The sequence below is a fragment of the Eptesicus fuscus genome, chromosome 17, assembly GCF_027574615.1.
Source record: "Eptesicus fuscus isolate TK198812 chromosome 17, DD_ASM_mEF_20220401, whole genome shotgun sequence".
NCBI classification, from domain to species: Eukaryota; Metazoa; Chordata; class Mammalia; order Chiroptera; family Vespertilionidae; genus Eptesicus; species Eptesicus fuscus.
Window position 1 is genome coordinate 27,216,655 of NC_072489.1, and position 144,179 is coordinate 27,360,833.

The window sequence follows — 144,179 nt, forward strand, 5'->3', positions numbered from 1 at the left end:
GAGTTTGGTGAAATTAGGTAGGCCAAGGGGGTGTGATGCATTGCATCAGGTCTGCTATAGGTGGGTGGCCTGAGCACTAAATACCTCTCACCATCATTTATTTGGTTTGGCCAGAAATATTCATACACACACAAAAAAAATTTCCCCCAAGAATGGAAAAAATATAACATGTTTTTTTCCTTTTTTTTCCTCCCCAAGCTTTATCAAGAAATAATTGACATATAACATTGTGTAAGTTTAACACATACAATCTGATATATGTGTATATTGTAAAAGAATTGCCATAATAAGGTTAGTTAGCACATCCATCACCTTTGATTTGAAGTGGTGATTTTTTTTTTTAATTCAGATTCTTGATTTCTCTTGAAAAATAAGATTGCAATAGGGTCTCACCCCTTCAAGCATGGTGGTCACTCTGCCCACAAGTGTGGTTCCCGCAGGCTTTTGAGTTTGTGAACCGCTAGCATAGGGTATTTGTGAAATGGGGGAAGATTGACGAGGCTAGAAATTTGAATATACAGGAGTAAGAGAAAGGAGGGAGGAGAAAGGGGGCTGAGGGGTGAAAATTAAAGTGCGTTTGGAGGAGGCCTGCCTGGGCAGTTCCTAACACAAGTCCAGCTAATAATAAAGTGGAATGTCGATTCCCTGAGAGTTTGTTATACTAGTGAGTCTCTACTTCTGTATGTTTAACATTTCCATAATGTAATTTTTAGAAATGGAGAGGAAGGGATCAAGAGATTTCTAAGAATGGGAAGGAAAAAGGGAGTCTTGGGAAGGTCAGTGCTAGAGATGCCACCATTGAAAATTCTAATTTTTGCAAGAAGGCAGCTATAAATACTTTTAAGAATAGTTTCTTGATTTTTAGAGAGAGAGGAAGAGAGAAGAGAGAAACATTGATGTGAAAGCACAACATTGATTGGCTGCACACTCCCCACCATGGATTGTGCCAGCAACGCGGACATGTGCCCTGACCAGCAGCCTTTTGGTGTACGGGATGACATCCATCCAACTGAGCCACTCCAGCCAGGACAAGGCAGCAATATTTCATATACCTCCCTCCAAAATGAGAAACAGGTGAGAAGTTGTTCTGAACTGAGCATAAATTTATGGGTTTATGAGTTGTTGACTCTGGGTAACTGGATTGGCATGATTGATGTCCTGATGAAGTTAAACAAGAGAATGTTCTCTCTTTTGTTCCCACATACACATTTCCACAGGTAATAAGTCTGACATGGTCAGGGCTTCCCTTTCGCTTGGAAAGGCCACTGATTGCAGCTGTCCTGTGGGGTTTTGATTTTTTTTAGCGAAGATGTGATGTTGCTGTCATTATGTTTTGGGTTGACTTTATAGAACTTCAGGACCATAATAGGGTTAGGGGTATTCAAAAAGGTACCTCAGTAATGAGGCTTCCAAAAGAAACAGTCTATACTTAAATATGGAATGAGACCCCATTAGTACACATGAGTTTAAAAATGTGATTAGGGAGAGGAAATCATTGGGTTTTATTTTACTTTGACTTTTCAATCTCTTTGTGGAAATCTGAGATTCAACTTTTGGGTCTTTTCTCTGTGGTGGTGGTTCATGATTCAAAATTTAAAATTTTTTAAATTAAAAAAATTTTTTAAATGGCCACCTGGGTGTGGGAAGCACATTTCTGATGCTCTGAGCTCCATCTCTAAAAGAATCATCACATATTTAATCTTGGCTATTAAACAAAATGGTTCACTAAAAGTAATTAAATAGATGTAGGATGGGGAAAACCTCTAACATTCTCTCCTCTACTCCTAACTCCTTTTAAATTTGTTAATTTGACATGGTTCTAGGCTAGGACAGGGACAGTTGAGCTATACTACCAACACAAGTTTGATTACATTCTCCTGGTGCCCATATTTCCAGCCATCTTCCCTTCCTAATCTGAGGAGCTCCCTCTTCCAATTCCATACCCTCATGTGAAAAGAAGTTACTTCCTTGGTCATAAAGATGATAGTTCAGACCAGTTCGGCTCAGCCATCAGGAGCTGATTTACTGAGAGGGAAACGGTAGCAGCTTGGAGAGGAAAAGGAGTGATTTCATTTGCAAAGCAATTAAATACCGAGTGATTTTTTTTAATATTACTTACTCTCTTACTCTCTGTGATCTTTAGGAAAATAAGTGCCTTACATTGACGTTAAGATCCTCAATTGTTAAATAAATTTTATTACCATTCAGACAAAGTGCAGGTTATTCATGTTAGCTGGCCCATTTTATGCGTTGAGAGTCTCTTCCGATGTTAGAATAAAAATACCCACATTTCAAACTCAGAGCCAGATTTGACCTGAAATTTCTATGAGCATGCACCAAGAGTTGCATTTTTCTTTGTTTTTGCATGATAAATGGAATGATCTATAAGCATGTTTGAGCCCGTTTCTGTCTCTCAAGGAAAGTTCCGCTTATATATAAATAAGAGTGCCAACACTCATCTTATCTCTCCAGGTTAATCAGTTTCTAAGAATTACACTTCTTGAAGATTTACCCTCTTGTCCAATCTGATTACAAGGAGACCCGAGTAAACAATTCATTTGATAGGTGTGGCTTCTTTTTTTTTTCTCCATCAAAACATGCTTTTATTATAGCTACTTATCTATATATTCAGAGGATGAACACGAGGATCTGATTTCAGATACTGGCTCTGACACTGAGGTCCTTGGGTAAACTGCATCCCACTTGGAGTCCATCTTCCTCGTCGAGTTGTGTGGAATACATGTGTCACTATATATAAAGTTCTTACGACAGGGACTTAGAACTCGGGACCAGTTAAGCTCTCAATATATGCGGTCTGTTACTATGTATTCCTGCATTCCATGGCTTTACAGTACCAGGACTGTGCTGATGATAGATGTCAAATTAGCTTGTCATATCTCTAAGTTTTTCTTTGTCAACATTCACTTTCTGAAAATGCAATTTTACAAAAAAAAAACAATTGCGTTCTTCAAAACCCACCTTTTCTTTTTCTTGGCAGTGGTGGTGAAAAGATGTCGGATTACCTTTCAGAATTTTTCTGTTTTGTCTAATCTGATTTGGAACACTGTACTTCCGTGCTTCTTCTTATCAAGTTCTCACCTTGAAAAAAGGTGATGACATATCTGGCAGGCTGGAAAACTGGGCTGAATGCTCCACCACACAACCTTCCCTCAACTTGCCCAGAAATTGAAATCGGCGAGGGCGGAGACACTGCACAACAGTTTGATAACTGATCTTTGTCACCTCCTCCTTTTGGTCCCCCACGATGCCCCAGCCAGTCTCATCTCTTAAAAGTCCCGGGCTGATTAAGGACAGGAAGTTAATTTCCTGATAAGCGTTATCAAGGACCAAAGGGCAGTTCCTTGGGGGCACGTTGCCAGTTACCTTCCTTTGCATGAGCCTCCCTGCAAGAAGCATGTCTCCCTTCCTCCGAGAGCTCCGCAGCCACCCTGGACCCCGTGCAATCCGCTGAGTAACAACGAGATCAGGCTCTGTCCCACTCCAGCTGCATTTGCAGGGATGTTTGGAGCCTGGGGCGTGAGGAACACTTCCTTCCGCTGCTCCAAGGGCAATTGGAGGGGCCCTGAGCTTGTGAGAAGGGAATGTGTTGCTTCTTGACTTGTACTGTTTGAGGATTTGCTGGGTTTTCTTACTAGCTTCAGGGACTCTCATTCAACACACAGTTATCAAGCCAGGTTCTACTTAATATAAATAAGTCCGTAAACAAACAAACCTTCAACCAGCTTTTTGAAATGAAACTGGGGGAAAGATGTTTAAAAAACAGCTTGGATACACAATTCCATAGGGTGTTTTTCATCTCTCCTTTTTTTTTGCACATGTCCAAGTCTGTGACTTTTTTATTCATGCCCCCCCACCAAGTGTAGCCAAAGCAGAAATACCAGGGGCCCCGACTCTGGGTTATACCCTCCAAGTCCCCTACCCCAGACACACTCCTGTGAGCCAGAGATGTGTAAAGTGCTGATGTGTGATGATGGTCTGGGGAAGGTTAAAGGGACCAAGAGCCCCACCCTGGACCCAGGCAGCAGCAGGAGAATTTTCCTCTGGAGGGAGGGCAGGGGCAGCCCTAGGTACCCAGAGTGCTCCGGGGAGGCAGGGCCTGCCACCACCACCCTGGGGCTGGGGGATTGGGAAACTCCATGCAGTTCCTGAGTTGGAGGGACATGAAAAAGGGAGCCTTCAGCATGTAGCCTTAAGAGGGTGGGGATGGGGACAGAGGGTGCTTCTGAACCCTCGTGGAGGGAGAACTGGTGGGAAAGCGGGGAGGCCTTGGGTATCTCAGAGAATGGGGTAGCCCCTCTGGTGCATATTCTTGCAGGCCTGGAGGCCAGCCTGAGTGACCATCCTGGGTCTTGGCTGAGCACTCAAGGTAGCCAAAGGCACTGACCCTGGCCTGGCCGGGCCTTCCTCGGATGGAATGGGCTCCTGATTCACCTTGGCCAGCTCTCTCCTGCTATGCTCGTCTTGCCTCCAGTCCTGCTTGCCCACTAAGATGATAGGCATGTTGGGGCAGGCAGAAGTGCTTCATTCACCTCCGGGGTCCCCTTCACAGGAATGTTCCCCAGGCTGTCCGCGCTGTTGATGAGGATGTCATTGTCAGGGTGGGAGAGAGGCCGGAGGGGATCATAGTCTTCCTGCCCTGCTGTGTCCCTGCTTGCCCTCCGCCTCGGTGTCTACGGGGTGTAGGTCTCAGAGGACCGTAGGGACCTGGACCTCGGGAACTGGTCCTTGAGGAAGACCATGCGGAGGCAGGTCTTCCCACTGGCCCCTCCCCCACAACCACAGCTTCTTTGGGGTCAAAACCACTGACCAGGGCTCCCTCCGCCACCTTCAGCTGCGAGGCTGGGGCTGGAGGCAGAGATTCTGCTTTTCATTTCTTACACTCAATGGCAGTGTTAGACTGCAACACTTTTTTAAAGAAAGGTAAGAAATAAACCTGACAGATCTGCCTCCAGCAACAGAAATGGGCGTGAGAGGCTAAGTATTCAAGTTTGTATGACACTTATGACATCAAAATAAATGGAACAAAAGGAATTTGCCAGTGTGAGGTGACTTGCGGGAAGACACTTTATTATTTTGGGTGTGGAAGCCCTAGGAGTTCAAAAGCCCCAACCCCCCCGCCCCAACCCCCACACCCCCATCTCCCTCAGTGCCTGAATTTTCCTTGTTGATCCTCTTTATGAGTTAGGAGCTGCGATGTGAAAGGCGGACATGTTATCCCTGGGCAGGACCCACTTCCTGGATTGCAATGGGTGTGCTGGAAAGTGCACAGCCTTGGTCACCGGAGACAGAGTTTCAGGTCTCCCTCGGTCACTTGCTCACTCACTGTGGCCCTGGGCCAGTTCCTCTGCGTCTCTTGGCATCAGGAGTCTAACTCTGGGTCTGATGCATAGAAAGTGCTCACATATTCCTTGTCTATCTGTATCTTACCCAAATTTCCTAAACCAGAAATCTGGGGGGCGTCCTTAACTGCTTGCAATCTCTTCCAACCCAATTCTAGCCAGGCACTAAATCCTGCCAATTTTGCCAGCTTAATCCTGCTCGTCCCCTCCATTCCTGCCCCAAGTCACTTCGGTCCTTATCACTCATGGGCTGTTGTAGAAAATAGTTCCCAGCTGTTTTTCCGCCCTGACCTGCTCCACTAACCCCAACTCCACAAAGCTTTGTGAAGAAAAGCTGACCACATTGCGCCCCTGCTGAGAATAGAAGCATGAGCCCCCATCTGGCCTATAGGATGAAGTCTTTAATATAATAAAAATAGCAAGCACTTCCCTAGTTCTTACTCTTGTTCTTTTGAATGTTCCCCGAATGTTAACTCAATCCTTGCAGCAACTTTATGTGAGGCTGACTGTTAAGATCTTCAGTTTACAAGTGAGGAAACGGAGGCATAGAGAGGCTAAATAACCTGCTTGGAGTTAAACTGCTAGGAAAGGGTGAAGCAGATTATTAATTTTTTTTATGTATTCTTGCTGAATCTCAATTTTATCTCTGGCCATTTCTGCCTTGCTCTTTATCTTCCAGCAATGCAAGCTATATGCAGTTTACCCCCCTCCTCCCCCCGCTGCTTTCCCATAGTTGCCCCTGTTAAGAGCTCTCCCTGGAATGCCTTTCCCTGTTGAATCCTTGGTGAATTTCTACCTCTCTTTTGAACTTGGCCCTGGCATCACCTCTGTCATCAGTCAATCTTCCCACCTGTTGCCCTTGTGCTCTGCGCATACCTCCAAATATCTAAGGCGCTGCTTTATGTTAGGAATGGGACAGACCATGGAAACCAAGGTCTGGAAGTAGTCACCAGGATCTTATGTTCATGTGGGGAAAAGAGGCAAAAAAGCATTACAGGAAAAATAAGCAAAGTGCACTCCGGAAGGACATATGTGGGTCAAGGAATCCATACCTCGTTGTAGGGGGAAACCCTCCCAGAGCAGGTAATGTTGAAACTAGGATTTCACTGATGGGAAAAAAAAAAAAAAATCCACAGTGAGGAACTAAGGGAAGAAAAGTTTGCTAGACAGAAGGAATGGCATTTGCAAGCTAAGTGCCAAGACATGGTAGGTTTGGGGAAATCGTTGAGTGTGTTCATCTATTTCCTTGTCTCTCCCACTTGGCTGAGTTCCTTAAGGATCTCAAGTCCACCCAGCCTGGCTCAAGGAGGTTTCAGCAGACATCAGACTAGAACTCAAACACTGGAATCTCTGGGTTCCTCTCTCCCCATCTATTAAGGGCAATGTTAGGAGACCACTAAAGTCCTTTGGAATTTCTGAGATTCTATGAATCACATATAAGGAAAAGATGTCAAGCAGAGGGCCTCATTTTGAGAAATGCCTGAGAGTCCTTGGCTAGTAGTCACATCCCTCTAGCATCTGTTTCCTTTGTCGCATGGTGTTCCCAAATAAGGCCACATTCACAGGTTAAGACCTGCACATATATTTTTGAGGGACACAGTTCAACCCACAATAGCTGATAAGTGGTGGAGCTATGGTGCTGAACTACTCCCTAGTCATCTGCAGAGTAGAATGTTTATGCCTCAGGATAAAATTGTTAAATTTTATCTTTAAAAAATTTCTATTTGTGTTATACAATGAACAAAATATTTTGCCATAGTATGTGAATAGGTTCTAAAAAGATACATATATTCAGTGGATACTCAAAAATATTAAATTGACCAGAGTATTAAAAAAAATTTAGATTCCATTCCTATTCTACTCACTCTCACCCATCTATTAAACTGGTGGTTGATGATTTATTACTTTTTTCTTTTTGGCAATTACTTCAGCAGTATAACACTCCATTGTGTGAGGTTTGTAGTGAGGGGCTCCCCAGCAGTTAGTTGGAAAAGGGTTTAGTTTGATAAAGGGACAGTTACCAGGCCTGAGCCAGGGCGACAGGCAGCTAGAACCTACAGAATACGGCAATTTGATGAGCATTTGTTTACTTCAATTTGTATCTTTATATATTTCAGTATCTTATGTCTGATCATCAGTTTTCTTTGAACACTTTGTGCAGAGCCAGTGTTTAATGTAGTTTAGATCTGAAGACACACTAGTTAGTAGTCCGAACAATTTGATGTCAATTGCCGGGAGCAGGGGAGGCATAGACTTGGACTTTTTTGAAATGCAGCTTTCCAAGAGAGGACAGCCTCTACAAACCAGTAATCCTGGTCAGGATTACACTCTCACCTTCAGACTTTGCTTCTATAGGTTCCCAAGACCCACCGCCCTGCCCACAACACACACAACCCACACATGCACACACACACTGCCAGGAATTGTTTTGGGACCCCTAAGGGAGAGAGGCGATATGCTCACAAGTATAGAAATCTCAAAAAAACTGATCATGGGCACTTGAAAATCCATTGGTTCATATATATTTTTGAATGGGGAAGTCAATGTAAAAAAATATATATATATAAATTTGAGAAGATAATCGTATGTCCTTGAGAAAGCCTTTCTCAGAAGAACAGAGAATAGTATTACATTAAATGAGTCACGTCATTTTACAAGAGAGTTAAACAGTAAGGATATTTTTGTTAGTTGGTGAATTTTTTAAAAATATATTGTATTGATTTTTTTACAGAGCGGAAGGGAGAGGGATAGAGAGTCAGAAACATCAATGAGAGAGAAACATTGATCAGCTGCCTCCTGCACACCCTCTACTGGGGATGTGCCTGCAACCAAGGTACATGCCCTTGGTCAGAATCAAACCTAGGACCTTTCAGTCCTCAGGCCGACGCTCTATCCACTGAGCCAAACCAGTCAGGGTTGGAGTGTTTGACATAGGCTCTAGTGATTGTGAAAGGGTTGACCCCCTCCTCATAGGGTATTTGAGCTCCCGTGTGGGCCTAAGTATAGTTTTGTCATAATTTATCCCACCTGTGTCTGTCAATTCCTTCCCACTTGCCTCCTCCCGTAATGGTCTGGCTCATGTTTCTTCATAAAGCTCTAGGCCAGTTATTAATAACAGCCCAGTGACTCTTCTGATCCACCTAAGAGCATATGGTGTTTTTCACAAAAGAGAGCGATCATCTCCTCAACTTTGGACTTCGCTCACTAAACCCCCGAACAGTAAGTTTTGGGTTTTTTTTAATGTGGCATTTTAAAATGTTGATATAGGAGGAAAGTTTAGTCTGACTTTTCTGTTTCTGGCAGAGAGAGAATAGAGTGAGTTAAAACTTAGATTCATGAAGCCTATTTCCCCTCCCTGCATTTCAGCATCTCTCCAACTTTTATAAAGCTGAATGGTAGATAAACTAATGAATTAGAATTCTAGTCTTTCCATTTCCTTCTAGCTAAATAAAGGCAGGAGGAGAAGCAAGGGATTAATGGTATTTAAATGACTTGAACCAGCCCTGTGGCTATGTTTGATATTCCTGTCTCCCTGGGTTTCCTCTCCAAACAGAGCATTTCCCTGATTTCAAAGAGAAATTTCACACGTGGAAAGTATCACAAGGGGAGTGTTGGACAGGAGACGTGGGTCTTGTCATTTTTCCATGTGTGAGATTTGGATCAGAGAGGGCACCTGTCTGTGCCACGGGTTCATCGCCGTCTTGTTATTTCAGTCAAAGGCTTTGTCTTTGAAGCCGTTCTTAATGGTTGCTTCGGAGAGTCCTGCAAAGTAGGTCACTGTGTTTTCTGTCTGGAAAGGAGTTCCCCGCTGCCCAGAACGGCCGGTGCCCAGCTCGGTCCTCACGGGCAGAGATGAAACCTGACTCCCCGGTCCTTCTGCAGGACTATAAACCAATACAGCTTTCGGCTTTGGTTACTTATGTTCAGTTCCCTTGGAATGTGCGTCAGGAGCCTAGATCAAATGTAGAAGGGAGGCATTACAGTAAACTGGAAGGAGGCAGATGCCCGCCTGGTACTGAGCCCTGGCTTGGACCATTCACAGATAGTGTGACCTTACCCAAGAAGTCAGCCTCTCTGAGCCTCATTTCCTTGTTTGTAAAATAACAGTGATCGCCTGTTTTACAGAGTAGTGGGGTTTACTCATAATGAAAGTAAGTGGCCAAGTATGATAACATTATTTAGGAAATCCCCCATTTGAATTTTTTCTGATTCTTCTTTTTTTGATTAATTTTTTAATTCTTTTTAAATTTACAGTTGCTATACAATATTATATTAGTTTCAGGTGTACAACCCCGTGACTAGACATTTATATGACTTATGAAGTGGTCACCTCAATAAATCCAGGACCTGAATCTTCTCAGCCATCTCATTTGTTTCAAATTCAAACCTAGAATCTTCCATGTGGTATTTGATGGGACACGTTAATCTAAGCTATCCTATATAATAAAAGCCTCATATGCAAATTGACTGAATGGCTGAACGACCAGTCTCTATGACACGCACTGACCACCAGGGGGCAGACGCTCGATGCAGGAGCTGCCCCCAGCCTGCAGGCCCCAGGCCAGCCAAGGTGGGTGTCAGAGGGGGGGGGGGGGCGATTGCCCTGTCAGTCACCCCACAGATCAGCCCTGATCACCGGCTAGGCCTAGGGACCCTACCTGTGCACAATTTTCGTGCACCAGGCCTCTAGTAGCGACAATAATTAGCTTTTACTGCTTTTAGTAACTTCATCTTTAGGATGGTGTAGGCTGTGTGAATGCTGAGGACAGGAGCCTCGAAGGGTGGTGTATGGTTAGCAATTCAGAACATTAGGCTACAGCTAAGATCAGCGATGGTGGGGAACCTTGCAAAAACAATTTCAAAGCATAAGCTACTGTTTGATAAACTTATCTGTTCAACTCTAATCAGCATTCTAAAATTCGTCTCTTGGTTATGGTTACAAAGGACTGGTTGGCCGCTTTGCTAGGTTTGATTCTAAGTCTGGATGAGACAGAAAGGAGGGTTGTCTCAGGGAATACCCACTTGCCCAAGTGTCACCCTGTAACTCAGGAGCTAGGGGGAGTTTTTGTTTTCCTCTATAAGCTTTCATTCCGCAATCTTTTATTTAATTCCTGCGGTGTACAAAACATGGTGCTAACTTAGCAATGGGCCAATAAGCTCTAACTGTAGAAGATAGAAGACATTTCATGATACAAATCAGAGTGAGCTTGTTCCATGATACATGAGAAGTGCGGACAGGATACTGTCGGTATTCCACAGGGCCTTCACACCCAAAACGTATTTACCAGAAACGAGCATTATTGCTCAGACTTCCCCGTGGAAGGCTGTACATTCTTGGAAAACGATTCAGTGATTTACTTGTGCTCACCTCCTAAGTAATGAGCTTGTAAGGCACAGAATAACAGCACCGTAAAGTCATACCTCATCCTCCCCACCCCACATTGTTTTAAATTGAGCACCTATTTTGTTTTGAGTTCGATGCTACATGCTGGAAAAATAATGGCCTAAAAAGAAGTCACAGACTTTCATTTACTAGAAATTGTGTTCTCCAACCTAGTCATCTATCCTCTCAGCTAAATTTGACTCCAACTAACATTTAGCTAGCGTCAGATATCACACCTGTACCTCCATGAATAGAAAATCACTCCCAATGAGTTTATGCAGAGGAGTGTGTGTTGCCGGCTAAGAAGATGGCTTAAGAGATTTTGGCAAATGCTTTTTAGAACTCAAACAGGTCCAGAGAGTCTCTCCTCTCCTCCACTCACCAACCCCAAACCTTTGATGACACTTATTTGGATGTATGAATCCTGAAGACGAAAAACAAACACCCCCGTCCCACTTCTCATTCCACAGAGGACGGGGCTGGGGTGGCACTGATGTGTTGGGGTTTCCTGCTGAAGCCTGAAGGGACAGGGGCCCAGCCAGGGCCTGGGTAGCTCACTGGCCTTGCAAGAGTCTACTATAGCTGTCATTCATGGAGAGGGTAGGGGAACTTGGCAGGGAGAAGTTTGAAAACATTTTGATTCTTTTGGTTCTAGAATATTTCTTAATGTTAAGTGCCTGTAGCTGAATAATTTTTGTCTTCTTAGGGGCAATGTCCAATCTCCTGTTGGGGCAGGAATGTGGTCTTGGGAAATCTCAGCCTTCGGGAGTCTTGGTAGTGGATGATTAAGAGGAGATGTTTGTTCATGTGTAGAAAAATAGTTCATTTTAGAGTTAAAATAGTTACTTAAAACATTGGAGACATGGTCGTAGATGGCTCAGAAAGGCCCAGACTGGATAGGTGTTGGCCTAGAAAGAAGGCATGAGAGGTGCAGTTGAAGAGAAAAGAAGTAGAGGGGTTCCACCCAGGTATGGGGCCCCCTGTCCGTCTGGAGTACCAGGTTTTCCTCTTGTTCATCTGATCACTCACCTCTCTGAACTGTACTTGAGCTGCCATCTTTCTGATTCTGCTGCTTCATCATACCAACCACTATTTTATCCAGTGTCAGGCATGCTGGGCTCTTGTCTTACCTTTTTTCCAGTCCTGAGATACTGCAGTGGCTAAGGCTTTGGAGCCAAACACACCTCCATTCAAATCCCTGGTTATCCCTGGTGTGTGATCTTGTTACCTAATCTCTCTGGAAATAGGAGTGTTAATAACTCACCTCACAAGGTTTTATGAGATTAGAGTCAAAGTATGTGTAGGCCCTTCTTAACTGTAGTTATGAATAAAAATCCTTTCAGCCCCCTGTAAGACAGGTATTATCTCTGTTCTCCAGATGGGGTAGCTGGTGGGGATAAATGCCTGGTCCAAGGCTACAGAGCTAATACCAGCCAGAACCAGGATCTAAAACCAGTTCCATCTGGCTCCAAGACCTTCGCTCGCTCCCCGCTCCACCGACCATGTGTGACAAAGCCCAAGTTGTTTTCAGTCGAAGTCCACTTTGTCAAGTTCTGTGCCTCGTGAGTCTGCCCGTCCAAGTTTTCTAGTTTTCACATGTGACCACCTTTATTTTGGACTCTCTGGTCTCACCTTGGCCTGAATCAAAGAAGTGGGGAGGTGATGAAGGTAGGCTATCTCCAAATAGTTACGTCTTATGAAACACAGAATCGTTTTCCAGAAGTTTTGAAAAATTGCTGAGGCAGTTATGTTAGTAGCTCTGAAGGAAAGTAACTGTGACCTCAGACAAGTTACTGTACTTCTCATTTGTCACATGAGAAGTTTACAAAATTTCACATGTCTTTTCCAGTGCCAACATTTCTGAATATTTCAGACCCTTCACCACTGTTGTTTTTTTTTTAGCTAGAAAGAGAAAAATTTCCTTGAAATCCTATTTTAATTAGGAAACAAGGTACAATAATCATGCCTGCAATCATTTAAGTATAAAGCCACATGCCATTTATTAATGATTCTCATTCAAGCTTTCTCTCATGCAAGGCACATATGATTGATGAATTAATTTCTCAGATATGTATTACACTTCCTTTCTCTGGAATTACACATAATTCAGCTCTGCGAGAATCAAATGAAGCTTAATTCATTCAGAAAATGCATCTTGAACTCAAGTTTTAGAAATTTACAGACCAAACAAAATCCATTTACTATTAGAAAGGCCCAATTTTTCATTTAAATTCTGAATGACTCAAATTTCAGGAGTTCATGTCTCCTGCCCTGCCACACAGCATCCATTTCAGGAGTCTTAAGGGGACAAATCTCCATTATACCATAGAAACGGTAGCCATCCCAACAGGACACTCCTATCCTAAAACCCGTAGGGCCAGTGCCAAATTTTTGTTGCCTTCCAACAACTTGACTTGGTTTCCTAATTACAAGAAGAAGAAAAAAAAATCCCCACAGAAGTGAAAACATCAACAAGACATAATTACCATATGATTCTTAAGTTTCTAAAAGATATTTTATCGAATATCACTTCTTTGGGAAAGAGACCTTTCCCATATGGAGACAAATTGAAAACACCCAACGCTGGGATTTTATTTTTAAAATATTTGCTGGGAAAAGTAGACTTAATATACAGGGGTGGGCTAAAGTAGGTTAAATTACCAGCCATCATTACCTAAAAGATAAATCATAAGTTAGGATACAAAATAATAACTAATAATAATGACAAACAATACAATAATAAATAACAATACAAGAATAAACTCTGTTTTGCATATCAACAGCTGTAAACCTACTTTTTCTCACTCTTGTATGTGTTTTTCTTGTTGTAATTATAATTTGAACAACATGAACTTGCAGTTTTCCAAGAAAGCTTCTACTTTCCATGCAGTTCTTATGAGGTACTGGGGTCCAGGATGGGTACGTAAGGCCCTCCCCACTTTCTAAGAGGAAGACAGCAACTACCTTTGGGGTGGTACATACAAACAACTACAATACAATATTGTGAGCTACAAAATGTTACAGACAAGTGAGCAATACATTCTACCTGAGGAAGTTAGGATGGATCACAGGGGAGATAACATTGGGTTTCAAAGGATAAGTAGGTGTTTGACAATTTTGCATGTTTAGGTGCTTAAAAGTACCTGAAAAGGATGACTCATTCAAAGGGTACCATCTACAAGGTAATGTGCTAAATGATAATGAGTAATAATAGTCACCATCTCTTATTAAGTGTTTATATGTTAGGCACAATTATTATCTCACTTAATTCTCACACTAAGAAGTAGGTACTATTATTATTGCCCCATTTTATAGACATGTTCAGGCACGAAGAGTTAATATAACTTGGCCGAGGTCTCATGGCAAGTGGCAGATCTGATTCAAGCCCTAGCCATCAAATTCCAGACCCATCTCTCAACCACCATGTCCTCAAAGCATTCTTGTTATTTCTCTGTCCAGCTAATGTTAAGGAGGTCAAGGGGAGAAATTTGTCAGTTATAAGTTGATCAGTGGGAAGGTAATGAACTAATTAATAAATAAGAATGAAATCACAGGTAGTAAAAGCTAGTAGGAAATAGATTTTTTTAAAAACTGTACTTTCAGCTACCCTGGTTGCTCGAGAATAACCTCCTAGTGGAGGTTTGTGAATGTCCCATTTACAAAGAGCAGATTGTTTCGACGTGAATAATCTAACAACAGCTGTTGTAAAGATGTTTTGGCAAAACCAGGGTCATCAGGCCCAGAGAGTAACTGCAAGACTGTCCATCCCACTGTTCAACCAGTGGTTCACTTTTGCAAAAAGGAGCCAGGATCAAAGAAAGAGAGTGGCCATTAATAATTACATGTGGATATTTCCATTTCAGGACAGTCAGTTTCCATTGGAATACAGATCTTTTCAAACGGGACTTTTTATTGGAAAACATTAATAAATCCGTGTAGTTGAAAGAGGGTGGCATCTGGGGCCTGGAGAAGTTAGTAGTATCCAGGCTCCAACCTGGAATACTGAGTAGCCTGGGTGGCTGCTCCATGTCCTAATAGAGCATAGCATGGCCTGGCACATGGCCTCGACAAAGAGTCATTATTATACCTAAGGGGAGCTGTTAAGCAAAAATGGACAGATTTCAATTATGGCTCATTTTTTTAACATATGTCTCTGGGGAACTTCTGTCAATATTATCTTGACCATTAGATATTAATGGAAACAAGTAGGATAAGCACATTTTGGTCAAAAAAGAAAATATTTTTGAAATGTGACTCATGTTTAAGATTACAAACTTGAATCCAATGAAAAGTGTTTTTCTTTTGATTGAAAAAGACTTTACAAAGTATGTTCTGTTCTTTGTCTTGACCAAGAATCCACACTTAATATGGGGAATAATAGAAGTTAGAGAAATTGAGAAAGGGGTGATGTCTTAGTGGGAATGATTAGTAGGAATAATCCTATATAATAAAAGTTTAATATACTAAGTGTCTGGTTGTCCGTTCAACCAATCAAAGCATAATATGCTAATGATATGCTAAGGCTGCTCAACCACTCGCTATGACATGCACTGACCACCAGGGGGCAGACAGTTGACCAGTTGCTATGAGGTGCAGTGACCACCAAGGGGCAGAAGCTCCAACCAGTAGGTTACCTTGGATTCCAGCCGATCGGAACTGAGCAAGACGGGCCGGACATGCCCTGGAGCCCTCCCACAGCCCCTCATCCCAGCCAGCACCACCTCCCATCAGCCCCCAAAACCCCGATCGGGGGCAGGAATGGCCAGCCAACTGCCTGCGGCCCCTCCCTCGGACTCCACTGTTCATGAATTTGTGCACCGGGCCTCTAGTTTTATATAATAGATGAGATTGTTGTTTTGTTTTTGCCAGGGGACCAAGCCATTTAACTAACACACTCTTCTTCTTTAAAAAAAGAACTATATACACAAACACACACACAAATACATATATATGTGTGTGTGTGTGTGTGTGTGTGTGTGTGTGTGTGTGTATATATATATATACACATTTTTTTAAAGAGAGGAACGAAGCGGGAGAGAAAGATAGAAATATCAATGATGAGAGAGAATCATTGATTAGCTGTCTCCTGCATGCCCCCCACTGGGGATCGAGCCTACAACCAGGGCATATGCCCTGACCAGGAATCGAACCATGACCTCCTGGTTCATAGGTAAATGCTTAACCTCTGAGCCATGCAGACTGGACCCCAACACATTCTTCTTATGGTTTCAGGAGTCAGAGTTGATTTGAGAAACCCTATTTTATATAAAAATATGATTGTAAAGGTTTTAATCAAGACCCTACAAGCTGATGTCAGGGTGAAGAACAGAGACTACAATGGAGTTTAACTCCCAGAGACCAAAGGTTGCTGTTATTCTCCATTTGTCTAACTTACTTTGTGGGATACCACTGTTCAACCATTCAATAAACAATGAACAGTTCAATTTGATTAGATTATTTGGAATCTTGATGGAATCAAAGGAAAAAATAAAGACAAGTTTTAAAAACTAAGTAAGAGATTACTCATTCTATTTTCAGTACAACATTCTATAAAATAATAAATTTATTCCCAGTATATTCTGGAAATAGGAGAGAAAAAAAGGTAGGTAGAGGCATGCAAATGGGAGGGGAAATTATTTGCAATCATCTGAATTTATGAAATATATTTGGCCCAAAATAACCTACAATGTCTTATATTAGAAATTAGAGGTGATATTATATTTTAACTATGAGTTTTAAATACTATGATTCAAGATATGACCGTGGTCTTGAGATAGTCACACTGTATATGTTCTAGGATACTTAACTTGTTTGAAATTTATTTACATTTTTGGTGCATATTTTATTCAATAACAAAATTTTTCCCTAAAATATGCTGCTGTTAAACAGTTTTCTCCCAAAAGAATGTCCCTGCAATCTCACAGAAGAAACACTTGATTACTAAGCTTCTAGCTAATGTAAATCAAAGTACTGAGATCCTCATCACTTGACCCACATTAGAATCTGAGTGTGTTTGTGAATGTGTGATGATACTACTCTGTGTCCTTCCATCACCATCCTGAATTTATGGTAGCCAATGCCTTGCTTTTCTGGACAAATTTGCCACTACACTGTTGCCACCCATATATGCAACACTAACCTGCATTTTTTTAAATTTAAAAAGTTTTCATTATAATTCACATACAATGGTGTATTCGTTTCAGATGTGATTCAACCTTTATGTACCTTACAAAGTAATCATCACAATAAATCTAGTAACACCTGTCACTGTACATAGTGATTACAATATTAATGACTATATTCCTTATGCATTATATTCCCATGACTTGTTTTATAACTGGACGTTTGTACTTTTAAATTGCCTTCTCCTTTTCTGCCTATCTCCCCGTACCTCTCCCCTCTGAAACCATCAGTTTGTTCTCTTATTTTGTTTCTGAAACCATGTACTTTTAATTCTGTTTTTCTGCTTTACATGATTATACTTACACTGTGTATTTTGTTTTAGGCCCAGCTTTTGAAAAGTTTAATATTATGCTTTTAAAAAGCAACTCTGTTTTTGTATGTAGCTATAGCTTAATGTTCATTATTGTTTTAAAACATCCATTATATGAATCTATCTATCATCTACTAACGAGCCTTTGGGGTGAAGATATTATAAATAATGTTTGGATATGTTTCCTGGTATGGTTAGCCATACATTTCTTCAGGGTACATACCTACGATTATGGTGGGGGGTCATAGATATTGGTTTTAATCATCTTTAAATGTTTTAACAATTTTCTAAGCTGTGCTTCTATTATTTCATTTAGTAATCATCATATTATTAGACAAAAAAAATCTTCCATTTGTGACTGAATTTTATGGTCTAGTCTTTTGTAGTAAATTCACTCCTCCACTTTCTAATTTATTCATAAAAATCTTAAAACTTATAGAATTCATAGAAGACAATTTCCTGAGTTATGTTCTGTTATGTAGGCAAATAAGTTTGTTGCCATGGTAGATATTGAAGCAAAAATATTTAAAATAATTTTAGGACTTTTTTATTGCGTTATATTTAACATGCAACATTGTGTACATTTAAGGTATACAAGATACTGATTTGGTACATTTATATTGTAATACGATTGTCATACAAGCATTGTCCAACATCTCTCTTGGATCACGCAATTGTCATTTCTTCTGGAGTTGGGTATAACTAACATCAGGTCTCTTAGAAGGTTTAATGTTCATAATAGTGTTGTTGTTTTTGTTTTTATGTCTATAATCACTGTGCTATGTAATAGGTCTTCAGGATTTATTTATCTACTAGTTACAAGTATGTACACTATACAACATTTCTCCCATTCTCTCCACCCACTCCACCTCCAGAAGAATTGTTGTTTTAAGAAGTGTCATGAATGTTTGCCCTGCCAGGAAAATCCTAGAATTCAATTCAACTCTTCTGTTAAAGCTGCAGTTTTTAGCAACACAATTGTGTGATAAAATGAAATTAAAGTGTCATATTTTCAAAGTCCACCCTTTGACATCTTCTTCCTGACTTCTCTGAGAGTAATTTTAGAGTTTCTCTATGCAGGCTCCCCTGCCCCTCAGCTTCATACACTACCTCACTACCCAATAAAACCTTTTAATGTGCTTTGACCTAGGAACCGAGGTTGCTAAGAGACCACCTGTGCTGAATGCACTTTGTTCTAGCAAGAACAGACGGAGAGAAAACCAAAGAGCCGTGTTATCTGCCACAAGCTGGGACTGAGTCAGGTGAGAAATGGATTCTACTTTTCAGTCTTTACCAGTTGTTTCGTCTTTCCCTCCCTTCCTATCTGAGTCCCTCTCTCTTACTGTCGTTGGAGGAAACTGAAGGTACCCTTCAGGGCACAAACAAAGGAAACAATCTGGAGGCTGAGTTTATAGGAGAGAACACCGCTTTGCAAGCCCGTGTGTTAGTCTCCCGCCTTGTTTCTGTAGCGCAGGCAAAATGTTAGATGTAGGGAAAATTCTAGGTGTTTACTTTGCTAGCGATTGCTGTGTAATTTGGGGCACCTTATTTCTTCCTTTAGGAATGAGGCTATTTATTACAGAAATTAATCAAGGTGGCTAAAAGTGGGAGATAATGACCCTTGCATAAATCTCATCTACCTTCCCCTCTTTTTCTCCTCTCTTAAAACTCAACCTGCATTTTTGTTTTTGAGCGAAAATAGCACTAACCCAATCTTGCCACTTTTTAAGAGTGCTGATGTTCATTTCAAGTTGAGTGTCTATAAGAAACTCTGATGTAAGCACCTGAAAATTCCTTATTTGACCTTGCATTGCTGAAAAGGGAGTTAACCCTAACCCTAACCTCCCTACCTGACTGACATTTGGGAAAACGCTCCAACAGTATGCTAACCCGATCACAAATTAACATTTTTACAAATTCTATTATACTTTTTAAAATTCCAGCTATTTTTAAACTGTTTGATTAACACTGAAATGTGGAGGAAATTAAGTGATTGATGCCATATTAAATGACAAGAATATGAGTCAGAGGATCTTGAGGGGAAAAAATCTAGATAATGAAAAAGACCTTCTGTTGTTTGATTTTTTTATTTTGTTAATCCTCACCTGGGGATATTTTTTCCATTGATTTTCTAGAGAGAGTGGAAGGGAGGGAGAGAGGAGGAGGAGAGAGATCAATGTGAGAGAGGCACATTGATAGGCTGCTTCCCACACATGCCCTGAGTGCACCCTACCCGTGGTAGAAATAGAACCTGCAACCCAAGTACGTACTTTTGGGAGTTGAAATCGAGACCCTTTGGTTCTCATCTAATGTTCCAACTACTGAACCATACTGGCCAGGGCTTGGTGTTTCATTTCTTAAAATTAAAAAAAAAAAGTTTTTACCTGCCTTTTTCAATGTTTTCACATTTTCATTTCCTGGTAATACCTACTATATTATGGGTTGGAAAAATGACAATTTCATGGATACCATTGTAAAATAATGTAAATGACTTAGCAGATAAGACTTTATAAATACTGATAACATAAAAAAAAAGTTATTTTGATAGTTCCTTGAGCTGTTTAGTTTCTTTTTTAAAATTAAATATATTTTTATTGATTTCAGAGGGATGAGGCGAGGAAGAGAGAGATGGGAACTTCAATTATGAGAGAGAATCATTGATTGGCTACCTCTTGCACACCTCTCCCTGGGGATTTAGCCTGTAACCCAGGCATATGCCCTGACTGGGAATCAAACTGTGACCTCATGGTTCATAGGTCCATGCTCAACTACTGAGCCACACCGACCGGGCTAGTTTCTTTTTTAAAATATTTACTTTTCAATTATAGTTGACATACAATATTAGTTTTAGGTATATAGGAGAGATTAGACGTTTATATATGTTACAAAGTGGTTGAACTGTTTCTTTGAGAAAGAGAGGCAAGTTTGGGATATAGAAAAATCTATGATTATGACATAAAGTGGCCAAAATGAGTGGATGAAAAAATTTTAATTCATTAAGGAGTAAAACATTTTAGTTCATTGGTTGGTTACAAATATGTCTAGTCTTGCCTAAAAGATGATTCCTCATCACTATTTCTTTATAGTGCACATATTAGACTTAGTTTTTTTAAAAAAATCAGAATTATAAATGTGTTCATTTGAGGATACCTCTCTCTTTTTTCCTCTAGGAAGCAGGATCATTCTGGATATGACGTCTAAAAACTGGATATTAATTTCTACTACTACCCCCACAAGTCTGGAAGATGAAATTATGGGAACAATTCTAAAAATTTTGTTTGTTATCTTTGTTGACTTAATGTCTATTATTTATGTTGTTGTAACTTCTTAGAAAGTTGACTTCCCTTTATAAGTAAATTTCATATTGAATTCCTGTGAATAAAAATTTGTAGTTTAATGTGTTGAGTGATTTTAATTTGATGACATCTCCAGTTCTTCTAGAAGCCAACAGGATGATAGTACAATCAAAACACATTTAGTATTGTTTAGAACTTTATGGTTTATAAAGCATTCCCATAAATTGAAGTGGAATTTTTCCCTCCCAAATCTACACTACTGAGTCATAAGACTTTCTGATTTTTAACACGATTGTTATGTGGTAAATTGACTAAAATTTGTGGGTATAATTATGAATGAAGTTGGTTTTTTAAGGCTGCATGCCTATGTGATATTTTATATGGTTCTAGTTTTAACACACAAAGTTTAATATACAATAATCTTTTCATAGGATATACCAATAATTTTTACTTCTTGTAAACACATTTCATCTGTGTGTAGGTGGCAGTATTTCATTTAATGTAAGGCTCACAGTAATTGTAGAAGGTAAGTGTTTGTTATTTCCATGTTATAGATGAAGAAACTGAATCTTGGAAGAATTACGCAAGCTTGAGAGCATAACTAGGAAGTAGTAGAACCAGGTCTTGGGCCTTCAAAGATAAATAATAATAAAACAAGTGTAAAAACCAATCTGTAGAGCTCAACTTTTCCCCCACAATCATGTTTTACTAGTATTCAAGACCCTGTGGTTGTATTTTAGTATATTAGTCCCCCCCGCTTACCTGTGGGGAATACGTTCTAAGACCCTCAGTGGATACCTGAAAACTTGAATAGTACTGATTCTATATATTCTTTGTGTGTTTTTTGTGTGGTTTTTTTTTGTGTGTGTGTGTGTGTTTTAATACATATGTTGTAGTCCGCGGAAACAGCACCACACTGGTGGGATCAGACTGGACCTGGGTTCAGCAACCTCAATACTTGAGTTCTGGTTAGGAAAGAATTCAGAATCAAGACTCAAACTATAAGTGAACATTTATTTAGAAAATCACAGAGGTAGAAATAATTTGTAGAAGAAATGGGCTTAGGAAACTAATTATAGAGGTAAAGCAAAGGGCCCTTGGAGCTTGGAAGTGAGGAAGGTAATGATGACTCACCTGAGAAGGGGGATTAGGAGTGGGAAAGGGATATGCACCTGCATGCTCCCAAGAAGGAGAGCACACTGGGTCCTCCGTCCTAAGGGTTTTAAGGTGGAGATTTTAGGGGAGGTCCCAGGGGAAGATCTGAATACAACATTCAGCAGCTTTATATGTGTGTCCTTTCAGGGTCTAGGTTTCCACTGTTTGATCGGAGCCAGGACAGCGGGTCATTATCCAATGCAGCTGGTCCCGAGGTCAGCCTTGGTGTTGCTTGTCTGGTTTTGCTGCTTTCTGGGCCTGGAGCTGAAATACAGCTGAGGGGTAGAAGTTATCTTTAGGGAGGAAAGGTCAGGGGTTCCAAACCGCATGACCTACCAGTGATATGCTAGGGGAGGAAAGGTCACCCTGGGGGTGAAGTCCTGCCCTACTATTGTCCTTTGCTAGGTACCTGGGGCTTTCCACCCTGGTGACCTTCTGTAACTGGCCCATCCTTGCTCTGCCCAAGTCTGTCTGTCTACCACACATATATACCTACTAGAGGCCTGGTGCACAAATTCGTGCATGGGAGGGGTCCCGAGGGGGTTGAGGGGGTTCAGGACGCCATCGACCCTTCCAGCAGGTAGGTGGTGGGACACCCTTGCCAGCCCTAAATCCAGATCCATCCCACTGACATTCGCACAGGTTGTCGAGAGCCACCTGGCAGACGATTTTATATCATTTCTTTCTTTCGGAGCATCTAGGGAGGGGAAGCAGCTGCTGTGCCTGAGGCTGACTTCCAGGAGGCAGGTGGTGCTGCCAGGATCATGCCAGTGGCGCAGTCCATCGGTGCCTGGCCTGTTCTCTGGAGATCGTACCTGCAGGACTACTGAGGGAGGGAGTGGCTGTCGCCAGACTGGTGGGCCACCGGGACAGGTTGGTCAGCTTAGTGGTGCTCCCACTGTGGGAGAGCACTGACCACCAGGGGGCAGCTCCTTCATTGAGCGTCTGCCCCTGGTGGTCAGTGTGCATCATAGCAACCAGCCCACCAGTTGTTCGGTCATTAGGTCGCTTAGGTTTTATATAGATGATAAAGTTTAATTTATATATATTATTATATATATAGATGATAAAGTTTAATTTATAAATAAGGCACAGTAAGAGAGTAACACAATACCAAATAATAAAATAGAATGATTATAACAATATACTATAATAAAAGTTATGCAAATGTGGTCCATCTCTCTTTCAAAATAGCTTACTGTACTGTACCAACCCTTTCACTTAAAGCAGGGGTGGGGAACCTTTTTCCTGCCAAGGGCCATTTGGTATTTATGACATCATTCAAGGGCAATACAAAATTATCAACTTAAAAATTAGCCTACATTGATTCATAAACTGTGTCATTATCCTATATAATAAAAATGTAATATGCAAATCAACTGAACAGTGGAACAACTGGTTGGCAGGGGGTGGGGCCGGCAAGCAGGCAGCGCCAGGTCAGTGGGCAGAGGGAGGGGACGGGGCAGCAGCGACCAGGGGCAGGGCAGCAGCAACCAGCAGTGGCAACCAGCAGTGGCAGAGGGGCAATTGGGGGGGCGGGGCCGGCCGCTCATAAGCCGGCGTTGTCCCCTGATCGGCCCGCCCTGTTGCCTCCCGCAGAGGAAGGCCAGACTGCAGCTTAGGCCCGCTCCCTGAGGGGAGCGGGCCTAAGCCATCATTCGGACATCCCCTGAGGGCTCCCAGACTGTGAGAGGGTGCAGGCCGGGCTGAGAGACACCCCCTTCCCCCAGTGCATGCATTTTCGTGCACTGGGCCTCTAGTAGTTTCCTTAAGTTTATGTTGAGGAACCGAGCTGTCTTGAAAAATATTGTTTTGTTAATTAAAAAACCTTGCTAGAAAAAAAAATAAGCCTGCTATATTTGGTCTAAGATTTAATTAACTCACCCCTAATGCCTTGGCAGGGCCAGACCAAATGATTTCTCGGGCCTTATACAGCCAGCAAGCCGGACATTTCCCACCCCTGACTTAAGGAAGCATTTTAAGTAAAAGCTTCTCTTTGGCCTATTCATGTTGCCAGCATCACTACCCTTGCTGTTTGGGGCCATTATTAAGTATAATAAGGGTTATGGTAACACTAGCACTACGATACTCCAACAGTCAGGCTGGTAACTGAGATGCTTACGAGTGACCAATGGGCAGGGAGTGTACACAGCGTGGATATGCTGGACAAAGGATGCTTCACGCCCAGTGTAGGACCACTTGAGAATTCATCACGCTGTCCAGTCAGTGTGCAATTTAAAACCTGTGAATTCTTTACTTCTGCAATTTTCAATTTAATATTTTTGAACCATGGGAGGTAGACCCCTTGTAATTGAAACAGCAGAAAGCGAAACCATGGATAAGGGGGGACTACTGTATTGTTACTATTTATTCCACATTTTAAAATCTATAATAATGAAAGAGTAATGTGCTAATTAGACCAGATGTCCTTCAGGATGAAGCCGGGGCTGCGAGGGAAACCTGGGTCCTAGGCACCAGAGGAAGCTGGTGCCAGCAGCCAGGGGAAGGAAGGTCTACTCTCTCATATATTTATATATATATATATATATATATATATATATATATATATATATATATATATTTTTTTTAATATATATTTTACAGAGAGGATGGGAGAGGGATAGAGAGTTAGAAACATCGATCAGCTGCCTCCTGCACACCCCCTACTGGGGATGTACCCGCAACCAAGGTACGTGCCCTTGACAGGAATCGAACCTGGGACCCTTCAGTCCGCAGGCCGACGCTCTATCCCCTGAGCCAAACAGGTTACGGCGGAAGGTCTACTCTTGCACAAATTTTGTGCATTGGGCTTCTAATATTTTATAATAAGCAATATTCTTTACCCTTTTCTCATACCCAATTGGACAATGCATTCTCTTCCCCTGTTTTCTTGATTCCTCATTTTCTGACAGTGTTAAAATATAACTGTTGAACATCTGCTTTTTAAGCTTCTGAAAAACAGTCACTTTGTCCTTTTGGCTTTTTGACTTTCTACATCGGATGCACATACTCCACACAATTCTGTTTTCTTCCGTGTGATGATGATCTCCTCAGATTTTGCCCAATCATTAATGCAAGGTTTCATAAGAGACCTAATGAAGTGTGAAAGGAATCTGGGACCTTTGAGACTTATTACTTAACAGACTCTTACTGAACCTTTCAGTGGGGTTGGATATTTAACCTTGAGCCAAAAAGAGTCAAACTATTTGAGCATTTGTTGTGACAGAAAGTCCCACTTTTTCTACACTCTATTGTTGGAACTTTCCTTTTGAATAAATAGGTCACCCCCTGTTGACGTGATGGATTTCTCCCCAATTCCCTCCATTTGGGATTTGTTGGAGCCTTTTATCAGGCTACTGACAAGGGAGTAAAGTCACTCCCATCTTCAAGCAATTGTTTCTTTCCCCTGTGTGCTTGCAGGCAGTACACAGAGAAGCATTTGACTCGGAAGCCGTACTGCCTGGGTCCAAATCTTGGCTTCTTCTCTTACAGTTGAATAGCCCTATGTCTCTGCTTCCATAGCTATGAAACAAGTGCCTATGTCACAGGTGTGTAGAGAGGATAAAATGAGATGATCTGCGTAGAGTGCTTAGCACAGCTCTTGGCATTTGGAAAACCTGCAACCCATGGGGAATTGGTGTTGTCAGCGACCTTGGGTGGAAGCAGAGGCGAGGTGGCTCCCTTCATGCTGTGTGCGGAGTGTTATCGAGCCTCAGTCGCCCTGCTTGCTCTACACTTCCCCCTTGCCCTTAGAATGGCCTCACAGCCACCCATCCTACTGGCCCCGGAGTGTGATTCTATTGCACTGGACCCCGGCTTAGTGCTGTGAGGCACCTGTAGGTCTAAACTGGGTGACCCTGCAGAGCTTCTTCTGGTTATGTTATTTTGGGACCTGGCAATGGTGTTATAATATGACTTAAAACAACAAATGGATACTTGGTAAATATTCTTTTTCAACAAGCAACGAGAGTCTTAACATTCAAGTGTTGTGGCTTTGTCGTTGAAAATAAGTTGCTTTTCCTTCATTCCTCAAAAAATATTCATTCAGTTCCTTTTTGCAAGGCATGGTGCTGGACAGTCAGGTCAAAATAGTGAACAAACCACAGTTCCTGCTCTTGTCGAGTTCACAATCTAGTTGGGGGAAATGAATGACTACCCGAACGATGCAACTGCATTTGAGGAAGTATCAGGAGGGACATGCTTGGGGTGTTCTGAGGGTATGGAGAAGGATATTCTACCAGTAACAGCAATTCCTGGGAGCTTGTTAGATATGCAGAATCCTAGTTTCCCCCAGACACACTGAATTCAGAAACGCATTGTAATCAGATCCCCAGTGATTCGTATGCATGCTGCAGTCTGAGGAGCACCGATGTGGAGGGAAGCCCACGGGACTAAGTGTTCCTTCCCACTGGCTACTGAGCAGCTACGTGACCCCTGGGCAAGTTGCTTAACCTCTCTGTGTCTCATACTCCAGCTGCGATAGAACAAAGTAGAACCAAGAAAAAAACACTAAGACAGCATTAATACTACTCGCTTTGCATATCACACTGAAATACTGTGAATATGAAATGGACTGGACTGAAACTTACATGAAAATGTACAACAGAAAGGAGTTAATGTAAATCTAAGCTGTTGTTACAAATATTGAGAAGACAGAAGTAGCTCCGTGAGGTGAGGGACCTGTAACTACCTTTAGTAGAATTGGAAACGGGTTGTTTTCATAAATGGCAACACAATTCATGGCATGTCTGTAGCATATGCAGCCTGGGTTAGATAACACCTTTTTCACTGGGTGGCTTTCTGTGGAGTTGCATAGAACTTAATGTCCACATGCCCTGTTATCACCAATGAGGCAACTGAACTGGATGGTGTTTCTTAACTTCCCATGAATAGCTATGCATTATCTAGCTATGCCTGAGTTCAGGGATCTACATTCTATTAATTTCATAATTAAGGTCCTGGTATCCACTCAAGTAGTCTTGCAACCTTCCCAGCTCTGTGGTCCCTTAAAGAGATTCTGAATTTGAGAGGTCAAAAAGTGCCTTCTAGGATTCTTATTTTTAATGGCAATAGCTCATCGGAGTGCACTGTGCTAAGTGTTTTGCATAGATTATGTAACTTAGTCATGGAGAGAGCAACCCATGTAGAGGTGCAAGCTCTGAGGAATTGAATAAAATGCTCAAGTTCACACAGGACACCCTGACTGTGGTGACACAGTTAGGAAGCGAGAGAACAAAGACCCTCCACTCAAAACCATCTGCCTCTAGAACCCTGTTCTTAACCATTCCGTTACTCTGCCTTTTATCAAGCCACAGAAGTTAATTACCACTGGCTCCTCATTTGGAAGGCAAGGAGTTTGCACTACAGCGAAGCATCTTAATCCTACACTCAAGAATTCGTGAATAAACTGAAACCTAACTCTGGGACATGACGGAGAAGAACTGCTTCCGTAGAACCTGGGGTCACGGGTTGAGAGAGGATCTTAAGTGTGTGATGTTTGTGTGACCTGCAGACCAGGTTGCTGCTCTGGGTTGCTCTCTACATGACTGTTATTTGCTGACCTTACTGGGAGCAGGCCTACTGAGCAAGCTGAGGGCGAGTTGCCATGTAGGCCATTCTGGGATCAGTAATGAGCCCAGACTTATTTATAAACCCACAGGAAAGGGCCCTGAGCTCACTCTGCCATCTGACTTGGGACCTTGGTGAGGGAAGATTAGAGCAAGAGCACAGGAAGTCCTTGGTGGCCAACTGGGTTTCCAGTCTGAGCCATGTGCCCTTTCCACCAGGAGTTGGCTGCAGACTGTTCTTGGGGGGGTCAGTGTCCCTAGACTCCTATACGAGGTGTGATCTCCAGGTACAGAGGCTGACCTTTTGGATGTTGGTTATGAAGTTTATTATGACTTGTACCATGCAGATAATTTGCTCAATAAATATTTATCAAGTGCTCACTGCCTATCTGATAGTGTTGTAGGCCTAGGGAAATACTGTGGTTCCTGTCCACATGGAACTTGCTTTCTGACGGGGAAGACAGACAACAAACTGATAAACACATAAAAATTCCAGATAGTGCTAGGTGCCTTGACAAAAACGAAACAGAGCAACGAGAGAAGGGTTTCTGTCGGGAAGAGTGTTTTAGCTAGGAGGGTCTAAGAAACCTTTCCTGAGAAGATGACATTGGAACGGAGGCTTGATTGATGAGGAGCCAGTGAGGTGGAGACCAGGGAGAAGAATGAGGACTTCAGATGTAGAGAATAGCAGGTGCAAAGGCCCTGCTATTGCAAAACATTGGGAAGTCCAATGTGACTACAGCTTAGTAAACATGGGAGTTAATTTTTTCAGGATTGATACAAGTCAGTTTCTATGCAACTTCTCTGATATTTGTCCCAGTACCTAGGTGGTAGGGAAACTTGGTCATGGCAGAATACGAAAAGAACATGAGGATCTCTGGTGTTCTGTATCCTTTGTGCAGACACACATCACAACTTATGTTGAACAATGAACCCTCTCTCTGGATTGCGATTTTTCTCATGGTTATTCCAGGCTGATCATATCTGGCCCCTTTGTCACAACGTCAGGCAGCTCCATCACTCTACTAGTTCAATTAAAAAGCTGAGTCTTTAGAACAGCTTTTTAAAAACCATAAGCAAAGTAAAGTAATATCTGCTGTAGTTTTTTATAACAGCTTTATTGAGATATAATTCATATACCCTAGAATTCACCTCTTTAAAGTGTACAACTCAATTACTTTTAGAATATTTACAGAGTTATGCAGTCACTACCACAATCAATTGTAGAACATTTCATCAACCCAAAAACAAACCCCATATTCATTAGTGCCCACGAGGAGTTGCTCTCCACTTTCCCCCAACCTACCCTCCTTCAAAGCCCCCACCCCTGCCAGCTCTAGGCAACTCCTAATCTACTTTCTGTCTCTCTAGATTTGCCTATTCTGGGCATTTTATATAAATAGAATCATGCAATATATAGCCTTTTATATGTAGCTTCTTTATGGCCAAATAATATTCCATTGTATGGACATGCCATATTTTATTATCCATTCATCAGTTGACAGACATTTGGATTGTTTCCACTTCTTAGCGATTATGAATAATGCTGCTATGAACACTCATGTACACATTTTTGTGTGATGGCATATATTTTCAGTTATCTTGTGTATATACTACTTTGAACCTTTTGAGGAATTGCAAATTATTTTACAAAGTGTCTGCCCCACATCTATAGTTTTTTTCTTGAACTCCAGGGGAAATATTTTTGTCACTGTGATAATCCTCAGGATTTCAAATGTCAAGTAGATAGATGATGAAATAAAGGCTAAAGAAAGAAAACATTAATTTGATTTGAGTTTTAAAGCCTTCATCTGTTTTCTTTAAATCTCCATGCTAACTAGGAGAAATCTCCTTATTACTCAATTTCATGTCAAAAAGTTAATCACATAAGAAATTCCTCACATTTCCTTCAAGTACCTTAAGGCAGATAATAAACATCCAAGTTAACATGAGATACTTTTTAATTGAAGGTGGTTAAGTTTATTCAATTAGTATTCATTCATTGGATACCTACTCTAACCAGGCACGTTTCAGGTGCTGGATAATTTCCTTATTGTTTTCTACTGTAGGAGGTTCACTTTATTAGTTGTGTGGTTGGAGGAGTACTGTGTAGTACACATGATTCTTATAGTTCCTTTCCCATAAGCAGACCCATTGAAGATGAGTTTTGGCTCGTGTTATTCATTAGCTGCATACTTCTTATAAAATATGCTATTTGGGCCATACAAAATAATCTTGACCAGCCAAAGAAAAGTTGAACCAATCGCCTGTCCAAGAATTACATCTAATTCAGAATCCAACTCTTCAGTTCATTAAGACCATTGTTGACAGAAGGTGAACCCAAGTTGACACCTGAGGAATAAGACTCAAGTCTTCCTGGTTAAAAGGCTAATTTTCAGACTTTGTTGATTTCCCGGACCGGTTATTATACCTGCCTGTCACTATAGAAACTCTTCTTGAATGAATTTCAAGGACTCACATGCAGCTTTTGACAAGACATTCTGAAAGGATGTTGTAAAGGACAACCATTCATAGTCATTGTAAACTTATCAGTGGATAGAATTTTTCTTTTCTAATTATTGGAGAGGGAGGATCAGAATGCTGACTGGAATTCTTTGGTATATTCATGAAAGTAAGCACACATAGAGCACTGTGTGTTAGGCTGTTTTATCCAGTTTAAGTCACTGAATTTTCACAAACATAATAGGAGATAGGTATTATTCTCTCCCATTTTTATAGATGAGCAAATAGGCACAGAGATGATAAGGAACCTCATCAAGGTTACAAGGTAATAGGTAGACTTGCCTTCAGGGCTGTGTGCTTTAATCCTCTATTCCCTTTGCCTCTTATCATTCAACCTTTGAAACTTCTGTTTTTCATCTGAAAAATTAGTAGGTGAAATGCTACATTGAGTGTGAGGTTGCACCTGCTAATCTCCAAGGTTTATTCTGGTTCTAAGACTGATTCAAATTCAGCAGTTTCAAAAGAAGCATTCATGCCCGGCCAGTATATCTCAGTGGTTGAGCATCAACCCAGGAGGATATAAGGAGAGTTTGATTCCAGGTCAGGACACATGCCCGGGTTGTGGACTCGATGCCCAGTGGAGGGCATACTTGAGGCAGCCAATCGATAATTCTCATCATTGATGTTTCTATCTCTCTCTTCCTCTCCCTTCCTCTCTGTGAAATAAAAAAAAAAATACTTTTTTTAAAGAAGCATTATCAAGACACAAAATATTCTGGGAATGTTAAAATGCCCAGAAGCAGCCTTTTTGAGCTATATGTATGTCTGGATGGTCAGGTTCAATGGAAGGAAATGACCATGATTTTCATTGTTCATGATATTGTGAGTTAATTCAGCTTTCATTTGGTGGGTGCCACAATCCAAGTATTTGTACTGTGGGTCATACCACTCTAGATTTAGAATGCAATGATTTTTCTCTGAACACAGAGTGATGGCTTTGGTTGTGGATAACAGAACTGCTGGCATGCCTCTTCTGAGTCAGCTGTGCCTCTGGTGTTTGATTGATATTTGCTTGTTGCTGCCAAAGGACTGGCTACTTCCTTCTAAGGTCTCTTTAACCTAATAATCAACCCGGATTCCTCTTGGTTACAACAGGCCTATTTCCATTGAAATTTCAGCATTTACTTTGCAGGCACCACTACTCACTATACTGGTAGTGAATAGGTTTCCCATTTGTTGTTTCTATTGCATATGTCCACCCACCAATGATTTTATTATCCAAATCACAGGTCAGAAAACTTGAGTCTGACCAAATAATTTTGTATTATTTGCAGCTGCAAAAAAGAAAATATCTTGGAGATATATTTTAGATTTGGGGTGTTTTAAATATTTTTTATGTTTTATTGGAACAATGAGATTTAATATTTTGAAATTTGGGCTATTCTAGAGGATCCTGCAGTATGAGGCATACATCCCTAATTTCCAGCAATTCTTTTTTTTCTTAACATATTTTATTGATTTTTTACAGAGAGGAAGGGAGAGGGATAGAGAGCTAGAAACATCGACATTGACCAGCTGCCTCCTGCACACCCCCCACCGGGGATGTGCCCACAACCAAGGTACATGCCCTTGACCGGAATCGAACCTGGGACCTTTCAGTCCGCAGACCGACGCTCTATCCACTGAGCCAAACCGGTTTCAGCTCCAGCAATTCTTTATAAGCTCTTAAGGGGAACCTGGAAGCCATTCCAAACCTTTCTTTTTACTAGTCCCCAGATCCATCAGATGCATGGTACTTCTTAAGCTCTCAAATTGGTCCCCTTATCTTTTAATAATTAAAAAAATGTTTTTATTGATTTCAGAGAGGAAGGAAGAGGGAGAGAGAGAGAGAGAAACATCAATGATGAGAGAGAACTACTGCTAGGCTGCCTTCTGCACATCCCCCACCAGGGATGGAGCCCTCAATCTGGGCATGTGCCCTGACTGTGAATCGAACCGTGACCTCCTGGTTAGTGCTCAACCACTGAGCCACACCGGCTGGGCTATCTTTTAATAATTTTATAGTTTTTACATTTTATAATTTTTTTTTTTTTGCCTCGGCTAGCAAATCAACCTTCTAATTCATTTCCCTTCCAGTCCTTCCTCCAATGTGGTTTGTAAGAGTGATCATTTTGAAACACAATCCCAACGGTGCCATCCCATTATTAGAATCCTTCAGTGATTCCTCTTTGCTTCCTGGATAAAGCCTTCATATGGAGATGAGAAATCGCATGGCCTATCCCATGGTAGAGGACATTTATTGTGTTTTGTCTAGTCAGCAGCCCAGTTTGCTTTTGGAGAATTACCTCTCCCCCAATGAGTACTCTCAAAGTGTCCTGTCTTCCCCTAACTGAGAGATGGTTATATTGCCCAAGTCAGGCCAGTCACACTCTTTCTTCTGGAACTTTGAATCTTGAATAAAATTCATTTATTCTGTTAGACTGATTCCATCTGCATCAATTTTAGTCTATGTTCAAATTCTTATGGAACATGCTTGACTTTACATTTTTCCCTCAAGAGTATATTTTCCCCTTGGCTGGTTTGGCTCAGTGATTGAGGGTTAACCTATGAACCAGGAGATCATGGTTCAATTCCTAGTCAGGGCACATGCCTGGGTTGCAGGCTTGATCCCCAGTGCAGGAGGCAACTAATCAATGATTCTTTCTCATCATTGATGCTTCCATCTCTCTCTCCCTCTCCCTTCCTCTCTGAAGTCAATAAAAATATATTTTAAATAAGAGTATATTTTTTCTTTGTAACTTTTAGCTTAATGGGTTAGTGACAATTTTCTAAACTATACCCAACAAAATAAAGTTGCTGCAAGTTGGATAGATCTATGGTGATCATATCTAAAAACAAACAAATATTTACTTGCTGAAACCATAGGGCAAAGTGTTTGAACTGTCCACAAATTTTAGACTGTATAGAGCCTGAACATATAGAGTAGAGGTCATGCTTTTTCTCCTTCATCATGTAAGGCAACTGAAGAATTAAATGATCTGTTGCAGCAAAAATAAATTACTGACAGTTTGAGCATGCATTCATTCACTCGCTCATTGGGTCACTCATTGTGTTCTAGGGAACAGTAATGAACAGGACAGACCTGCTACCTATTCTCATGAGTTTATAGTTTCTCTGTGCAAACAGACAATGAACACATTACAGATGCTGTGAGTCCTATACAAGGAAATATACTGGCTGCTTTGGAAACTGGTGCACATGAAGCTGTAGGTTCGTTTTGGTCATGGCCTTGAAACTGTGTAATGCCAAGTCAGAAAGATGAGAACTAGAAAGTGTATATATATGTAACACACACACACACATGAGGACATGCACATTCTATATAATTTTACATTCTGATTTCCACTTTCATGGGAAAATAGAGTGGTGTTTTAGAGCATGGTTCTCTGTAGCTTGAATGCCTGAATTTGAACCCTAGCCTACTCCTCATTAACTGTGTGATGGGGGGTAAATTATTCAACTTCTCCCTTGTTCATTTTCATCATTGGAAAAAATGTCGATGATAGTAACAGCACTTACTTTGTAGGTTTATTGTGAGCCTTAGATGAGTTAATATATGTGAAAGGCCAGTCTTCTCAGTGTGAACTCTTACCAGCCTTGAACCATTTTTTCTAAGGTAGAGTGGGAAGGGCACAGCCAGACCTTCAGAAGGGCCTGAATCCTTCTCCATGACTTGTCGATTGAGTGACTCAGCAAGCAGCTCATTGTCTCTGAACTCTAGTTCCTCATCTGTAAGATGGAGGTGGCAATATTTAACCAGTAAGATCGCTCTGAGGGATAAATGAAATAGCATGGCTCTTAGCAATCACCAGGCACTCAAAGACTAGCCTTTATCCCTCTTACCCGCTTCTTCCCAAATTAAAATCACTTGAGCCAGAGACTATGATGAAAGTCAAGGTAAGAAAAGATGAAACAATATTCTAGAGAATTGCAAGTAAAATATGTATGGCATGTAATAACAACACAGGTCATTTTTAACATCTGAGAATTGGTCCTTTCAACAAAAACTCTACAAACATCAGAGGGAAAGATTTATCCACTTCTATTATTTTCTGATCTTTTATCTGTTCGAGTGTGAATGAACGAAATGGAATTAATACTAGTAGAATGATTTTTAGATCTCTCTCTGAGCTAACTACTATAAAAACTCTAAATTAGATTTTCTTTACTTATTTTTATTTCAAAGTGTAGTGCATATACAGCTATGCTGTTATTTATAAACAGGGGAAGAACAATGGGTACTAAAGGGAAGAAATCTCCCCTGGCATAATAATCCAGGAAGGAAAGTCTGGTCAGACAGGCAGGTGCTGGACCAGCAACTCAGGTGCTGTGCAAATGTCCCACCCTCCTCTGACCAACCCATGCCTGCCCCTGCCTTCGGTTTCTGCTGCCATAAGGACTGCAGAGCCATTTCAGGTTTATTTCTCCATCTTATTCGCTGAGAGATTGGGGCAATAAATGGTCTAAGAAGGGAGACCTTAGACTGTTTCACCCATCGCAAACTTAATACCAGTAAATGCTCCATCATAATAATACAAGGTAAAGAACAAACTCCTTCTTTTTTTTTTTCTTTTTCTTTTTTTTCTTTAAATGCTTTCCCTCTGGTTTCTTTCTTCCCAAGGGAGGTTCATTTACTAGTAAACCCAGGTCATTTAAATGGCCAGCCTTTTTCTCTCACTTCATCCTGTTGAAAGTACATCGCCGTCCGGGCTCAAGAGAGACCCAAAGGGCAGCGGCTGCACAGAGCTATGAAGCCAGCAACATTGAACTTATCTGCCCCTCACCTTGCAAGCAGCTCTTGCATCCTTGTGTCACTGGGGGTAAAAACTCTGAAACGGTTTTAGTCTTGTCTCTGCCAACCTGCTCCCCACCTCCTCTCCACCCTGGGGGTGTGATCAGGAGCACATCCCTAGTTTCTCTGGGTCAAATTCCATTCATAGGTAAAGCACCAGGGTTGGGTTCGGTTGCTGCGTTCTCTTGCATGTCTACATGCTCCACTGAGGTGTGACTGAACAGTGAACCTTCACAAGGGGTAGGGGCAATTTTCACATTCCAGCCTGGCAGCGATTCCCAAAGCCAAGCGGCCAATGGACCCCAGAGCCTGCTTCCATGCCCCCGGAGCTCTCCAGGCTTCCCTCTGCCCACTGCATTCATTATATTGAGGCTGGACCCCCGGGCATTTGAGTTTTTGACCTCTGGGATCTAGTCTTATGCTAACGGCCCTTGCTGTGTGTAAGGGTAAGCTCATTTTCAGTTCTTAGTTGATAGGCGTGGACAGGCCCCAACAGACATGGAGTGCTGGCCATATACTCTCTTTAAAAGAAACCTGTGAAAATTTGGTGGAGATGAGAACAGGTACATAGCAACTTCAGAAACTAATTGGTGAACACACGTATTTTCAAGCAGGGTTTCCTTGTCTCCCAATATAATTCCACATACATTGATTGGTTTGACTAGCTACCAAGAGGACATTTGTTCTGACGATTAGGGGGTATTTGAATCAAAGAAAAAACTTTCTAAAAATATCTTTTATTGACACACATAGAGAAAAGGACACAAGTTAACAATGTATAGATCAATGCATTATTACAAAGTGAACACACTTGTGTAACCACACCACTGAGTAACCATTGTGTTCAAAAAATAGAACATGACGAGAAACCCTATTGCTTCCCTTCGCCTAAGAAATAAATTTTTGATGTTAACAGAATCATCTTTCCATTTTTTTTTCTTTCCAGAGTATTCCTTGGACCACGTCCCTTTTAGCCTTACTGTTACTTAAATTTTCTCCCTCATCTTTCTCCCTCCGACAACAAAAAATAATGTCAGCTAGCACTGGCCATTCTCTTCCCCATAACCTGGTAGGAAGGGATGGTGTGGGACAAAGCGATGACCTGCTGTTTGGATATCTGTAAGAAAACTTGACATGCGTCGTCAGGGTCCACAGAGTTTTTTGTTTGTTTTATTTTTTAATTCTCATCTCACAGGCAAGATGAGAAAACGGAAGCTCAGGAAGGTAGGCAGCTTAACGTGGACTTCAGAAATCGACCCTTTGCTAAGTGTAGGGTCTCTAAGTCAAAACCAGAGCCTTCCGTGTATAAGGGAATTCTCATCCCCGTGCTGGATGGCCCCAGGCCCCTTTGAAAAGCCAGAAGGTATGGTACCCCTTCCCAGAAATATGTATACACACACACAGGAAACCAAGAGGTGCATAGTGTAGGGGTTCCCACACCAGGTGAGCCCCTGGTCCCTGTGGACTACGCCCAGTCCTTTGCAGTGACTCTGTGGGGATACAGCACGCAGCGCCTTGCCCATGACCTTTCAGCCACAGGTGGGAGTGTATGGTCAGCGCAGTCCACCTGCAGGACACCCCTTAGCTGTGTGCACTGCGGGGCGCCCTCCTTTCCGCGGAGCTGTCACAAAGGACAGCACTTGGCATCCTCACTGCTCTCTGCCCAGGAGCACCGACTCCAGAATTCTGGTGCCCGTTTCTCTGGGATCACTGCCAGCGGAGTCTACAGCTCCTGCCCAGAAGGGCGCCCGGCGGCCTCAGGAGCCTGGGAGACCTGGGGCGACTCGCATTCAGCTCTAGACCCCGGGACCCACCCCCCGACCCCCACATGCGCCTGGGTCCTGGGAGGGTCGGCGTGGGCACCAGCGCGGCGGCGGGGGCGCGGCGGCGCCGGGCGCGCTCCTGTGTGCGCGGAGAGGGCGCCCGGCCGGCGGTGCCAAGCTCTACCGCCTTGGTGGCTCCCGGCCCGGCCCGGGGCCCTGGCAGTGCCCTCTCTCCGCCTGGCCGGCTTGGCCCCGCACCGCTCGGGGCCGCGAGAGCTGGAGCAGCGCCCCCACCGCCCGCTTTTCCGCCTCCATCTTCTCCGCCTCCTCCTCCTCCTTCCCCCGGCAAGCCGCGCAGTCCTAACCGGTTTAGACTGGCCAAGGTGCCCCGCAAAGAAGCGAGGGGTGTGTGTGTGCGCGGAGTGGGGTAGAACCCGGGGAAGAACTTCCCGGGGAGGAGGAGAGAAAGAAGGTGGAGCCCGGAGGAGGGGGCCGGCTCCCTTCCTCCATGTGGCCGCCGCCGCCCCGGGGCTCGGCGGGGGCAGAGGGCGGCGGCTCCCGCGGCAGCGCGTAGCGGGACCGATTGCCCAATACTCCGGCAGGGGCCGGGGCCGGCGCTGGGGCCGGGCCCCCGGATAAATACCGCCCGGCAGGCCCGGAGCCACAGGGGACAGCGGCGGCCGAGGTCCCCAGTGCACCACCGCCCGGCCCACCCGGGGCACCGCGCCCCGTGCCGCGCCCCGGAGTCCCCCACCGCGGCGGGCGCGCAGGTAAAGGGCTGGAGCTCGCGGGGAGGGAGGGTCCCACGGGTCGGCGGCCGGCCGAGCTGCCGAGCCTCCCGGAGGCCAGAAGTAACTCCTCCGGCTCCGAGCAGGAGGCGGCGGCGGCGGCGACGCTGTCACCCGCGGCCAAACAGCTTGGAACCGGCTCCTGGGTCGGAGCGTGTCCCGGGGGCTGAGAGGGCGCTCCGTGCGCTCGCGCCCACCCCCTGACAACCCTTTTTGGATAGGGCGCTTCTCCGTGGCGGGCAAGTTTTCCCGGGAATCTGAGGGCGGCGTTTCGAACGGAATTGGGAGCGAGAGCGAGAGAGAAGTGGGTCCTGGAAGGAAGAAAGGTGTTCTTGGGTTGGGTTGGCGGTGGAGAACTGTCCGGGACTCCCGAGGCCGCATCTGGGGCTGCGGGTGGCAGAGCTGGGGTGGGGGTGGGGACGACTCGGGCGGGCCTCTGTGTCCCAGAGCGCATCGAGGCCTCCCGGCGCCTGGGCTGGGACTTGCGCTCACAGGTGCCCCCGGGAGGGTCGGAATGAAAGCCCGAGTTCTCCCGGGCGGTGCCGCGCCAATTCAGCATCTGGGAGCGCAGGAGCCCAGCCTCCCAGACTGCTGGGGAAGACAGCGCCCCCGGGCCTCCCGGACGCCCAGCTGGCACCCGGGAGGACTTGTGCTGACCGCTCCATCCGTGGCTCCCTGGGTCACCTCCTCTGGCTTCAGCCGCGCCCAGCCCTGGGGAAACAACTGATAACCAGTTAAAAGTTGGTCGTCAGCCTGGCCGGTGTTCTCAGTGGTTAGAGCACCGGCCCAAGTACCAAAGGGTCGCAGGTTCCATTCCTGATCAAGGGCGCATACCTGGTTGCAGGTTCGATCCCTGGCCCTTGTCCTACCTGGGTTGCAGGTTCCATCCCCGGCGGTGGTCCGGCTAGTGCGGGAGGCAACCAATCGCCTTGTTTTTCTCTCTCCCCGCTCCCTGCTCCCCTCCACTCTCTCTAAAAATCAATGGGGAAAAAAAAAAATCCTCAGGTGAGGATTGGCAAAAAAATTTGGTTATCCAAAACAAATCAAAGCTTCTTGGGATGCCAGGTCTAATCCAGCACAGGTCAATCCTCTTGGAAGTTTAGGCAAGATTTACACTAAATATATTACTATTACTTACTGTAAGTTATTTAAAATAACATTTTATTTTTACTAGTTTCCCGTGTCACAGTTAGTTTGGGTGTAGTATTTTTTTTTTTTCTAAATCTTGATTTAACCTGGATAGTAGTTCTGATTGTAGGTGGATTTACACCCAGAGTAGTCAGCTGTTCCATCAAATCGTGTTAATTTGGTATGTCCTAACAATTTCGTAGATTTGGGTTGGCTTCAGGTGTGAGAAATTGTTCTGGCTAGTTCAGGCAGAGAACTGAGGACGCTAGACAAGATTCTGCAGTGAAAGCACCAGTTACTCATCGTACAGTTACACCTTTTTTAAAATAACATGTGAATGCAAATAACAGAGTTAGTGCCCAAGTCATTGCCAAAAATGTGTGTTTTTTTAAGGCCCTGAGAAATGGAAATTACAAAACAAAATAGTTTCACCTGCAATTTTGCAACGACTCATACTTTTAGCACCACTGACTGAGGACATCCTTCTCAGTTTCTTACCTTTTGTGTGTAGGTAAGTAGGATAACAAGGACCCTTTCATATCAGTAGGATAAATATAGGGATGGAGAAAAATATGGGAGGTAGATCAGGATATTAGGAAATCTCTTCCAACTTCTGACTTCTGACTGTGACTTTGAAGAGAGAGGGCTGATGGTATGCATTGGTTGGTGTCTGAATCTATGAGGGCAGGCCATGGTGCTTAAGGGGTGGATCTGGTCATGAAACTCAAGCTAGAGGAAGAGAGTTAGACAGACCTGGTCAGATTTATAGGCTTTATTTCCTTATCCCATGCCTCGATCTTTTGAACCTCCAGCTTTTGTAGTCTTTTTCTTTTTAAAAATATGTTTTATTGATTTGAGAGAGAGACAAAAAGAGAGAGAGAGAGACAGAGACAGAGAAACATCAATGATGACAGAGAAGCATCAATTGGTTGCCTCCTGTACACCCCCTACTGGGATAGAGCCCACAACCTGGGCATGTGACCTGACTGGAAATGGAACCGTGACCTCCTGGTTGATGGTTAAAGGCTCAACCACTGAGCCACACTGGCTGGGCTGTAGTCTTTTTCTTAAGTGAGATATTCCTTTAACTTAATTGGGTGTAGAACGACAGTGGGAAAGTACAAAAGAAAGTGTCTTGCTTCTATAACTAAAGCTTTCCAAAAATGACCTAGTGACCGGAAGAATGTATATATTTTGAGCTAGTTGGCCTTTTCTTTGGGATGTTCTTTGTATACATCAAAGTATTTCCCGAGACTGCAAAGATTATGAGACTGAACCATATGCTAAAACTAAGTTCATGGGAAGAACACACGGTCCCTGCCTTCAAGAAGGTTAGCCTCTGGAGTAAGATAGGCATGCTGACCGATATCTTCAACACCAGACAGTGCAATTGGAGTCCTATGGCAGCGCTATCAATAGTGTCATCTTAAATGGCAGAGGAAAGGAGAGGTTCACTTAAGGTTAAGAACTGAGAAAAGTTTTGTGGTGGGTATCGCATTTGAGCTGGGACTTGAGGAAGGAAGAGCATGTCCTCCGTGGAATGGAGGCCCGCTGGAACAAGGGAATAGTATAGAGCAGTGGTCGCCAACCTTTCGGGCCTCACGGACCACCAGTGTTCTGCGGACCACCGGTTGGCGACCACTGGGATAGAGGAATGGAAGTCTGGTGTGTTCACAGGTAGAAGAGCAGGTTGGAATAGCTGGAGCCTGGAATTTAAGGTAGATAGGCTGGGAAGTAGGGTAGGGCTAGGTTATGGAGAACATGACAAGCCATGCTACGAAATTAAAATGTCATTGAATATTATTATTGTTATAGTTACACCAATAATTTTAGCATGATTAACTGTAGTTCATACCTTGACGTTCAATTTTGTGAGCTTCCCCCTAAAATATGTAACTTAATAAAATACTAGTGGTATTTGGTTCCTATAAATGTTACTGTAAAAAAGTAATGTGTTCTGAGTAGGCTTCAGTTTTGGGAGGAGTGCTTAGCTCAAGCCAAATCTGATCCCTAGAAACAATAGTATGGTGACATTAGTTTTCCAGAAGAAATGATCCATTATTCTACCCCCCACACACACACATACACAAATCTGCAATTTTGTGGTATAACAATTCTTAGTTTGATTAGAACTTTGGATAGGAAAATACCTCTACTTCCCCAGGCTAATATGCAGAGTAAAGCCATCTTCCATTTTCTGTTTCTATTATTATTACTAGAGGCCCGATGCACGAAATTCAAGGAAGGGGCTTGGCCCTCGCAGCCCCAGCTTCAAGTGGAAGGTCGTCCGGAAGGATGTCGGAAAGTTGTTCGGCTATCCAGTCTAATTAGCATATTATGCTTTTATTATTATAGAGATTATTAATGTTTATCAAACATAATATGTCAAGTGAGTTAACACACCTTATTTTACCTATGGCGGCAAAACTTATATCTTATACTGAGAATTTCAACAGGTTACTCAGCTAAGGAAATGATGGGACCAGGATTTGAACCCAAGAAGTCAGTTTTGAGAGTCTATCCTTTGAATAATTGTGCTATCGCATAACAAGGGCATAATTAAAGGATAACTATTATTAATAGTAGTCAGGAGGAGTGTTTCTCTGTTTTTCTTTGCATCCTCATTCTCATCATTCTGAGCATTTTATTTTATTTTTTAAATTGAGATATAATTGACATATGACATTGTATTACTTTTAGGCATACAACATAATGATTCTATATATATATGTGTGTGTGTGTGTATATATATATATATATATATATATATATATATATATATGTAAATGCTCATCATAATAAGTTTAATTAATATCCATCACCACACCTAGTTACAAATTTTTTGATGAGAACTTTTAAGATCTATTCTCTTGGCAACTTTCATATATATGTACAGTATTAACTATAGTCATCATGCTATACCTTCCACATCATTCTGATTAATTTTACTTTACATAATCACATAGTTCAATGTTTTAACACATTTTCAAACTATTATATGAACTTGTACAATGTTTTAACACATCTTCAAATTATTATATGGACTTGTACATTTACCCACTCAAAAGAAACTCTTAAACTCTGAGAAAAGATGGGATATGGGGTAAGGAAAACATTAATGAATACAAAGACCAGACCTGCCAGGTTCTCTGGAAGAGTGTCAATTTTAAATATTCTTCTCAATAAACCCCCAAATTGCACTACATCTTTTTTATTTTAAAATATACATTTTTATTGATTTCAGAAAGGAGAGAGAGGGAGATAGAAACATCAAGAATGAGAGAGAATCATTGATTAGCTGCCTCCTGCATGCCCCACACTGGGGATTGAAGCCACAACCCGGGCATATGCCCTGACTAGGAATTAAACTGTGACCTCCTGGTTCATAGGGTGATGCTCAACCACTGAGCCACGCCAGCTGGGTAATTGGTTGCATCTTGTATGTGCCTTGTCCATAGATCGATCCCACAATGCTATAACCAACTGAGCTACCCGGACAGAGCCCAAAAGGTTTTTTTTAAATAGAGAGTTCAGCGATGCCGAGCCAGTTCCAGGAATCGCTTTGGGATGTAGCGGTCTGGTTTAGCCCAGTTCAAAAGTTCAGTTTCACATGGAGGGTGTAGATTAGCTCAGCTTCCTGGAGGTCTCCCAGATCCATTTTATATTACTCTCTTGACAATATCAACTTTATTTTGCAGTTTTTCTTTAACATTTTCACCTTTTGATCTAGATTTTTTTCTTAGAAAGCATTGATAATCAACCATGAGGAAGTATTGGTCCGTCATTGTAAAAGCAGCACTGACCCTCATTTCCAGGAAGGCTCATTCCTGGTATGTCATGTCCCACATTGGAGGGAAAGCAGTTTCCTGAGTTTACCATAGGAGAGCTTATGGTCACACTTGAGAACAGAGGCTTGTTGGAAGCAGAGCTAAGTCACATATTCCTCAAATAGGAAGTTCTTTTGTAGAGGTGGTCTCACTTGGGTTTATTTGTTGTAACATCTCTGGACATTAAGCTACCTTATTCTGGCAGTGGCTGTTAGTTGTTTGATGCACCTGGTAAGACACCTAATTAAGGTAGTGAACAGTACAATCACAAAAATACAATATGATTAAGCCTGTAATATAGAACAAAGCCAGGTCCCTATTCTTGTGGGCAGCCAGCTAAATAAGTCTGTCCCATCCTAATTTATGGAGTAATTTTCTATTCAAGGATCTTAACATTCTTTTCTAGAATCTCGTGTTGTTGTATCACTTTATCTGATTTGTTAACATAGAAATAAGATTCATCTCCCAAAAGGGCACAAGTTGGCTAACAAATTGAGAGCCCCACGGTTTTGGAGTACTACTCCCAGATTGTCAGTTATTCTTTGTTGTTCTTCAAGACCAGTTGCAGTAGTGTTCAATGCTTGTGCTACAAAAATAAAAAGATTTCTGATAGAATTTTTTAAATTCAGCTAAGCCATACCAAGGGAAGAAAGCTCTAACAAAGCTCTGTCCAAAGCCTCTATCTAGTATAAGGTTTTGGGTGGAGAGAGTACCAAAACGACCATACCCCAAATCCCAATTCTGTTTGATTCATGTTGGTTGAAGTTTATGCACCAAAGAGCTTAGATGGGTGATAATGGCGGAGGAAGGGAGAGTCTTTCTGGTGACAGCATCAGGTCCTAGCATAACAATACCACATCTGTCTCAGCATGAGGTTAGTAAGGTGACCTATATTTGGGTCCCACATAAGAGAAAACACCTGGTGCTTTCAAGTGAGAGTATGTAATTAGTCCCTTTAACCCAAACTTGAGGGAAGTATTAAATCCTATTTCTGAGGCAGAGACTTCATCTTAGCCATATGTTGGATGATCATGCAGAAGACATTAAAGTCATCATGTGATTTATCATGAGAGTGATTAAAAGAGCCCTTGAGGTTTCCATATATTTGGATCAGGATTAAAAGGTTAGCATTGATTGTTCCAAGTTTTCAGGTTGGCATTTCCTAAGAGACAGATTTCATTTGTTTTCCACAAAACACCAAACTTTTGATCTAGTCCCCAAGCAGTATTCCAGAGCGGAAGGATATCCTCTTTCCAGGATTGAGAGGCATTATTTCCGGAATTTCCCCACATCAGAGAGACACTGTAAGACGTAACATTGTAGTCACTTAAGGTCCCTTGAGGTATGAACTCCTGGTTGTCTGAATCATACGAAAGAGTATAGTCACATATGCTTAAAGGGACAAAACTCACTATTCTGCCTAAACCATTTATATCTTCAAAGCAGACAGAGAAGTTATTAGTGAGAGTCCATATTGTATTTGGGTAATCCCTTCTGGTTTGGCAGGACCTCATGAATGAAAGATCATGCGTTCCATTAACATTTTTTTGAAGTTTGAGAATAAAAAAGACTTTAAATCCAGTATTATGTCAATTTAGGTTTGTAAACTTTCAAGGCTTATGGGCCAACTCTAGTTGATTAAAAGTATGGTTAGGTCAGATGTGTATATTCAACAGTCAGTTAAGTTGGCACTGTTGGATAATTGTTGGATAGTAGGAGCAAAAGACTGTTGAAGAGCAAATTGGGTAGTCATTGTAATAAGCATACATAAGAATCTGAGTATGTTCATCCTGAAATTAGACTAAAGATCTAGGAAAAAGAAGAATATATAATCAGTAAATGAAACAAAGATAGTCAAATAGAAGACAAAGTATAAGGGTTGCTGGGTGGAATCATGTATGACTGGCCTGGTCCAGAGTCTTGGGAGAACAATCTGCATCAGGTGCCATCTGCTTCAATCCTAGAATGAGAATTCTAGTGGTGGACTTGGGTTGTTTAGAGATTTTCAGTTTAAGACCTCTAGTAGTCTGAGATAACCAGTCAGATTTGGGTTTCCTTTTTAAATGAGAAAAATTAATCAAAGAGTCATACCCTTAAGTTTAGCAGCACAGGGGTAAGTGGTAACACATTATATGGCTCTTTCCTTTGTAGCTGACAAACATCTTTATGGAGATGGTATTTTCAATAGACATAATCTCCAAACTGGAGACATGATGTTGTAGATCTTTGTCTCCCAGGAGCACACTATGGAAAGATTGCTTTATGAGCTGTGAGTTAGTCTTAAGGGCCCTTATCAGTTCTTTAGAGTAAATCAGGAGGTCTCCTTTCAGCAATGTAAATTCATATATTTCTTGATCAAATCTCACGGTTCTGCATGTAATAATTTGAAAAGGAGGCAGTGTGTGTTTGCCAAGGAGACAGTCTATGTTTGCCAAAGGGACTAGATCTCAGGTTGAGCGATACCAAAGGAAGAGCCTTAGGCCAAGGCAGCTTGAAAGGCTACAAGTTTTGCCAATGAATACCAGAGGGCTGGGGATGATAAGCACAATTTGTAAAATCATCCAGATCTTACCGATGGTATCATTTGTCCTGTGAAATTAGTTCCTTAGTCACCGGGGAGTTCTGAGGTGATTTCCCAAGTAGGGAAGTTCTTCTCTAGTATTTTACTCACTGCTGATGCTGTGGCTCTGTGGCATGGGAATGCTTCTACCCATTGAAAAAACATATAAATCATTTCTAATACATATTTGTAACCTTGAGAAGGAGACAAGTAAATGAAGTCCATTTGCAAGACTTCAGAGGGCCCTAAAGGCAGGGAGGAAACCCATCAACGAACTTGTTTTTCCAGGTTGTACTATGGGCTGACTTGGCATTTGGGGTTTACCTGGGAAGCTATTTTTGGAGATGAGATGACCCCCCAGTAGTATTGTTGTTTTTCTCATAAAACCATTTTTGGTCAGTGTTTTAGTGAGTTAAGTCATGCACGTATTGAAATATATGATGTTGTATGCAGTCAGGGAGAAGTGGTTGGTAGTCCCGAGCTACCCATAATGTTCTTTTAGGGCCAAATTTACAGCCTTGTTTTAACCATATTTTTAAAAATGTTGTGGAACAGCCAAATTATGTGCTTCCATAATGTTATCTTTTTAAAACCCTAATTGTTTCCGTTGGTAGCATGAATGTTTCCATGGGGTGCTGAGATTGTTTTAATGCCTCTAACTTAGCAGCAATGTCAGCCAAATTATTACTTCGGCTTTCTTCTATATTTACCATTGAATGTCCAGGGATACTTATGATTACTTAAGATTTAGATAATTGGATAACCACTAAGAGTTCTAAAACATAAGAACTGTTTTAATCTTTGGTCCAAAAGAAATCGACAATCCTGTTTCCAGAGCTCACTCTCGAAGGAGATGGAGGGAATCTTCATTGATGTTTCCTCAGAGAGTGAACAGAGTAGGAGGTTATCCATATATTATAAGTGGGTGGACTGGTAAGGACATTTTACATTGGTAATATCTGCCTTTAAAAATTGGGAAAAGGAAGTCAGACTTTCAGTGTGGTTCTGAGGCATTACTGTCCAAGTATAATTTTGCTCTTTCCATGTGAAAGTGAGAATTTAATTTCAGAATCAGCATGGATGCTTACTGACAAGAATTTATTTTCTGGTGGTATGACAGTAAGGTGTGAAGGTTATGCATGACTGGGCGCTGGGGTATTAACATGATTTAGGACTGTTAGATATTGATGAAAGTGCCATTTAGCAGGGAGGATACAAGGGATCATGCAAGAAATAATGAGGCCTTGTTTGTGATATTCCTCAATGATAGGTTTGATTCCTTAAGTGGCCTCTGCTTTCAGAGGGTATTGATGGATGTTAAGCAGAGGTTGATTTTTGTCAGTTTGAATTTTCATCATTGATGCAGAATGAATGCAACCAATGTCAGTGACATTTTTTGACCAACGTTTATTGGAATGAAATCTAAAAGAGGACTTGATTCCGTTAAAGTGACAGAAAAAACCTGGAATAGCTATGGGTAAGTCCATGGATGAGTTTTTTTGAGGGTCATTAGTTAGAAGCTCAAGATGTAAGAATATTTCCTCCTTTTGAAAGGAGAAAATATGGGCTTTATGAGTTTCAAGAAAGTCATCTCATCTTAAGACATGAATAAGGGCAGAGGGAACCAAAAGACATTGGTAGATTTCCTGAACAGGTTCAATCTGAAAGGAATTGGAAGGGATTTGGAGATAGTCATGGATTGATTGGAAACTTGCACCATTTGTATGGCTTCCGCACTCTGAGAAAGGAGAATGGAGAGTCTGGTGGGGTTCAGAATTGATAAGGCAGCTGTGGTTTCTACCAGGGCCTTGGTTACCTCATTCCCAATAGTTAGATCAATTTTTCCTAAAGAATTAGGAGCATGGTAAAAATCGCCTTTTGATCTTCTGAGTAACCTTATTGGCTGAGAAAACTTAAGTTGGAGCCCTTGAAGAGGATTCACAAATTTTGTAAGCTTTTATTTGTTGTATTGATTAGCGTTGTAGTTGTTTTTTCAGCTTTATGCAATCTTTTTTCCGATGTCCAGACTTTTTACAATAATTACAAACCCCTTTGAATGGTAGTTTGCCTTGGGGACTCTGAAAGACATATTTGCCATCAATTGTAATTATAGGCTCATCCCTGAGGTTGCCTAAATTTGAGCATTTAGAGTTAGGGCCTGTGTGGCTTTCTTTTGGGTATCTTTTTGGGTAGCTGCTGGGATTGCTGCTCAGCATAGTTTACTAAATCATGGGTTTACATGGTGGCCCAGTTAAGGTTTAATTTTTTTTTTTTTTTACCAGTTGTTCAAGTTCGTCCTGTAGACCCTCAACAGAGGCTGAATTAAAAAGCATCAAGGTGTCATCATTGACTTCATCTATGCTGGATTACTGTTTAAAAGTGTTTTCAAATCTATTATAGTAATAAAAATGGTTTTATTGGGGTTTTTAACACTTTTAAAAAATTTCTTACAATCAATAACTTGAGGAAAAATCTTGGGTATCTTTTCATGAAGCCAGCTTTGAGGCTTTGTTCATGGTTTCTTGTTTTTAATGGGGAAAATCTCTCATAGAGTTTTGCTATCTCACCTTGTTTAGTCATTTTCTGGCATTCATTCTCCTATGAGCATATGAATAGGCTGATAGAAGTCAGAGAACCCTGCCTCATATATCTAGATAATGAGTAGAAATTCTCTAGTAAACTCAGTGGTGTCTTTTTTGAGATTCGGAACATCTTTATAATGGTATGAAGCTCAGCTTTAGTCCATGGGGTAGAAAAAGTAAGGGGTGTCGACTCAGGCCATTGGACAATGGTTTAACTTTAAAAGGAGAGATAGAGCAGGGGGTTCTAATGGAGCCTCAGATTCATCGTTATAAAGTATGAGTTCAGGGAGTGAAGAGTAAAGGGGAGGACAGGTAGGCAGCAAAGGAGCAGAAGGTGCAGATAATGAGACATCAGAAGAACATTTCGAAACTTCAACTTGAGTTTCTAAGGCAACTTGGAATTTGCTTTGGTTCATTAAGAATTTGTATTTTGGAGGAAAAATTTTTGAATCACTTTATAGGTTGAGAGGCCTCAAAATGCCAATTAAAATATGCTTCCCATTTAGGTTGCTTAGTTCTGTAGTATTTTTCCAATTGTAATGAATGTTATACTAGCAAGATTGCCCAAATTAGTATGAGAACTTAGAGGAGACTTACTGTTGGAGAGTTAGGGTCACATCATGTAGGAGGAGAAATTTAAGCTGTCTTTTAAAAAAATATTAATTGATTTTTAAAATATTAAATCTTTATTGTTGAAAGTATTACATATGTCCCCTTTCCCCTCCATTGATCCCTTCAACACCCCCCCCCCTTCACCACCCTATTGTCTGTGTCCATATGTTATGCACATATGCATACAAGTTCTTTGGTTGATCTCTTTCCACCCACCCTCCTCTGCTTTCTGGAAAAACAGGTGTTTGTCAGTAGGCAAGTAAAGAAAGGTCCTATAGCCCCTCTAGCAGCTGATGGGGACTGAAGAGTCAGAGGCATAGTAAAGAGAAAAAGCATGGCTTAAGAGCTGGACTGTGACAGTGGCTTGCGGATCACAGGTTTGTGGGACATTCTGGAGCAGTGTGGTTGGGGCTGGATCATTGCAAATCTTCAGAGGAAAACCAAAATAACCAGCAAACTAGCTGGGTATTTAAGGGCCTAAATACCTAATATCATATAGGCAAAACATGGATATGTAAAACCAATATTTTCATTTTAATTTATAATTTTTGAGTAACATTATTCATTGATGGAGGGCTATAAGTTCCATCTTTGATTTCTTGTGTGCTTACAGTAAATTAAACAAAAACTTGTGCCCTGTTAATGAATACACTGTGTGTAGTGAGAAACCATGGGAAGATTAGAAAAGTTGGAAGCAGAATTTGAGATGATCAGAAGCACAGTCTGGAGAGATGGCTCTGGCAGCAGCCTGACCAATGAGCTGCAACAGGCAGCAAGGGTAAGCAGAGGGACCCATCACAGGTGGCTGTGACAGTGTAGGATTCGCAGAGAGGATGGAGAGGAAGGGTCTGATCGCAGGGCTCTGTGCCTGCAAGACCCTGTTTCTGGTTGATAGGAACACTGGGGAGGTGAAGCAGGGAGGGGATGAGGAGTGGGCTTTCTGCTTGGGCAAATGGAAGTATAGTGATAGTTTTCCAGGTGAAATTCAGGAGGAGGAATTATGGATATGTTGAGCAACTTACTATTCCCATTTTATAAATGAAGAAACTGAGAAGGTTGTTAATTTGCTTAGTCACACGGCTAATGGCAGAGCCTCAGTAGGACTCCAGGAGAAATGACTCCAGGGTTCATGTTCTAGACTGGAGGCTTTTGGTGTTTTGAGTGTGACCCACAGTAAGATGTACTTTATAGCTTGACCCTGCACACATACATGGGTGAACATAAACACAGAAGCAAAGTTTTACAAAGTAGTACTGAACCCTTATCACCATGCAGGAGGTGCTCTTATATTTTCTATTCTCATCTATTTCATTCTATTTTAAATTCCAATTTTAAAAAATGCTGCTCACAATACATGATTGATTTCAGAACCTATGACACATTGCATAGTTTGAACAATACTGCTGTAGACCACCACTGTGCATTGCTTCCCAAACTATAGCTTAATGCTCTTTTCTTACTTTCTTTAAAACACACACACACACACACACACACACACACACACACACACACACACACACATTCTTATTGATTTCAGAGAGAAAGGGGGAGGGAGAGATAGAGAAATATAAATGATGAGAGATAATCATTGACCAGCTGTCTCCTGCACGTCCCACACCTGGGGATCGAGCCCACAACCTGGGATGTGCCCTGACCTGGAATCAAACTATGACCTCCTGGTTCATATGTTGACACTCAGCCACTGAGCCATGCTGGCCAGGTTTAATGCCCTTTTCTATTAAATTCAAAAAACATTTTATTGAGAGCCTACTACATGCATAGATGTGGAAAGAACATAAAAATATAAGATGTACCCTGAGCCCAGAGGATTTTCAGTGTGGTGAGGAAAAAAGGAGAAAGACAAATAAATGACTAATTAGGATGCATGCCAAAACAAAATAAAAAGAGAAGGGTATAAACAGCACATAGTGGAAACAGACGAAGCAGTAATTAATACTGGCTCTTAATAAGTATATGTTGCCTTGACTGGTAATATTTAGTGTTTTGTTTTTTGGGTTTTGTTTTTGCATGCAAGAACACTAAACGACTTTTATGAAACGAATAGAAATATCTTTGGAAAAGACTTTTAAGAATAAAGGTGAGCCCTGCTGGTGTTGATCAGTGGTTGAGTGTGGACCCCTAAATCAAGACATCCTGGGTTTGATCTCAGGGCACATGCCTGGGTGTCAGGCTCAGTCCCAAACAGGGTGCAGCTGATTGATTATATATATTTCCATCTTTAAATGTGAAGTTATCAGTGTTTATAAAATATGTTTCTTATAAATGGGAAGTCAGACCTTGTCTTTTGTCTGCTTTGACAATCTGCCTCTTGGTTAAGGTTTTTAGTCCATTTGCATCTGATCTCATCCATGTTTCTATCTCTCTATCCCATTCCCTTCCTCTCTCTCTGAAAATAAATAATAAATAAAAAAAAATTTTAAAGAATAAAGGCAAAAGGAGATTTGAAGACCATAATATTCTGTGTATTATTCTCAAAGGAGTGGTCAAAGTGACATTATTATTATTTAGATATCAGTTTGTTCAGTCTAAGTCCCTGAATGATGTCAGCAAGTTCAGTCATATTAAAGAATATCCATTAAAAAAGTTTTAAAATCAAGGAGTATTTGTGAAAAGAAGTTTACAGCCAACTTTCCAAAGTAAAAGGATGCAGACATAGGCACCATCTATGAACCTGCATTAGGTGATAACTCCTAGGATTAAATGGAAAGAGGCTTAAGTAGAACCTATCAAAAAGCCTGTGGACATTGGGGTATAATGAGGAGTAGTAATGTTTATCTGGTAAAGTTTTACATATTTTAAAAAGATACCATTTGAAACTTCTTGGTACCGTGTCTGATACATAGAAAATGTTAATAGAAAATGGTAACTAAAAGTTATTCCAAGATGTGGTTAAGTCATAGTACATTTAATCCTTAGAAAATGTTCTTAATTCCATTGTTTAGGGAATTCCTAAGAAAGGATAGTATCATTATTGAGATTTTTAAGGACACTTGAAATATTTTCCATAGTCATGATTGACATGGATGAAAAGATCCATTTAAATAACTAAAAGCAGTCAAGTCTTTCATTCTATGCTTGTAGACTAGGATGTGCAATGATTTAAGATGGTCTATGGTGCTGTACTTCAGTCCTTTTGCCCAATGACCCAACACAATGAAATCACCTCAAGCCCTTTAACAACCTGGCCTCACCCCTGAGATCCTGTTTTCAGTGGTCTAGGGTTGGCCTGGGCATCGGTCATTTTTTTATTTATTTATTTATTTATTTTTTTAAATTTCTTTATTGATTAAGGTGTCACATATTTGTCCTCATCCCCCCATTCCCATCCCACCCCTCTCCCCACGCATGCCCCAATCCCCTGCTGAACTTAACCGTTGGATAGGCTTATATGCATGCATACAGGTCCTTTGGTTGAACTCTCCCCCTCCCCCCACCCTCCCCCTACCCTCCCCTATCCTCCCTCTGAGGCCCGATAGTCCGATCGATGCCTCCTTGCTTCTGGTTCTGTTCTTGTTCCTCAGTCTATGTTGTTCATCATTTCCTCTAGATGAACGAGATCAAATGTCACTAGATATATACTAATAAGAACTGAATGTGAGACGAGCAATAATATTTATGCTGACAGGCAAATGAATCAATCTGTAGCGAGCTTCCCCCTGGACCAACAGTTCTTTTGAGACCCAATTTCAATGTCCAGTAGTTCCTTATGTGTACATGTCAGCACTGACCCCTCAGCTCTGGATGGTGGACAAATGGTGGTAATGGAGGTCCGACTCCCTCTGGTTTGGTCTCGGCCGAGCCCAGGGGCACGGCGTCACCTGGACTAAGGGGCACGTGGCCTCACCCATACCCAAGGGGCGCGTGGTCTCACCCGGGCCTGGGACCCAGCCTCACCCGGATGGATCCAGGGGCGCACGGCCTCACCCGGAACCAGGATCTGGCTTCACCCGTACCCAGGGACGCTTGGCCTCTCCCACACCCAGGGGCACGTGGCCTCACCCGGGCTTAGTTGCACAAGGCCTCACCTGGATCCAGGGACACATGGTCTCCCCCGGACCCAGGGACGCTTGGCCTCTCCCAGACCCAGGGCCACTTGGGCTCACCCGGGCCTAGGTGCAAGAGGCCTCATCCGGATCCAGGGACGCATGGTCTCACCCGGACCCAGGGACGCTTGGCCTCTCCCAGACCCAGGGGCACGTGGCCTCACCCGGGCCTAGGTTCACGAGGCCTCACTCGGATCCAGGGACACATGGTCTCACCCAGACCCAGGAACGTTTGGCCACTCCCAGACCCAGGGCCACTTGGGCTCACCCGGGCCTAGGTGCACGAGGCCTCATCCGGATCCAGGGACCCATAGTCTCACCCGGACCCAGGGACGCTTGGCCTCTCCCCGACCCAGGGCCACTTGGGCTCACCCCGGCCTAGGTGCACGAGGCCTCACCCGGATCCAGGGACACATGGTCTCACCCGGACCCAGGAACGTTTGGCCACTCCCAGACCCAGGGCCACTTGGGCTCACCCGGGCCTAGGTGCACGAGGCCTCATCCGGATCCAGGGACGCATGGTCTCGCCCGGACCCAGGGACGCTTGGCCTCTCCCAGACCCAGGGGCACGTGGCCTCACCCGGGCCTAGGTGCACGAGGCCTCACCCGGATCCAGGGACACATGGTCTCACCCGGACCCAGGGACGCTTGGCCTCTCCCAGACCCAGGGCCACTTGGGCTCACCCGGGCCTAGGTGCACGAGGCCTCACCCGGATCCAGGGACACATGGTCTCGCCTGGACCCAGGGGTGTGTGGGCTCTCCCAGACCCAGGGGCGCTTGGCCTCGCCCGGGCACGGGATCCAGCGTCATCCGGGTCCAGGGGCACTTGGCCTCACCCGGACCCGGAGTCCGGCCTCACCTGGACCCAGGGGCATGTGGCCTCACCTAGACTCAGGGACGTGAGGCCTCACTTATACCCAGAGGCGTGTGACCACACCCGAACCCAGAGGCGCGCAACCCCGCCCGCACCCGGGTCTCAGCGGGGCCCCGTCTTCCCGATCCCAATTCCTGCCGGTCAATCCCCCCTCAGCAATTCCCCTGGCCATCCTTCCAGAGCTCCAGTATGGCTGCTGCAGAACTCGTCGGGCGGCGGCTCGGCGAAGCTCCGGTGCACCCGGTGCATGGCGGTGGGCCAGTCTGGCGTCGCTGTGTCGGCCCTTGGGTCTGCATCGGTGGCCGGTCGCCGAGCATGCGCACCTGGCCGCTTCTGGGGCGTTGAGATTCTTGACGGACTCAGAGGTCAGCAAGTGCGGAGTCTCCCACCCCATGTCTCATAGGGGCTCGTCTGTCCGTACTTGGCTGCCAGTGGAGCCATCCCCTCAGCCGGAGACCGCCGGGGGAACTGCGCCGAGCACGTTCCAGGCCGCTGTTGTATCGCCTGAGCCATAGTTCTTTTGTGTCGCCTGAGCTGTAGTTCTTAAAGTGTGGTCTTTGGGCCACCGGCATCAGCATCATCCCACATACCCCTCTTTTATTCTAGTTGTAGAGCATCTACTCAGCCAGCCCTATGGTGGTCTTGGATGGTGTCTGCTCTGCTCTCTTGTCGTAGTCTCAAAGTTGTTGTGGTAGGCAACAATCAGGCTTCCGCCCTATGCCTCCATCTTGGTCCTCCTTTGTATAGTTAAGTCTTGATTGTTGGGCATCGGTCATTTTTAAGCTCCCAGGGTGATTGTACTGTGCAGCCAGGTTTGAAATTCCTTGCAGGTCTTAGTGTATCCTTTGATGATTAGGAACATACTCAGGTGGAGATACAACCTTAAAATGGGATCCTTTGTTTGCTTTTTTGATGCACACAGAGTTACCACATTTTCTTAAGAACTAGTTTAGAAAAGAAGAGCTTAGGAGTCTCTTGTAGCCCTTGTCAACTTTGATGATTAATTCTCACTTCTCTTCTACCAACAAGTACCCCAATAACTGCACAGCAGCATCTGGGAAAGGGGTGCTAGTCAGCAAGTGGCTTCCTGAGTTGAGCTGAAAGGAAGGAAGGAAATAAAAGAAGAAAATGAAAGAAAGGAAATGAAAGCTAACCTTGTTTGGACTGCAGCGCCTCTTTGTTTTTCTTCTCTCGGCTGTTGGTGACCTAAGAGCACACTATCTTTGTCATTGTGGTCTTTCCCCACTTGCTGACGTTTTTCTTACTGTCAGGAAATTATCCAGGATGCTGAAATATATTTCCATCTCTCTTTCTCTTTTTATTTTTTCCTGAGGGAGAAATTTGGTAAAAATGGTGTGTGTGTGTGTGTGCGCGCGCGCGCACTATTGTAGCAGAGGAGTGTGGGAGTTATGGATATTCTGGTCAGCTGTATTTATAAGGATAATACTTTCTCTGTCAAAATAAAAAAGAATATTTCTATAGCAATCAATTATGTTTCAAAGGATACAGAATAATGAGATTTCTGTGTGCTAAGTGCTTTACATAAACTAATTATTTACTCATCACAGCAGTCTGATGAGGTAAGTTACTATCATTCCCCCAGGTCATAGATGAAGAAAGTGAGGCACAGTGGTACTTAAGTGACTTGGTGAAGGTCACCTTCTTGCCAGTATCAGAGCTTAGATGTACACTCAGGTTACCTAGTCCATGTTCCTATTCCTTATGCTAAATGTTCTAGAATATATATCTTCACATATTTTATAGAAATAAATATATCTGTGTTTGTACTTGTATGAAACTGAAGCTATTGACATAACAAAAAGGTGGAAATTGTTCTAACTATTCTTTGGGACCACATAATACTATTACCGAAAGATCCCAGCTCCCCTCTCCCATTAATCTTCTCTGAACTGAGAGGTTGTTTTGCTAATTTGAACAAATTAATAGGTGAATCCATCATCGTGTTGACAGTTTTATTATAATCACCATCACCATCAACATTATCATCGTCATTAGAATGTTCTCAGAGTTTTACCATGACTGCTCTACTGGGACTGAGAGGCTGGCCGGGGCATGTGGCTTGGACCCAGCCAGAGAGGTGGGGTGGCCATTTTGGCACTGGCTGCCTGGAGATTCTTGGGGCTGCCTCTCCCTGCATCTTTTCCTGGGCTGCTGTAAAGCAGCAGGATGGCATTGTGGGTGGTTGAGTGATTCTCCACAGACAGTGTGCCCAGGCTTGGCCATTTGGGACAATGGGAAAGAGGCAGGAAAAGACTTTTCTCTCTTCATGCTGGCAATCATGTGTCCTTGCTCTCCTTGGAGCCACAAGGAAGAAACTGAGCTCATTCTGTAGCCAGACCAGCTAGAGATTTGGGGGATTGGCCACATCAAAGTAAGTGTGGGGTTAATAGCATTGCCACCACCAGTGGAAATAGTGCCAAATGCCACAAGCAAAGAGGGAGCAGGCATCTCTCCAGTCCTTTGTTCTCCCTCTGAGCTCCAGGGTACTTACTTGGAAAAATAAGTCATGCTCTCCTGAGAAGGTCCAATTACCGTATTTTTCTGTGTATAAAACACCGTGGTGTTTTTTTTTCTCTAAAATTGTTAGACTGAAAATAGAGGGGTGCCTTATACGTGGAAGTCAGTGAGGAGGGAGCTGGCACTGTGCGTAGCTGCCCATACCTTGTCAAACAGGCTTCCTCCAATCACGAGCCTTATTGTTACTGACGTCAGCTGATGCTGTAATTGGAGGTGGAGGTGGAGAGTGTGAATATGCAATAGGGACCAGAGCTTTCTGAGCTCATAAAGATGTCAAAAAACAAAAAAAATAAATACCGGTAAGCGATTGTCTTACTCTGCAAAATTCAAACGGAATCTAATCGGTTATGAAAAAGAGCATGGAAATAGAGCTGCAGAGAGAATTTGGACCTCCTCCCACTGAGTGTCTGATCAGACAGTGGAGAAAACAGGAAGAACAACTCCTTAAGATGCCAAAAAAGAAGAAGGCCTTAAGAGGAAGACCAGCAAAATGTTTAAAATATTGATTTCTTAATTTGGGGTTGGAAAAGTGGGGGGTGTCTTATACATGGGGGCATCTTATATACAGAAAAATACAGTATTCTGCTCTTGTTTTGTATAAGTTTGACTTTTTGGAGACAGATGCTTATTTTTCTATCACCTTCTAATTCCTTTAGGTGTGTTAGCATGTTAGAGGTTGGTTTTTGAGTTGTTTGATACTTTCTCACACCATTTCTATTTTCATAAAAAAGAACTTTTGCAAATCTACAGACAAATGGATGCAATCATCTTTTAAATTTCATGTGACACACAATGATCCCCTTCTGCATTTTCCCAAACATTTCATAGAAAATAACATTTGCCATGGTCATCACTCCTATAAGAATTTTTGCGTTTGTTTCTATTTGAAACCTAGATGTGTAGAGATCTTTGGGGTAAATAAGTTTTGTCCTTGACAGCATAGATGAAAGGGGAGAGCTAAAAGAACAGCCAAGTGCTCGCTGCTGCCTTGGAGTGGATGGGCTCAGAGCAGAAGAGTTTCCACTTGCTCCAGGCCCTCTCCCGCGATTGACCTCCACTCCCCCCCCCCGCCCCCCCCCCCCCCCGCCTTTTATCCTCTTCCCTTCCTTGCCTATGCCCTTCCTCCATTGGGACAAAAGAGTTGACATTTGGTCAGAAGTTGTTCTTCTATCCTATAGGGCAGCCATTCTCAGTCTGCTGGTGGGGCCTGGCATCAGGCATGTTTACCGTAAATCACCCAGGTGATTCTGTGTAGTCAGGGTGAGAACCACTGTGGTTGGACAGTGTTTTTCAGAGTGCATCTGTGGATGGCGTATGTCAGAATCACAAGGCAACTTTTTAAAAATGCAAATTCTGAGAATCCTAACACATTGAAAATGCTTAGGCCTTAAGCCTGAAACTTGAAAACAAATCCTAGTAGTACATACCTCTTTTGAATCACTCCAAATTGTAATGTGCCTATATTCAGATCTTGGTTTAAATGTTCTAAGTATTAAGAAATAATTAAAGATTAAAGAGTCTTGGAAGCTCTAGGTTTATAAATGTTTTAGTAACTAGTTACTGTAGATCTCTGTTGTGAGTAATTAGCAACTATTCCTTAGAAAGTGACTTTCAAGTTACCAGGAATACCTTATGGTTGTTAAAGTAATTGCTAACATTTATTAACATTTTTTACTGTGTGGTAGGCACTGAGATTTGCACTTCAAAATCACTGATATCTCATTTTATAGATGAAAATACTGAGGCTCAGGGGCATAAAGTAATTTGGCCCAAAAACATATGGTCAATAGTATAGGCTAGATCGGAACCCAGATATACATCTAATATCAAAGCTCAAGATCTTAACCATTACTCACTAGGTACTGGTTTGATTTATTTTCAGTTGATGGTTCTGTCTTGCCTTTATTCCACCAATAGTAATCATTCTTTAATAACCCCTTTCTGAATGTTATCTATAAATATCTCTTAACCAGTATCTACCGTTCTAGAACCAGGTACTAGAAAAATTTCCCTCTTCTTCTCTTCCCCAGCATTATGGTAAAACTAAGGAGTAAAGGGAAGCTATAAAGCAATTGAAAATATTGTTAACTAGCTTCATATAATTTTCTTTACATCCTTCTTCTATGTGTACATAAAGCAGCCAAAGGTCACTGGTGTTTACATTAGAAACTCTGAAATTAGGTTTTGTTTTCATTGCTTAGATTATCCTTTTATGATGTGTAGACACACCTGCACCTTAACATCTTAACTACCTCTCTTACACTTGTCTTCAGTAAAGGAGATTTAATTAATTTATATTTGAATTCTGAGCTTCACTATATATTTAGTATATTTGTTTACCTATATTTTATTAGAATTCCCAAAGAATTCCTTGCCTTGATGTTTCTTCAGATACCCCAAAAATGGTTTTTATATGAACTCCCAAAGAATTTTTTTATCAATGTAAATGTTAGCAATTACTTTAACAACCATAAGGTATTTCTGGTAACTTGAAAGCCACTTTCTAATGAGTAGTTGCTAGTTATTTACACCAGAGATCTATAGCAACTAGTTACTGAAACATTTATAAATCAAGAGCTTCCAAGAGTCTTTAATCTTTAGTTACCCAAATGGCAGTGGCGGAAACAAATGCTGGATGTTTGGAGGGTCACAGGTCACAGTAGGGAGAGAGCAGTGCCAATATGGGAACTGCTTCTGGCAGAACAAGGTATGCCTTTTAGTTTATGAAACTTGTTACCTATATTGGAGTCAGAATCAAACTATAATTTTCAGTAGCTTTTGAATGTGTTTCATTTTAACAGCTTTGTTGAGCTATAATTCACATACCATAAAATTTACCCATTTAATGTGTACAGTTCAGTGGATTTGATCCAAGAGTTATGTAAACTGTACCACACTCTACTTTTAAAACATTTAAACATAATTTTAAAACATGTTTATTACCCCAAAAAGAAACTCTGTGCCCTTTAAAGTCATTCCCCATTCCCACCGCTCAAGCAACCAATTCATCTCCACCAGCCATGTCTGAGGGTTTCAGCTCTCCACATCCTGGCACATGGTTTAGAGCCTTCCATATAGGAAGAGGGGTATAAATGTAACTGAAGGAAGGTCAGTCACCTAATTCTCATTTTCCTTTAACAACAAATTCTAGCTTTAAGAGATATGCTATCTTTTATACTAGCCATAATCAAATTTTATTGACTAATACTTTCTTATTATGGTTATTTTTATTTTATTCCCTCCTCTTTTCTCCAATGGAGGTTTATAATATGTGGAATATATTTAATTATTAAGTTAAGGATAAGAAATACACTTAAATTCTAAGTTAACATTTTGTGATATCCCATCAAACCCTGTAGTGTGATTAAATTGCCCCAAAATTACAATGCTCTCTCAAAATAGTTTCTAGTTTTGAGTTTTATAAGATGTCTTGTCATGCAGAGTCCAGGTTTGTTAACACTCTGATTAAAAGATTCCACATTCTCAGAGTGTACTAGAATATACGATGACCATTATGTGTTTCTTAGAAGCGTATTTTCATCCAGCTATATGAATAAGGGCTCCAAATTTTGAACATACTCATGGAACACTAGTCTAAATAAAACAATACCTTCTGGTTCTTACCTACCTTGTTATTTTTGTTTAGGAGAAAATCCACCACCTAGATAATATAAATGGATTATTAATGCTAGGCTTTATTATATAACTGGGACTTCTATTTGGGGGTTATAAACACAGGCTTCTTGAGACACTTTCTTCTTCTTACGTTTCAATTGAGCATGCCGTCTTCCTGTTCCTGTTTTCCTCCGGGAGCCTGGAGAACCTACCCTTTTCATTTCCCACCAAACCTGTCAGGCCTATCCTGATTCCACACCCAGGTTCATGTTGTTCCACTTGCCAGAGCCACCCTTTCATGAGTCTCTCCATTGTTCTTTACAACTGACCTACTCCAGGAGGCCTCCACTCCTGCTCCTGTCTTGGTTACTTCCATTTCCATTGGATTCTTTTTTTTTTTTTTTTTAAATTTCTTTATTGATTAAGGTGTCACATATTTGTCCTCATCCCCCCATTCCCATCCCACCCCTCTCCCTACGCATGCCCCAATCCCCTGTTGAACTTAACCGTTGGATAGGCTTATATGCATGCATACAGGTCCTTTGGTTGAACTCTCCCCCTCCCCCCCACCCTCCCCCTACCCTCCCCTATCCTCCCTCTGAGGCCCGATAGTCCGATCGATGCCTCCTTGCTTCTGGTTCTGTTCTTGTTCCTCAGTCTATGTTGTTCATCATTTCCCCTAGATGAGCGAGATCATATGTCACTAGATATATACTAATAAGAACTGAATGTGAGACGAGCAATAATAGTTATGCTGACAGGCAAATGAATCAATCTGTAGCGAGCTTCCCCCTGGACCAACAGTTCTTTTGAGACCCAATTTCAATGTCCAGTAGTTCCTTATGTGTACATGTCAGCACTGACCCCTCAGCTCTGGATGGTGGACAAATGGTGGTAATGGAGGTCCGACTCCCTCTGGTTTGGTCTCGGCCGAACCCAGGGGCACGGCGTCACCCAGACTAAGGGGCACGTGGCCTCACCCCTACCCAAGGGGCGCGTGGTCTCACCCGGGCCTGGGACCCAGCCTCACCCGGATGGATCCAGGGGCGCACAGCCTCACCCGGACCCTGGATCTGGCTTCACCCGTACCCAGGGACGCTTGGCCTCTCCCAGACCCAGGGGCACGTGGCCTCACCCGGGCCTAGGTGCACGAGGCCTCATCCGGATCCAGGGACACATGGTCACACCCGGACCCAGGGACGCTTGGCCTCTCCCAGAACCAGGGCCACTTGGGCTCACCCGGGCCTAGGTTTACGAGGCCTCACCCGGATCCAGGGACACATGGTCTCACCCGGACCCAGGGACGCTTGGCCTCTCCCAGACCCAGGGCCACTTGGGCTCACCCGGGCCTAGGTGCACGAGGCCTCATCCGGATCCAGGGACACATGGTCGCACCCGGACCCAGGGACGCTTGGCCTCTCCCAGACCCAGGGCCACTTGGGCTCACCCGGGCCTAGGTGCACGCGGCCTCACCCGGATCCAGGGACACATGGTCTCACCCGGACCCAGGGATGCTTGGCCTCTCCCAGACCCAGGGCCACTTGGGCTCACCCGGGCCTAGGTGCACGAGGCCTCACCCGGATCCAGGGACACATGGTCTCACCCGGACCCAGGGACGCTTGGCCTCTCCCAGACCCAGGGCCACTTGGGCTCACCCGGGCCTAGGTGCACGAGGCCTCATCCGGATCCAGGGACACATGGTCGCACCCGGACCCAGGGACGCTTGGCCTCTCCCAGACCCAGGGCCACTTGGGCTCACCCGGGCCTAGGTGCACGCGGCCTCACCCGGATCCAGGGACACATGGTCTCACCCGGACCCAGGGACGCCTGGCCTCCCCCAGACCCAGGGGCACGTGGCCTCACCCGGGCCTAGGCGCACGAGGCCTCACCCGGATCCAGGGACACACGGTCTCACCCGGACCCAGGGACGCCTGGCCTCCCCCAGACCCAGGGGCACGCGGCCCCACCCGGGCCTAGGTGCACGAGGCCCCACCCGGATCCAGGGACACATGGTCTCGCCCGGACCTAGGGGTGCGTGGCCTCTCTCAGACCCAGGGGCACGTGGCCTCACCTGGACCTAGGTGCACGAAGCCACCCGGACCCAGGGGCGCATTACCTCTCTCAGACCCCTGGTCGCGTGGTCTCACCCGGATCCAGGGGCTCACGGCCTCACCCGTACTCGGGACCCAGCCTTACCCGGATCCAGGGGCCCACGGCCTCACCCGGACCCAGGGTTCAGATTTGCCCGGACCCAGGGGCACATGGCCTCACCCGAACCCGGAATCCAGCTTCATCTGGACCCAGGGGCGCGTGGCCTCACCCAAACCCAGGGGCGTGAGGCCTCACCTAGACCCAGAGGCGTGTGACCACATCTGAGCCCAGAGGCTCGCAGGCTCGCCTGGACTCGGGTCTCATCGGGGTTTCGTCTTCTTGATCCCAATTCCTGTTGATCAATTCCCTCTCAGCAATTCCTTCGGTCATTTTCTCAGAGCTCCAGGGCGGCTGCCGCAGAACTCGTTGGGCGGCGGGCTCGGCAAGGCTCCGGTGTGCCCGGTGCCCGGCGGTGGGCTGGTCCGGTGTCGCTGCGTCGGCCCTTGGGTCTGCAACGGTGGCCAGTCGCTGAGCGTGCGCACCTGGCCACTTCGGGGCATTGAGATTCTTGAAGGACTCGGAGGTCAGCAAGCACGGAGTCTCCCACCCCATGTCTCCTAGGGGCTCGTCTGTCCGTGCTCGGCAGCGAGTGGAGCCGTCCCCTCAGCCGGAGACCGCCGGGGGAACTGCGCCGAGCACGTTCCTGGCCACCATTGTGTCGCCTGAGCCATAGTTCTTAAAGTGTGGACTTTGGGTCACCGGCATCAGCATCATCCTGCGTACCCCTCTCTTTTATTCTAGTTGTAGAGCATCTGCTCAGCCAGCCCCCCGGTCTTTCTGGCTGGTGTCTGCTCTGCTCTCCCGTCGTAGTCTCAATATTGTTGTGGTAGGCAACGATCAGGCTGCCGCCCTATGTCTCCATCTTGGTCCTCCTTTAAGTCTTGATTGTTGTTGGTGTCACTGGGAGGAATTGTCCTCCAGGCCAATTGGCCGTGAGGACCCTCTTTGTCCACATAGGAAGAGTTGCTGTGCAGGAGACATGTTTGTGGGCCGGGTCTTGATGCAGCAATGCCTTGGCGCTCACTGAGTCTGCCTCTAGAATGCCTCCCTTATGCAAGTGATTGAAATCTGGTGTCATCTCCCACCAACCACTAGATGCCCTCATTTCTGGGTCTCCAATGCAGTGTGGGTCAGCCACTACCTGAGGCACTCAGCAGGAAAAAGCTTCTGCTCAGCTTGGCTGGGGCGGAGCTACAGGGTGGAGCCTACAACCTTGGCTTCCTGTCAGCCCCGCCCTATGAGGCTCCTGTGTCTGTGTCCCTCTGTATTCCTTGCAAACACCTCTGAGAGAAACGCGCCCTGGAGTTTCGCCCACTGCCAAACAGTCCAGTCCCTCCCCTAATGAATCTGGACTCCCAGATTCTCGCCTGGAACTGGGTTTCAGTGCAGTTGGAACTGGGTCTCAGCGCAGTCTGGCGTCCCTGTCTCCTTCCCAGCAGGGCCACCCAGTGGCGCAGGCAAAAGTCCGTCCTCTGCGCACCTTCCAGTGCGCGCGTCTGGAGCCGCCGCTTCTCTGTGCCTCCGCCACCACAGCCCAAATTCATTCCCCCAGCGTGCGCCTGGCTTCCCAGGGTTTCGCCCGGAACTGGGGTTCAGTGCAGTCGGAACTGGGGTTCAGCACGGTCCTGAGCTTATGTCTCCTTCCCGCTAGGGCAGTTCAGTGGCGCAGGCAACAGTCCGTCCTTTGCGCCCCTTCCCGTGCGCGCCTCTGGAGCTCTGCCTTCCCCCGCTCCTCTGTGCCTGCGCCCCACAGCCCAGATTCATTCCCCCAGCCTGCGCCTGGCTTCCCAGGGTTTCGCCCGGAACTGGCGCTCAGTACAGTCGGAGCCGGCGCTTAGCGCACTCCGGAGCCTTTATCTTCTTCCTGCCAGTGAACGCCGGCCAGGCCGTCAGCCGCCCCTTCCTCTCCGGCTCCATCCTCCCCGCAGGCGCGCGTGCTCGTGTCTCCGCCAGTTTCTCCATACCTCAGGCTTTTACGGCTCCCCCGATTGTCCCCGTGGCCCTCTCCTTCCCCCCAGCTGTGGGCATTTCAGTCCGCCAGCTCTCCTGTGGTTCTGGACGATGTCCGTTCTGACCTCTAGTTGTGCCTTTGAAATTGTTGTGCCCGGCTGCAGGTTAGGTGTTTCACCTATGCCGCCATCTTGGTCTCCATTGGATTCTTAACATTTAATATTAATCCACCTCTTTGACACTCAATTATATACTCTCTTATGCACATATCGTCCCTTTCTAACTGGGTTATAGTCTCCTTGAGGACAAGGACCAGACATGTCTTACATCTCTTCTTACTTCCCTCGGTATCTAGTGCAATATAATTTAAATTATAAGTGATCATAACACCTTTTGAATAAACTTTACTTTTGTAATGCATTTCTGAAAGTATTATAGAAATTTTGTTAACTTAGAGTTTTTATTTAAAAGAATGCCAGAAAGGTGATTTTATCACATTGGATCATAAGATATGAAGAAGGGGAGCAAATAAGATGAAATTTTCAGGACAAAAATATGACATATCTATATTTTCCATATTTTGTGGTCATAAGACTCTACTCAAAAGTTTAACTTTTGACCCAAGTTAACTTTTTGGGACGAAGTGGGGTAAGGGTGGGTAAAATTATCAACTTGAAATTACCGCATACTCACAATTTATTTATTCTGTTGCACATAAAAGAGATTAACACCAGCTACATCAACAAAATAATTTACTGAGTTAGCTCGTAGAATGAAATGGAAGACTGGAGAAACCAGGCTTGGGTATCCCTAGGGAGTCAAGGTAGAAGGAACTGACAGAAGGCCTCTTCAATACACTACTATTGGGATCAATAAACTCTAAATATTTTTCTTTCATTATTTATAGCCTTTCATTCAAGATTCAGGGTTCTAGGAGAGAGATCCTACTGGCCTTGCTTGGATCAGGTATCACTCTACAGGTCAAGATCAAGGAACCTTGATGAATAGTCCCACCAACTGTTTAGCATAAGGAAGACCCAAATCCCCCAAAGGAAAGAAAAGGGGCACCATTACAAAAGGGAGGAGATGAAAACTAGTCTGTTTGTAAAATCGCCTTACAGAATACAGAATATCAGAGAAGTAGCAAGTGAGAGATACCTAAGGAATAGAGAAAACTACAGGAGAAAGGCATTACCCTGACAGAAAACAATAAATCACAAAATGGTATTTTTCACCATGCTCTATTGATACTACATGTGTCTCAAACTACGAAACAAATGTCACAAGCTGTTAGCCAACACTTCATAAAAACTTGTCTTTCTAGTCAGAGTTGGTACACATGAGAGCTTTGTGTTTCAAAGGTTTGTTCTCCAGACTATTTACTGTGAGAAGAACTTTTCTGACTTCTTGTCCTATGTGTTGAAATGTCACCCCAGGCAAGGCAAGGCAAGGCAAGGAAAAGGTATTGGGTGTATAGAGGCATTTCTGTCTAGGTAGGTCCTAAAACTGGGAGGGAAGATACTCCTCCTAACCCTTTCACTTTCCCTCCTCCAGAAAACATTGGCTTTTGCATGATTCTGTTGTTGTTTTTTGCCTATGTGAATGTGTACTTTTCCTAATATTCCATAATTTGAAGATTTAAGTGAAGGAGAATTTCAAATGCATTTTTTTTTTTAACACAACCTTTTAGTCTCATTAGATGTTTGGTTATTGCTATCATACATTATCTAGTTTAAGGAATTAAGACTCTTTTCTTTAAAAGGGATTCTGAACAAAAATGCAAAGTATTAAATTCATGAGAAGACCAGAATTATATTGTTTACTTTTATAATAGAGTAAGCACTGGAGGGAGTAAACTTCTGATGAAGGGTCATATATGATTACTTCAAAGGATTTTAATATTTGGAGTTTCTGTCTGCGAACACAATTGTGTGATATGAGAGACTGGATTTTAGATACTACCGTTTTGTGCACAAATTGTAACATCTTTTAGTTTTTAGTTATTAGACATTAAAATATTAAAATATTAAATATGCAGTTACTAAATAGTCAACTTGTTTATGCGAAGGCCTATGGCAGGTGGGGACATGATTTTTGCCCAGTGTTCTAAATGTCAAAGTAAAAGTATTTACTGAAGCTTAGGTAAATTGTTGGGTGTAACTATGACTCTTTTAAGGTAGCCAAATGTCTCATCATCTAATTAAGGATGTGAATGAATGGATGATTGATATTCCTAATGCCTTTACGTATTATCTGATGAAACCATAGCCAGGACAATGGCTTAGCAAAATCTTTGAGCAAAAAAGACTCTGTTGACTTTGACTATAAACCTGGCATGGTGAAGAGACACAGGAGGTGTAGATTAAGTGGGAGTAGGGAGGTCAGGCTTTGGACTTCCAAATGCATTGCCACATATATTATTTCAGAACTTAGAAAAAGAAGAAACATTTTCAAATTTAAAAAAAAATTATCATTTTGATAGCAAAACTTAGTAAAAATTAAAAATAAAAATAGATAAATCTTCTGAATTTTAAAATTCCCCTAAGTAGATTGATATAATCAAAATAGTGCATTAAACAAGGAAGATTTAATCTAACAATTCAAGGATAGCCTAATAATAGAAAATACAGACATTATTACATTAAAAGTTATAAGGAGAAAATCATAATCATCTCCTTGGGTACTGGAAATGCAGTTGATAAAATGTAGTAAGCATTCTTTATAACACTCAAATACAGAAAAAATGAATGTTCATATAACTTGTGAAATAAACCTCTCTTAGCCTCAGGGGCTGCACCTTGACATTTGAGGGCATTTCCACTAAATTAGAAACTAGACAAAGATGTATACTCTTATTATTTAACATTATTTTGAGTGTCCTGTTCAATGCAAAGACAAAAGGAGGAAATCAGGACTATAAAAGTTCAAAATAAGGAGGTAAAACTATCGGTTTTAGATGATTATATAACTATATTTTATTATGTGTTGTGTATACCTAAAAGAATCACCCAAAATGCAGGCAAGAGAATTTAGTAAGGTAGTGGGATTCAAAATTACCATACAAACATCAACAGATAAATCAAAGAAATAACCCCAATTATAATGTTAGCAAAAAGGATAAAATATCTAAAAATAAAATAAAAAGAAATGTTGGGGAAAACTTTAAACAAAAGTAGATTTGAACAAATGGAAATTAACACCATGTTCTTAGCTAGACTCAACATCATAAAAATAATTAATTTTCCTTAAATCAATATGTAAATTAACTTTAGTCCCCATGAAAACATCATCAGATTTTTTTAGAGTCAGATTCAGAAATTTATATAAAAAAGTAAATAAATAAGAAGAGCCAAGGAAATACTGAAAAGCTATGCAATGATGGAGAGAGAGAGGAGGAGGAACTTAGCCCCACTAAAACTTAAAATATATTTAAATTGGTAATTAAATGAATGTGGTAATGGTGAGTGAATAGATAGATCAATGGAATAGAACAGAAAATCCAGAAATAAACCCATATATACCCAAGAATTAGGTAGGCATTACAAATGGCATTTCACACAACATTCAGAGAATGCTAAGAAATGCACATTAAAGCTATAATGACATACTCTTTTAAAGCCAACAAACTGACAGAAGTCCAAAATTTTCACAACACACCCCAAATTGCTGGAGATGATATAAAGTGATTCAATCACTTGAAGCCAACTTGTAGCATTTGTAATGCTAATTACAAATGTACATACCCTTTGACTCAGCAATTCCTTTGGGATTTTATCTAACAGATATGCATATATACAGAAGGTTACATGTATATATAAGGTTATTTACTGCAGCTTTGTTTTTCATTGTTAGCCATAGGAGACTGGTTAAAGAGTTCAGAGAAAGCCCTATACTGGAACACAATGCAGCAGAAAGAAAAGAATAAGGAAGGTCACTATGCATTGATGTGAAGGTCTTCAAGATATTTGTCAAGTGAAAAAAAAATTCTGATTAAAAAATATATACATACAAATGTATGTAGCATGCTATTTTGTGTAGAATAATAGAGGAAATCTATATTTGAGTTACTTATGTATGCATAAATTCTAGAAAAGAAACAAGAAGCATTGGTTATCCATGGAAGATATAGGAGTTAGGCAGGAAATAGGTAGATGAAGATTGTATACCTTTGCTATTTTTTTCATTTTTGAACCATGTGATTTTTTTGTCTCTTCAATAAGTAAATAAGCATATAGTCATATGGTAATATATTGTATGTGTGTATAAATAAACTATATTTGTGTGTCTGTGTGTAAAGAATCCTATATAATAAAAGCCCAGTGGCCATAACGACCGGAACGACTACTGGACCAGTCCCTATGAGGTGCATTGACCACCTCTTGGTCCATCCTCCCCAACCCCGCAGGCTCCCATCACAGCTTGGTGAATGGGGAATCGGGTGGGTGGTGGCGGGGTGGGACTGGGACTGGTGAGCAGGTGGAAGGCAGACCTCTTTCTTCCTCCCCCTGGCCTGCAGGCTCCGATGGATCAGCGGGTGGTGAACAGGGGAACCGGGGTGGGTGGCACAGTGGGACAGGACTGGGGACTGGTGAAGGGGCAGAAGATGGCCCTGAACACAGGCTAGGCCTAGGGACCCTACCTGCACACGATTCGTGCACTGGGCCTCTAATATATATATATATATATATATATATATATATATATATATATATATATATATATATATATAAATAAAATAAGAATGCACTCTCCAGTATTGGTAGGGAAAAATCTCTAAGGGTGTTGAGTGACTAAAATAAGGTATGGAATGCAATGTACAATATTCTACTTTTTGTCAAGAAAGAGGGAACTCTAAGGCGATTTGCTTGGAAGTGTACTCAAGATGGTGAACATTGTGATGTGCTGCCCGTTCCCCTGCAGTCTCCTTTCAGGAATGAAAGATTCCTCCGCTGCCGAGAGGGCTGCTGGCAGATGGCCTTCAGCTGACAACCCGTATGGGGACCGGTTGCCTCTTAGGCGTGCCCGCTCACCTAAGGTCGTGCCTGCCCCTTTCCTGGGTGTTCCTTGTCCAGAGAATGACCAACGTGGGCCAGCTCCCAAGTTGGGCAGTTCTAAAGGGTCATCCCAGTTTCAGAAATTCCCTTCCTCCATGCCCCATGGCAGTTCACCTTCTCCCGCTGCCAATCCTTTTCATAGGAAGACAACACCTCAAATAAACCTATTCTTGCTAGGAATTTGCTTCCTGGGAACCCAAAGTGTAACAGGAAACCCAGATCAGTTATTTCAGTGGCTGAGTGAGGCTGGAAATGTGGTGAATGGAGATAAAATTAGGAAGGAGACTTTTAACTCTATGCCTTTTTATAATTTTTTTAAAAAATGGAGCCACATGTATGTATGACTGATTTAAATTATAAATTAAAAAATGTAAGGTTCACTTTATATGCCAGTGATATTTTATGCTTTTCCACGTGTATTTTCCAAAAAACGTCTTATGTTTCAATTTAGAAGGTATTTTTAATCCAATATACTGTGCTTCACCTCACTCTAAATATGCATTTCTTTTCTGTTTTTGTTTAAGACCCATAGAGGCACACCTCCTGATCTCACCTTACAATGGAAATGAAGAAGTCACCTGATGGCGGATGGGGCTGGGTGATCGTGCTAGTCTCCTTCTTTACTCAGTTTCTGTGCTATGGATCCCCCATAGCGGTTGGAGTCTTGTACTTAGAATGGCTGGATGCCTTTGGTGAAGGGAAAGGAAAAACAGCCTGGGTCGGATCCCTCGCAAGTGGAGTCGGCTTGCTTGCAAGTAAGTGGGTAAACGTATGCTTCTCCTGACTCATTAGTCATTTAATTACTTTTGCTGCATCATTAACACTGTGCAAGGCATAGTAGGCTACTTGTTTTTAAAGTATAACAGGTTTTTCTTGCCTCCATTGAGATGATATAACCACTCTTTCACTGTAGTAAACTTGTGTGAAAATACAGAAATTCCATAAGATATTCATTCATTCATATCTTTATTCATTTATTTGCTACTGTGTGCTAAACGCTGAATATGAAAAGATGAAGAGCAAACACATCATTCTGTCCTTAAGAGGCTCACAGTCTAGTGAGAGACACACTTCCATGAGTAAGAATGATACAGGGAAATGAGGGCAGTGATTCAGGAAATGATTCAGACATGTCCACTGAATGCTGGTAGTCCTGTTACATGTTTCATAATTACGCCTCTAATTCAGATACACTGGGATCAAATCACATGTTCTACATTTGTATCACCTTTATAAGAAATATTTTACATGGCAAAGGGCAGTCCCATCTCACAATGATGATGCTATTAAGGATTTTAATATAGTGGGTTTTTTTTATAAGATATATGTGATGTATTTTGTGTGACCTTCATATAATGTCTCCAAAAGTAATATTCTTGATAAACATTTATATCTGATATAATAGTGATTCCTATCATCTTTACAGAGAAAATAGCAGAGGGGCTTTTATTTTCATTTAAAGACTTAATATCATATGACACTTCAATGCCTGGAGTAATAGTTTAAACTCTGCAGTAATATTTAGTGATTATCACTCTAACTTGTTGGCAGACTTACAGGTGTGCTAAACTGGTGACGTAGATTGGATCATTAGCCCCGGGGAAGCTTCCTGTGCGCTCTGAACTTGACGTGATTTGTTGAGCAAATCATAATTTCTATTCTTACGGGGAAAATAAGGACATTTAATATAGAGATTTGTAAGGTATTTTTCAGCTCTAAAATAATTTGGAATGGAAATAAAATGCATTAGCCATTTCCTTTTTTAAAATGTTGTCTTTCCTGAATCATAACGGGGAGTTCTTAAAACAAAACAAAACAAAACAAAAACAAAACAAAAGCAGTTGCTTCCAATTGATGTTAAATTAAAACCAAGACTTGCTCCTAATGACTATGTATAGTGAGTGACTGGTTATTAGACTTGATGGTTATTAGACTTATTGTGATGATCACTTTGTAAGGTATCAAATGTTGGATCACTATGTTGTGTACTTTGTACTAATATAATATTGCATGTCATTTAATGATTAAAAATAAAGTAAAACAATAAGTACATCCAACTTAAAAAAACAAAAACAAGACTTGAAAAACAATGTTGGATCATCTGGCCATGCCACATAAGATCACTAAACATAACCAAACAAATGAAAATTGTGCTATCATTATGAGCTCAAGATAAACAGTAAAAGTTTGCCCAAGATTTGTTTGAAAGGGTTTTTACCACCCTGAACATGCATGATCTTGTCTGAAAGGGTTTTTCAAAATGTGAATTGTTTGTAAAACTGCAAAGTACAAGTAGATGATAATTTATATGTTAATATATGTATTAGTTTTGAGAAAATGATCGAGTGTGAAGGGGAGAGGATTTTTTAATGTGCTCCAGTTAGTCACCATTCTTATTAGCAGATAGTAAGTTAAACAGAAATGTAGTTCCTTGGTGGCCAGAGCTGAGGCTGAGACTCTGAAAACTGAACTGCACTCTATCCTTTTCTCTAAGTTAACTCTGTCTCAAGGGCCAGGAGCAGCTCCCGTTACTTGTAGGCAAGGTTGGCTGCATAATTTGCAGGCCCCAGCTCAAAATGAAAATGCAGGGATCTTGTTAAAAAAAGTAAAGAATTCAACAATAGGACAGCAAATCAGCGTATGGCCTTGCGAAGAGCTAAGCCCTGTGTACTTGCATAGGTCACAAGCCCAGGAAGCCAGTCCTGCTTGAGGCTGGAGATAATAGAGTATCCCAGCGAAGTTCAGAGGAGACAGCAAGTACTGGTGTGGGGGTGGGATGTTGGTCTTAAGTCAGAGACTACTTCAAGTCCTGGCTCTACCACTATTTAGCTGAGAGATCTTGTGCAAGTCACTTAACTTCCATGTCATTAACTAGGAGAGGAGGTACTTGGAGCAGCTAATTAAAGCCTTTGAAGATGAGCATAGAATAAGGAGACCAAAGGATTCAAAAATGAGGAAAGGGTGGGAAAAAATGATGGCTGAAGAGCTACCCCTTATGGGTGTGTGTGTGTGTGTGTGTGTGCGCGCGCGCGTACACTTGATTGTTGTCCACTGAACATATGTATGTTGGCTTCCCTTGGCTCTTCATAGCGTAAATTAAAGGACAAATCCTGACAACTATGGTAATATAGTATTAGCAAGAGGGGTCTACAAGGATGTGAACCACATTAACCATTTACTTTTTTGAGAACTTTGTTCTACAGAGAAACAAACAGATCAGTATCTTGGAAATGGGAAAAGTATCTCATGTTGGTGATTCAAATTATTCTCAGTGGTTCTTAACCAGGGAAATGGTTAGAATCACCTATAGAAAAATTTCAGCATATAATCACCTGGATTTGATCATTAGGCATTCTAAATCAGTCAGTCTACACTGGGGTCTAGATACGTGAATTTTTACAAGCCCCCAACGTGATTTTCAGTTGGGAATGATGTTTAAGCCTATCTATTTATAATTTCTTGATGTATGATTTGCTTAGACTTATTTATAAAGGGAACTACTGTTTCTGCTTGGATGTGGCACTGCTTCTGCCACATAAATCATGAAAAATAAATTGTGTCCATTGGTTCTGGTTTTCTTTGTGGGGTTTTGGTGAAAAATACATGTAAATGGGCATCTTTGCATTCTTTTTGATAAAAGATAATTTATATATATGTGCATGCATATTTATATATATACACCTTTTTTTTATAAAAGATGGGCTTTACATACCTATGTGAAATATAAAAAGTTGCTTTTTAAAAAAATATTTTTCTATTGATTTCAGAGAGGAAGAGAGAGGGAAAGAGAAATAGAAGGATCAATGAATGATGAGAGAGAATCATTGATTGGCTGCCTCCTGCCTGCCTCCCACTGGGGATCGAACTGGCAACCCAGTCATATGCTCTGACTTGGAATCGAACAGGTGACCTCCTGGTTCATAGGTCGACACTTAATCACTGAACCACACCAACCAAGCTACAGTTGCTCTTAAGTTCAGGAATATGTATGCATTACTGGAGTTCGTCCAAAAAGCCAATTTCCTATACACCTGTGAGTGGTGTGAAGATGGTGGTGGGCCCAGGAGTCTTCTTTTAACTAGTTCCCCAGATGATTCTGATATAGGCAGACCATATCATGTGTGAGAAAAATGTGTTATTTTCTTTCCTCAGTTTTGTCCAGAGAAGGCAGGGTAGGCGTCATCTTTGATTAGTTCTGTGATGTGACCTCTGGAACTTTACAATGAGCAAGGCGACAAAGTACAATTGCCCAGCAGCATAGAAATTCTATTCTTCATGTGCTTGTCCCTTAAGTTCGCTAAGTGCCCTGTGTGCCTGGCTCAGTCCAGCCACTTTCACTTACTTGATCTTAGTTGATCCTAAAAACAATGCACCGAGATGGGCATTATTGTCCTCCAGATTGATTGACCTAGCCAATTTGAAACCCATTCTCTAAGAGAAAGTGGCACCTGAGTCCCAGTTTTCTAACCTGCTAAGCCTATTCCTTCATCTTTAAATTGGAGGTAATAAAAGTACCTACCTTATATGCTTGTTGTTTAGAACAATTGGGGTAGTGCTTGGCATATGGTAACTGCTCAATAAATATTGGTTAGTAGGGAACCAGAGTTACCCACAAATAAAATTATTTTCCTAAGCGGTTCCAAAGAATCTGTAAAAGAAAGGGTCCCTTCAGGATGAAAGACAAAGACATTTCTAGAGGGGTGAGCAGGAGGGAGAGCTAGAACTTTGTCAAGATTGTGTCTAAGCATCTGGAATTTAAAGGCACACCACTTGTCTCTGACAAACTTAGATTTGGACAGTAGTTGAGTAGCATATTAGAGATATGAAAAAAATGCAATTCTTAACTTTACAGTCTTCATAATCTTAATTCTTTCTCTTTGAAACTTGAGTAATTGAGGAGAAAATACTTCTTCTTCTGGCCTGATTTGTTTGTGCAGATGGTCCTCGGGATGCATAAAGATGAGTACCAAAGAGCCTACCTCTCTGAGTTGTATAGTAAGAACAAGCTCACATCATTATACTCCTCCACAGTCTCCTCTCCTCTGTGCTAGAAGGGATTAGTATTCTCAAGGAAGAGACAGGGGGAAAAAAAAGGTTACTGATAGTTTGAGACATCCCAAATATCAAGGAGAATAGCAGGAACAAGACACTCTTTGGAGTTTTATAAGATAGGTGGGCCACACAGGAGGATGGGCTGATAAGGTGGACGGTCAGGAAGAGGGAGGGCCATGCAGAGTCCTCGTTTGCACAGGTGTGGAGTCTGCACTGCAGATGATGCACTTTGGTTGAGTAAATTTGTCTGGAGAAGGAGAGATTGTGATTGTTGGGAGGTGTGATGGTCATTGTCAACTTGGCTAGGCCACATTCTCGTTATTCAAACACTAATGTAGGTTTTGCTGTGAAGGTATTTTGTAGGTGTGCTTAAACTCCATAATCAGTTGACCTTTAAGAAAGGATGATTATCCTAAATCAGTGGTCGGCAAACTCATTAGTCAACAGAGCCAAATATCAACAGTACAACGATTGAAATTTCTTTTGAGAGCCAAATTTTTTAAACTTAAACTTCTTCTAACGCCACTTCTTCAAAATAGACTCGCCCAGGCCGTGGTATTTTGTGGAAGAGCCACACTCAAGAGGCCAAAGAGCGGCATGTGGCTCGAGAGCCGAAGTTTGCCAACCACGGTCCTAGATAATCTGGTGGACTGATTCAATCTGTTGAAAGGCCTTAAGAAAAGAGATGAGCTTTTCCAGGTTAAGAAGTTCTGCCTGTGGGGTATAGTTCCGCCTGTGCCAAGTTCTCACCCACCCTTCCTTGCCTAGCCAGATCCCACAATTGCATAAGCCAATTCCTGGTGATAAACCTCTTAATATGCAGGGTTGCTTTATGGCTGTGAGTACATAGAACACAGTTTATTCTTGTATTATGATTTATTAATTATTGTATTCTTTTCCATAAGAACAACTGTAAACCTATTTTTGCCCCACCCTACATGTCTTCTTCTGGTTCAGTTTCTCTGGCTAAAACCTGAATGATCCAGAAGGAACGAAAGGTAACTAAACTAGTTCAAGAAGGGTGGGACCATTTTTCAGACAATAGAGTTGCTGAAACAGCAGGGAGATCTTTTGTTTCTCCAAAGGCCCTCAAATTGCTGAGTCAATAATCTATCCCTAGGTTAATATAGTGCAGGGATGGGGAACATCCGCCTGTGGGCCACATAAGGCCCAAGAAGTCATTTGGTCTGGCCCTGCCAAGGCAACCACTGGTGGGACTTGAAGTTTAATAAATCTAGGAGCTTTTTTTCATGGCAACAATACATTTTTGTTAAGTGACTTATAGCAAGCGGATGATGTTGTAACCATACAAATGGCCCTTGGCAGAAAAAAGGTTCCCCACCCCTGTTAAGTGAGTCAGTATGGCCCACAGGCTTGCTGAATGAGTTGTGAGTGCTGGCTGGCAGAGCTGGGGATGATCATATATGTGGATTTTACTCCCAAGCACTGTTACCTCTTTCAAGCAGGACTGAAATTCTGCCTCCTACAAGGATTCTGTTACAATGGCCAGTTCACAGAGTACTAGGTAGTTCCAGGATTGGTGAGAAGAATGGCAGGTTTTAGTCAAGCTCTCCTCCATCCCTACATAATACCATCCAACCAGCCAACCAACAAAGCAGTCAATACTATACACAGAATCAAGGATTTGAGTGGCTGCGGCTCCTTAGTGCCTTTCTCCTCCTCAGAGAGATGATGAATTTAAAATTCCTGCTCTCAGGAGGTCACGGTTTGATTCCCAGTCAGGACGCATGCCTTGCTTATCTTATATGTTTCTATCTCTCTCTCCCTTCCTCTCCAAAATCAATAAAATAATATTTTTTAAAAATAAAATAAAATTCCTGGTCTCAGCAGGAGGAAGGAGTGCTCTTTTGTTGGGCCCCCTGCTTTATAGGAGGAGGGTAGGGCTCTCGTGGGCTCAGTCTACTCAGCTGGGAAATCCTTGTCCCACTGCCGTCACCACCTGGTTACTGCTATATTTTCTTTATCATTGTACCACTGTTGTAGGCAGCTAGAACGGCACTGGGTGTTAGACTGGTGGGGTCAGACCAGACCTGGTTTCAGCAACTTCAGTACTTGAGTTCTAGCTAGGAAAGAATTCAGAGCCAAGGCTGAAACTATGAGAGAACATTTATTTAGAAAATCACAGAGGTAGAAGAAGTAATTCATAGAAGAAATGGGCTGAGGAAACAAGTTATAGCACCCAAGGAAGGCCCTTGGAGTTTGAGAGTGAGGAAGGTAATGGTAACACCCCTAAAGGGAGGGGGGGAGAGGGGAAGGTGGGAGTGTGCCCCCAGGAGGGAGAGCCCCCTGGGTTCTCAGTCCTAAGAGTTTTATGGGTGGAGATTTTAGGGCAGGTCCCAGGGAAAGATCTTAATAGAATATTCATCAGCTTTCCAGGTGTGTCCTTTCAGGGTTGGGGTCTCCACTGATTGGTTGGTACCAGGGCTGGGGGATCATTATTCAGTGCAGCTGGTCCTGAGGTCAGCCATGGGGGTCGCTTGTCTAGTTTTGCTGCTTTTCTGGGCCTGGAGCTGAAATACCACTGAGGCCAAATGTTATCTCTAGTGAGGAAAGGTCAGGGTTCCAAACCACATGACCAGCCATATGCTAGGGGAGGAAAGGTCACCCTGGGGCAAGGTCCACCCTACAATTGTCCTTTGCCAGGCACCTGAGGCTTTCCACCCTCGTGACCTTCTGTACCTGGCCCATCATCCTTGCTCTGCTCATGTCTGTCTAACTGCTAGGAGGCCTGGCCATCTGACCAATTTTGGGACTCTGAAACTTTCAGGAAGAGAGAAGGGCATGGAAGTGAATTTATGTCCTGAAGAGAATAATTTCTTTCCCAAAACTATCTAATAATAATTACATATTGGAAAATCATATTAGGGTTCTCTTCCCTCCATTAGAAGTATTTATACCCCTTTTGTTGACATAACCAGACTTCATGGCTTAGTTTAAGACTTAGTTCCTTGGTCCCTGGTGATTCCCTTTTTCTGAAATCCCAAAACACATGATCTGGACGTTTCTTTTGGTGCTTATTGCCCATGACATTAGATTTTGATATGTGCTTGTTTTGTCTTATGGTCAAAGTTCTGGATCAGAGAAAAGATGTCAGGTTTTCCTGTCACATTGATGTACATTAATAACAAACAATCAGAAGGATAAATGAAGAAAACAGTCCCATTTAAAATTGCATAAAAAAGAATAAAATACCTAGGAATAAACTTAACCAAGGAGGTGAAAAACCTCTACTCTGAAACTGTAAGATATTGACAAAAAAAATTGAAAAGGACACAAATTAATGGAAGAATATACCATGCTCATGGATTGGAAGAATTAATATGGTTAAAATGACCATTCTACCCAAAGCAGTTCACAGATTAAATGCAATTTCTATCAAAATACTAATGTCATTTTTTTAAGAATTAGAACAAATGGGACTCCAAAAGACCCCAAATAGCCAAAGCAGTCTTGATAAAGAGGAACAAAGTTGGAGGTATCATGTTCCCTGATCTCAAACTATACTACAAAGTTGCAATAATCAAAATAGGATGGTACTGGTACAAAAACAGACACACAGGTCAATAGAACAGAATAGAGAGCCCAGAAATAAATTCTTGCTTATATGGTCAACTAATCTATAACAAAGGAGGTAAAATATGCACTGGAGTAATGACAGTCTCTTCAACAAGTGGTGTTGGAAAACCTGGACAGGTACATGCAAAAAAAGAAAACGACCACTCTCCAACAACATATACAAAAATAAACTCAAAATGGGTTAAAGACTTAAATGTAAAGCTTGAAACCATAAAACTCCTAGAAGAAAACAGGAAGTAAACTATCTAACATCAGTCTGAGTAATATCTTTTTGTACAAGTCCCTTGAGCAATGGAAACAAACAAACAAACAAATAAATGGGAATACTTCAAACTAAAGAGCTAATACATGTCAAAGAAAACCTTCAACAGCACAAAAAGGCAACCTTACTGACTGGGAGAATATATTAACAAATTAAATATATCTGATAAGGGGATACCCAAAATATATAAGAAACTCATACAACAATAACAAAATATTAATCTGATTGAAAAATGGGCAGAGGACATGAAAAAAATTTCTCTAAAGAAGACATACAGATGGCCAACAGACATATGAAAAGATGCTCAACATTACTAATCATTAGGGAAATGTTAATCAAAACCACAAAGAGATACCATCTCACACTGGTCAGAATGGCTATTATAAAAAAGGCAACAAATAACTTGTTGTTGAGGATGTGGAGAAAAAAGGATCCTTGTGCACTGTTGGTGGGACTGCAAACTGGTGTAGCCCTTGTGGAAAGCAGTATGGAGATTCCTCAAAAACTAAATGTAGATATATGACTCAGAAATTCCACTGCCTGGTATTTATCAAAATAAAATGAACACAATCACTTGAAAAGATATATGTACCCCCATACTCATTGCAGCATTCTTTACAATAGCCAAGATATGAAAGCAACCCAGGTGTCCAGTGATAGATGAATGGATAAAAAAAAAAAGTGAGACACACACACACACACACACACACACACACACACACTGGAATATTATGCAGCAATGAAAAAGAATGAAATCTTGCCATTTGTGACAACATGGATGGACCTACAGGGTATTGTGCTAAGTAAAATAAGTCAGGCAGAGAAAGACAAATACCATATGGTTTCACTTACATGTGGAATCTTAAAACAAACAAAACAAAAAGATATTCAGAGAAACAGAGACCAGAGGGATGGTTACCAGAAGGGAGGGGTTGGGGAAGGAGTGAAAAGGGGAAGGGGAATATAGACAACAATATTGTAATAAGTGTACATGGTGACAGATGATAACCAGAATTAGTGGAGTGATCATATTTTAAGGTTTAAAAATGTTGAATCACTGTATTGTACATCTGAAACTAATATAACCAATATAAGATTGTATACCAACTACACTTAAATAAAAATAAATTTTTGAAAAAGATGTCAGCTTTTCTCTAAGTAAGCAGCAGGTGGCAGTGTGGAAATAGAAAAAAATTTTAAAGCAGTTTTCAATTTGCTGTTTTCATCTGTCAAAGAATTTCTAATCATTTTTTCCTTAAGCTTAATTTTTTCAGATTCATGTATTAGGCAAAAGTGATTTAAAAATTTATTACATAATTGATAATAAAGTATGTATTTTATAAAACAGAGGGTTTGGTTGTACATGCTATGAAAATTACACCTTCATCCCCATCCCCAGCTTCCCAGACTCTGGATTTCCTTGTGGAGTTAATAACATGCATTAAGGAACATAGATTTGAAGTCCTCCTTTGAGGATGAAACTGGAAACTTTTCAACTATGGCAGTAATAGTATCTGTGTTTCAAGTCCATTGTGCTTATTACATTTGTAAACACTGACTCTCAATGTAAATGTAATTTGTTAAACAACAGAGAAAGGCCATACCCTTATGGTGTCAGACAACCATTTATGAGATTTGAATCTTAAAATCATGAAGTATCTAAGTATTTCTCATTGGGTATAGAGACAGCTCAACTATTAGGAAAGTTTGGTATTTCAAATGAATTTTTTCTTTTAAAACATGGCCACAGAATATTCCCCTCTGTGTGTCATATAAATATATCAGTATATTCTGTTCTGGCTCACACTAGAGAGGACCTGAAGTGGCAGGGGTCAGTTCATGATCAGGGAGGAATGTGAAAGAGTCACAGGTATTGAGAGCTAAGTGCTATCTCAGTGGTCTTAACCTTTTCTTAAATTAAATATGCACCTAAGCCATTCTCTGCTACAGCAGTTCTCCCTTATCTGCAGTTGATATACTAGTATTCCACTGGGTGCCTGAAACCGTGGATAAGTATCCAGCCCTATATAAGCCATACTTTTTTTTATACATCCATACCTATGATAAAGTTTAATTTATAAATTAGGCATAACAATCTACACTAATAAAAGAGAAAGATGCAAACTGACCGTACCTTCACGACACCCACCAGCCAATCAAGAGTGAGTATGCAAAGTAACCCAACAAAGATGGCGGGTTAATTTGCATACACAGGCGTGGAGCGAAGACTGAAGGCTCTGGCCCTAGCGAAGACTGAAGAAGACTGAAGACGACTGAAGACTGAAGACTGAAGAGGCTTAGCTTCTCCGCTGCAGCCGGAGTGGAGAAGCCTCGAGACTTGGCTTCTCCGCTGCAGCTGGAGTGAAGGCCTGGTTTCTGGGTGCCAGAGGAAAACCAGTACCAGCAGCTAGGGGAAGGAAGGCCTATTGCATGAATCTTCGTGCAACGGGCCTCTAGTAACTAATAATAAAATAGAGCAATTATCACAATATTCTGTTATGTGGGCCATTGTTAAGAAAATAAGGGTTACTTGAACACAAGTACTGTGATACTGAGACAGTCAATCTGATAACCAAGAGGGCTACTAAGTGACTAATGGATGGACAGTATATACAGTGTGGATACACTGGACAAAAGATTAATTCAGCTCCTGGATGGGACAAAGCGGGATGGCAAGAGATTTCATTATATGTTGCTCAGAATGGCATGTTTAAAACTTATGAATTGTTTCTTTCTGGAATTTTCTGTTTAATGTTTGCTAACCACAATTGACTGAGGGTAACTAAAACTATGGAAAGGGAAACCATGGATAAGGGTGTAATTGGCAAGAATGCTGGGCTTGGGGTCTTTGGATTCTGGCTCTACCACTTACTAACAATGAGACTATGGGTGGATTGCATCATTTCTCCTTTTGAGTTTCTTAAGACTTTCTTTTTTTATTGAAATAAAAAATACATACAGAAAAGTGTATATATCATGAAAGTATAACCCAGTGAAATTTTCACAAGCTCAACACACCCATGAAATGAGCACATTTACATCCTTCCATGTAAATGAGACTATCGGGCTAAATAACTTTTAATATCCTTTTATTTCTAACTGGAGGCCTAGTGCATGAATTCATACATAGGTGGGGTCCCTTGGGGTGGCCTGCGGAGATCAGGCCCCAGCTCACGCCTCCAGCCTTGCAGCCCCACAGCCCCGCCTGGAACCCCACCTGGCACCCCACCTTGGCCTGGTGCCACCCTCTCACCTGCTCCACCATCCCGCCTGTAGAGCAGTGGATCAGGGCCGGGCCCTCTGCCCAGCTCCATCAGTGCCTGGGAGCTGGGCAGCGGCCCCGCTTCCTGTCGCTGCCACTGGTCGCCATCTGCAGGGTGATCGGTGGTGCAGTTGGGCCCCTGCTCACACCCGCCTTAGCCTGGCGCCACCTGCTCACCTGCTCCACCATCCCGCCACTGTCCCGTTCTCGTCTGGGCCCATCGGGGCTGGCAGCAACTCCACTGCTACCCACTGCCAGCGCCACGTCACCAACACCCGCCATGTTCCGCGCCACCCCCTGGTGGTCAGCGCACGTCATAGCAAGCGCTGACTGGTCTCCCAGTCGAACTCCCAAACGTATTACCCCCCCCCCCCCGGGGGACAATTTGCATATTAGGCTTTTATTATATAGGGTATGCTAATCTCTGTAGTTGTAGGTACTTTCCAGGTACAGTGCTGGTGGGAAGGAATTTCACTAGCACTTAATGCTATTCCATGAGAAGTTGCCCACCTTTACATAGAACAGATCCAGGTAATGGTCTCTTTTGCCTGTTGGTCAACTGTGTGCTGCCTTCCCCAGATTCCAGGTTACACATGGAATGTAGGACAGTGGAACACAGACCCATCCCTGGATGGGTAGGGTGCTTTTCCATTTGGCCAGAATATTCTCTAGGAAGAGAATAACTACTTCAACTCCACCTCTTCTCCACAGGGTTGCAGTTGCTTGTATTCAATCAATCAGCACATCCATCTTCATCACCAATTATACGACAGGCCTTGTGCTGGATAGGAAAGGCGCCTGGGACATGCAGGAGCCAAAAATCCTCAGAATATGAGGCCTAAGACCAGGGTCGCAGGAGTCAGACTAACTGGGTTTTTACTCTGTTTCTATTCTGCTGGCGCTGCTGCCGCCACTGGCATCACTGAAGAATGAGCACTGATTGGGCACTTCCTTGTGCCGGGCCTGGTGATCAGCGTTACACCTGCGCTCTTATTTGTTCTCCCAGTGAACACTACGCGGTGGCCTCAATTTCAGAGGAAGAAACTGAGGCACAAAGAGATCAAATAAGTTGCCTGAGATCCAAGAGCCAGCAAGTAGCAGCGCTCACATTTGAAGAAAGTCTCATTCAGAACCTCCCACTTCACTATGTGACCTCACCCCCATCCCGACACTTTAATTTCCTTATCAACAGAAATGAGGGTAACAATAGTATGTATCTCCCTCCCAGGGTTGTAGTAAGATGAAAATGAAAGGAGGTTGTTTATGTGAAGTACAATAGTGTCCAGCACATTGTATTTACACAGAAGATGCTTATTATTATTTTAGTGTTGTTATTTTATGATGCAAAGAGTCATTTTAAACTTCGGGTGGGATGGGTAATATGATTGTGAAAAGGAGACGACTGTGACATAAGTGAAGGTTTCATTTCTTTTTTTTTAGGTCCTATCTGCAGCCTCTGTGTCTCATCGTTTGGAGCGAGGCCCGTGGCGATCTTCAGTGGCTTCATGGTGGCCGGAGGCCTAATGCTGAGCGGTTTTGCCCCTAACATCTACTTTCTGTTTTTTTCCTATGGCATTGTTGTAGGTAAGAAACCTGACCATGGTAACTTTCCTAAGCGCCAAGAGTTCATCATAACTTTACCAATGCCGGCTTCATTATTTAGTTAATATGGGAGGGGGAAATGTTCAGTAATAACTTACTATCAGTGGCCAGTTCACCCAAAATTGTTGCCTTGGTAAAATGTCCATCAGCAAATCAAAATATTTGAAATGATAGATGTGTTCTAACAATGCACCTTACGGTTTCTTTCAAGGGGCAGGAAGGTATTTCATTTCTGTGCTTGTCTCCAAAGCACACAAAAGGAAAAACGAGAGGGGGGACTAGGAGACATGTATGTGACTGACATCTGTCACTTCTCACTGACCTAGGGAGTGGTCCCTTTCATATTGGTCGGTTAAGCAGGGCTGTGTTCTAAACATCCTGCTGTTTCACACCATCTGTCACCACGGCCCTGATCACAAAGTCACAAGAGAAGTAAAGAGTAGATTGTAAAGCATATAATTCATTTGGTTTTTGTTTTGTTTTGTTTTTTTAATTTCTTTATTGATTAAGGTATTATATATGTGTCCTTATCCCCCCAATATCCCCCCATCTCCCCCACTCATGCCCTCACCCCCCTTGTGTCTGTGTCCATTGGTTAGGCTTATATGCATGCATACAAGTCCTTTGGTTGATCTCTCCCTTACCCCCACCCTCCCCTACCTTCCCTCTGAGTTTTGACGATCCAATCAATGTTTCTCTGTCTCTGGATCTGTTTTTGTTCATCAGTTTATGTTGTTCATTATATTCCACAAATGAGTGAGATCATGTGATATTTATCTTTCTCTGACCGTATAATTTATTTTTAAGATAAGGCATGATTGAAGAAAACTGAGCGGTGGGGATTGTTGATGGTGGCCTTGGTTACAGGAGAGGAAAAGCAGAGCGCTCGGGCCTTGAGAGTTCTTTGGGGGGTGGGGGATGCTTTGGTGATGTGCTGTGCTAACTGTATTCAATGTTTAACATCATCAGACTCAGTATTTGTAGGAGCTGCTTGAAGGGAATTTGAAAAAGACTCCCGCTTTTTAAGTTTTTTCTTAGTGTCTGAAAAAGCCTAATTTGTTGACTACCAGTATTCCTCTTTTTTGCTTGAGACTGTTTCCCCAATAATAAATAATAGGAAAAATGGCAGCTAGCATTCACCGAGTACTTTCTGTGTGCCAGGGTCTGCACTAAGTGAGGTACCTGATCTCATTTGCACTTCCCAAGAACCTGTTTTACAAAAAAGTGAAGCGGAAAGTGAAATGACCAACTAAAGCAACATAGGGGTGGGGAGAACACGTGGAGTGGGGTCCACTCAGTCTGACACCACATCCTGACTCCTTTACATTTTTGTAATTGTTTTTAGTGCTTTTAGAACCCAAAGTTTATTTTAAATTTAACTACGTGCCCTAATACTACTCAGATGTTAATCCAAATGAGCAGGTCACTTGTTATTTCTTTGAGAACATAGTATGTTTGATATTTTATCTCTATAAAGCTTTAGACAGTTTTGAACCTGTAGCTACATATATATTGAATAATCATTTTGCATTCTTGTCTGAAATAATAAAAATAAAAATGTAGATATCTATGTTTATTCATGATGGGATTATTCCTTTCAGAACACAGGACAAATTATTTCTTCTAAGACAAAATTTCTTTTAGGATTGTTCTTTTTTGCATAGGAAATTGAATCATTAAATTGAACCATTGGTATGATTTGGGTATCTTCCCTAAACTCTGGACTAATCATTTAAAATTTCACAGGGTTTTGCTCCTACTCATGGTTTCTAGAGAAAGCCTTTATGAGCACATATCCAAAGTTCTCACTGACCTAAAAACTAACAAAAAGTGACACATTTGCATTACCTATAGATACAAATGATTTTTTAAAAGAAAAAAAATTAGCTGACATTGCCAAAGATTTATATACGTTAGATTGTGTTGGAAGAGTATCTAAGGATATACAAAAAGAAAAAGACAAAATGAACTAACTCCCATGATTAAATTTTAAAATTTCCCTAGCAACAGAGAGAGCTTTACCAGCTTGTGAAATTGGTTTGGATTTGGCTCATGTTACTGGAACCTTTCAATAGCTAACCCCTATGAACACATGTTCTTCAATTCATTAGATAGTGGTCTTGATTTACTCCTTTGGCGGCTACTGGTAGTGCTGGCGGGGTCAGAGAGCTTCCACTTGGCTTTCCCCACTATGGTAACTCTTACTCCACTGGCCAAGAAGCAGTATGAAGAGGGTTGTACTAACTAACATGTATGCCTGCTCCATTAAATAGCAGCAACTGGGGAAATGACTGTTGGATGGATCCACGGACTCAGAGGGCCTACTGTGAGCCAGACCTGGGCCATGATCCTATACGTTACCTGCTTCCCCCATGTGACCCCACTATAAAGGGAGACCATGTAAATACCTCAGATTTCTAATTAACAATGTCAGCTTGTACCCAGAGTCCAACAATGCTCAAAACATATCCCACTTATCCCGATGTGTGATCACCTAAATGCCGCCGTGGTTCTCTTTGGGTAAAGAGTCAGGGTATGATTATCTACTTGTCATTGTGTTTGTTGCAATGTCCTTCCTCCTGGCATAACCAGCCTCTCCTCTAGTTGATGGATTCTGGGTCAGAAAACGGGCTCAGGTCTGGAGAATATGTATGACTCTGATTTGGTGATAGATGCATGATTTGAAATCATGCAACTAGGAGGAAATGGTCAGCTCATGGAGAGACCCTTGGGCTTCGGGCCAGGAGATGTAGGTTCTGTGAGCTTGAGCAAGCACCTTTATTTCCACAAGTGACTGTCCCCTCACCTGAGGAGGCGGGCTTAGCAACCTACTCCCTATAGGTCTTGTGGGGACTCCACGAAGCCAAGCAAAAGATTTGAGTTGGATTTCAATTAATAATTTAAAAAACCACCCACTCTGGTAATTTTTGGGGCCCTGTGAGCTACTCCTTGCTAGCAGATTATTAACAGTTATTCCATGGTTGACTTGTTTGTGGTTTTATTTCATCAGTAGGCTCACAATATAGGGCTCATAGAATATTTGTGAGATACATAAATGAGAGAATAATGAATAATGACACTTCCATTCTGTCACCATTTGAAGTAGAGTATCCAATTGAAAAGGCAGTGACAGGAAATTATTACCCAGTCTAAACTCATTCTCCTTTCTGTATTATGAGTTCCTTAGAAAAACAAGGGCAAGATGCAGTCTAATGATAATATGCATGGAGCGCCAGCTCTGTGTAGAATTGTATTCTAAGCATTTTCATTCATCAGGAATGAATGAAATGGGCTCTTAAGATAGAAAGACTGGCATAGGGAAGGAGCAAGCATTAACAGAAGGCTCTGGGGTCAGACCATGTGGGTTAACTGTATTAGATCCACTTGCCAGCTATGTGACTCCAGACAAGTTACTTATCTTGTTCTCTCATTTTTAAAAGTGAGCATAATAATAGCATCCAACGTATAGGGTTTTACAGATTGATAATGCAATAAATAGTAGCTACTATAACCATTATTATTAGTTTTGTGACTTTGGAAAATTATTTAATCTCTCTGGCTTCTATTTTTATTTTTTCTAAAATGGCACTAATATGAGTACAGAGATATTGTGACTCTTCATGAGAGAATGTGTATAGAGAAGCACACAGAGGTATTTAATACATATTTGTTCCCTTCTCCTTGAATTTCTTTCTGACCTCTTAGTTCAAGAGCACAGCAGCAATTTTTTTTCCTACTAAAGAAGCTTTATGGAATCAGAAATATTTATCTAACAGATTAAAGAATATAGAAAAATAAAGTAATATAGTATCATGTTTAATCATCCTATAAAAGATCAAAAGAATGCTGAAGTGTGTTAATTGGCATAATTCTGTTTTACCATTTAATTGATATTTTAAAAAATAACATCTTGAACATATGATGTTATCTTGTTCAGTTTTTGTAGCTAAAATAAATGGCAGCTTGCCAGTCTTTTAATTGGCTATAAACCATGCTGCCAAACCTGGTAATTCAGGCTCCTGTTTTCTTAGTAACTTTCCTAAATCAGAAAAAAAAGGGTAGTGGGAGACTGTGGATGGGGTCGGATGAGGGGGTGCAGAAAATATGTCCTTAATGAATTGCTCAAGTGCCTTCCCAATAATTTCTCTTTGCTTTTCTGAAAAGTACAACTTCAAGTCAATTTCTTGTATTCTCTTCCTCCATAAGCTATTGTTATTTAGTTACCTGATTACTGTTTTCTTAATATTCTCTTCTTGATTTTTGGAAAAATTTAATTTTCTTTGCCTTCATTTTCTTGGTAACATCTGCATAGGGGGAGGGGAAAACCAAATTCGTAGAAAATCTGATTTTCTTACTCTAGTTCTAGCTATTGAGATAAAAGTCATTCCCTATATATTTCCTTTAGCAATTATAAGCTGTTTTTTGTTTTCAATGGTTAGATCATTAAAGATAGTCTTTTGTCTCTCATGGATGTTCAATTATAATAAGGAACTTTGATCTTCTAATTAGTCTCAGGCTATATCCACATAATGCTGTAATACTCAGGTAAAAGTGAAAAAATGTACCAACATAATAGCTATTTTTAGTACTTTGTTATGTTCCAGGTACAGATATTAAATCTTTTGCATTTTTATGTCTCTTAATCCTTATAGTTATCTTGTGAGATTGTTTTAAAGATAAGGAAACTAAGAAAGTTTAAGTAAACTCTCAAATTCCCAAAGTCACACAGCCAATACATGATAGAGTTGGGATTTGAATCTATAACTGTGCTCTTAACCAGTCAATGTCATGTTCAGGAGAGTTGGGCTAAGTATATAAAATTTAGAGTCATGTCAATTAAAAAAAAAAAAAAAGGACAACTACTTGGACTTTTTAACTTCCCATGCAGATGTTTTAGGCTGAAAACATAAGAGTACCAACATTTAACTACTTTAATTTACAGTTAGTTGCCCTATATTTGGATGCTCTAATCTTATTAATCTTTTTTAGCATCCTAAGTTACGTTCTCATTATTTCATTTCCAGGAATAGATATTTCTGTAATACTATTTGCAATTGCCAATCCTAACCAACCCTTTGAACAGGAATATGACGTATTGACTAAGATATTTAAAGAGGTTGTTGAAATGTTTGTTTCAGAATATACTGAACAGGAATTCTCCGAAATGACCAAGACAGAAGTCCCTACACTTTAGTGACCAACTGTCCCAGTTTGTCCAGGACTAAGGGCTTTCCTTGGATGTGAGGCCTCTAGTGGTCAAATGGGGGAAGTCCTGGGCAAATCTGAATAAGTGGGTTCCCCTCCTGTATACAGAGAGTCTGGATTGTGTGGCTCCACCCTTAGCACTTCTTAAGATTGCCACATTAGAATGCACTGTTACTAAAATATTTTATTTTTGTAAAAGTAACACTGCAGGAAGAAATTTTTATATTACAAATTCAGGGGTTCGACAGATGTCTGTTCAGTTTCACACAAAAAAATATGTATAATCACAGGATATTTAAAAATAATTCATAGACATTTTTAAAAATATGTACACCACTTCAAATTTTTTATTGCTTGTCCCCCCAAAATAAACCAAAATTTCATTTGCATGATTTTATTCTTATGCTAGTTCTTAGAGGTGTTTGCTTTCTGTATTCTGATTAAGAAGCATTTTATAGCTCTAGCTCAGTTGGTTGGGCATCTTTCTATACGCCAAAACGTCACTGGTTCGATTCTCATTCAGGCCACATGCCGGGGTTGTGGGCTTGACCCCCAGTAAGGGGAATGCAGGAGGTAGCCGATGGATGGTTTTCTCTCTCTCTCTCCCTTCCCCTCTCTCTAAAATCAATAAAAATATATTTTAAAAAAATTTTAAAGAAGGATTTTATAATATTACAGTATTTTCTTTCAATTTTAAAAAATATACATATATTTTTATTTATATACCCATATAAATACTATATATATGTATACCTACATAAAATAAAAATGATTGTTGTATTCATTCTGCTTATATATTTTGAAAACTTGTCATGGACTTTTTTCTATTCAATAAATATATTTTTACAACATAATTTTTATGTCAACTTTAACAGACAGTTTTTAAAAATATGTATTTTTATAGATTTCAGAGAGGGAGAGGAGAGAGAGAGATAAAAACATCAATGTTGAGAGAGAATCATTGATTGGCTACCTCCTGCACACACCCCACTGGGAATCATGTGCCTGGACTAGGAATCGAACTGTGACCTCCTGGTTAATAGGTCTGCACTCAACCACTGAGCCACACTGGCTGGACTTGAATTGAGTGTTTGAAGGACACAAGGATGTGGTCGGGTGGACACAGGTTGGAAAGGAAATGAGTGGTAGGAGAGGACATCCCAGTTCATATGCTCAGAGGCATAAAATAGAGTGCAGTCTTCTCATGGACGTTTGCTTAATGAATGCACAAGTCATATGGGAAGTTGCAAATCTGTCAAAGTATGGTTGTAACAGAGGCCGGTGATAAAAAGTTTTGCTTGGACTTTATTGTAAGACTGTGATGTGATGAGAATTATATGATAGCAGTTTAGAAGGTAGAATGGTGGGAAAAGTATCAGAGGCTAAAACAGATTAAGAGGCTATAGCTCAGATCAGAAAAGATGAGGTGAACTGAGGCAGTGGCAGTGCAGAAAGGCAGGGGGGTGGTGATCATTTAAGCAGTGGGTGTCATAAATCAGCAGTCGCCAAGGCTGCTGCCATTTTTGTTGGGATTTATTTATCTTCCTCCATTGCTGGGGGCAATCCAAGCTCCTGCTCTCTCCAGCTCCATGGCTGCTGCCATTTTTGTTGGGAATTATTTATCTTCTATAATTAGGAAACTTTGTAGCCTTGAGTGGAGGCCAGCGCTGGCCAGGGCAGGTGGGAAGCTTGGCTTCCTCCATTGCTGGGGAAACCCAAGCCTCCTGCTCACTCCTTGGCCACAGCCACCTTGGTTGGGTTAATTTGCATACTCGCTCCTGATTGGCTGGTGGGCATGGCTGGTGGGCATAGCGGAGGTATGGTCAATTTGCATGTTTCTCTTTTAATAGTGTAGATGTCTGGCTTCATAGAAGACACCTGCATTCTCCTATCTGCTCAGTACTCAATTGTTGCAATGTTTTTATGATTGAAGTGTATGAAGGAAATCTGGTCTCACACAAAGGTATAGTTGGAAAATGGATGAGATTTTAATAGCCTTTTCAGGTAATTGTAGATATTCTTCTTTGTCACTCAGTAAGGGACAATTTTCTAAAGGTTAATTGCAATTTGGAACCTGATATCACATCAGTAGACTTTTGTGCCCTGTTATATTAAGTCCATTTGTTTATTCTGTACTTGGATCTCTGCATTCAAACCTGATTTTGAAACATCATGAATTGGTTATTTGAAAAATATCAGTTCGTTGAGTTATGCAAGAATTTAAAAATGTTGGTACATTTCATTATACAGCATCTTAAAAATCATTTTTGTTAGCATCACCAATCGACTCATCAGAAAATCTATATGTATTGGGAAGTTGTCAAATTCATGGTGATAGAGACAAATTTCCAAAATTGTTGTTTTTGCTGGAATTTCTATCATTGGTAACAATGACTGTCAGTTGCTTCCCTTATTAATTTGTTTTTGAGGAAACATCTGCCAAATACCCACGTCTGAGTAAACTAGTTTGTCTGTCATACATTCTTTCAAATACAAACAAGGTTACATGAAAAAGTGGCTATTTTAGCTGACTCATAAAACAATTACATGAGCGCTTTCCTTGCAACAATTGTAATTCAGACTAAGCATTTTTTAAAAATTGTGTTTGTTTTTACTGTGAGCATGTGATGGTGAAGCATAGAAGGTATAAAGTTTGGCACCAGTACTAAGGCTCTTGGAGTTTTACTGACCATCAGCATAAATGTGAACATAATGTAATAAACAGCAGCAACAGAGAGCATCTTAGTATTATTATGAAAACAGTTTTGACTTTACGGGCTCTATGGAAGATCCTGGGGACTCTCAAGATGTCTCGTTAACAACTGTTGATTTAAGATCATCCTGATACAGACCTGGGGAGGCCTCATGCCACCTTCTGCTTTTGGAAAAGTTTGAAGAAAAGGCATTTCAAACTTATGCTACATTTTTTTTAAAAAAGTGAGATAATCTTATCTGAAATCCATGGCCTTAAAACAATTTTTTAAAACTTTACTTTTAGCCAAAATTACAAGTTTAAAAGTTGCTATTTCAACTTTTCTAGAGTGGCATTTAGTAATTGGATATGTCTTTTTGTGTGTGTCTCTAAATGCCTAACATTTGTAAGAGCCCTAACAACCAAATCACAGGAAAGTAAATTCAGCCCTCTTCCTTAGTAAAGAGTAACTTTTTTTTATTTATTTCACAAAATTGATTGTCTAGAAATAAGTCTTATATCATGTCTTAAAGTGTTCTATATAGTAATAACAACTGTATAAACCAATCCAACTCCTGTCTTAGTTGTTAGTATTTCTTCCCTGAACTCAGACAAAAGGATGCTTTACTTTAAAAGGTTTATTTAAGTGTAATTGTTTTAATCTATCTCATTTTTTAAGAAGACTTTTTATGCAATCAAAGATGATCATCTGAGTCCTGTGTTATTTAAAGAGCTAATTTCCTAGAATGTTTGTGCGATATATTTGTTAAGTCCAGGTATTCTTTCTAATTATAGTACATGTAGCAATTAAAAGTAATGAAAATGATCTTAATAACTTATCTAATGGGCCATGGTTAAAATTCAGTTTTTAGACTGTAGCTTATGTGTCATTTATAGAGTGATTCTTAAGAACAGGTGATGTTGCAGATGAAAAGCAAAAAGTTATGGGTTAGAAGCCAGAGGGAATTTTTATGAAAAACAAACTGAGATCATTAGGTACTTAATAGGGATGAAAAGTTTAAGCTAACAAACAGAGCCTTGGAGGAGATCTGAAGATAAATATTGAACTTGGGGTCTCAAGAAAGGGAAGTTTACATTTACAGAAAAGTAGAGAATAGTATAACAAACAACTATCTGCCACTTACATTTAATAATTATTAATCTTTTATTTTATTTGTTTTGTCTTTTTTTTGTGTGTGAAGATACTTTAAAAGACATCATGACATTTTACTTCTAAATAAGGTAATGTTGTTATGAGAATGTCCAAATTGATGGAAGAGTTTATCTGAGCCAAACGGTGCACATGCCTAGAAGTCAGATCTCAAGAGATTGAGAAAATGCTCCCAAGAATGACAGTTTTGCAGTTCTTTTTATGTATTTGGAATCAAAGGAGGGAATTTAAGGAGATTACACGAAATCTATTGGTGGTAGGTAAAGGAGGTGGGAGAAAGCACGTTGGGGAAATCTCCAAGGTTGGATAAAAAATGGAGAGGTATATATTCCCTTTACATTGGTGGATACAGGATAGTTAACATTTTAACAGTTACAGTAAGTAGATGGTGTTCAGGCAACAAGATCGTGTGCTCCCTTCAGGGTGGCTATACCTTTGAGGAGTCTGGAAAAGAGAATTACTCTGGCATTTCAAAGATGCGTTAACCTAAATGCACAAGTAGGATGGACAAGCCTTAAGGCAAAGATAAACCATTTACTAAGAAAGTTATAGGCCTGGTGCTTAACTACTTACCATGACCTGCCCAAAAAGAAATTTATGATCAGATCACCTTGTGAGGTTACTTTCAGCCACTGAGTTTGTCAGATTTATGACATAATCCTTTTTTGTTTATAATAATTTGCAGCTCTAAAAGAGAAAAACTTACCAGTATACATTTTACTGTGATGTGTTAATCTGAAGACAACTAGGGACATGCCTGAGGGTCTTTGTTTTGCAAACTGAGGTGTGCAAGCTATAAGCTCTTGCAAAATAGGCTGGGATGATGAAAGGGATTTTATAAAATTGTTTAGAGGACTTAGAGGAGGAAGAACGGTGAGCAAAGGACAAGAACTTGGGAAGAGAGACAGAGATATTAAATGGGCACATTTGGTTAAATTTTGCTATTTGGTATGTGGTTTAACCATTTTCTCTCCCTGCAATATCTTAATTCAAACTTGAAGTATTCATTTATGCTTTATAAATTGGATTAATTTTTTCAACTTGTCCCTGATCTTTGGGTGTGTAGAGTGAAAACTGAGCCTACATAAATGTGTCCATTGGAGCTGCACAACTAACATTGAATGTATCTAGGAATTCATACTTGGAAGAGTTTTAGGCAGTTGGTGACAGAATGCCCTATTGGAATTATTCCCCCCCCCCTTTTTTTTTGCGTTGAAGTAATATATGTAATTAATCTATGCAATGTCTTCTTATGTTTAGGTCTCGGATGTGGTTTATTATATACTGCAACAGTGACCATTACGTGCCAGTATTTTGACAGCCGCCGAGGCCTTGCACTTGGCCTGATTTCAACAGGTACATTTTCAAAATAAGTACAGTATTGCCCCTATTCAGCCTTCTAATCAAAGTTAAAAGTTGGCAAACAGATAATGTGTAACCAACTACTCCCAGCTACCACTCAGGTAGCACCTTTTCTTTTTCTCTCTATTCCTACAAGACAATTTTATTTTCCACTGTAAATGTGGCATAGCGTTCAGAAAAGCCTAAGATATACATATGAAAACCTTTATTTCAAAGGTGTGTTAACCGAGAGGCACAGCAACACTGAACAGGGCTCGCTTAAGGCAAAAAAATAAATCTTTTACTAAACAGTTATAGGCCTGGGCAATGACAACCCAGGAATTTCTGATGAGATCACCCTGTGAGTTTACTTTCCATAGAACCCCTTTTCTCCGCCCACAGACATCATATAGGAAAGAAAGCGGATGGGCCCAGTAAATTTGAGAGTCACATGCTGGTGAGAACCTTGCTGAAAGAAGTGGACAGCGTGTATATAAAGCCCCTTATCCCTGAGAAAGACAGGAGAAAAGGAAGGGAAATGGTGACACTGCCAGAAAGACGGATGCTGATAGCTCTCGACCTCCATTTACTGTGACACTTACAATTCCCACACAAAAAAGGGGAAAGGACTGATTTATGAATACAGCTCACTGACCTATGTGCACAGCCGAAGACGGGCTGTTTACTCTTGCTGTTCCTTTAATAATCAAGAGATGATCACTGCGGGGGTGGGGAATCCTATATAATAACTAGCTTTCCCGTTGCAGGAAAATTCCTGCAATGGGATTTCCTGCTGCACTCTACCCCGCCTCCGGTCCGCCCTTGCCGCCCGCCTCGCCTTCTCCTCCAGCCCGCCCGAGTTTCCCTTCGCCCCCGGCCCCGCCTCCGCTCCGCCCGCCCCGCCTTCTCCTCCAACCCGCCCGCGTTTCCCTTCGCTCCCGGCCCCGCCTCTGCTCCGCCCTTGCCGCCGGCCCCGCCTTCTCCTCCAGCCCGCCTTCGTTTCCCTTCGCCCACAGCCCTGACTTCGCTCCTCCCTTCTCCTCCCCCCGCCCCCCTGGCTTGCTTGCTTCTTCGAAACTTTACTCCCCTTTGCAGCTCTTGGCTTTTTCTGACACTGTCTTGATATGCAAATTAGCCGCCATCTTTGTTGGGGCAATTTGCATACTCGTCCTGATTGGTTGGTGGGCGTGGCTTGGTTGGTGGGCTTGGCTTAGGTGTAGCGAAGGTGCGGTCAATTTGCATATTTGTCTATTATTAGATTAGATAGACAAATATGCAAATTGACCACACCTCCGACACACCCAGAAGCCACGCCCACAAGCCATGCCCACCATCCAATCAGAGCGAGCATGCAAATTAACCCAAACCAAGATGGCTACAGCCACAGAGAGCAAGGTTCCCTAGGTAACAGAGGAAGCCAAGCTTTCTGCCAGCCGTTGCAGGCCTAAGCCTCCACTCAAGCTACAAAGTTTCAATTATAGAAGGTAAACAAATTCAAACAAATGGCAGCAGAATGGAGCTTGAGAGAGCAGCCAGGGTTGCCGCTGGCAACAGAGGAAGCAAAGCTTTCTGCACACCCTGGCCGGGCCCACCCGCTTAAGGCAACAAAGTTTCAATTATAACCCCAACACAAATGGATTCAGGCCTCGGAGGGAGCCCCAGGCTTGGCTCTGCTCCAGGCTACAAAGTTTCAGTTGTAGAAGGAACATAAATTCCAGATACCAGGGTCTCTGCTTGCGTCCCAGGGGGCGTGGCCCACCTGCAAACCATCACAGGCCCCTCACTCAGGCCGCCCCACGCCCCAAGGGAACCCCACCTTGATCAGGGACACCCTTCAGGGCAAACCAGCTGGCCCCCACCCCTGTACCAGGCCTCTATCCTATCTAATAAAAGAGAACTATGCAGATTGATCATCACTGCAACACACAATATAGCTGCCCCCATGTGGTCAAAGATCCTGCCCCCATGTGGACACAAGATGGCCACCACAAGATGGCCAGCAGGAGAGGGCAGTTGGGAGGCACCCTGCCTGCAAGGGAGGGCAGTTGAGAGGGACCAGGCTTGCAAGGGAGGGCAGTTGAGAGGGATCAGGCCTGCAAGGAAGGGCAGTTGGAGGTGATCAACCCTGCAGGAGAGGGCAGTTAGGGGTGACCAGGCCAGCAGAGGAGGGAAGTTGGGGGCAAACAGGCTGGCATGGGAGTGATTAGGGGGTGATCAGGCTGGCAGGCAGAAGCAGTTAGGGGCAATCAGGAAGGCAGGCAGGCAAGCAATTGGGAGCCAGCAGTCCTGGATTATGAGAGGGATGTCCGACTGCCCTTTTAGGCCCGATCCCAGGGATCGGGCCTAAAAGGGCAGTCGGACATCCTTTGAGGGGTCCAAGATTGGAGAGGGTACAGGCTGGGCTGAGGGACAACCCCTCTCCGTGCACGAATTTCGTGCACCAGGCCTCTAGTATAAATATAAAAGTTTCTGGACTCTGACATTTTAAAGTGGAGCTTTATTTTTCAGTTGGATTCTTTTCCTAGGCTGTTTAGGGAATTTATCAAAGTTTCTGTAGCCAATAGTTTATGAGTTTGGTTAGGAGATAAAGCTGCCAAGTTTACTAAAAGCTGTACGTTTACAGACACTCCCTGTTAGTGAGTGGGTGTTCCTCGGAAGCCAGGCTTTCAGATACGCTGAGGAACTTTAGTAGTAGATCTGACAACAGGATCCAAACTAACGTTTTGTTCCTGAGGCCAACCCAAGGGCAACAAAGTGATTCGAGAAGGAATTACATCTAGCTGGATATTTACTCAAGGTGGCTTAAAGAAGCATTGGCGGCCTGGCCGGTTTGGCTCAGTGGATAGAGCATCGGCCTGTGGACTGAGGGGTCCCAGGTTCGATTCCGGTCAAGGGCATGTACCCTGGTTGCGGGCACATCCCCAGTGGGAGGTGTGCAGGAGGCAGCTGATTGATGTTTCTGACTCTCTATCCCTTCCCTTCCTCTCTGTAAAAAATCAATAAAAATATTTTAACAAGCAAACAAACAAAAACAGAATAAAGAAGCATTGGCAGGTGAGAAATGGGAATCATAGTGTCGGGGGGAGATATGGCCACAATCTGAGGACATGGCTAAGATAGAAATGGGAAAAGAAATAGAAAGAACAAGATGAAGAATCCAGAATGGTTGAAATGCAGTTTCCAGGACCCGACAGGATCTCCCAAAAGTGTGGGGAGTGTGATAATAGGCATGGCAGCTTAAAGGACAATAGGTCTTACCTATCCTGTATATTTTTGTAGAGGCACTATAATGAAGCAACAGGCACAGACCCTGGAGTCAGACCTGGTGTTGAATCCTGCCTGTGTCACATCCGCTAGCTGTCTGTTGATGGACAAGTCAGTTAATGGTTCTGTTAACTGTTAAGCCTCAGTTTTCTGAACTGTAAAATGGGAATAAAAGAGTCCCATCAGGTTATTGGGAATATTAAAAGAGTTATTGTGTAAGACACATGGCAAGGGCTCTAAAAGTATTAGCCATTATAATAATGCCCTAGATTTCTCTGACTCTTCAAATTTGTTTGTGCTGAAGATGTTGAAAATAGTTTATTGAGAGAGCTGCTCCTGCTTTTCACTCAGTCTAGGGAGGAGGGCATAAGGACTTGAGCCAAAAATGGAGCTACTATGGACAGTCAAGACTTGGCAGAATTAAGGCGTTTGCAGTGTCAACTCACAGGGAGCTAGGTGAGGCAAAATTAGGGAGAAGCTTAAATCTACTCTCTTAGTCTGTTCAGGTTGCTATAAGAAAGTACCATAGACTGGACGGCTTGTAAACAATAGAAAAGTATTTTTTTTATAGTTCTGGAAGCTGGGAAGTCCAAGAACAAGGCACTCTCAGTGTCTGCTGAGGGCCCATCTTCTGGTTCATAGAGGTCATCATTTCATTATGTCCTCATATGGCCGAAGGGGAGAGGAAGCTCTCTGGGGTCTCTATTATAAGGGCACTAATCCCATTCATGAGGGCTTCGCCATCATGACCTAATCACCTCCCATAAATCCCACCTCCTAATATCATCACCTTGCAGGCTAGGTTTCAGCATATGAATTTTGGGGAACACAGACAGTCTATAACATCCAACTTCAATGAAAGAGATAACAAGCAAAATATAACTCACAGTAGAATATTTCTAAATTGAACAGAAATTAATAGTGAAAATACTTGCAGCATTGTGACCTAGTTGAAAGAAAGGAGCATGGGCATGAAATGAAGGTTTTGGGAACTCGGTCTTGCTCCGTAGTGAACTGGGGTTGGTAAACTAATGCCCGTGGCCCAAGTCTGGTGTACTGCCTGCATTTGGACAGCTCACAAGCTCAGAACGATTTTGTATTTTTTGTGTAGTTTTTAAAAATCAGAAGAAGATTTTCCTATGGCAGGGGGAAATTATGTGAAATTCAAATGTTAGTGCTCATAAGTAAAGTTGTATTGGAACACAACCATGCTCATTCCTTTACCAACCTTCTCTGGCCCCTTTCATGCTTCAGGGGCAGAGCTGAGCACTTACGACAGAGATTGTATGGCCCTCTATGGCTTAAACATTTATTCTCTGCACCTTTATAGGAAAGGATTATCGATCCCTGGTATTAATAGTCAATCAAAGCATGAGTGTCTCTCTTACTGTTTCAGTAACTGAACATCAATTACCATTTTCCCTCTTTGTGATAATATGTAACTTAGACATGCATGAAGCATAATTCATCCTTTATTTCACTTCACCATTTACATTGATGATTTTCATTATTATATTTTTTACATTGATGATATTTAACTTAGGGTTTTCTTTCTGAAAATTAAAAATTATAGTTTTCAGTTTACAAAGTTCCACAAGAAAGCTCTTAATTACTCGTTATTGCCCTGAAAGGATTCCTGCATCTTTCTAAGCTTTGGCTGCATTCTTGTGAGATGTAGGCTTGGGAAACTACTGCCTAATGTATAATTTGATTGTGCTGTCCTATCTTATATTTAGCACATCATATGTATTCTATATATTTTGGTTGAATTAATTTAACATGTCTTCCTTATATTTATGATGTTGAGAGCTAAACTTGGATGGTGAGCAATGGAGAAGTTGCTTATTTTTTTTCAATTTAAGGTCAAAATACAGAACTTGCAGAACACCAAGAGTATTTGTAGGTATCTAATGTTATGGCACTTTGTTAGAATCTATACAAAGAAATGGTATTAGGCAAAAATGTGAATTAACAGTAAGTGGAGGTTACTGCAGTACAGAAGTACATGAAATAGTGCTGTTTTCTATTCTTTCGGTTTGTTTTCTGAAGTGCTTTTTAACTTTGGAAGTATGTGTCACTTTTAAAAAGATAAGGGGAGGATTAAATTTGTCTACTTATTATTTTTCAGTAGTCAGCAAAGAAGATACTATCTTACTAGCCACAAAATGATATTACTGTAGCTGCCATTACATCAATATGAGCTATTAACATGTTAATGCAAAGAATTTTTAGGGAGGGCATTAAAAAGTTAACTTCTAAAATGTTAGAGAGGGATAACTATGGTCCCAAAGAAAATGCTTCTTTACAAGTCTGAGAGTCATTCGGTTGTTTGTAAGAATTTTCGATAAGATGGGTTTTTGCTGTAAGCATGGCATCCTGTTGGGGTTATGAAGTAATTTGGTATAGATCATTTTAAAAGTATGATTAACCTATTTACCTATTTTTAAAACAGTTCTATTTATTACTCTCCTGCTTTTTCATGTGACATTTTTCAATGATATTTAAATTTTAAAATACTCAATTTTTTAAAAAGTTGAAATCAGAACATCGCTAATTAATTCAGCTGATGTAACATGAGGTTCCAATATGTTTAGTGTGATCTATGCTTAAAAAACAAACAACCAGAAAATCCTGGAAAATTTACTAGGCATACTTTGTGATTTTAATGCCCTATCAAATTCCACTTTACTCTTTTCATAGTTTAGTAATGTGAATCATTATATTCTGGTGATTTAGCAGTGGATTTGAACTATCACACCGTGACAAATATCCCATAAAAATTAAAATATATTCTTCAGCTCAAAAAATAAAATATGAGTATTTACTTGTTCAAAGGGAATAAATATATAGCACAGAGCCTGGCACATAATAAGTGCAAAAAAGGTAGTTGCTTAAGGTATTTGTTAAGAATCTGGGCTCCAGGAGTCAGAATGATTGAGTGTGCCTCCTACTGGTGCCATTTACAGCTCTGTGACCTGCGGCAAATTTCTCAACCTTTCTAGCCCTCGGTCACCTCAGGTATAGGTTGGGAATAATAATAGGCCCTACACAATATGATCATTGTCAGGATTAAACAACATCGTGCAATGTGAAGTGCTGAACACTGTCTGAACTACAGATGTTATTTCTTAAAATAAATATCCTATCATAATAGTATTACTATTATTGTTATCATTACCTTTCATCTTCTTGCTGTGATTTTTCACATGATGGCACGCCCGAGTGCCAGTGGAAAAAAGAAATTGCACTGCGCTGCCGATAATACTTGTCCCGAGAGCCCCACGTTATAAGAGATTAAGATTGAACAGTTCCCTTTCCCTTTTAGGTTCAAGTGTTGGACTTTTTATATATGCTGCTCTGCAGAAGCTGCTGATTGAGTTCTACGGACTGGACGGGTGCCTGCTGATTGTGGGTGCTTTAGCTTTAAATATATTACCCTGCGGCAGTCTGATGAGACCCCTCCCGCCCTCCGATTGCCCTTTGCCTGAGAAAACAGCTCTGGAAAATGTACCAGATAGATACTCCATTTACAACGAAAAAGAAAAGAACCCGGAAGAAAGCATTAACATCCTTGAAAAGAGCTACGGAGGTGAGGAGACCTGCAGGAGCACGGTGGCCAATGGTGCCTGGAAGCAGGACATCCTCCTTCATCAGAACCCAGCAGCCACGGCGCACACAAAAGAGACGGAAACCTACAGAAAGAAAGTGGCAGAACAGACGTATTTTTGCAAACAGCTTGCCAAGCGGAAGTGGCAATTATATAAAAACTACTGTGGAGAAACGGTGGCTCTTTTTAAAAACAAAGTATTTTCGGCGCTCTTCATCGCTATCTTCCTTTTCGACGTCGGAGGGTTTCCACCTTCGTTACTTATGGAAGACGTAGCAAGAAGTTCAAATGTGAAAGAAGAAGAGTTTATTATGCCTCTTATTTCCATTATTGGCATTATGACAGCAGTTGGTAAACTCCTGTTGGGGATACTGGCTGACTTCAAGTGGATTAATACCTTATATCTTTACATAGCTACCTTGATACTCATGGGCCTGGCCTTGTGTGCCATTCCATTTGCCAAAACTTATGTCACGTTGGCCATACTTTCTGGGATCCTAGGGTTTCTTACTGGTAATTGGTCCATCTTCCCGTATGTGACCACAAAGACTGTGGGGATTGAAAAATTAGCCCACGCCTATGGGATATTAATGTTCTTTGCTGGACTTGGAAATAGCCTTGGACCACCAATTGTTGGTAAGATATTTATCTTTAAGTCACCCATTTTACTGCTCTCCTTTGTGACTTCCCCAGATAGAGAAATTCGGATTGTAATAATAGCACAGATTTGCCCAAAATAAATCTGCATGGGAAGTGTCATGATAATGATTTATTCAAAATCACTTTGCTGCCCTCGCTGGATTGGCTCAATGGATAGAGCATCAGCCCGCGGAATGAAGGGTCCCGGGTTCAATTCCCATCAAGGGCATGTACCTCCATTGCAGGCTCAATCGCTGGCCCTGATACAATGCTTGTGGAAGGCAACCTATCGATGTGTCTCTCTCACACCGATATCTCTCCCCTCCTTTCCACTTGCTCTAAAAAATCAATGGAAAAATATCCTCGGACGAGGATTAACAACAAAAAAATCACTTTGCTATAGTTGCAAAGCCAATCTTCTTGCTCAGGGATTTGTGTTTATTCTTTATTTGGGAGAAAACCAAAATGCCTGCTTATTCTTGTCCAAATTTTGATAAATTCTCCTTTTCTAATTCCCAGCAGGCCATCTACTTTGAGAGTAGATGGAATATACTATATTCTCATACTGTGTATAAAATTGATGAAGTTAGAGTATGGGCTTCATATTCATACTATTTATATCAAACTCACTTTTTTCTCCCTCTCTCTCCAGGTTGGTTTTATGACTGGACCCAGACCTATGACATTGCATTTTTTTTCAGTGGCTTCTGCGTCCTGCTGGGAGGTTTTATTCTGCTGCTGGCATCCTTGCCCCCCTGGGAAATACGCAACAAGCAACTCCCCAAGCCAGCTCCAGCAGCCTTTGTGTACAAAGTTGCCTCTAATGTTTAGAGCAATATTGGAAGGCAACATGAGACTTTTTCAGAGCACAATTACACTGTGGCTGACGCTGACTGATTTTTTAAAGCATATCCTATTCTCTATGTACCTCTATCTCCTGTATTTTTCCCCCTCTTTTTTTCTTTTCCCAAGAAGCAGGACTATTCTGTGTTGATATTATTCCCGAGTTCTTGACATTGTAAACATTTTGGCCAGCCTCAGAGGACTTTCTCTGTGCAAAGAAATAATTTCTCTGCAGACGCCATTCGTTCCATTGCAAAGCACCCAGAGGGGGCTCTTCTGTTTTAGACCTGCAGGCGGCATGATGAGATATGTGTGCTTGCCGCTATGGACTCGACTCTCTATGTTAGACGAGCTAGTGAATAGAGGACTTTGAGCCAGTCAAGAAATGAAAGTGGTTACTAAGACAGTATTAAGAATTGCAGTGGAGCAAACTGATCATTTAAAAAAAAAAAAAAGACATTCTAAATTACAGTCACCGGTTCTAATTATTCTGTTTTATTTACCTTGATGAAGCACCCACAGATTTGGTGCCCATCAAGCATGAGGTGTTTGCTGAGATGCAGGCGATCTCCAAATGGTGGAGTACTCACTATAGCCTTTCTTCATGGTTGGCTGCTATAACCTCGCTTACTCTTGTCTGTCAGCATCCATTCAGCTGATGTTTCCCAGGAAGTGCTGATTTTACCTATTTCCAAATTGGAAATGCATATTTAAACCATTCCGTTCTGGCAAATGGGAAACATCCATTTGCTTCGGGCACAGTGAGGATGAATTGCAAGTCCTTGCATATCTTCTCGGTTTATTTGCTATTATCAGATTTTACCACTATCACATTTTAATTCAAGGGCAGAACTAAAAAGTGTGTGTGTGTGTGTGTGTGTGTGTGTGTGTAATGTTCTAAGTCTGTGTGGGACATGGGAAAGGGAAAAGGCAATAAGAAGTTGATACCCTGATTCAACTTCATTCATTCTTAAGAAAAATGTTCTGGAAGAAAATAAATGTTTAATGCATTGACATTTTTCTAAATAAATGTTTTTAAAACTTTTGTATGCATCAGATTCTTCTATAGGTCCTTTTAAAAAAATACCACTCTGAGAGACTTTAATCCTATAGGTCTAGGCTGTGGGCCCAGGATCTATATTTTTAATGTGATTCTGATAACACAGCCGGGGTTGAGAATGACTGTTGTAAAACTGGCAACACAGAAACATTTATTCTCTCAACTCAAACAAACAAACAAACAAGAAACCATTGAGGTGATGAGTTTTTATAAATAGCCAAGTGTGGTTCTTTAAATAGGAGGCATTCTTCCCATTGTGCCAAAATTGTGTTTTTTTTTTTCATTTTTTTTGAAATACATATCTAAGATTATTTCATACTTCTATGTTGCCTTTCTTCTAAGGCACCTGAAGCACTTTATAAGCATGAATCCCCACAACACCTCATTGAGGTGGGTAAATAGTGCTTTTCTATGCAGTTAACCTGGGGTATGGGGAGTTTCATAACTGAGTTAATCCTACTCAATAAGGAAATAATGGGGCTCCAAAGTGCCTTGGACTTCCGCTCCACACTCAGACTTCTGGAATTTCTGTACCTCATTTTTTAGTTACTGTCGAGGTTGGTAGATAAAATGAGTGACATTTAAAAAAATTAAACTAAATGTTTTTGTGTTGAAAGTTTCTTTTTGCCAATATTATATTCAGGAAGTCCAATAACCTGATAAAGCTTAACGTTTTTGGCGTCCCCACATTCATCAATGTTGATAATTGTCCAAATGCATCTTTTCTATGTCTACTAATGTCATCCAATGTGTGCATTATCCATTGTCTAGGGAATGAATTTTAATGCACAATAAAATATTTTTTGTTTGTTTTACATCAGTTTGGTTGCTTTTTCTCTTCTTAGCCAGTCCCCCTCCCCACTTCAAAATTATATACAGTGACACCTCCCTTGAATGTAAAAATAGAAATTATCTGCTAACTATTTCAGTTTCCAGAATTTGATGATTGGACATTAGTATCTGCAAAAGTCAGTTTGCTAAGTTATTTTGACCATTGCCTTCCTAAAAGCTAATATGTCAGTTCTACAGAATCCTTTTGAAGAAAAGGGGACAGAATCCTTTTCAAGATTATTGGCAGGCTCTCCTTGGGGCATGCCTACTCAAATCTCCTTTTCCCAGTGAATTTTCTTTCTCCTAAACTCTAAAGGTCCCCACAAGACTTGCAACCAAAAGAGCAATGGGCAGCAGCAACTCGTCCTGGGCTAACCCCCTGAATCTATCTCCAAAGCCCTCTTTTCTCTGACTTTCCAGTGAGCTTACAGCAGCCCTGCCCAGCTCTTTCCTGTTGCTTCTTATGTCCTAGATAGAAGCCCTTCCTTGTTTCACTGTCCCCAGCTTTAATAAACATACTCTCAAAAATTTTAAAAAAATTTCTTAAAGATGATCTCATCAGTCATTAATGGAATTCTTAAATCCAAGCACATTTTCTTATTTATCCCTACTAATAGCCCTATGAGATAGGGATTATGATCCTTACTGTATGGTTCAAATGTCATTTTCATGATATGAACAACATATATGTCATTTCCAAAAGCAAAATGTGTAAGGTTTGATTTCTAACATATCTAGTTACTAAAGCCAAGCTTTAGTGTATAGATATGTGATATTTATAGAAGTAATTATTTATAACTTACCTATTTCTTAAGAATTAGCTCTTTAAAAACACAATAATGAAATTATATTGATTAGAATACAATCTTTCTTTTGTGAGTTAAAAGGTATTTCTTTTTATATTTTATTGATTTTTTACAGAGAGGAAGGGAGAGGGATAGAGAGTTAGAAACATCGATGAGAGAGAAACATCGATCAGCTGCCCCCTGCACACCCCCCACTGGGGATGTGCCCACAACCAAGGTACATGCCCTTGACCGGAATCGAACCTGGGACCCTTCAGTCCGAAGGCCGACGCTCTATCCACTGAGCCAAACCAGTTTCGGCAAAAGGTATCTCTTGATATTCCAAGTGCCTGGGGCTGAGCTGGGGAAAGCTGTGAACTAAGAGAGTTTGCTAGGGACCCTCTTCCCTGACTTTAATACTTTCTCACTCCTCTCTCTCTCTCTCTCTCTCTCTCTCTCCCCTCTCTCTCTCTCTCTCTCCCCCCCTCCCTCTCTCCACCTAGGAGCCAGCTGGTGATCTAATTTTCTCTACAGTGACGATGTCATCAGAAGATAAGGTTCAGCCACCAACTTTTGAAGGCCCCATGAGAAACAATTTCCAAGAACCAGGAGTTCTAGCCCTGGGAGGTCATGACTGAATGGTATGTCCATCCTATAATGCTGGCTGGGAAGTCCCATGACCTCAGAGAGCCTCAACTTCTAGCAATCACTATAGGATTATCTTAACTCAGGATATTCCTGGAAAAAGGAGAGCTCTAATTTTAAGGAAAGAAGATCTAATTTTTTCTTTTACTTAGAAGGTCTATTATATTGAACAGGTAAAATACACAATATGCATTAGCAGTGACAAACAATTTCTCTTTCATAAACAGAATTTTGGAACATTTTGCTCTATAGTCAATTGTCTGAAGGATGCCAGTTAACAAGATGCCTCTTTAAGTAAGGAGTTTAACCACATCCAGGTAAAATGATCAGTTGGCTTAGCAGTGTGGAGATCATTTGTTGACCTTGACAAATAGTTTGAAGGAGCAGTCAGTACACAAGGGAGATCATGAATATAGACAACTCCTAAGGCGTTTTATTCTTATACTAGAGGCCTGGTGCATGGATTCACACACTGGTGGGGTCCCTCAGCCTGGCCTGCGGGGATCGCGCTGAAACTGGCTCTCTGACATCCCCCGAGGGGTTCCAGATTGCGAGAGGGTGGTTCTCGGGTAACACACCTCGGAATCGGGCTCCCTTCTCTCTGGTTCCGGGTGTGTCACCCAAGAACCGCAGGTGCCAAGTCACGGCAGCTTGGCAGCTCCTGTGTTGAGTGTCTGCCCCTGGTGGTTATTGTGCATCATAGCTACTGGCTGGTCGGCTGGCCGCTTAGGCTTTTATATATATATATGATGAAAATATTGTTAACTGTTGAACTGACTTGAGCCTGGGATTATTTAGCCCCAAATTACTCTTTCTGTCTCCATGAGAGGTTTTTTTTTTTTTTTTTTTTTTTTTTTTTGCCATTTGAACCATTTTAAAGTGTACAATTCAGTGACATTAAGTGCATCCACAATGTTGTACAACCATCACCATTATCTACTTCTAGAACTTTTCTTTTCACCAAAAGAAAATCAATCCATTAAGCAATGGCACCACATTTCCCTATTTGCCTATTCTGCACATTTCAGACAAATGGAGTCGTGTAATATGTCATCTTTTGTGTCTTGCTTCTTTCATTTAGCATGTTTTCAAGGTTCATCCATGTTGTATCATGCACCAGGACTTCATTCCTTTGTGTAGCTGAATAACATTACACTGTGTAGACACATACCACATCGTGTTTATCCGTTCCATCCATTTAATAGTCGTCTAAATTGTTTCTACCTTTAGCCTGTTGTAAAAAGTGCTGGTATGAATATTTGAGTACAAGTTTTTGTTTGAATACCAAGTTTTAATTATTTGGGGTTATATGGTACAGAATTGCTGGGTTATATGGTCATTCTATTTTAACTTATTTTTTTTTTTTATTTTTTTATTTTTTTATTTTTTTTTAAATATTTTTATTGAGGTATTATATGTGTACATATCTTACTATTACCCCCCCCACCCCACACCCACACATGCCCTCCCCCCCAGAGTTTTGCGTCCATTGTTTATGCTTATATGCATGCATACAAGTCCTTCGTTTGATTTCATAACTCCCCCACCTTTCCCAAACTTTCCCCCTGTACTTTGAAAGTCTGTTTGATGCTTTACTGTCTCTGTATCTATCTTTTTGTTCACCACTTTATAATGTTCTTTACTATCCCTAAATGAGTGAGATCATGTGGTATTTTTCTTTCATTGACTGGCTTATTTCACTTAGCATAATGTTCTCCAATTCCATCCAGGTTGCTGCAAATGATGAGAATTCCTTCTTTTTTATGGCAGCATAGTATTCCATTGTGTAGATGTACCACAGTTTTCCGATCCACTCATCTGCTGACGGGCACCTAGGCTGTTTCCAAATCTTAGCTATTGTAAATTGTGCTGCTATGAACATAGGGGTGCATATATCCTTTCTGATTGGTTTTTCTAGTTTCTTCGGATATATTCCCAGGAGTGGGATTACTGGGTCAAATGGGAGTTCCATTTTCAGTTTTTTGAGGAAACTCCATACTGTTCTCCACAGTGGCTGCACCAGTCTGCATTCCCACCAGCAGTGCACGAGGGTTCCTTTTTCTCCGCATCCTCGCCAACACTTGTTGTTTGTTGATTTGTTGATGATAGCCATTCTGACAGGTGTGAGATGGTACCTCATTGTTGTTTTGATTTGCATCTCTCGGATAATAAGTGACTTTGAACATGTTTTCATGTGTCTCTTGGCCTTCCTTCTGTCTTCTTTTGAAAATATTCTGTTTAGGTCTGTTGCCCATTTTTTTATTGGATCATTTATCTTCCTCTTATTGAGTTTCATAAGCTGCCTGTAGATGTTGGAGATTAAACCTTTATCAGTGATAGGATTTGCAAATATGTTTTCCCATGCAGTGGGCTTTCTTGTTGTTTTGTTGATGGTTTCTTTTGCTGTAAAAAAGCTTTTTATTTTGATGTAATCCCATTTGTTAATTTTCTCTTTAGCTTCCATTGCCCTAGGGGCAGTGTCAGTGAAGAAGTTCTTGTGGCATATGTCTGAGATTTTGTTGCCTGTGGATTCCTCTAGTATTTTTATGGTTTCCCGTCTTATGTTTAAGTCCTGTATCCATTTTGAGTTTATTTTTGTGTATGGTGTAAGTTGGTGATCTAGTTTCATTTTTTTGCATGTATCTGTCCAGTTTTCCCAACACCATTTATTGAAGAGACTGTCTTGACTCCATTGTATGTTCATGCCTCCTTTGTCAAATATTAATTGAGCATAGTGGTTTGGGTCGATATCTGGGTTCTCTATTCTGTTCCATTGATCAATATGTCTGTTCTTGTGCCAGTACCAGGCTGTTTTGAGAACAGTGGCTTTGTAATACAGCTTGAAATCTGGTATTGAGATCCCACCTACTTTATTCTTCTTTCTGAGGATTGCTGAGGCTAGTCGGGGTCTTTTTTTATTCCAGATGAATTTTTGGAGAGTTCTTTCTAGGTCTGTGAAATATGCTATTGGTATTTTGATGGGGAGTGCATTGAATCTGTAGATTGCTTTGGGTAGTATGGACATTTTAATGATGTTGATTCTACCAATCCAGGAACATGGTATGTTCTTCCATCTGTTTACGTCTTCCTCTATCTCTTTTTTCAGTGTCCTGTAGTTTTCTGCGTATAGGTCTTTTGCCTCCTTAGTTAAGTTTATTCCTAGGTATCTTAATTTTTTTGGTGCGATGGTAAATGGGATTGCTTTTTTAGTCTCTCTTTCTGTAAGTTCATTATTGGTGTATAGAAAAGCCATAGATTTCTTGGCGTTAATTTTGTATCCCGCTACATTGCCGAATTCATTTATTAAGTCTATTAGTTTTTTGATGGAATCTTTTGGGTTTTTTATGTACAATATCATGTCATCTGCAAATAAGGACAGCTTCACTTCTTCTTTTCCAATTTGGATGCCTCTTATTTCTTCTTCTTGCCTAATTGCGATAGCTAATACTTCCAGTACTATGTCAAATAGAAGTGGTGAGAGTGGGCATCCCTGTCTTGTTCCTGTTCTTAGGGGAAATGGTTTTAGTTTTTGCCCATTGAGTATGATGTTTGCTGTGGGTTTATCATAAATAGCTTTTATTATGTTGAGGTATGAGCCTTCTATTCCCACCTTGTTGAGAGTTTTTATCAAGAAAGGGTGTTGGATTTTGTCAAATGCTTTTTCTGCATCTATTGATATGACTATGTGATTTTTATCTCTCAATTTGTTTATGTGATGTATCACGTTTATTGATTTGCGGATATTGTACCATCCTTGCATTCCTGGAATAAATCCTACTTGGTCATGGTGTATGATCTTTCTGATGTACTGCTGGAGCCGATTTGCTAGAATTTTGTTGAGGATTTTGGCATCAATGTTCATGAGGGATATTGGCCTGTAATTCTCTTTCATTGAGTTGTCTTTATCTGGTTTTGGTATTAGGGTGATGCTGGCTTCATAGAAGGAGCCTGGAAGTGTTCCTTCCTCTTGAATTTTTTGGAATAGTCTGAGGAGGATAGGTTTTAGTTCTTCCTTGAAAGTTTGATAAAACTCTCCTGTGAAGCCATCTGGCCCCGGGCTTTTGTTTGCCGGAAGCTTTTTGATGACTGCTTCAATTTCTTCCATAGTTACTGGCATGTTGAGCTGTTTAGAATCTTCCTGATTGAGTTTTGGAAGGTTGTATTTTTCTAGGAATATGTCGATTTCCTCTAGGTTGTCCAGTTTGTTGGAATAGAGTTGTTCGTAGTATTTTGTAACAATCCTTTGTATTTCGTCGGGGTCTGTTGTTATTTCACCTCTTTCATTTCTGATTTTGTTTATTTGGGTCCTCTCTCTTTGCTTCTTGGTGAGCCTGGCTAGAGGTCCATCAATCTTGTTTATCCTTTCAAAGAACCAGCTCTTGGTTTTGTTGATCTTTTGTATTGTTTCTTTGGTCTCTATGTCGTTCATCTCCGCTCTGATCTTTATTATTTCTTTCCTTCTGCTTACACTGGGCTTATCTTGTTGCTCTCTCTCTAACTCTTTGAGTTGTTGGGTTAGGTAATTTATTACCATTGTTTCTTGTTTTTTGAAGTAGGCTTGTAGAGCTATGCACTTCCCTCTCAGGACTGCTTTCATTGTGTCCCATAGATTTTGGATTGTTGTGTTTTCATTGTCGTTTGTTGCCATGATGTTTTTTATTTCTTCCTTGATGTCTTTGGTAACCCAGTCATGGTTTAATAACATGCTGTTTAGTCTCCAAGTGTTTGATTTCTTTGGGTTGTTTTTATTGTAGTTGATTTCCAGTTTTATGCCACTGTGATCTGAGAAGATACTTGATATGATTTCTATCTTCTTGAATTTGGAGAGACTTTGCCTATGTCCTAACATATGGTCTATCTTTGAAAATGACCCATGTGCACTTGAGAAGAATGTATATTCTGTGGCTTTGGGGTGAAATGTTCTGAAGATGTCGATTAATTCCATCTGTTCTAGTGAGTCATTTAGGATTGATGTTTCTTTGCTGATTTTTTGTTTAGAGGATTTGTCCAATGGTGATAGTGGGGTATTGAAGTCTCCTACTATGATTGTATTACTGTCAATCTCTCCTTTGATATCTTCCAGGAGTTTTTTAATGTATCTTGGTGCTCCTGTATTGGGTGCATATATGTTTACCAGAGTTATTTCTTCTTGTTGGATTTCTCCCTTTAGTATTATGAAGTGGCCTTCATTATCTCTTGTTATGTCCTTCACTTTGAGATCTAATTTGTCAGATATAAGTATTGCAACCCCAGCTTTTTTTTCATTTCCATTTGCCTGGAAAACCTTTTTCCATCCCTTTACTCTCAGTCTGTATGCATCCTTTTTTTTGAGGTGGGTTTCCTGTAGACAGCAGATATCTGGGTTTTGTTTTCTTATCCAGTCTGTTACCCTGTGTCTTTTGATTGGGGCATTCAATCCATTTACATTTAAAGTTATTATTGATAGGTATTTATTTGACGCCATTTTTATTCTATACCCCTGTGTATCTTCTTTGCTTCCTATTTCTTTCTTTTTTTTACAGCAGACCCTTTAGCATTTCTTTCATTGCTGGTTTGGTGGTGATAAACTCCCTTAGTCCTTTTTTGTCTCTGAAGCTCCTGATTTCACCTTCAATTTTGATTGATAGCCTTGCTGGGTACAGTATTCTTGGATTTAGACCCTTCCTTTGCATGACTTGGTATATTTCATTCCATTCCCTTCTGGCCTGATGAGTTTCTGTTGAGAAATCAGTTGCTAGTCTGATGGGGGTTCCTTTGTATGTAACTGTCTGTCTCTCTCTGGCCGCTTGTAAGATTCTTACTTTGTCGTTGGTGTTTGCCAACTTAACTATAATGTGCCTTGGCGTCGGTCTTTTGGGGTTCATTTTGCTTGGAACTCTGTGAGCTTCTTGGATTTGTGTGGGTTTTTTCTTCCCTATATCAGGGAAGTTTTCTGTTATTATTTCTTCAAACAGGTTTTCTATTCCTTGCTCAGTTTCCTTTCCTTCTGGCACCCCTATTATCCTGATGTTGTTTTGTTTTGTATTGTCCCGAAGTTCCCTTACGCTCTCCTCAATCTTTCTAATTTTTGTTTCTAGAAGCTGTTGTAATTGGGTATTTTTTTCCATCTTGTCTTCTAGCTCACTTATGCGGTCCTCTGCTTCATCTAGTCTACTCTTGATGCTTTCTATTGAGTTCTTTACAGCAGCGATGTCACTTTTCATTTCTTCTTGGTTCTTCTTCATTTCTTCTTGGTTCTTACTCATATTGTCGAATTTGTCTTCCATCCTTTTCAGCCACTTTATGACCATTTCTCTGAATTCTTTCTCTGATAGGTTGTTTGCCTCTAAATCGTTTACTTCCTTTTCTGGTGATGCCTGCTTCTCTTTCCTGTGGGGGCTGTTTCTTTGTCTCCCCATGGTCTCTCTTCTCCGGATGTCTGGTTTTATAGATTTCTCTCTCTGGCGTTGATTTAAAGGTATAAAATACAACACAACCAGGCTCAACAGACAAGGCACTAAACAGAATTGTATTCACGATATTAATAACCTCCAATAGAGGTAACCACCAGAGAAAGACAAATTAGGGAATAGGAGTGGAAGAGGGAGAGTAAAAAGAAAGAACAACAACGAAGAAAAAAAACAACAACAAAGAGTGTGAGTCTGAACTTGGGAAAAGAGCAGAAAGAAAGAAAAGAAATAACAGAAAAGAAAAAGAAAAGAAAAAAAAAGTAAGAGAGACAAGAATGATACTAAGAGAGAAAAGGGGAACAAACTATATATATGGGGAGTAAACTCCACTAGAACAACCACTATTCCCAGCAAATTCCAGCAACACGAGCCTGGAGATTAATACAAACTGCAACAGCAGCTAATATCAAGTGAGGCAAGGGAAAACAAAAGTAAAAAACAAACAAAAACAAAGCAAACAAAAGAACCAACCAAACCAACAAAAAGAATAATCTAAACAATCTCATAAAAAAGCATAAAAATTCAATCTAATCAACATTCAAGCAAACAACAACAAAAGGCCCGAGAGAAAAATAATTTTTTAAAAGTAGCGTAGAGAGAGGTTTGTATGGATTTGGAGCAGGGGGTTGGGAATTAGATATATAAGTAGGGTGAAGTTTTAGCAGAGAGTAAACTGAAAAAGTAGGGAAAATCTAAAGCCAGAAAGGGTTAAGATAAACTGGGAGCAAAAGGGGAAAGGTTAGGAGAGTGATGGCATAATGTTAGCTTTGAGATAGGGTAAAGCGATTGTAAGGGAAAGATGCAAATCGAATGTAGGACACTAATCCAAAAATAAAAGAAAGAGAAAATCAAATGACATTAAAAAAAAAAAAAAAGTAAAATAATAGTAATAATAGTGCTGATTGAAAATAAAAATGTAATAATTAAAAAGGTGAAAATCAAGTGAGGAAAAAGAAAAAAATATTAGTTTCTTAAGTAAAAGATGCAAAAAATGAAAATAAAAAAATATGAGAATAAAAAATTTAAAAAATTGAAAAAAGAATTGAAAATTAAAAAATAGGAAGACTAAAATGTGCAGTAGCGGCTGTCATTCACTTCCTCTATTATTCTGTTTGGTACGCCTTTTTCCCAGTCTGGGCGGTATTTCAGTTCAGCTTCATTCCAGGGCTCCTCAGTGTTGGAAGCCAGTCCTGCTTTTTAAGCCAGCCCTATCTTAATTTCTCGTATTTATTTTTGATTACACCAGAGACAATTAGCGTTTCAGCCCCTGGGTGGCAGTGTTTCTGGATTGACTTCCGGGCCTCTCTAGCTCTTTTTTCTTTTTTTTTTTTTTTTCCCCTTCTATGGCACTCACTACCGGTTTGTAGAGATGTGCGCCTCAGAGCTGCCTCTCTGATGGTCACACGCAGCTCTGGCCCCAGGTTCCGAAAAAACACCTTCCCCCTGCAGTCTTTCAGGGTTTCCACCTGGGTTTACCTCTGTATTGGGCTTAGCAATCAGAGTCGGAAAGAGCCCAGGTGTGCGGACCGTGGGTCTGTGCCCCAGACTAAGGAGCCTGCACTCCTTTGAAAATTCTTAGTCTGACCCTCCTCGTCAGATTAAAATGAGTTGCTTTCAAGAGGTCACTTCTGCTAGCAGCTCAGAAGACCCCCCTCCTCATTCACGGATCACGGCAGTTCCAACTGCCGCTGATTTTTCTAGGCACAGACCTCCCGGCTCCTGCCGGTCCTGCGGCTGCCGCGCTTCCCTCACCCTGCGCCTCCCTCACCCACCGCGGGGATTAGAAACCGCAGCTTATTTCAGACAAAATCTGACCTTTCCGTGGTGCAGTGAAGAGTTTCTTTGAATCCAAATGTTTGCGCTGATAGGGGACCGGTGGTCTGGTGCTCCCAGCAGCGCAGTGTTTGCAGTTGTCGCAGAAAGTCAGGTTTCCAATAAAATCCTCCTTTCCTTGCAAGATGGCGAGGCGCCCGGCGAGCCCGCAGCTCCAGGAGGGGACCCAGCCCCTGTGGGTGCTGCGCGGTCAGAGGAACACTGCCCAGCACTCCCCCGCCTTCTCCTGGAGTTTAGCTGTCCCTTGGCTTGCCCACATACACTCCCTCTGCGAGCCTCTGCTGCTCCGACTCTCCGCCCCAGGAACAGACTCCAAACCCGACTCTATTCCGTCGCCATTTTTTCCCCCCCTCCATGAGAGGTTTAAATACAGGGACAATTAGTGTTGTTTTGCCTCATGACCAAAAACAAATTCCTGACTTTGATCATCCATGATAAGCACGTGTGGGGATTTCCTGAGGAAGGATGCACAGATTGTTACAAATTCACCCACAGTTCAAGAAAAACAATTTGAAATGTTTGTCTGACTAACAGGTGACCCCTGGCCTTCATTTCTATGAAAGTTACCTTTACTGCATTAACCGCCTTTGATTCTACAGCACTAACTGCACTGACTGCTTTTTTAAAAGAGCTTTCTTATCTGCTATCTAATTTGATCCTCATAAGAAGCATGTGACGTAGGCAACACAGATGATGGTCTCACCATTGTACAGAGGAGAGAACTGAGGACTCCAGTGGCTGAGGAATTGCTGTAGGGCACAGAGCTGGGATGAGCACTTTGGACTTCAGTCAGATTCTACGGGCTAACTCAGCCCTATTGCACTTTGCTCAAGTGAGCAGCAGCCAAGATCTGCTCCCCTGAGTCATGTCTTCCTGATAATAGGAAGGAAAGGAGCAGCATTTGGCCCTTACCAACAGCAAGGTGCTTCAATAACCTGAGACTGCCCTGCTCTGCTTTCATGTCTGGAAGTCATCAGCTCTGGCCTGAGCTCTGCTCTCACCTCTTGGGACCTTTCAGATTGTCTGTTTTTCACAGGTTGCGTCTCAAGGTCTGATGGGAGGTGACAAGCCTATCGGGTTGTACAGGATGACATCCGCTTCTATTAAAATCAAGTGGAGCTCCTTTTAAATCCAAGAGATTAAAGCATGAGATGAAATAACATATTCGATGAAATAGCAGGTGGCTCTTCATTTTGCGTTCCTGACATTATATAACTTAGCTTCCTTTTCCAAGAATGTTCCAGACTAATTTTAGAGAGTGCAACTCACATAATAATCTTCCTAGTCAAAACAAATGAAATACATCCATATATTATATTTGTATGGGATGATGTTAAAGGGGAAATTTGGAAATGAGATGGTGAGGTTGATGAAGTTGAATTTTTTTCTGAAAGCTGATTATTCCTCCTTTATGATGTTATAATGCCTATAAAAAGACATCAAGGTGAGATCACAAGGGTCCTCAAGCAGCAAACACATACTGAGTGTCTGAGGGTTTTCAGAATGTGGGGCACTGGTCTGGTTACTGACTACACAATAAGGTGCATTTACATATGACAGGTTTATCATTCCAGGTTAACTTCCAGTTTTCTAGCTCTAGATGCTTAATGGAATTGCTAAGGGCATCCTAAACTCAGAGGGGAGAAAGCCCAGATGGAAATTCTTCCTATACCTGACGTTGGAGCCCTCACAGCCAAGTATCATAAGATCTAAATGAAGGAAAAGCAAAAATACTGTTGAAAAAATGGCTGGTGAAACCACACATAGTCTTAGTGATCTGCCTGCTGTCCAACAATAAGTATGCATCTAAAAAGGCATGTGGGGGTGGAAGAGAAGGGTAAGAGGACTGCATGCCCCTTGGAGCCCTCAAATCAAACAGGCTTCCTTAACAGGAGTGAACACAGGTTTGGTGGAGAAGTTTTGATACAGCCATTCTCACATGCTCATGATGACAGACATTGGAATAAACTATTCATCGACAATTTGGCAATATCAGAATTAAAATATGCACAGCATTTGATCCAGCAACTTCACTACTAAGAATTGACACTAGTCTTGTAGATGTGTTATAAAGAGCACACGGTGACCGCTGCAACAATGTTTGTAAGAGAAGAGTTGGAAACGACTTCCATGTCTAAGAAGTGGACTTGCTAAATGCACTATACTATATTGATATAAGGAATTACTGCACAGCCATTGAAGACAAGGATAGACTGAACGCATTTGATATGGACTGTGTTGCAAGACATATTTTTAAATATATTTTGTTGTTGATAGTATTACAGATATCTCCCATTCTCCCTTCCCCCTTACTTAAGAGATATTAAATGAAAGTGTAGGGTGTGTGTGTGTGTGTGTGTGTGTGTGTAGTTTGTGGGTATTGTATGTGTAGCAGTCAAGATCCCATCAGGAAACGGAATTTGCCCCAGATAGTTCAAATGTTGAGACTTTAATGAAAGGACTCTGGGCAGAGGTGTGGGCAGAGGCACCTGGACACTCACACCAATGGGAAGCCGCTACCACCCTATATTGGAAACTGTGGTTCTCTACTTGGGTCTCCTTTTCAGGGCTGATACACCCATTCCCAGTGGCTGGAAATATCAACTGCTGTTGGCTCACAGCAGACCGTTCCCTGGGTTGCCCTCAGCGACAACAGCTTCATTCAGGCTACACTCATTCCTGGGGGTGGCTATGGCCAGTGACTAGCTGATGCAGGGATAAAAGAGCCCAGCCCCCTTTTATCAATTTAGGACAATTCTGAAGGGCCATCCCAGCTCCAGAGCACCCTGTAACATCAGCTAGGCCTCACTGAACTGTATTTCACATTAGCTTCTCCTGGCCAATTCTGCTTTTCTCCTTTCCTTACAGGTGTATCTCCCAAGAGCATAACTCAATAAGCCATCTGCATGCACCTCTCCATCTGAGTCTGTTTCCAGGAAAACTAGTCCAAGGTACATCCCTGGAGCTGAAGGGCTGAAGAAGATGGAACCTGGAGCAGGGGCTGCATGCAGGAACTATAGGTGTGGAGGAATGCAGCCACCACCAAAAATATGGGGCGAAAGCAGAGAAAGGGGAGATACCCAAACTTCTATATCGCCCGACTCTCCAACAGCCTTCCATTGTCTCTCACTGGACAAACCAATTGGAAACCAGCCAGCAGGGGAATCTGGATAATGAGGTATGCAGGGACCACCTCTTGGGGGCAAAGAATAAGACATAAAATGAAAGGGGAATGTGAGTGGCAATTCATATTATCTTCCACTTATATAAGCAGGAGGGATATATAAATACTAGTATACATATATAACACACATAAAATATGCTTGCTTATGCATAAAACATTTCTGGAATGATCCCTAATTAAATATGTGGTTGCTTCTGGTTAGGGCCACTGTGCAACTGGGGAATGAAGGATACTTGCCCTTTATTCATTTTCTTCTGACCATTTGAATATCTTTTATACATGTGTGAATGTGTTTAATATTGTATTTGAAAAAAAATGTAAAATGAAAGTATTAAGCTTCTAGGTAGGGAATTAAGGAGAGAGGTTGGAATGATTACAGGTTCCTTCATTTATGGGTAGTTACTAGGTGCCTTGCATTGTGCTCCATGAAGACCCCTCCTCTCCAGGAATTTACAGTCCAGTGTGGTGCAGAGGGCGACAATAATGCAATGGGGACAGTGCTATAAATGAATGATTTGCAAGCTACAGCGGACTAGAGAAGAAAGTGGGTCCCAATCTCAGCAAGGCTTCGGCGTTTTGGAGAGAGCCAAAGCTGAGGCTGAGATACTGAGCGAGAGTTTCACCTCACTTGACCAGTAGGACTCATTCAGGATAAATGGAAGATACTGGATAAGTAATGGCAAGAAAAGGAAGGATTTTGTATGCTATACTCACTAGTTTTCGTATTAAGAATCCATGGAAGATAAGTTTTGGGTTTTTAATTGAGATAAAATTAAGTGTGCAGTTGATGAGTTTTGGTACTTACGTAATTACCATCCCAACCAACATTTCTATTACCCCAGCAATTTTCCTTAGGCTTCCCTGCACTCAATCCACACTCTCTGGGGTAAATCAATGTTTCTTTCTATCACCAAATATTAATTTTGCCTTCTCGTGAGCTTCATATAAATGGAAACATTTAGGATCTACTCTTTTGTGTCTGACTTTGTTTGCTTACCATAATGTTTTTGAGGTTAAGCCATGTTAAGTTTGTCAGATAAAATATAGGATGCTAAATTAGAATTTTAAAAAAACAGCAAATAATTTTTAGTAAAAGTATGCCCATTGCAATACTTGGAGTTGTATTTTTATTTGATAAATCTGATAAGTCTAATATATGGTGTTGTGTTTTTAATAGTCCATTAAAAAATGCTAAGCAGTACTTTAAAGTATAAATGCACCATAATTTGATAATTTTTCTCCTGTTAATAGATATTTAGGTGTTTTGGTTTGTTTGTTGGTTGGTTGGTTATTACAAATGAAGCTGCTGTGGATATTCCTGTACAAGTCTTTTTGTGACTATATGTTTTTTATTTATCTTAGGAGAAATACCTAGAAGCAGAATTGCTGGTTGAGAGGTAGAAATGCAGTTTTTGTTATAAGAAACTCCAAGTTTTTCATTGTATACTCCATGAAAGAATTCTGAGCAGAGGAGTGATGTGGTCAAATTTTCATTTCAGAAGTTTCCCTCTGACAGCAATATCAAGGAGATGGTGGGAGGGAGGGGCAAGACTGGAGGCAGGGAGGCTGTAAAAGACCATTTAAAGTCCAGATGAAGATGACAGATAGTTGGATGGTGGTAGAGGAGAGGATGATAGAGAAATCTAGAAGGTTAACTCAATAAGCTTCTTAATGCATTATCAGTGAGAGGTAAAGGAAAAGAAGTCTGGGTATATGTATGGCTTTCCTGACAGGTCCTTGCTAAGAATTGGTAGGGACAACATCTGCTTTATACACTAAGCTATATGTAGTACAGTGTCTGAACACAATAGACTACAAACCAACATTTTGAAAAATATACAAATTTTATTGATTTCAGAGAGAAAGGGAGAGAGAGAAAAAAACATCAATGATGAGAGAGAACCATTGATCCGATGCCTCCTGCATATCCCCTACTAGGAATTGAGCCTGCAACCCAGGCATGTCCCTTGACTGGTAATTGAACCGTTACCTGTTGGTTCATAGGTTAATGCTCAGCAACTACTGAGCCATTCCAAATCAACACTTTGTTGCTACAAATCAACACTTCCTTGCCTGACACTTATGGCCCATGCCCCTAAGGGGAAAATTCTCCTCCTCTTCTAGTGGAAGCAGCTGGGTGTCTGGGAAATAAGCTCTATGCAGTCAGATGGGCGAGCCATTCCCTCTCCACACTCTGTCACCTCCACATCTGTTGTGATTAGAGAATTGCGAGAAAGCCCTGGAGCTGAGTCCTTTTCTTGCACAGCAGGGAAAGCCTAGCTGTGGCTGCACAGGTGTTGGGCCACAGGTCTGATTCCTTTAGATCTGTTTAGCTCTCCTCCAGGGTGCAAAGTAATCCAATGCCTGTTCTTTTAAGCCAATAAGGGATTCATTACTGCTGAGCCAGGGCTGCAATATCAGCTCTTCTTCCAGTAATCTAGATGAAAATGGCCTCATTTCCAAGGCCCATTGTTGCAAAAATTATGTAAGAGCTATAATCCCAGAGGAGAAAGCTGATTTATCCTGTCTCCTGGAATTTCTGAGTCAAATGAGAGCTTGGAGAGACAGACATCTATAAATTAGAAACAGAATTAACCAGAGTCTAAAGAACCAAATCAGGTTGAGACCTTGAAGCACAGAATGAAAGTGACTTAGTCGTTTTATTCCATGAGGACTTCTGACAAAATAGTGAAACATTAGATCCTAACTTTCTACTCTGTGTAAACCCTTCAGAGATTTCCTGCCCTTTGTTCTTCCCAAGTAGCTAACCCCCCAGGGGGAAACTGACCTCAGAATCTCTTGGGAGAAGTCAGCCTCCTTTCTGATGTGGGAGGCTGACCTGCAGGGCCCCTACGTGGCCTCCTCACACCACTTAGGAGTTTTTGCATTTCTCACCTTTAGCCAATACAGGCAGTCCTTGGGTTACGTCACCATCTCCCATTTATTTATATTAAAAAAAAAAGCCCTAACCAGTTTGGCTCGGTGGATAGAGCGTCGGCCTGCGGACTGAAAGGTCCCAAGTTCAATTCCAGTCAAGGGCATGTACCTTGGTTTCGGGCACATCCCCAGTAGGGGGTGTGCAGGAGGCAGCTATGTTTCTCTCTCATCGATGTTTCTAACTCTATCCCTCTCCCTTCCTCTCTGTAAAAAAATCAATAAAATATATATTTTTTAAAAAGTTCTGTCATCTCCACGTATGTACATATGTGCTTTATGCTTTTTATTATTTATTTACCACACGTAAAGGTCAGGAATTGTTATCTTTCTTTTAATTTTTTTTACTGTTTCACTTCATTACTGCTGTGTATGTGCTCCATGTGAGTGACGTAGGTGCTTATGTAGGTTGGTTCTGACTTACAGCAAAAATCGCGTTACGTCGCGCCGAAGGAACAGATCTCCGGTGTAACCCGAGGACCTACTGTATATACACTGAGTGGCCAGATTATTATGATCTCTGAACCATAATAATCTGGCCACTCAGTGTACTTATGTATAAGGGAAAGCTTGCAAATCTTGATATGTCAAGGGACCAGGAGATAGTGGCCCCTAGCCTCTGGCTAGTAAGTCCTCTGCTTCTTTCTAACCACCCACAATGCAGTTCTTATACATGGAAAAACTTATTTTAAAATCCCAACTCTGTGATCAGTCTACACTGAGTGGCCAGATTATGCGTTCAGAGATCAAATAATCTGGCCACTCAGTGTATATTCAAAGGACATATGTGCAACATGTACACATTCATATGCTTACAGTACTGAGAGTAGGGAATAAATGACTGGTAAATTTTGTTCTACCCATGAGCTCATATTCTACTTGGAAAGAATGACATACAATAAGAGCACAAATTGATAAATGTCATGATAGAGATGATTGCAAGTTTTATAGGTGTGGGAGATTCAAAATATTTGTCCACTGGTAGTCACTGCAAAGTCTGCATTTCTCACCAACAACCATGGCCTGGTGACTAAGTGGGTGCCAGATGGACATGGGACATTTGCAGGGGGCCAGCACCGATGCCAAGAATGCCAACTGTCCTATGAGTCCAGGCCCTTTCTGGGAGTGATGGGATGGACACAGGGAATGAGGGTGCTGAATGGGTGACAGGCACTTCAGGCCTGATGGACAGACCAGTCAGGGCCATTGGGGACACAAGGAGGGGTTGGGGTACTAGGGTAGGGTTATCATTCCATTGGGATTGAAGTATTTCAATATCTTAAGTACTATCCTGTGCCCTGTTCCTAGAGCAGCAATATCCTACAGAAAAACAATGCAAGTTCACATATTACATTTTTTAAAAACTTAGGAACCAAATAAAAGTGTGTGTTTTTAAAAGTTTAGGCTATAATAAAGAATAAAAGTATTGCCCTGGCTGGTGTTTCTCAATGGATAGAGCATCTGCTTGCATACCAAAGGTTGCAGGTTTGATTTCCCGACAAAGGCATGTACCTGGGTTGCAGGTTTATTCTGGCCCAGTCAGGATGCTCATGAGGCAACCAATCGATGTGTATCTCTCACATGCATGTTTTTCTCTCTCATTCTCCCTCCCGCCTTCCACTCTCTCTAAAAGTCAATGGAAAAAATATCCTCCAGTGAGGATTAAAAAAAAAAAAGTATTTATTTGAACAAAGGAGGGATTACAATCTGGGGCATAGGTTCAGGTAGCAACCTAAATTTCACTGCAAATGGAACAAAGAAAGACAGGGTTTATACAGGGCAAAACCACAAGAAGCAGTTCTCACCGAGATCCTCCATGTCAGTGAAGGTTGTTATCTAGGTCAGCTGGGATTGGTTAGGACCATTACGAAAATGGAAGATGCTGCTTATCAAAATGAACTGGTTTCTTTCAAGGTGAGAATACAAATGGCTTGGTCAACATGATGAGGAGGAAGTAAAGACCATATATGTCCACACAACAATCATTGATCCAGGATGCTTGCTGTTCAGCCTTGAACTGTTTAGCAATAGGTCAGCAGCTTAACCAGAGTTCCAAGACCTGAGACATGAGACTTGCTAGGCCCTGCTTCCTCATTGGCCACCCAATTCCATTTTAAACGACTCTCCATTATCAAAAGTAAAAAGAAACAGGGAGGATTAACTTTTATATTTTATTTTACCCAATAGATCAAATTGTTATCATTTCAACATGTAACCAACATACAGCATGATTAATGAGCTAGTTGACATTTTTTGAAATCCAGTGTGTATTTTAATATTATAGCCCATTTCCACTCAGAATGTACCCAACAGCCACTTGTGAATACACTATTGTCAGTGTAGGTCTCGAAAGATAGTGGGAAGGCTGTCCTCTTTCTCTCTGATCCCTGGCTTTTGGGGGAGGTGACTTCCTGTTGCCTAAAATTTCCTGTGGGGTTTCCTTCACGGCTTATCCCACCTGAAAACACACACAGCCCTTAACAGTAGGTGAAGACTATATAAGGAAGACGTGGTGGGTTTTTTCAGCTCTGAGGTCAATTACATTAGTTGCCTGGCCCATTGCTTAGTTCTGGCTTCATTACCAACCAAAGTTTGACTTAACTGTTCTTTAAGCGCCTTTACATTTTCAGACCAAAATGACCTGCAGCTTCGAATTCCTGAAACCCAAACACCCGTGGCTTCACTAGGATAAGTGGGAATTCACTGTGTGCTGAGGCCTTTCTTCGGAGACCCTGCCTAGGTTGTATTTTCCTTTTTTGTTCCGTCACCTGGAAAATGGACCTTTGCGCTCCCCTTTTCCCTCCTTTTTTTTTTTTTTTTTTTTTTTTTTTGCCTTAAGAAATCACTTTATTGAAGTATAATTTACATATATTAAATGTATCCATTTTAAGTGTATAGTTCAATGAATCTAACAAATATATAAATATCTGTACAATCAGATCTATATCTTTTTTTTTTTTTAATTTCTTTATTGATTAAGGTGTCACATATTTGTCCTCATCCCCCCATTCCCATCCCACCCCTCTCCCCACGCATGCCCCAATCCCCTGTTGAACTTAACCGTTGGATAGGCTTATATGCATGCATACAGGTCCTTTGGTTGAACTCTCCCCCTCCCCCCCACCCTCCCCCTACCCTCCCCTATCCTCCCTCTGAGGCCCGATAGTCCGATCGATGCCTCCTTGCTTCTGGTTCTGTTCTTGTTCCTCAGTCTATGTTGTTCATCATTTACTCTAGATGAACGAGATCATATGTCACTAGATATATACTAATAAGAACTGAATGTGAGACGAGCAATAATATTTATGCTGACAGGCAAATGAATCAGTCTGTAGCGAGCTTCCCCCTGGACCAACAGTTCTTTTGAGACCCAATTTCGATGTCCAGTAGTTCCTTATGTGTACATGTCAGCACTGACCCCTCAGCTCTGGATGGTGGACAAATGGTGGTAACGGAGGTCCGACTCCCTCTGGTTTGGTCTCGGCCGAACCCAGGGGCGCGGCGTCACCCGGACTAAGGGGCACGTGGCCTCACCCATACCCAAGGGGCGCGTGGTCTCACCCGGGCCTGGGACCCAGCCTCACCCGGATGGATCCAGGGGCGCACGGCCTCACCCGGACCCAGGATCTGGCTTCACCCGTACCCAGGGACGCTTGGCCTCTCCCAGACCCAGGGGCACGTGGCCTCACCCGGGCTTAGTTGCACAAGGCCTCACCTGGATCCAGGGACACATGGTCTCTACCGGACCCAGGGACGCTTGGCCTCTCCCAGACCCAGGGCCACTTGGGCTCACCCGGGCCTAGGTGCACGAGGCCTCACCCAGATCCAGGGACACATGGTCTCACCCGGACCCAGGGACGCTTAGCCTCTCCCAGACCCAGGGGCACGTGGCCTCAACTGGGCCTAGGTGCACGAGGCCTCATCCGGATCCAGGGACACATGGTCTCACCCGGACCCAGGGACGCTTGGCCTCTCCCAGACCCAGGGCCACTTGGGCTCACCCGGGCCTAGGTGCACGAGGCCTCATCCGGATCCAGGGACGCATGGTCTCACCCGGACCCAGGGACGCTTGGCCTCTCCCAGACCCAGGGCCACTTGGGCTCACCCGGGCCTAGGTGCACGAGGCCTCACCCGGATCCTGGGACACATGGTCTCACCCGGACCCAGGGACGCTTGGCCTCTCCCAGACCCAGGGCCACTTGGGCTCACCCGGGCCTAGGTGCACGAGGCCTCACCCAGATCCTGGGACACATGGTCTCACCCAGACCCAGGGATGCTTGGCCTCTCCCCGACCCAGGGCCACTTGGGCTCACCCGGGCCTAGGTGCACGAGGCCTCACCCGGATCCAGGGACACATGGTCTCACCCGGACCCAGGGACGCTTGGCCTCTCCCCGACCCAGGGCCACTTGGGCTCACCCGGGCCTAGGTGCACGAGGCCTCACCCAGATCCTGGGACACATGGTCTCACCCGGACCCAGGGATGCTTGGCCTCTCCCAGACCCAGGGCCACTTGGGCTCACCCGGGCCTAGGTGCACGAGGCCTCATCCGGATCCAGGGACACATGGTCTCACCCGGACCCAGGGACGCTTGGCCTCTCCCAGACCCAGGGCCACTTGGGCTCACCCGGGCCTAGGTGCACGAGGCCTCAACCGGATCCAGGGACACATGGTCTCACCCGGACCCAGGGATGCTTGGCCTCTCCCAGACCCAGGGCCACTTGGGCTCACCCGGGCCTAGGTGCACGAGGCCTCATCCGGATCCAGGGACGCATGGTCTTGCCCGGACCCAGGGACGCTTGGCCTCTCCCAGACCCAGGGGCACGTGGCCTCACCCGGGCCTAGGTGCACGAGGCCTCACCCGGATCCAGGGACACATGGTCTCACCCGGACCCAGGGACGCTTGGCCTCTCCCAGACCCAGGGCCACTTGGGCTCACCCGGGCCTAGGTGCACGCGGCCTCACCCGGATCCAGGGACTCATGGTCTCGCCTGGACCCAGGGGTGTGTGGGCTCTCCCAGACCCAGGGGCGCTTGGCCTCGCCCGGGCACGGGATCCAGCGTCATCCGGGTCCAGGGGCACTTGGCCTCACCCGGACCCGGAGTCCGGCCTCACCTGGACCCAGGGGCATGTGGCCTCACCTAGACCCAGGGACGTGAGGCCTCACTTATACCCAGAGGCGTGTGACCACACCCGAGCCCAGAGGCGCGCAACCCTGCCCGCACCCGGGTCTCAGCGGGGCCCCGTCTTCCCGATCCCAATTCCTGCCGGTCAATCCCCCCTCAGCAATTCCCCTGGCCATCCTTCCAGAGCTCCAGTATGGCTGCTGCAGAACTCGTCGGGCGGCGGCTCGGCGAAGCTCCGGTGCACCCGGTGCATGGCGGTGGGCTGGTCTGGCGTCGCTGCGTCGGCCCTTGGGTCTGCATCAGTGGCCGGTCGCCGAGCATGCGCACCTGGCCGCTTCTGGGGCGTTGAGATTCTTGACGGACTCAGAGGTCAGCAAGCGCGGAGTCTCCCACCCCATGTCTCATAGGGGCTCGTCTGTCCGTGCTTGGCTGCCAGTGGAACCGTCCCCTCAGCCGGAGACCGCCGGGGGAACTGCGCCGAGCACGTTCCAGGCCGCTGTTGTATCGCCTGAGCCATAGTTCTTTTGTGTCGCCTGAGCCGTAGTTCTTAAAGTGTGGTCTTTGGGTCACCGGCATCAGCATCATCCCACATACCCCTCTTTTATTCTAGTTGTAGAGCATCTACTCAGCCAGCCCTATGGTGGTCTTGGATGGTGTCTGCTCTGCTCTCTTGTCGTAGTCTCAAAGTTGTTGTGGTAGGCAACAATCAGGCTTCCGCCCTATGCCTCCATCTTGGTCCTCCTTTGTATAGTTAAGTCTTGATTGTTGTTGGTGTCACTGGGGGGGCTCTCTTTGTCTATAAAGGAAGAGTTGCTGTGCAGGAGACACGTTTATGGGCCGGGTCTTGGTGCAGCAAAGCTTTGGCGCTCACTGAATATTCCCGTTGAATGTGTCCCTTATGCACGTGGTTGAAATCTCCCCTTTTCCCTCCTTTAACACCTGCAACCCTAGGAAGTATTTTCTGTGCTTTAGCACCACCTTGTGGTTTAGGAGGAAAAGTCCAGAAGTAGGCCGCATCCATCTTGGGATCCCTGAGCATAATTAACAGCCTTGAAGGGCCATCTGGCTTTTGCTGTCTCCTTCAGTCTGAGAGGAAATGAGATTTGTTACTGAATATGGAATGTCTCCTGTAGGCTAAGCTGCCTGCTGAGAAATCAGGCGGTGTAGTGGGTCCAATTTGAACTAAGCAGAGAATCGTGCAGAAACACAAATCCAGGCTGCTCCTATTCTATTACTTAAATTGAATTGTGTCCACATTTCACAGATGTCTTGGTTCAGCCAGAGAGCTTGGCATCTGCGTCTGCTGTTACTGTAAAATGCTGAGGTAATGTTTTCGGTTGCTTCAAGTTAGGAATTAGCTTCTGGCCATCAATGATACATCCTGGAAACTGTGTTCCCTTCACAGACTGGCAACCCACCCTGCAGCTGAATTTCAGCAACAAGCATGTCGGTTTGGCCAGCACAGGTTGACAACAAATGGCATGAGAAAATGGATAGGTGGAGCAGAACCTCGGCCGATATCCACAACCTCATATACTTCCTGCTATCTTGCACCTATACTCCTCAATCCCTTTATCATTTACTTCTGCTGGGACGGTGTATGAGTTTTCAGTTTCCTTACTGGTCTGGAGCGTTTGATTGATTTGCCTGTGGTCACACTGTTAGTCACTGGTAGACCCTTATTGACCAACTTATCATTCTTAACGATGGGCTGCTTCAACGCACAAATACCCTAAAGTCCGAAGTTTGCAGAGTTATGCTTGTGCCAAGAGTGATGAACGGAGTGAATATCCTGAGGCTCCCAGTCTCCCAACACCAGAACCTTAGCTTGATTGTGCTAATCATATCACAATGCGTACGCATATCAAATAATCACATTTTAGACCTTAAATAGATACAATTTCTGCTTGTCAATTATATCTCAATAAAGTTGTGGGAAAGGACCTTAGGGGATCTGTTTAACTATTGTCACCAGTTTAAATCCAAGTTCCACCCTTCATTAGCTGTGTAGTTTAGGGACAATTTCCTCTTCTGATTCAATTAATACTCATAAAGGCCTTAAACAGGGCCTAGGGCCTTCTAAGGATTCACTGAGGATGACAGTGAGGGCTGGGACTAAGTGAGGGTGCAAAATACTCTGCAGGTGAGTGCCTCACCGGCCTCACTCTGTCCTGGCCCCGAGGGTAAGGATGATGATGAAGCTGACACTTACATGGTGTTTGCCTTAGTCAGTCTGGGCTGCCATAACAAAGTACCACAGACTGGGTGGCTCATAAGCAACAGAATTTTTTTCTCATGCCTTTGGAGGCTAGAAGTCTGAGATCAGGGTGCCACAATGGCTGGGTCCCAAGGAGGACCATCTGGTTTGTGAATGGCTGTCTTCTCACTGTACCCTTTCATGGCTGACAGCGGAGAAGGAGAGCTGGCTCTCCTCCTCTTCTTATAAGGACCCTAATCCCAGCATGGGGGCTCCACCCGAATGACCTAACCATCTCTAAGTCCCACCTCCTAACACCATTGCTTTGGGGGTTAGGATCTCACATAAGTTTTAAACAAATATTCAGTCCATGTTCATGTCATTGTTGTGTCCCAAGTGGGTTGAGGAGACATTCTGAGGAGCAGCCAGACAGTCCTGATCCCTTCATCTCTGGTCTTGCCTTCTGAGATTTCTCCATAAGGGCTTCATTCCTCCCGGACACAGGAGAAGACCTCAGGAGAGCAAGCCATTAAGCTCTTACCTCATCCTTAACATTTCCCAAGGTTTAGCTGAGAGGAAGTTTTAACAGGGGAGAAAAACAGAGTGCAAGAGACCTGCGTAGGTAAACAGGCTTGGAATGGAGAGGAGAGGAGAGGAGTGAGCCAGGAAGGGGTAGACTGCAGGGTCCTGGACACAAGCTTCCCCGAGTCATGACTTTTGGCTGTGCACGGCTTTGCTGACCCTTTATGTCTGACAAGTGAACTGGGGGTCCTATGACCCTGAGTGGAGATCCTTCCATATCAAGAAATGCACATCTGCTTACAAGATTCTGGCTACACATTCCAACAAGGGTAAGGAGCAATGATTGTGATTAACTGGGTAAAGGAATTTATGCCCTCTCTACCTGCCCCCAAATTAATCATTTCCTGTGTTGTTCTTTCCCTCCCTCCAAAAGGGTCATAAGGCACCTGCAATTCCAAATACTACAGAAAAACAGACACAGCTCCCGACTTGGAAGGCTCCTGGATTGGAGGCAACACTGTGGGGTCCTGCCTGCTCTTGGCCACACTGTTCACATGTGTGCTAAGGCTCTGGGGCTGCATTCCAATCACATCTGTGCCTGTGGGAAGGACTAAGTGGCACAGGAAAAACCCTCAGAACTAAAAACCCCTTCCCAGCAGGTGGCCTCAGCACCTGTAGTTCCTGTGTGACTCTCTCCGAACCGTTAAAGCATTGGAAGCCCTTAAAAGTACAGTTCTGCTAAGGGAGCAATTAAAGTGTTTACCTGCCACTTGAACCATAGTACAAAAGTACATATTACATGGATTTTGTGGAAGGTGAGTTTTGAAGGGGTAAGTAGTATACACCTGGAAGGAAAATGTCAAAATGCAATATTGCAGAGGATAGGAACATTGCATGTGTGAACGCACACACACACACACACACACACACACACACACACACACACACACAAAGAGGCTACAAGCAAAAAGCACTGCTACTTAGGAGCATACTCTGAAGACTGTGAGTATTTGCATGCATTTGGCTTGGGCTATCAGGCAGCCACCAGGCTCCTCTGCTGGCCCTTGCAGGCACAAAGTGAATGTTTAGTGCTTGAAATGCCTTCCCCAGAGCTGGATCCTAAGGGCATGTTCAAACCTCCATGGAGGGGAAGACTTGCAGCCAATATCAGCCAATAAATCACAGACCAAACCATTAGAATGCAAGACCTAAAATATGTGAAGAGCTGAGCATTTAGGCCACATGTTTGCAGGGAGCTGGGGGGAACGTGGCAGGGGTAGCAGTCTTTGAATCTTCTTTGAATTCTAGGGTCTATAAGCAAACCAGAATTAGGGAGTTGAAACTCTTGTCTTCACAGGAGACACATGGGGTGGGGTTCAAACTCTTATTCTTTGATTTCCTAGATGTATTAATTAGGATGTTTAAATGATATTTACTATTTAATAGAAGAGGAGGTTGAGATCCTGGGTAGTTCCAAGGCTGCTGAAGTAATTCCATTGATTCCATCAGATATTCAGTTATATTTATCCTTCTGCTCTGACATCATCAGTATGTTGGCTTTTGTCCTCAAACATATTATCTTATGGTAGCAAGATGGTTGTTGTAACTCCAGGTATCACATTCCCATACAATTACAGCTGAAGAAAAAAAAAAGTGGGGAGAGGTCATTGCTTCTATTGCATGCCTCTTTACAAGGAAGGGAAAGCTCAGAAGCCCCTTGAGAATTCTCTTTGAGGACCTCTGGCCTCGATGAGTCACAGGCCCATGTCGTAGCTGTGACATTTTCAGCCTCCAGAGTGAGATGTGAACTCTGCCAGCAAAAGGTAATGTGGTCAGATAGGCAGCTAAGTGTCTGAAACACAGGGCAAGAACCTTAGTATCTCTATCCTCAGTTTCTTCATCCATAAGTTGGTGTTGCAGAACTGTGGTCTGCTATAGACGGAATGTTTGTGCCTCACCCCACCCTCCAATTCGTATGCTGAAACTTAATCCTCAGTGTGGTGGTATTAGAAGGTGGAGCCTTTGGCCATGGCTCCAGCCTCATGAATTGGGACTAGTGGTTTTATAAAAGACGCTCCAGAGAGCTCTTCTGCCCCTTCTTCCAGGTGAGGACACAGTGAAATAATGGCCATCTGTGAGCCACAAAGTGGGCCCTCATCAGATACCTTGCTCTTAAACTTCCCAGCCTCTAGAACGGTGAGAGATGTGTTTCTCTAGTTTATAAGCCACCCATTCTATGGGATTCTCTTCCAGCAGCCTGAGCTGACTACGACATGCTCCTAGCAGAATGCCTGATACCCCAGATGAGCTCAATAAAACTGTGTTCTTTCACTTTCAGTATCCATAGCTCAAGAATTCCAGGAGCCCATTGTCCCAATAGTCATATGTTTGGGGGCCATGGGGACAACTGATGGGGGCAAGTGAATTTGACTTAGGTAGGTTTGACCGCTTCTTACTAGACTTGATTAGAGCGTGATAGGACAGTAATAAGGAAGGAGGAGGAGGAGAGGGTAAACTCCACAAGGGGAAAAATGGTTTTGAAGGCTTCCGACTGACATGTGCAAAGGACTTCAGAATGTGCCTATTTCTAAGACCTACATCACGATCCTATTTAGGAAGCTGATGAGCCCATCCCAGCTGCACTTCCACGAGGGCCAGTTCAAATGGTGTTGTAAAACAGAGGCATCAGACACTAGTTCATGCAGAAGCAACCAGGTTGACATCCCCCATGCTGAACAGCACAAGGGAAATGTGGGTGTTGGGACATTCATATGCGGCCATCCTTGCAGGAAGGTCACAGAGACCTTTGACATGTACCCTGAGAATTCACATGAGGCCAGGACAGTTGTGATGCTCAAAAGGGGATGAGCAATTAATATTCAAAGAAAGAAAACATAGGAAAAATCTCATTTTGGAGACCATAATGAAAGTATTAATCCAGGCGGGCATGATCAAGTTGTGTTCAAATCACTAGATGGTTGAAGGAGAACAGCGCATTCCTATAGCACCAAAGTAATACCACATGGATACACACTCAGGTGTGAGGTGACCACTTTACAGTGCAGTGTGATAGCAGACCGTCATCACACTGATCCAGGGGCAGGCTCCCCATATCAACAGTGGTTCTGATGAGATGCAGCTTGAGTCCATCAAGCCTTAAGACTGAACTTCTATTGTCCAAGAATAAGCTGATCAACACTGCAAGAGAGCAGCAAAGACAAATCCAGAAGCTGGGAAATTCTCCAGGATGTTTGCAGCTACCTATTTCACAAGGCAGGGGCCACTGAATTAGGGTAAAAGAGACTATAGTTTAAAAAATTAAAAGATGCAATGCCATCTTTGTTCTGAATTGGATATTGTTTTCAACAAACGAGCTACGGACATTTTGGGATCAATTGGGAAAATATGAATATTGTCTGGATATTTGTTGAAATAGTAATGTGGAGGTCATTGATTGAAAAAAAAAGAGAATAAAATAGTATATGACCTCATTTCAGTTCAGTACACCCATATATGTCGATACATATGTAGAAAATGACCCAGAATGACATGTACTAAGGTGTTAACCGTGGTGGTCTCTGCATGGTAAAAATGTGTTTTAATTTTAAAGTTTTACTTGTTTGTATTTTATTATTTTCTTACCATGCATATGTCCTGCTTCTGTAATAATAGCTCCTTTTCTCAAAGGTTGTTTTAAAAATTCTTAAACCAAACACACAAAGAGGGGAGAGAATAGAAAAGCATGATTGTTAAATTGTCAATTTTGCTGAAATCTGGCTGGATCAAGGAGAATATCTATGATGAATAGCTGTATTGTTTGTTCTCACTCTTCCTTTCATCTCAGGAGCAATTGCCGAGCTGCTGGAAGTGGCTGCCTTGAATATTTTCTGCGTCTGTCACGCCACTGTAATCAATCTGGCCACTTCCACCCAGCAAAGGCATTTTCTCAGCACGGCTCCTGGAACATATTTTAAAGCTTTTGCTTTTTAATCGTTGGAACGAACAGCCTCTCCCCACTCCTGCCCCTGAAAAACTGGGACCCAGAGTGAGGAAGTGATTACCCAAGGCCTGAGCCAGTTAGAGGACAAGGACACAGGTCTCCGGATTTTCTTTCTTCTGATGAATCGATTCCCTTGTCATATATTTATCATCTATCCTATGCGGGTACTGGGGGGAACACACTGTTCCTGCCTGCAGGCCTGACCCCTCCTTGGGGAGAGCTTTGTTTCTCAGGAATGCCCTCCCCTGGGTTCCAAAGACCCTTGTCTATTGGTTAATGAACTAAACATCTAAATGTGCTTCTATGAATTTTCACATGATAGGTGAGAGATTCTTAGTTCAATATCATAGTTCAATTACAGGAGCAAAGTGTGCCTTCTGCCTCTTTACTGGGAAAGTCAATAACCCAATGGTGATATGTGGGAAAATAAAAGAGTTCTACACAAAATAAGCGCTCTGTCTAAACCACAGTGCATCCTGGGGAAAATGTTCTTTCTTTACTACATTCTCTGATACTCAGATAACCCTCATAAGAGACTTAGGGACTCACTCTTTCGTGGATTAATCATTTTGCTATTTCTTAAATGAGTAATGCAGGCAGAAGCCACAAATCAGGTGTGGCTGAAATAAAGAAGGCTGGGCTCAGCATTTACCTTTTAATCCTATTTTCCATGACAACAGAACCATCCCCGGAGGGACAGAGCCAGACATGGGTTCAGGCAGGGCCTGAACCCATGTTCCTGGTTTCCTCTGGATGCTGTATTGTATAGCACTGTAAAACTGCATTCTGGTACAGCCCAAGCTATAAGACAAATATCCACAAGCCCATATTGATACGAGTAAATGGTTGGATAAGTTAAGTAATGGGGAATAGAGGCAAATTTCCTATGCAGAAGGGTTCCAAATAGTATGTGTAGATACTCCACCCTCAATGAGGTGAAGCTTAACACCCTACTCCTTAACTGTGGGCTCCACACAGTGACTTCCTTCCTAGGAGTACAGTGTGGAAAGGGAGAGGGGGAAAAGAGTACTGTACAATGGAGGTACCTGACAAATACTACTTTAGCCTGTTGATCAAGGTCAACATCAATAGTTAGCCCGGCTGGTGTGGCTCAGCAGTTGAGTATTGACCCATGAACCAAGAGATCACTGATTCGATTCCCGGTCAGGGCACATGCCTGGATTTCTGGCTCAATCCCCAGTGGGGGATGTTCAGGGGGCAGCTGATCGATGATGTTTCTCTCTTTGATGTTTCTGTCTCTCTATGCCTTACCCTTCCTCTCTCTCTAAAAATCGATAAAGGCAAAAATATTTTAAAAACCCCACATCAATAGTTACATAGCATGCTAATAGTACATACCCTTGATACAATATGATGAAAATGTTAGTTTACCTTTGGGATCTTCCTCCCCCAGAAAACTATAGCCTTAGTCAGATCATAAGAAAAAAATCAGACAAATCCCAGTGGTGGGACATCCTACAATATACTTGGTTACTACTCTTATGATGGTAGCTTTAAAATGTTGCCTTTATATAGTCCTGCACCACCTCACTTTGTTCTGTTTAGCTCTTTGAATTTATTTCAAATATCACTTTGTATCTACCACCTCTTATAAGTTTCAAATGGTATTTGCCTAAATTCAAAGCTTTACTTACCTTAAAAACGATTTGCTGCAAACTATTTAATCAAAACCTTCTCTTGGAACAATAATCCAAAACGATTTTCTTTCATTGCATATATTTGCTTGGAACAGTCATCTCTTTTTCCTTTAAAGCCCACCTGATTTAAAGTCAAGATGTACTGGGATGTACTCAATAGTCAAGATAGAAAATATAGTATCAGACAGATATGTATTAGAATGGGAACACAGCAACATAATTGCAAGATAAAATCACAGTTTGGCATTTTTAAAACTCATAACCTTTTTGTCCAGATATAAACCAAAGACGGAGAAAAACTCTGAGACTGTGTCAGCTATTTTACTAGCTCTCTTACTCATGGCTATCCTCTTGTTGAAAGGGAGAGTTCGATCAATGCACACAGCTAGCAAATGTTCCTCTAATGACATAGTCATTTGGGATAAATGAGTTTTATTTTGGCTGAAGAGGGAGTGAGTTATTGGGGAAAGTCTGCTCTACTAGAACATCAGCCATATTTTTAAGGGAGAAAGTGTGCTAGGAGATTTGAGATGTTCTGGCTGGGGAACATTTGGCTATTTGAAAAGATGTCTGAATTTTTTAAAAATATAATTGAGGTCCTCCATCCATTTGTTTGAAAAAATAAAAAAGGTTGGATCGTGGTCTATGATTTCAGGAAGAGAAATCTGAGAAAAATTGTTCTTGCCTGTTATACGTTAAATAAGATACTTTAAGACTACTCAGTAATGAGGGACATTCAAAATGCTGATGTTTTAAAGAAAATTATATTTGTGTTATATTATTATTATTAACTAGAGGCCCAGTGCATGACATCTGTGCACTAGAGGGAGTCCCTCAGCCCGGCCTGCACCCTCTTGCAGTCTTGGACCCCTCAGGGGATGTCCTACTGCCGGGAGCAGACCTAAGCTAGCAGTGGGATATCCCCTGAGGGGTCCTTAGCGCTGCGGTGGAGGTGGGAGAGGCTCCTGCCACCGCAGCTGCGCTTGCCAGCCATGAGCCTGGCTCAGGGCTTCTGGTTGAGCGGCACTCCCCCTGTGGGAATGTACTGACCACCAGGGGGCAACTCCTGCATTGAGCATCTGCCCCCTGGTGGTCAGTGCATATCATAATGACCGGTCATTCTGTTGTTCTGTCGATTTGCATATTAGCCTTTTATTATATAGGATTACTAAAGGTCGAACATGGCCTAAGCTAGAAAGAGGCAAAACTAGAGTTAGAAGGTAGGGCTCCTAATAACTGTGACAGGATCATTGCCAGTATGCCTTGTTGACATGGAAGATATGAAAAACTTAAGAGTTCTTGTTGGAGACCCAATATGTTTTCATTTATTGCTGGATCTCATTGTTCTATTTATTAAAAAGAAATAAGTGACCAACTTTGGCATAAAAAATGTAAATAAGCTCCCCATTCATCATTTTGTGAAGGTAAAACCACATTTTAATCAATATAAGCAAACATAAAAATTGCTATATATTTCATGGTCCAATTCCACCATATTTAAAACTAACTAAAAAAATATTTTGATATAAATGTAGACTTACATGTGCTTGTAAGAAATATTACAGAGGGATTCCATATACCTTTCACCCAGCTTATCCCAATGGGAACATCTTACATAATTACAATATACGATCACAGCCAGGAAATTAACACTGATACACTCCATTGACCTTATTCAGCTTTCAACAGTCTTATATAGCCTTAAGCTATGGTCTTAGGAGATGTACAAAGTCTGTTTTGTTTTATTTCAGTGAGTCCCCATAGCATAGAGGAGAGGGCATGCACGGAATGCCAAGGCAGCCAAGCCCAAATCTGAATCCAAGCTGTATGAACTCTGCATGCCTCCATTTTCTCACCAGTAAAGTGGGGATTAACAGTACCGACTACATCATAGCACTGCTGGGAGAATAGGAAATAATGCATGCCTGGCACTTTCCGGAGGATCTAGTACACAGGTGTGCTGAATAAATATCACTTGTTACAGTCATACCCTCTCCTTTCTGTATGCATCCACTTTCACATTATTTTCACCCCACGTGTAGAATATCCATAGCTGCTCCCACCTTCTAATCAAAGTTTTTAAGGAGAACAAGGATGTCTAAAGGAAAAATTACTATCTATTTTTGGTCCCCAAAGGGGGTATGAAAACAATAGGTTTTGTGCATAGGAGAGGAGCAAATCTTCGCTTATTTACAGAAGAGAAGCTGTTCAGTAAGTACTTTTTTGGCTGCAACTGTTAACAGAATATGCATCCCTAACAAGTTTGTGTCACCTCAGAAACAAATCTGAGACAAGGACTTAATTTATTTGGAATATGATTAAAGAAAATACTAGAGGAGTAGACAAATGAAACAAAGGAAAGGCATCAAAAAAAAAAAAAAAAAAAACAAGTCTGGGAGGCCGTGTGTGGATGTGGATGTGGTCTTACTGAAGGAGTCAGGGATCTGGGTGTTTATCTATCCAGTCCCCTTGGCATTGGTGGATGGGTGCTCCAGGGTGGGGGTGAATTAATTCCCTGGCACTTCCCTTCAGCTCCAGGACAGAGAGAACCCTGAGGCAAGAAGTTAAAGGTGCTGGCAGTGGGAAATTAAAATAACCAAGAATATGGTAGGTGTCAAGGGCATAGGGGCAAGGTTCTGGTGGTTTCTGCTACAGTCTGTTTCTTGCCTCTCAACACATCCACTTGTGGCCCATGTTAACTTTATCTCATACTGTTTCAAGTTTGTAGTTGGTCACAGGGGTTACTGGACAAGCTACAGTCCCCACTATTGCAATTGGTTTCAAGGACATAATTGATAATTATCACCTTCTTCTTCCACAATTCTAGGTCCCTCTCACCCTCAGCCACCACTTCAGCATGTGGAGGTTGCTTACACAGCAGGGTAACCTGCACCTTCATCTCTGAGGGGCCTGTGTCCCTGGTTCATGTCTTAGCGATGCTTTGGCTGTTATACTTGCTCATTTGTAGTTACGGGAGGGTATGGAAGCATCAAGAGGGACTCTAATGAATTCTCTGATCTCCAGACCTACTTATATAGCAACAACCCTACCTACTATCATTATCAGACAATGATCTCTGGCAATGTAGAAACTCCTTTCTTTACCTGCCCATAATAAAAGATTTTGGTGGAACCCTTATTGTTTTCTCTAGTTGAAGCATCCCTCTCACCATAGGCCCATCCACAGTCTTATTCTCCAGACCTAAACGAATGTGGGAGTTTTACCTGGGTTAAGGATATCATCTCCATTATGCATGTAGGAAGTGAGAAAATGACCACTGAGAAACTGACTTGGGCCAGTTTTCCGTTTATCACCTTGTCTCCTCTTCACTCTCTCCACTCTAATAGGGGGGCATACAGTGATCTGTGCAGACCCTCTACCAAACAGTCCTCAAGGCATCTGGTCATCCCCTTATCCTCTGGGTGCAATCAGGTGGGTAAATGGCTCTAGGTCCTTTTGGGGTGGGATTAGAGGAACTATTCCATATGGACTTGCTCTGGTATCGCAGGTTAAATGCATTGGCTGTGGATCTGAGAGCTGATTCTGGTCTGGAAACAAGGCCTGAGTTGGAGTATTGATCAGTTCCTGTCAGTTGTTGGTTGAAAGCTGTCCTGGAAGCACTAATTCCCTGGCATTTCCGGTCTGTCCAGGAGGAGCCAAGTAGGTTCCTGTGGTCAGAGAAAGCCCCCAGGCAAAGAGTGGCGGATATTGAGCAGGCATGCCCGAAATGGTAAACACTGAAGGATCACTGGGTGTGGGGCACCAACCACACTGTTGACAAAGCCAGTAGTTTGGGAAAATTTGGGCATAGTATCACCCACCGGTATCAGAGAATCAGTGGATTTCTGCATCAGCTAACTTCAGGATTTATTTTACTCCCACAATTCCAATTTATAAGTGGATTGTGGTTAGGATCTACGTTTTCTCCTCTAAATTAAAAAAAAACACACACACACCAAAAAACGCTAGTTAATGAAAGTCATTATAAAAGCAACACACATGATCCTTAAGAAAATATTGTAATACAAGACATGAACTAAGAGCCGTAGGAGCACCAAAGAGAAATTTATTATTCTGATGAGCAAGTTAAGGGAGGGAAATAGCCAGAGACCTCTAGCATCCCTGCCGACTTCCTTGGCTCTGGTCTCATTCTCTACAGCAGCGATTTTCAACCTTTTTCATCTCATGGCACACATAAACAAATCACTAAAATTCTGCAGCACACCAAAAAAATATGTTTTTTGCTGATCTCACACACAAAAATGGTATAATTTTGGTCCATTCACACTGGAGGGCTATTATTGTGTTGGCTGTTGTCATTTTTTACTTGATAATCGAAAGAGGTGAGTGGCCCTGACTAAATAGTCAGGTATTGCATGTTTAAAAATTCTTGCAGCACGCCTGCTGAAAATCACTGCCCTACAGCATCAGAACATCCCTCAGGGAGAGGTAAGATTTGACTATCTTATGAGTTTATCAAAGAGAATGATGGAGAATAAAAAATTAACATGTTCAAGGTCACATCGTAAATTTTAGAAATACAACTGTGCCTTTTGATTCTGATTAGTATTAGTATTCTGCTACTCACTGAGCTACTCTTTATCTCACTTCAATTGGTATCTCAAAATATATTGGTAAGCTCATACTCCACAATCTGTTTTCTCTGGGGGAATGGAGAATGACAGCCTACCTATCATCCATGTTGCTTTAGAATGAAATGTGACTTTTATGTAACCACAGTAATATATGTATGCTATAAAAATGCCTTGCAGTCTGAAAATGCTACAAATAAATTGGGAAATGAAGACTAATATGCTACTGAAAGGTTATAATTTTCAACTCTCAGTGTGAGTCAGACTCCAGGCTCCTTTGAAATGGGGTTGACAGTTCTCCAGCATTAAGCAGTCACACAATAGAATTCATCTTACACATTATAAATGTCTCACCTACCACCACAAATGGCACACAACTTGGGACCTCTTGTTGGAGGGGTGACCCCAACAGCCAGGTAGCTTGACAGTAATATTTTCCTGTTAATTTTGTTCATACACAATTTGTTCTTATTAAAAATTTCCTTTCAGGAATATTTTACATCAATGGCCCTGTAACATAATTATGATGACATTCCCATATAAAATGCTTAAAGATTTGTGTACTGGAATTATCAAACCTTTATTTTCAGTATCCAAAGTAGTTTTAGCAAAAGGTGCCACATAGCCCTGACCTGTTTGGCTCAGTGGATAGAGCGCCGGCCTGCAGACTGAAGGGTCCCAGGTTCGATTCCGGCCAAAAGCATGTACCTTGGTTGTGGGCACATCCCCAGTAGGGAGTGTGCAGGAGGTAGCTGATCGATGTTTCTCTCTCATCGATGTTCCTCTCTCATCGATATTTCTAACTCTAATCCCTCTCCCTTCCTCTCTGTAAAAAATTAATTAAAAAATATGTATATTTTTAAAAAAAAGGTGCCACATATATATTTTAGGAAAAAATATATGTGAATAAAATATTAATTAAAAATATATTTTTATTTCTTTCAGAGAGGAAGGGAGAGGGAGAGAGAGAGAGAGAAACATCAATGATGAGAGAGAATCATTGATCTGCTACCTCCTGCATGCCTCCAACTGGGGATTGACCCCGCAACCTGGGCATGTGCCCTGACCTGGAATGGAACCGTGATCTCCTGGTTCATAGGTCCACGCTCAACCACTGAGCCACACGGGCCGGGCAAAATATTGATTTTTCAAGTGCTTTATCTACGCTTAACTTTACAGTGGTCCTCTCCCCCCTCTCCTCCCCCCCCTCGCCCCCACATCCAAGGTTTCACTTTCTGCTGTTTCAGTTACCTGGAGTTGACCATGGTCCAAAAATATTAAATGGAAAAGTCCAAAAATAATTCATACATTTTAAATTGGGAGCCATCCATCCTGAGCTGTGATGAAATCTCGCGAGGTCCTGCCCAGGACGTGGCCCATCCCTCGGCCAGCGTCTCCGCACTGCGCACGCTCCCGCCCCTTACGTGGGAGGAGCCGTCTTGGTGGTCAGACCCACTGCGCGGTATCCGGGCACTGGCGTTCAGGTAAGCCCGGCTTTACTTAACATGGGCCCAACGCACGAGAGTGGTGATGCTGGCAATTCAGACACGCCAAAGAGAAGCCAGAACGGGCGTCCTGTTAGTGGAAAGGTGGAAGTTCTCTACTCACTAGGAAAGAAAAAGAAAAAAAAAACCCGTATGCTGAGGTGGCTAAGATCTGGACGAGCCTTCTATCTGTGAAACTGTGAGGAAGAAAAAGAAACGTGTGCTAGTTTTGCACCTCAAACTGCAGAGGTTACGGCTGTGGTGCCTTGCCAGTGCTTCGTTAAGATGGGAAAGGCATTCAGTGCCTTTTGTCGGTGACCCTCCTGACGTGTGGACCGGGTCTGGAGGGCGGCAGTAGCCTCTCGCCCCAACACCGAGCCTGCCCTCCGCCTCGGCCGCCTCATCGCACAGGCCTTGTGTCATCCCACATCACAGGAAGGGCGAGGACAGACACTAAGGTATTTTGAGAGAGAGAGAGAGAGAGAGAGAGAGAGAGAGAGAGAGAGAGACTATTCACATAACTTTTATTATAGCACATATTGTTATAACTGTTCTACTTTGTTATTCGTTATTGTTAATCTCTGACAGTGACCAATTCATACATGAAACTCTGTTATAAGCACGAGTGCATAGGAAACACATGATATGTATAGGGCTCACTACTGTCCGCGGATTCAGGCATGCACTGGGGGTCCTGAAATGTATGCCCGGTTGATATGGGTGCTCTACGGTGCTTATAGATGGAAGATTGAGACTGAATGTTTGTAATCATTAAGTTCATTAGAGAGCTTCTGGTGCCATTTTATGAATCTTTGCTCCAAATGTTTGCTTTTTGTTCAGATAGCGAGTGAACAGTCTCCCCCCCCTCCGCCCGCCCCGCCCCGTGAAGCGCAAAGGTGAAGTTAATTGGAGGGAAAGGATGGAGATTATGCTTTTCTTCGCCCACATTCCTCAGTTCCTCAAAGATTATCAACAGCAGCTCTCTCTGCGATCCCTGCCCTTGTTCTTTGTCCAGCTTGAAATTCATTTAGAGTACCTGGGTCCCTCGTTACACCTTCCTTGTCTATCTGTGACTTCAGTTCCCTCTTAACAATATTAGTTTCACCTTTTTTCAGTGTGACAACAATGCTTTTAGACAGAGCGGACAGAAGTGAAACGGTGGGCACATTTGTTCTTGTGGTTTGTTAGTATTAAATCTCCCTTCCCCTAAAGATGTACTGCAGCATATATCATAACCTAAACAAAGCAAGCAACAAAATGTTAAAAATGAAAACACTATCCTGAACATTGTCTCCCCCTCCAACCCCAAGACCTCAATGAAAAATAGTCATCATTAGCTAACTAAAATATTCACTTCATTTGGGGTCTTAACTTCTGATTTATGAGTCATAGCTCTTAATAAGCCCCCCCCTCCCTTAAACTGTACGTTTTTAGGCTTCCCTTTGTACTGAAGAGTACTATACCACCTTTATTTTAAAATATTTTCAAGGCCTGCCACTGACCCATTTATTTTGAATGGTGATTGGTGAATAGAAATTGCAAATCATTAGAACTTTATTATATGAACTGTGGGCTTTGGAATATAAAAGACTGCATCTTACCCATTTAAACACTTAAATGACCTTCTGCAAGCAGATCAACGTCTTTGAACTTAGTTTTCTACTCTATAAACGAGCTGTAATGATTAAATGTAATAATGTATGAAAGCCTGAATAAGGTGACTGACAGATGAAGGAAATCTGTAAAGTTTCCCTCTCCTTTGAATGAATTGTGCCATCAATTCTATTTTAAAGCAATCAGTTTTGAAACATTATGGAAAGTTGATTTTTACAGATCTTTATTAAAGCAAATTCATTAATCAGGGTTCTGAATACTTGAAAAAAAACAACAACCCATTAGGACTTCAAGCTCTCAAGATGTATTTCCAAATCTTTTCCTAATAAGACTCATTTTTCAAAGTTTATAATGACTGATATCGATGCTGTACAATTTGTCAGAGAGCCTTTAAAATTTTTTAAAATAAAATTCAATTTGTGGAAGTAAAAATTTTAAAACCTAGTTTTCTCTTAAGCTTTTAAGTTCAACTTATAAATCTCTGCTTCTCTTTATGACCCTAGTATTAAACAATAGTTTTTAAGAGAAATTTTTATAAAGTTACTTAAGTTGTTGAGAGAGGGAGAGAGAGAAAGAGAACTCATGGACATGGACAATAGTGTGGGGATTGTGGGGAGGGAGATGGGATGAGGGAAGGTGGAGGAGGGTATAGGGGGGATAAATGGTGATGGAAAGAGACTTGATTTGAGGTGGGTAAACACACAATACAGTGTACAGATGATATGTTGTGGAATTGTGCACCTGAATCCTGTGTCATTTTGTTAACCAGTGTCACCCCAATAAATTCAATAAAAAGGAAATAAAAGCAAAAGCAAACAAACAAATAGAGAAGTGGACAAGAACTAGAATAGACACTTCACAACAGAGAATATGTACATGGATAATAAAAACACAAAAACCTCATTATTCATCTGGGAAATGAAAATTAAAACCACATGATACTCTTCCAGAGAGCCTTTTAATCAATATGCACTCCTTCTCATAACCAATTCATACATCAAAGGCTCATATAATTAAGGAATAGTTTTAATTGCCAGCTCTATACAAACGAACATACTTCATCCTAAGACATTTTCTCAGATGATGGGGAGTAGAGATGTGTTCTAATCTCTATCATTCTTATACCTCAGGCTGGAGGGAAAATTCTTTTAATTGTCTATCACTTTGCTTTCATTATTGAATGAGAAGTATCCATGTACTTAACACAAAATAAGACTCTTTTGAGAACTGAGTAGAAAAACTAGATGAAAAATCAATATTTTTAGTTTTTAAAAAATTCCTGATAAAAACCCAATTCAAACTAGATTAAGTAAAAGGAGGAATTTATTGGAAGAATACTTTAGTAGTCATGGGAAAAGCAAGCCATGCAAATGAGAAAGGTGCCATTGAGCATTAGGAAGTAAAAGCTAGAAACGGTGACTAGAACATAAGCAAATCTCAGTTTCTGCCTCCCATCTCTGATTTTCTCTGAGTTTTCATCCTTTTCTCTTGTCATAGACTGGCTTTTTCCTCCAAGAGAAATGTCATATTATGTTGTCTTATAAGTATAATATAAGTAGGCTATAAAATCATAAGGGCAGATAACTCATTTATATTATCTGTGGCTGTATCCTTAGCACTTGATATCTGGCATGCATAATTCGTTCAATAAGTATGTTTCAATAAACCATTGCTGAATAAGTGAAGGCATAAGCAAAAGAACAGGGAAGAAGTACATTTTAAGAGCTATGGTAGCTTGGAGAAGGCCATAGTAATGGTACACTATATAGAGAGTTTGAGAGTTTCTTGAATAATTCTTATAGCCAATTTAAAACTCTTGCTATGTTTGGCACTGTGCCCAAAACTTGACATACATCATTTTACTTAATCTCTATAGGCTGGGTTTTAGAATTCCCATTTTACGTCTGATGAAGTTTAAGTGACAATCCAATAGTTGCACTCTACGTACACAGAGTAGCTGGGTTTAAAACTCAATACCTAGCTCTCATTCCTGTGTTATTAGCCATTACGCTGCATTGATTCCATCACTAGCAGCTCCAAGGATGAGAAAAGAATGGACTACCTAGGTCTTCCAGCCCTTGAAGTCTATTTACAACTTATTTCTCAGGAGGGAAGGAAACCTTCCTGATGTCATTAATAGATTGGCCTTGTAGGTTCTTTGGGAACTGAACAAGTGGGTAAATTCTTATTCTTCCTGGTAGTGAATGAAATTGTGAAAAATAAAATTAGCAGTTATAGTTTAACCATGAGGGAGAGAAAGAAATGTTATTACCTGATTAATCATTTGCTGAAGCTTGTTGAGATTCAATAGGTTTAAATTATGTAGAATGAAAAATTTAAATTTGGTAATTATTTTCATTCTCTGGTTTTATTATGGGCCTGAGTGAAAAATTTCCAGAATCTAGTGATTTATCAGTACAAAATGTTTCTTAATTTAGAAACAATGCAATAATTACCTAAATTTTTTCATTTGTTCTATTCTCAGAGTTCATGTTTACATCTAACAAGCTTGACGGTGACACCCAATTCTCAGAAATTTTTGCAATTCTACTTTTGGTTTATTCTGATGGCAAATTTGTCTTTGGTAGCTTCCCTAGAAGGTAACTTTCTTCTATTTCCCTCTTTATTTTCATTCTATATTAAAGAATTCAAAACATGTGTAAGTGAACATTTAGCCTGTCATTCGGATGGGTTTTTTGTTTTGTTTTGTTTTGGTGCTGGGTAAAGCCAGCCCTAGAATAAAATAGACCGATGATCCTGTCATTCAGAGTGACATGCTATTATATCAATATGAAGGCTAAAGATAGGCATGTGAAACTGACTCTCACTTATGCATTAATATTTTTAACTGTGATCATTTTTTGATCTTGTAATTAAGAATCATAGAGTTGGATTTTTTTAGTGTAATTTACTAAAGCCATAATTCTTGATGAAATTGCAGTAAGCACATCAGCCTCTTTGATTAATCAGAGTTTATGCATGTCAGTGCTAAGCATGTGAAAAAGTCACATTTATCTCTGTTCTTGTCCTGTGTTACCTGTAAGTTCATAAACTTCAAGACAAAAAGACTCATCTTTCCATTTCTTTTACATTGTGTTTCACAGTGCCCCCAACAGTGCTTTAGCTCCAAACGGACACTTGATGGCAGTGTGTAATTGACACTTCTCTCTTTGGGGTATAGCTCTCTTTGGAGAAATAATGTAGAAGTTTCAATGTCATGCTCTATGTGAAATGCTAGTCCATATGCCTCCAGAAGCTGCTGGTGACAGGACAGATTCCATTTGACTTGGCAGTAATTTCCTTTTTTCTTAATTTCCCACTATCGGTCCATTAACAAGTCTGGTTAGCTCTGCCTTTAATGTGTCTCAACGCTTTCCATCTCTACAATATTAACCCAGACCAAGACATCTTTTAAGGTTTGTGTACAAGCAAACTCCTCCCCTTTTTAAAATTGATTTTTAGAGAGAAAGGAAGGGAGAGGAGAGAGAAAGAGAAACATCGATATGAGAGCAGAACATCCATTGGCTGCCTCCTGCACACCCCCTACTGGGAATTGAGCCTGCAACCTGGGCATGTGCCCTGACCCGGAATTGAACCGGCAACCCTTCAGGTGCACGGGAAGACGTCCAACCAATGAACCACACAAGGGTATGTACTGTGAGTGCAGGCTCCTCCCCTGCCTGGGCCCTGGTCAGGGCAAGTGCAGGAGGCAACCAATCAGATGTGTTTCTCTCACATTGATGTTTCTTTCTGTCTTTTCCTTTCTCTTCCACTCTCTCTAAAAATCAATAAAAAAATATTCTCAGATGAGGATTTAAAAAATATATTCTGCATAATGCTGTAAAAAAATGAGGGAATAGAAGCCTCATTGAAAATGAAGTAGGGAGGACAGAAGGTAGTGCTCTCACCCCCTACATTGATCCCACAACTAGGAGAACTCTGTAATATCCCTCCCAACTTCCTGTTTCCATCTATAAGAGTTTTCTCTTCTTTGTTTTAGCAGACGTGCATGTTCCCTGCAGCAATTCTTTGTTGTTCTGGAATAATCCCATTTTTGCTGGAAAGGAAAGGAGAGGGTGCTTACTTGATCACTAAGAGAAAACAATGAACCTTCTAAAATTCCTTACTGAGACAAACCAAGTCATATTTGTCTTCTGCAGCTTCCATACTAGACCAGTGATTATAGAAAAACAGTGCTTGTTCTTTCTACACCTGATAAAAATCACCTCAAAGTTTCAAAGTAAATTACTTCCAGACCCTATCCCCAGGCTCCCTGACACCAGAGGGTGCAATGACCCAGCCATATCTTCCCTAAACATTCCTTCCATTTGATGTAAAACTGTTCATCATTGAACTGTTTGTATCCTAACTGAAACTTGTAACACACCAGAGGCACTTTTCCCTATGCCTCAGCTTATATAAGTGCTAATTTTTCTGACGTTGGAACACTGTTTCAAAGTTTCTTAAAGCTTTGCTCTCAGGCTATAGTCCTCAAATAGGCCCAAATAAGATATTTTCAGAGACTCTGGTTCTTTTTGTAGTCATGAATTTGAGTTTAACAAGGACCTCCAGGGATTCTGATGCAAATTAATGTTTGAGAATGTCAGTTTGGCAAGATGGGTATGCTGGATGGCCTAGGTTGGCCAAACACTGT

The 144,179-nt window shown here is 42.1% G+C and overlaps 2 protein-coding genes across 3 annotated transcripts; both read left to right on the forward strand.

The window, feature by feature from the left end:
- Positions 1 to 653: 653 nt before the first annotated feature.
- Positions 654 to 20,615, forward strand: MRLN (myoregulin). 2 transcript variants are annotated; one of them, XM_028151514.2, is made up of 3 exons: positions 654 to 1,074; positions 18,387 to 18,498; positions 20,407 to 20,615. In XM_028151514.2, the coding sequence occupies exons 2-3, from the start codon at positions 18,420 to 18,422 to the stop codon at positions 20,565 to 20,567; spliced, it is 240 nt and encodes a 79-aa protein (XP_028007315.2). In that variant the 5' UTR covers positions 654 to 1,074; positions 18,387 to 18,419; the 3' UTR covers positions 20,568 to 20,615. The 2 variants fall into 2 exon arrangements, with proteins under 2 accessions (XP_028007315.2, XP_028007314.2); XM_028151513.2 differs by lacking the exon at positions 654 to 1,074 and adding an exon at positions 8,504 to 8,579.
- Positions 20,616 to 36,798: 16,183 nt separating this feature from the next.
- On the forward strand, positions 36,799 to 102,486 carry SLC16A9 (solute carrier family 16 member 9). Its single transcript, XM_008145478.3, has 6 exons — positions 36,799 to 37,102; positions 68,601 to 68,831; positions 81,690 to 81,833; positions 92,180 to 92,275; positions 98,850 to 99,767; positions 100,423 to 102,486. The coding sequence occupies exons 2-6, from the start codon at positions 68,636 to 68,638 to the stop codon at positions 100,599 to 100,601; spliced, it is 1,533 nt and encodes a 510-aa protein (XP_008143700.2). The 5' UTR covers positions 36,799 to 37,102; positions 68,601 to 68,635; the 3' UTR covers positions 100,602 to 102,486.
- Positions 102,487 to 144,179: the final 41,693 nt, after the last annotated feature.

Excerpts from the sequence above, each read along its gene's own strand:
- MRLN (XM_028151514.2), top strand. The coding sequence starts at position 18,420 with ATGCACTTTGTTCTAGCAAGAACAGACGGAGAGAAAACCAAAGAGCCG. Across the intron at positions 18,499-20,406 it reads ACAAGCTGGGACTGAGTCAG|GAAGCAGGATCATTCTGGAT; the intron begins GTGAGAAATGGA and ends TTTTTCCTCTAG.
- SLC16A9 (XM_008145478.3), top strand. The coding sequence starts at position 68,636 with ATGGAAATGAAGAAGTCACCTGATGGCGGATGGGGCTGGGTGATCGTG. Across the intron at positions 81,834-92,179 it reads TTCCTATGGCATTGTTGTAG|GTCTCGGATGTGGTTTATTA; the intron begins GTAAGAAACCTG and ends TCTTATGTTTAG. Across the intron at positions 92,276-98,849 it reads ACTTGGCCTGATTTCAACAG|GTTCAAGTGTTGGACTTTTT; the intron begins GTACATTTTCAA and ends TTTCCCTTTTAG.